This window comes from Elgaria multicarinata, chromosome 10, assembly GCF_023053635.1.
Source record: "Elgaria multicarinata webbii isolate HBS135686 ecotype San Diego chromosome 10, rElgMul1.1.pri, whole genome shotgun sequence".
Lineage (NCBI taxonomy): Eukaryota > Metazoa > Chordata > Lepidosauria > Squamata > Anguidae > Elgaria > Elgaria multicarinata.
This window is the reverse complement of record NC_086180.1, coordinates 66,688,876-66,833,054: the sequence shown is the minus strand read 5'-3', so window position 1 is coordinate 66,833,054 and position 144,179 is coordinate 66,688,876.

The following is a 144,179-nucleotide window of genomic DNA, read 5'->3' as shown; positions in this document are numbered from 1 at the left end:
TGAGACCAGTTGCCCCATAAGTCCAAGACTGAGGCCACCAATGTCTGCAGCCCCACAGATGTGGCTATGCCTACAAAATGCCTAACACACCCAGGCTCCCCGTGTGGGTGGCAACCCCAGTGAAATTGATTTGGGCAAAATGTATGAATGGACACTTCATGAGGTGTGATGCTTATATGGGTATGCATTGCAACATTTCTAGGCATAAGTTCAAAAATTTCAATGATGATTAGTTCTTGTTAAGTGCAGGTTTGATTCAAAGTCTCCGTAATGCATTCCAAGACTTGTTCTAATCAAATAGCTGAAAATGGTTTGTTTTAAAAGGATTTCTATTCTTATATGGCTTGGTTGATATGACAGGCCATTTGTACACTCTTTTCTTGATGAAAAAATATCCCTTCTCTCTTGCCTTTCTGTGCAGGTCTGAATTCTGGGCTGGTTATGACTGATCACACAGCAGGGTCAATTACAGCTCAGAGCGCTGCTACTTCAGCTGATAATAGGAAACCTTAAATAGATGTCTGTAGACTCTGCTTATTGTATTTCAGTATGCTCAAGTCAGTTACATGCTAATAGTACTGAAAGAAATAGAGGTATGTGTGTTTTTATACAATGTAACTTGTAATGATATGATTAGTTACCCCGACATTATGAATAGGCACAGAACTGAACAGTGCATAAAATGCAGTCAGATTTTATCCCAAAAAGCGTTAGGGTTGCCCAGAGATTTCCAAAGGCCTGGGGCAAAATGAACCCAGAAGCCTCATGGCTCGTACAGTATATGACTGTGAATGAATAAGCCATTGGATCTTGAAGTCTCCTTAGGGCCCTTTGATATATGAAGCCCAGGGCACGCTACTTATTCCATTCTTCATATTCTCTCTCCCACCCACCCCCACCCACCCATCAGAGTCTGCTGGACTGTTTAATGCTTTCCTACTTTTGAAAGCAAATAAAAACTTCTGATTTAACTACATTAGAAATAAATCTTGGGAGCACAAAAATGCACTCTAGATCAGACCAACTCTCATCCAGCCCAACAATCTGTTTCGATACACAGCCAAATAAATGCCTCTCAGTGCGCAGAAGCCAGGCAGGACTTGAGTACGATGATGATGATGACCCAGACAAACCGCTGTCATTTGTCTTCCGCATTTAGTAATTAGAAACACGCTGCCTCTGAACATGGTGGTTTTATTTATCTACAATGGTTTGTAGCTGTGAATAGAACTATCCTAATTCAATTTGTCTAATCCCGTTCCAAGCTATCTAAATTAGTGTCCATCACCAAGTTTACCTTTTTATTGGGTTCTGGTAGTTCAATTAGTAATTGTTTTTTACTGTTTCAAACTTTAAATTTTTTGTATAGTAAAGGTTTGATGTTATGTTTTATCATGTTGGATAGTGAGTGGAATAGGAATGTAATTAATGATTGATAGAATGAAATTCATGCTGGTGAATTCTGTGTCAACTATACCCCACCATGGATTAACTAGATGAACAATTCTACATACAACCTGGGAGAAGGTGCCAAACTGTTGATCCCTACCACTGGATGACAGCTGCAATTAGATGAAGAAATTTGTTGCAGTTTGTTGCTTTATCAGAATTTACATAGTTCATACATCCCAGAACTAGATGTGGATCCAAATACGATCTGTGCTCAAAGCCTGTTCCTTTCCATGCTTGCAACAGAATTTGTTGAACAAACAAAAATGTTCAAAAGATGTACATTTGAAAAATGTGCACAAACACAATGTAATGAATGGGAGAAAATGTGTACATTTCAAAAATGTGCACACTTGATATGTACATTTGGGGAAATGTGCAAGAAACAGCAGCACTTTCACTATGCCTTTCCCCAGATCCTCTGCTGTCCAGTGTAAAAAACGAAGTATCCATTTTATAAATATGCAACAAAACTTTCTGGATCATGGCTTATGATTCTAGGATTACCATTTGGCCTCATCTAGATTTATTACCTTCTTGTTAAGCTTTGTGATGTGCAACCACACCACAGCCATGCTCTATTATTATTAGTATTAGTATTATTTGTATTCCACCTTTTGTCCAATACTGGGCTTCAAATAGAGGAGTAGGCCTCTATTGCTAGTTTTCCTTGTTTCCTAATTTTTTTAAAGGTCACACTACTATATTACAAGAATGTTACATGCATCCATGTTGCTTTTCATATCCAAAAAAACAACATTTGATTCCTAAGCGGACAGCTCTAAACATCAGTTATAACTGATTGTGTTTGCTTTTCATCATTTCTGAAAGATTCCTTTTGGATATAACTAAACCCTACCTATTCTCTTGCAGATCTTTTTCTCATGACTTTCATGCATATTTGTTTTAAATTATTTGTGTAGGATATCACCACAGATGCATAAAAGATATATTAACTTTTCCTCATTTGGTGTCTTTCACAGCAGTGGTGATTTGACTGATTAAGAGATTAGTCTGTGGGAAGACTACATTTGAATGTGAATGGACTCAGAATGCTCAGTGGTACCCAAGTGGGTTATTTTCCACATGATGGAGGTGGCTCTAATTATTTGTACTTATTTTGATTGCTGCATTGTGTTTTACCCTTTGGATTACCATCTTATTATCATAAAATGTGCTGCTGTGGTAGCAAAAATAAATTTTATATTATGCAGTGGAGAATATTTGGAAGAGCTCTTCTTTATAACCATATCTTTGCTCATATAAAACAGTTTCAAAGGAAATAGCAAAGCACAAAAATAATTTAAAGACTTTGGATGAATCATATTCCTTCTATTTTCAAATGAATTTGCACTGACAGAAATGCATTCATTGTTATGGATGCTCAACCAATATAATCTCTCCAAGGTCTCTGCAGGTCCTATTTGAATGGCCCTCTGATAACTTGAATTCAGTATTTGAACTTTATAGATTCTTCTGTTTTTCCTCAAGTTTGCCCTCTATTTCAAATTGAATTTTCATTGTCTCTTCTATGTACTGTCTGAACAAAACAGCAACACAGAACTAGGGATGCATAATGATATGGAAGTTTGGCCCAGGAAGTTTATCCTTTTGCAAGCAGCCAGCACACAATCAAAGTCTCTGCCACTACTTCTCTCTTCGCAAGGATTGAGTTATTACCCTTTAGCAAATGTATATCTGCTTTTCTTCCATTCTTGAGATGAAGTCTGCAAACATGTGCTCATGTGAGCAGTGTAACATCAGATGGTAAGTCAGATAATTCTGTGGATCAGCTCCTGTCACCCAACACCCAACTATGCCCCACCATTCTGGTTTTGAAGCAACCAGCTCATGACCTTTTGTCTATTAACAGAGCAATCTTAAGGATGTATACACAGAAACACATCTAGTTTACTTCCATGGGTCTTACAGTGTAATCCTATACCTCTGTCTGGAAGTATGTCCTAATGAGGTAAATGGGGCTTACTATTCTGTGTAGATATGTATAGGATTGCTCTGTAATTTACTTATAAGTATGCTGAGGATTGCAGCCTAAGTCACTGCTTATTTCACTATGCCAAACTTCACTGGAAATAAGTCCACTCTCTGCAACTTCTAGGCTAGTCTGGGAAAAATAAAATTCTGATCTGGAACATTTTATTTATGTAGGTTCATTTTATTTATGTGTGTATTTATTTTAAATATTTATGACCCACTTATCTCGTATTCAAGATGTCTAAGGAAACTTACATTGGGGTGTATGTGTGTGAAAATCATATAATATTGAAACAGAAAAACACAAAACTCAGCATTATTATTGACTCAGCCCTGTGTATATGGCCAAAGGGAAGGAATAGTATCACCCCTGTATCATCCACTGGCATCTAGGAGTTGACTGGAATTTGTGTACCTGAATGTGCATATGTCCTGAACATGCAATCTGTATCCTGCAGGAATGGAGGGAGGAGTTTGCAAATTACAAGCTTATGTGCATTTGTGTATAGGGTTCTATGTACAAAGTTTTTATGAACTGGTGGAGATCAGGAACCTGTTTGGATGTCTGCAGTCGATGAACAATTGCCTGAAATGTTGAGGATGAATTTTGCATAGGTGTTGTTTATATTCATGGAGATAGATGAATGGATAAAATTGTAAAAATTCAGTATTTAATCAAGGAAGGAATTTAAAATATATATCTCTAAGCATACATTTCCGGGATGACAAAGTGGGTGAATGCAGAAAGCATAGGAATTAAGTTTGATTATTCATGCTCTATGTTTCTGCATTGTCCCTTGTGCCAAACATATCATACCAGGGTGCTTTGGCGTGGGCTGGTCCATGAAGTAACGAAGAGTCGGAAATGACTGAACGAATAAACAACAACAATGCTGAGCACAGCCTTTGTTCATGCAATCATTAGATGTTTGTTACAGCATAAGACAGCCATTTGATCTCTTGGTTTATCTATAAAGTTGGATGGTGGTGGTGGTTCTTAAAACTAATTCGACTGAATATCACAGGAATAATAAATGTAGCCACCTTGCAAAAATTCATAAGGTACAATTCCGCCTCACAATAATTTCTTTGGAGCAGAATGGAAGGTTCAGCCTCCCTTCAGTCATTCGGAGGGAAGGGGTTGGGCTCAGAGATTGCAGATCAATGGACACGCTGCCTCTGAGCCTTTCCCCATTGCCCTATTACCAATAAACAGAGAGTGAGATTCATCTTCTTCTGTCTTTATGGTATTCATTGGGGTGGGGGAGTGGTTTCTGGGGCAACACGTCAAAGGGCACACTCTCTAAGATCCAATTCTGCCCCATATCCCCCCACAAACACACACCACTGTTTCTTAGATGGAAGCAGATTTCAGTCTCCATTTACACCCTTGAAGATAGAGAAGAGTTTTTATTGCAGTATTTATTTATTTGTGGCATAAGATCTACGCTGAATATAGTAAAATCCTTCAGTGGTTCACAATATTAAACAACATTTAGATGCAGCATTAAAAACACAACATCAAAAGCACAACGTTAAAAGTAAAAACCATTAAGGAGCAGCATGGTTAGTTTACTTATAGCCCAGAGAATGCCTGGGTGAAGAGGCGGGTTTTAGGAAACGTTTGAAAGATGGCACATTTCCTGCCTCCTGAACTGCACGAGGGAGGGTTTTTCGCTCAGGCAGAAAGCCAAAAGATATAATCATGAACCATAGAAGTAACGCTGTAACATAGTACTCTAGGCAGTTGGGTCAATGTCAAATAACATATGCAGAAAGCAATATCTGAGAAGAGTTACTTGCTTCTACAAAATAATTTATTCTCACTTAAATATGGCTTGTTGAGAAAGAGAGGGAATGATGAGTCATCTGATCAAATGAAATTGTTTTTGGTATTCAGCCATGTCCTACAATTACTGTTAATTAGTTACATACTAAATTCTTCTAAATTCTTCTATTAATAGATTTTATATAGCAGCTTCCTGTTTGATGAGTTATCAGGCATAGGAATATCAAGAAAACATTATAATTCAAATGGAGTAATTCTCATTTTCATTTTATTCTCTAAGAAAGCAATCCCAAGTGGGTTGGGGAAGCGATGCAGCCGATCCCCCACCACTTTCAAAGCCATGATGGCTTCCACTGGCCAGTGTAGGAGGTGCAGGAGGCCAACTTTGGTGGGCTTCTCATCTTAGCAGATTTCTTTTTATTCCCCCCCCAAAAAAAAACCCTTTGGGGCAGTATCCTAACTGCATGCCAGAAGAACCCACTGCTAGCACAACAGGAAGCTAGTGCTTCATAAAGAAACCCGAAATGAGTGGAAGCACTTGTGTGCAGAACGGCAAGACAACTCCAACCAATCTGTCACAGTCTAGAAACAAGCATTTCCACTTTCATCTGGTGTTCCTTTATAGAAGCATTGGCCCGGTTCTTTTGTGGTTAACGTAACCATGGCCAGCTGTGGTTACGCTAAACACATGCAAAATGGGTGCAGACAACATTTTTAACTCTTTTGTGGTTAAGTTTGCCTTAACCACAGAAGGGTTAAGTGCAGCACCTGAGTCCTCCATGGGCCAAAATAATAGAGCCTGAAGTGTAGAGTGGCCGAAATTGCTGTGGCTGCTCTATAGTTTGGGCTCCATGCCCATTGGGGGTGTGCTGGAGGTAGGGCTTGGGGTTTTAATTTAAATTGCCCATTGGGGGTGGCTGGGCTGGGGGAGGGCATGGGTATTTTTTTAAAAAAAAAATCCATATTGTGGGGGTGGCTGGGCTTGGGGAGAGGATATGAGGTTTTTTTTAAAAAAATGCCCATCGGGGGTGGTGGCTAGGCTTGGGGGGAGGGCATGTATTTTTTTTAAAGTGGCCATCGGGGGGGGGCTGAGGGGAGGGTGCGGTGTTTTGTTTTGTTTTAAGTACTCACTTCAGCAGAGGAGCGCTCCTGCCCTGCATCTGGCACCAAACATACATTCAAAATGGTGTGACTTGTTCCACCCTCCAGGCATGTCATGCGCCATGTGCGTGTAGAATGAGGGGGTGGATCCAGTGATGTGCTGAAGGGGAGTGGAGAGAGAATCACGTTGAATATTTGAAGATGGAGCCTGGATCAGTGGATTCATTTTTGATTGGCTGGGGTATTCTAGCTAGGTGGAAAAGGGTGTTTGGGAAATGACAGTTAAGGAGTCGACAGTTAGGGAGTCAGGGAGAAGGTTTGCTGGTTGGTGGGTGGTGTTATAGAAGGAATAGGGAAAAGCTGAGGAGGAAGTAAATAGCTAAGGTGTTTGTGCGTTAAGTGATTCCTTCTTGGTGGGATAACCACAGGAATATTAAGCTACTCCTTCTTTGTGGGGATAACCATACGTGGCTGGTGAAGATCAGGCCTAGGGACCAGGTGACTGTTATGCCAGGAGGCTGCACTAAGCAGACATTAAAACACAGATGAATGGTCCATGCCACACACACCCCAAATTCTACAGGAGGAGCTTTGAGAGTCAAAGGAATATTGCACCCAAGCGCTGGATCTGGTTGTGAGTGTATTTGGCTGGGATGAAGGTTAGGTAATTTGGCCTGAAGTAAAAGAACTTATTAAGAGGCTTGCAACTGTGCCTCTTGAGTCCTTAAGAAGCATCTTTTGAAAACCTCAAAGTACATATTAGGTCACCCTTATGTGTTAAATATCCCTTAATAAAGTAACTTGTTGAATAGCTGATCTGGTCTCTTTAGTTGGTGCACATGTCTAAGCCACTTGCACCAAGCTACTAGGAAGTTTTAAAGTATTCTAAGAAAATTGGTGGCAGCAGAAAAGGGTCAATTGGGGAACCTTGAGTTATAGTGGCCCAGATTTCCTTAGGCTCTGAAATATGAGCATTGGCTATAAATAAGAAACTCTGTAAATGGGATTGCCCAGTGAAGGGGCAGTTGCCCCATAGGTGGGGGCAGTCCTGGGAAAGAAAATATTCCATAAACAGGCATTTTAAACTGATTCTGTTTTCACTGGTTGGTAGTTTTATGCCTCTCATTGTACAGTGTAGGTGGATAAATAACGAGACAGACAACAATAGCTGGGTTTAAACAGGGCCACGTATTTATTTAGTAATCTGCAAAGGGGGTTGAAAACCTATCGGGCATCCAGTATGGCCTGCTTACAGGCTCCTCAGGTCGGGCGAGACATTCATGGCAGGCGCTGCACTAATCGTCTTCCCACGGGCCTCCCCTTGTGGGGTAGGGGAGCCTTCCTTTGTCACCCCCAATTCAGACCACTCAGTTCAGAGTGGGTGAGTAGGGTTGGCCCCAAAGGTAAGTCTTATCTTCCTAGCTACACCGCTGAGCTCAAAGCTGGGAGCCTCGGACTTACAAGTCACCTTGAACAGCGCCCTTGAATGCTCACCAATTCGGAATCCCTCTGGATGCCCGTACCTAACACCAAATAAATGTGGCCAAATTTAAGCAGATTAACTTCTTAATACTCCCAAACTGTCTTACAGTGTGAAATAGGTGAAAAAACTCATGTGCAATTCAATATATGAGTAAAAAAATCCTACTCTGCCCCGTAAAAGACAACCAGCAAGCCCACACTGTCTACAGGGACAGAGGGAGGGAGCCGCGCAGCGAAAGAGGGGTGAGCCTCCTTTTAAAGCCTCTACACCCCCTTCCTTCCTCAAGGCCCGGATGTGCCCTACCAATGGCAGGAGGGCACATCTTGTTCATCCCCCCCACCAGAAATGCTTCCCCACACCCAGGCCAGTCCGGGTGTGGCAGAATAGCCAATTTTATTATACAGATAATATATCACTGTCTTTTTATTTTAAGCTCATGCCCTGGAAGGTTTCCCAGCAGAGGCTGGGAAGCCATCTGTTGGAACTGTGGAAGATGGTGGTTGTGATTTCAGTGGGGTGGTAAATCCATTCTGGGTTTCAGTCAGAACCAGCTAAAATCGGAGCCACTAGCCTCCGCCAAATGGGAATGCTCTTGCTCTGGGTTTCCAGCATTGAGAAGGGGGTTGGACTAGATGGCCTCTGACTCCTCTTCCTCTATGACTGTATGAAAACATCACCATTGCTGCTACTGTTGTAAATTCATGTTCACTAGCAAGCTTAATATATCTGATTTTCATTCCTATTCTTTCCTATTAAAATACACTACATTTGATATAGGGTATGATTCCCATCCTTGGGACATCTACTGAAACTCTATGTACATATGCTAAGTTATATGCCATTAAGAAAAATACAGTGTTTATTGGTCTTCCTAAAGTGTGCTGTCTCAATTGGATTAAGCTGCAATTTTCCAAAGTGTCAGCAGATGGAGTTGGATTGCAGTTTTGAATCTGAAAGACGCAACTTTAAACCTCTAGATAGTATGATAGGTATAGACTATCTATTATTACCTAGAGGCTTAATGTCAAATCTATCCACTACAAATTTTTGTTTGACTTTGAAAGCAGACATTCATTCTCTTTAGTAGAAATTTTCAGAAGTGTATCTCATTTTGTTTTCTGAAGTACATTTTAAAATATAAGATTAAGTGTAGAGATTTAAAAGACAGTTAGAAGATGGTTCAGAAGCTGCAGCTTGTGCAAAATGCAGCGGCCAGTGTGATAACAGGCACCAGAAGGTTCAAACATATAAGACCCACTCTGGCCTGCTTGTGTTTGCTGCGTTTATGTTTTTGAGCCTGATTCAAGGTGCTGGTTTTAACCTATAAAGCCTTACATGGCTTGGGACCACAATACCTGATGGAATGCCTCTCCTGACATGAACCTACCCATACACTGTGCTCAACATCTAAGGTCCTCCTCCAGGAGCCTACTCTGAGGGAAGTTCGGAGAATGGCAACAAGAGAGAGGGCCTATTCTATGGTGGTCTTCCAATTGTGGAACAATCTCCCTGACGAGGCTCACGTGACGCTGACATTGTCATCTTTTCAGTGCCAGGTCAAGACATTTCTCTTCTCCCAGGCATTCAGCAATATGTAATTAACCTGGGTTTGTTTTTGTATGTTTTTGTGGTTTTAAATTGAATGTTTTGTATGTAAACCACCTAGAGAAGTAAATAGTGGGGTTCCACAGGGATCGGTATTGGACCTGTACTTTTCAACTTGTTCATAAATGATCTGGAATTAGGAGTGAGCAGTGAGGAGTGAGCATAATAGAGGGATACAGATTTCTGCATGGTATGGAGAATGTGGATAGGGAGACATTTTTCTCCCTCTCCCAAAATACTAGAACCCGGGGTCATCCCATGAAGCTGATTGGTGGGAGATCCAGGACAAATAAAAGGAAGTAGTTCTTCACACAGTGCATAGTTAAATTATGGAACTCACTACCACAAGGTATAGTGATGGCCACCAATTTGGATGGCTTTAAAAGGGGGTTGGATAAATTCCTGGAGGCAAAGACTGTCAATGGCTACTAGCCCTGATGGTTGTGTGCTATCTATCTCCAGTATTTGAGGCAGTAAGCCTGTGTGAACTAGTTGCTGGGAAAATGGGTGGGAGGGTGCTATTGCACAATGTCCTGCTTGTTCATCCCTGGCCGCTGGCTGGTTGGCCGCTGGCTGGTTGGCCGCTGGCTGGTTGGCCGCTGGCTGGCTTCAGCTATGGGGCAATAAATAATAATAATAACAATAATAATTATAATAATAATAATGCATACATACATACATACATACATACGTATTTTAAAATACAAGATCCACAAATCAGTGTGGTGTATGCCTATTGCTGTAGTATTATTGACACTTTAAAGAGACTTAACATGTTGGCCTTTGAATTGTTATAGTGAAAACAATTAGACTTTTCCATATGAAAATGTAAAATTAAAATTGGGGGTGGGTGGGTTCCCTTAAATACAACTGTTGCTGTAATTAACCTATTGATTAATGCAGATATACTAATGCTGTATACACAAGTTCACACCCTTGTATGTTGTGGCCTAGCCCGAAAAGTTACTTTAGTCGCACATGAGGCATGCTCTGTTGTTTTCAGAGCTCTGTTAAAACCAGACCACCATGGCATATTACAAACTACTTTGGAATCTCCTGTGAGTTTTAAAACCAGTTTGCCATGTGTCTGAGGTGGGACTACTATTTGAAAAACCCAATTCCAAATCCCTATTGGATTATGATCTGTGCTAATTATCTGGAATAACTACTACCCCCTTGTTACATATTCAAAATCACCAGAGTGGTTCAGAATCCTCAATTTGCCCATAAGCATGGATTGGAAGTATGGGACCAATCTGTAGTTCTACTAGTTTTTAACCACTCTGATTCTGAATATAGCTGAGTGCTTGAAGAACGCTGAAGATGTAGCAAGTCCAAGTGATCTGGCATATGCACTACAATGACTTTTATAGCAATTTTTATGGTTTTCATTTTGATGACATCATCACAATTTTTAAAGTGGGGAAATCAACAATTCCCTGGATAAGCTGTTTAAAGCAGAGAGAAAGTTGTGGCTCTCCAGACGTTTTTGTCCTTAACTCCGGGTGTCCCTGCCAAAGGAAGTCAGATGGATAGCTACCAGGGTGAGGGGCTTTTCTGCTGTGGCACTCCGGTTGTGGAATGAGCTCCCTAGAGAGGTTCACCAGGAGCCTAGGTTGTACTCCTTTCAGTGCCAAGTGAAGGCCTTTTTATTTTCCCAGGTATTTTAGCATTTTAACATTCAAGTCTTTTTAGCTCCAGTGTTTTAAATCTATATTTTAAATCTGCATTGCTGCTAGGTTTTATTCTGGTTGTACTTTTCTATTGTAGTTTTAAGCTTTTATATTGTTTTATACTGTACTTGTGGTTTTAATTTTTTGTAAACCACCCAGAGAGCTTCAGTTGTTGGGTGGTACAGAAATGTAATAAATAAATAAATTGACTCCTATTGACCTTACCCGGTACAGCCAAGCACTGATGGGAATTGCAGGTCAAAAGATCTGGAGAGCTGCAAATTGCCCACCCCTGCTTTAAACACACACTAACTATGGGTTAGATGGGCGTTTCCTTTAAAAATTGTTGCCTACCCCTGGTTTGAACTAATTTACAATATAGTTAAATATAAATATAGTAGCATCTGAATCCCTACAGAAGAAATCTAAGCAATGGGATAAGGCTTATACGTATTCAATCATTACTTGTTAACCAGGACAGCAGAAAGTTACTCATACCGTTGCTAATGTTATTAATAATAACATTACTAGTAACATTAGGAAGAGCATAATAGGCCTGGAGGGAATACTAGTGTGCAAAGAAAGAGCAGGGAACCTGTTCAATGGGGGCAACAGCCCCAGAGAAAAGGTGGGAAACTTTGAACTAAACCCATCAATATTGTTTGGATGAACCAGATTGTGAATTAGCAGCACATGGCAGTGGTTGCAGAAAAAGCTTTTCACTATCTAGCTCCTTCCTATCTCTTCTCTCTCATCTCACACTATTGCCCCGCTCGTGCTCTTCGCTCCTCTGATGCCATGTTTCTCACCTGCCCAAGGGTCTCTACTTCCCTTGCCCGGCTTCGTCCATTTTCTTCTGCTGACCCTTACGCCTGGAACGCTCTTCCAGAACATTTGAGAACTACAAGTTCAACCGCAGCTTTTAAAGCTCAGCTAAAAACTTTTCTTTTTCCTAAAGCTTTTAAAACCTGATGTTGTTTGGACTCTATACTGTTAGTTTTACCCTACCCTGTGCCTGTTTACTCTACCCAGTGCCTGTTTGCATTCTCTTCCCCTCCTTATTGTTTTATTATGGTTTTATTAGAATGTAAGCCTATGCGGCAGGGTCTTGCTATTTACTGTTTTACTCTGTACAGCACCATGTACATTGATGGTGCTATATAAATAAATAAATAAATAAATAAATAAATAATAATAATAATAATAATAATAATAATAATATTTTGTCTAATCTGTTTATGGGTGTGCATGTAACACTATACTTTCATTGCATGGACAGATGAATGTTTATAAATCTTCTGTATTTTAGAGACTGCTGTAGAGTGTCACATACAACTCATCATGTTTTATAAATGTAAGATGTAATCAAGTTGTAGTCTGCTGTGCAGCAACCTTCTATTAGACCTAACAGCTCAGTGCCTAGGTAGTAGGTCCCTAGTGAACTGTATGTATCAAAGTCTAGGAAATTCTTCATTTTAATGAGCTGCATTTTCAGAAACCAGACCTCTCCCTGTTGGAATAGCTGTGGGAGACAAAAATGAAAGTTGTGTTTTTTCCTTTGAGACATTGGTTACTAAATGCTGTGAATTTCGGAATTACAATAGAAGCACAGAATTACTTGAAGGCTCCTCTGTCTCTACTTGCCTTTGGGTAAAAATTATTTTTGAAGAAATTGTACTGTGTCTAAGAACACCTGGTGTAAGAAATAATTTATCTACTTTTGCCCATTATAACCCAATCGGTGCCTAAACAACTATAAATATATTAATTTAAAACATATATTGTATGTTATTTAATTAGTTGTTGAAGTGTTATAAATTAAGCTAGCACTTGCTAACATGGTAACTCATGCCAACTGAACACATTAAGTTCTGGATATAAAGATACAGTGATTTCACTAAGAGTAATCACTAACATAGCAACCCATGCCAGTGAAACCAGAGCTGGCACATTTTGCTGCCTGAGGCAGGATAGCAAATGGTGCTTCCTAACACCCATGTCAAAGTTCATAGTACCTAAGTTATTTTAACATCTGAGACAGAAAATCTCGATAACACCTTTCTCTGGAAGTAAAAATGCAATAGTTTAAAGCTAAATAGCCAGCAATTTGCTCTCTTTTCAAGACAACCCAAATCGATTGCCTGACGCAGCCGCGTCACTCTGCCTAATGGTAGGGCCATCCCTGAACAGAACGTATTATGCTAACACACTAACTTATTCCAGCTGAATACATTATGTTCTAGATTTATACATGCAGTGGTTTCACTAAAAGAATGCACACACAATATACTTTCTGTGCCTACCCATTTTCATAGCTGTTAGCCACACTAATTTCAGAGGACGTGTGTGCTTCTGAGTACCTACGGAACAATAATTTGGAATGGGCTAGCACTTTCATGTCCTGCTTATGGACTTTCCAGATGCATCTGGTTAGTTACTGTTGGAAAAAGTATACTAGGTGGACTTTGGGTCTGATCCAGCAGTCAGACTCTTCTTTTGTTTTCTTACAAAGTGGGATTTATTTCTGTCCTGGAAAGGGTTTCTAACCCACACTTCATCAGTTGCAGTTGCAGTGCAGAGTGAATCTAGGGATTTCTTTCTATGACATCTCACACTTTCCTATAAAACATACCAGTATCATGCAGTGATGCATATCTGAGTTGTAGCGCATTTTTTCAAATCAGTAGTTCATTCTATGCTCATTCAGTATTGCACCTCTTACCATCTTGGATGCCTGGCTTTGCTGAACTTCCTCTGTCGAGTATCACAGGAGCTTATTTATGCCCACCCATTTTTCCTACCCCCTCCACCCCCATATTAGCTTTATACATGGCTTGCTAAGAGTGAAATACAGCTTCAGCACTGCTTCTTCCTATGCTTCATAAAGCAGAAATGCAAGCTAGGAAAAGCTATTGCATTCCGTCACTTCTGCTTGAGCAGTCCCACACGAAGTTCTTTTAAAACAAAAAACAAAAAACAACAACATGAAAATAAATTTTGTTGATCCTACCTCTGCTCCTATTCTGTCTACAGCACAGATACATTGACTGACACTATTACTCTCCTTCACAGTTTTGCAGAGCGATCAGAAAATGTATGGAAACAAGTTCTGAAATCATATGCTGCTCTGGCAAAGGAAAAGTATGTTTGCCATTGGAGCCACTTGAGGAAAGGCCCAGAGGGGCAAGCATGTAATAATAATAATCATTTTGTGGGAAAGCCATATTTACATCCAACTGAGGCCTTAGCTAGACCTAAGGTTTATCCTGGGATCGTCCTAGGGACGTCCATGCCTGCTCCAGGGATATCCTGTGTGTCATTTACATGAACAGGGATTACACCGGGACGATCCCGGGATAAACCTTAGGTCTAGCTAAGGCCTGAGTCTTCATTGTGAATATCTGTGAACATCTGTATCTGAAGCCTTAGCTAGACCTAAGTATTATCCCAGGCAAATGGAGGGGTCATCCCTGCCTGCTCCCGGGATCCCCGTGTGTCATTTGGATGCACATGGATGATCCTGGGATGATCCCGGGATATAGGCCTGGTCTAGCCATGGCCTGAGTGATCCCTGAGTGTTTTCTTGGCTCCTCAAAAGTGGCTGAGTTACCAGAAGTAATATCTTCTACCAAATATAATTCAGCTCTATGCAAAAAGGTCATTTCAGGTCTTCTCAAATGGCTTTGCAACATGGATTAATTTTAGTGTCAGAAAGACAGTTTGAGAAAGAGGAATAAGTTTGAAGGGATCAATATATAGCCTGTTTTCTCTGTATATTGTACATAATTGGGTAAGTTCTGAGGAGTAAGGTGCAAATCAAGTTTCTGACTGTTTATTTGTTGTTTGAACTATCACGGTCATATCAGCTTTACAGATGCAATACAGGTAAGCACACAAAAACTCTACAATGCAAAGAAGTAAAATACAAAAGATACTAAAAAGGTTTTCAGAATCAAGTTAACACTAAAGTTTTGGGGAAAGCTGAAAGACTTTCAAAAGGACTTGGTAAATTTCTCAGGGCAGTTTCTTGTCCTTTCTGCAGACCACTCCAAGGTGACTCATAGCATAAAGATACATGTATGTGGGATAAAATGGCAGAACTGACACTTCAACTGGGGATTCCCTTCCTCATGGATCACACACTTAAGGCGTAATCCTATCGGGATAACTGTAAGCCTCCTAACCCAGAGCCTAATGACTGTCCGATGCAGGTCCAATGGAGCATGGAGGGCATCCTCTCCTCTGTGCTTCGTCCACCCTGAAGTTTTGGCCAGACACTTGATTTCGAGGGACTAGCCATGGCTTCAGGGAAGGGATGCCAGAGACCCAATAGGAAGCTTCATGCACCAGTTTCCATCTCCTCCTCCCCTACAATCTCCTTCCCTCCCCACCCTGGCCATGCCCCCTTTGGCCCTCTCTGCGCTCCATTTCTGAGCCCTCAAGAAGTAGCCAGCATGGAGAAAATCGTGCCAGCTATGAGGCAGCAGGCAATGGGGAGGGAGAGCAGTTTCTGGAAACCAAGGCTGGCTCTGCCCTCAGTTCCCAGAAATCGAAAAATCTTGTGGCCATCTAGTCTAGTAGCCATAGGATTGCTCCTTTAGCTATTGTACTACTTCAACTGTAGAAAAAGCAAGTAAGAATCTAAGTACGTTTTCATAGCAAAATAATTAATAGATATATTTTTTGAAGAAGGAGAGGACTTTTACAGGGTGATAGAAACTGTTCTCAAAACTTGTGTTATAGTTATAAAATTGTGGTTCTTAGACCCTCTTGGAAAAACCTACAAAACTAATACATATATTGAACACATTAGCTGTTACTTAACTCTCCTAAAATGTCTTAGATGTTAATGATTTCTTACAGGATAATTGTGGTACAGCTAATCATGAGATCGTCTGCAAGCTTTTTATTAGAAAAGGTGGCATGACAGCAGGGGGGGAAAAACCTTTTCTAAAATGACATGGAATAAGCACTGTGCTAAAATTGCAAATTTACAGCTACTTTAAATAATGTTTCCATATTTTACTGTGATCTGTCACGAGATATAATTGTTTTGCTGTCTAGCTGTGGCAACCTCTAACTGCAAGAAGCTCATTATTTAAAGGCTTTTAAATGCCACATTTTTATATCACCGTGAGCCAATCTTTAAAGAACGCTACTTTATAACCTCAGCACCACTGGCTAGACAGCCCAAACCACTGATATAACTTTGATCATTTTAATTCATGTTAGACGTCTAAGAAACCTATAGTCTACCTCATTGTTTTCTAATGGTTCATTCACACACAGTTTATCTACAGGTAGGGCCCCAAATATTAATGCCTACCTCTACGGAAGGCCATGAATTCAGATGAATTTTGAGAGGTTTCTGTCCATGACACTCAACTTTTCCAGTATGGTTGGTATAACTTCCCTCATAGTGAAAAACTAAATTTTCTGCCATGCTGTCTTTGAATGGTCACAAACAAGATACTGTTCCTCGTATAACTTAATTTCAGTTTGGCTATTACAGAAATGCCTTTACTAAAATGTGTCCTTTATTTTGTGACATTTCAGACATATAGTGACCGCCACATAAGCACCTCCAGAGCACGTGGTATTTTTGTGTGAAGTGGTACCTCTGTGAGATTTGTTTAGAAGCAAACAGTTGGATTACCATAATTGTTGGGGGGGGGGGAATCTGCCACCTTCATGGAAAACACAGACTAGCCATTATTAGTGGAAGTGATTGAATAAAACAGGCTGAATCCGGAAAGTGAAGGGCTTGACATCTTTACTGAGTCACAAACAGATAGGATGAACAGTAATCATTTTACACGCAAAAGTTTCCTGGCTAAGCAACCAGACACATAAAACAGGAGAGTAGATTAGGCCAGGCTTCTCACAGAATGAAACTACCACTACTACAGAATATACTGAACAAGTTAGCCTTTTTACACACAGGAAACCCAGACTAAAAAGATAATGTATTTGACTCTACCTGGCTGCTAGGCAACATTCATTCCCCGTGATCCCAGTATGCATCCAGGCCTTTTTGATGCATCCAGTGCTGTTGACTACCTCTGTGTTCTGTGTGACCCTTATTATTGGGCCAACTAACTGTTCTGAAACAAGGACAAATGGACCCTTAGCGTGCACCGTTTTTTGGTGTGATCCCCTGTCATCACTATTCCAACAGCTACGGGGCACCGGCCCACACAATATGACCATGAGCGCAGTGGTGTTTGTATGTACTACAAAATTGCTCACCGAGGAACCATTTCCTATGGAGAGGAAGCATAACTAGTAGAAGACATGCTTTGTATGCAGAAGGTTCCATGTTGAACCTCTGGTATCACCAAGAAGTGTGAAATATTCAGGTGATAAGAAAAATCTCTTCTTGACTAGAGATGTCAGAGGAATTCCTCTGTGAGGGTGAGGTGCTCTGAGCTATAGTCAGCCCGGGCATCCCGGACTTCAACTCGCTTTCCCATAAGCTGACCTGATGTCATCTTCATTTACTTTCCTAGATTGCCAAAAACTAGGAAAGCAATTTAACTGCCATTAAAATGTTTTATGAAAATCGGCTTCTTCTACTATGCTGGTAAGTTGTTAAAAGACAGAAAGTCATTGATTTGGACAAATGGATAAGTAGGTGGGTGACTGGAAGCCACAAGTGGATTTTTGTGTGGAGGGAAGGGATTGTGGGTTCAACTCTTTCAGTGAACATCCTACCACCCCTCCATGAACAAGAATGCCCCTATTTCCATCTCTGAAATGCTGGAGGTTATTCAGTTGTCAAATCTAAAACTGCATGAAAGAGATGTAAGACTCTGTCTTTGACCTGTTCCTTGTACTGGTGGCTAAATAAGTCATGAATCCTACGCCATTATGAAATGCCCTGTTTTCTTATTGCAACATATTTGATACATCTGCAGTATAAAGTTAGGTTGTTCTACTTATCCTTTGTGACATTAGTATGGAGCAGGACCTAGGCATGGGGGCAATCAGTGAAAGCTGGTGGCTCCATTTTCAGTGGTGTGATTCCATTCTAGGTTTTAGTCCAGAATCAGTCAGAACTCTAAAGGTGCTGTCCAAGGTGCCAAACTTATTTTGGGGATAGGGTCCAGCACCTTTGGCAGTTACTTTTGGCTGGTTCTTACTGAAACCCAGAATGGAATCATAGTCCCGCTGATCTCAGAGCCACCAGCTTCCACAGGAGCAATAAGTACGCATATGCTCAAGTGGGTTACCACTGGCCACCACTTTTAATGAGTTACAGCTCATAGTGTTTGAAATGACACAGGGCAAGGATCCAGTCATTGAACAACCAAACTGCAAACTGGAATAATGTTTATGAGAGTGGCAGAAATCTCAGGCCCACCATGGCATAAACCAATACCATGGGCCCATTGTGTGACCTGGGAGTGTGACAAGGATGCCAACCCCTGAGCTGGGCTGAGGCCTTGAAGCAAAACCCCAAAAGCCCTGTTAGGGATCCCCTACTGGAGAGCACTTGGACCTGTTTGCTGCAGGTAGGCCCTCTAATTATGGCCTAGGAGCAGAATAGAGAGGAAAGCTTCCGCTGTGGTCCAAGCCACAGGATGTAGTCAGGATGCAACCAGAACAATAAGCAGGCAGCCACACATAGAAACAGAAGAGGACCTTGCTTGCTCCCTCCTCATTCCTATGTGACAGGCACAAAGAACTCCTCCCCTTAAGCGGGGACCCAGGGATTATTATAATGGTTTGACATCTTAAAAACAATACTTTTAAATAACAATACTCATCCTATATGGCACTTATTTCATTTCATAAGATGTTAATTACTGAATCACTGCATTTGATTGAAGAAATCTTCAAAGACAGAAAGCATCAACATTACATTAGTACAAGTTTGGGATAATGAACAAAATTCTGCATAATCATCCTTGAACAAATCCTTAATTGGTTGTTAATAGCATTGTTTAATTATTTGGTAAATTATTTGTATTGAAATTAAAATTATAAAGTAAAATTTTATCTTTCGAGGGGATATTTTTTCTCAATGAGTTGGATTAATAATTAAGTCACTCTGTTTTTGTTGTTTTCAATTATCTCTGTTAAAACAAAAAAACCACATCAAAATTAAGTATGCATAGATAGAATATATATATATATATATATATATATATATATATATATATATATATGCTATTTGTAAATGTTTCTTCAGTTTAGGGGCATTTCTTATCTTTCTAGTGTTGAAATGAAGACAAATAGTTTGTTATCCTCTGAGAAATTAGACTGTATGGCTTCCCATCTTCACTCATTCACTGAATGGATTTAGAAAGTGGATTTAGAAAGTTAACTAGCCATGATAAAATTGCACTTGGCATGAATGGAATATGCAAAGACAATGCATAATGCTTTCCTCTCCTGCAATGATATAGTTTGCAAATGAAATATTATACACCTGGTTTGTAAATGTGTTGACCACCCACAATGTTCATTACCTAAAATTAGCACATATTTCCTTCTAAATTATCTAGATCTTTGATTTATAAAGTAAAGGATGTTCTCAAGAAGTCATTAAAGTTTTTGTAACATATAAATGTGATCCATGTATCTTTCAATTGCTGGGAACGTAATTTGCTATGATTTCAATCTAATAGATAAAGTTATTGTTTTTCAAAGAAGTAGAGTTTGTTCTTAAATTTCCATTCCAGAAATATTTTTACGTTGAAAATTTATAACCTTGTTTCATTATCCAATAAACAATCATCTGATATTCTCCTTCCTCAACAAATACAAAATTAAAATATATTCTAAAATTTTGTGCATAATAAATATCCAAGGCATAATAAATATCCAAAATTATCATGGAAAAACTCTTTTCATTGTTTGTCTGTAAAATGTATGATAATGGCCTAATCTACACCAGGCAGGATATTCCACTAGGAAAGTGGTATGAAAGTGGTATATAAAAGGCAGGAGCCACACCAAGCAAAATATAGTGTTATGAAAGTGGTATTTGGTATGTGTCAATGGGCCCCAGCAGTTGTCAGTGCACTTACATACTGCTATAAAGCAGTAGTGTGGCTCCTGCCTTTTATGTACTGCTTTCATAGTGGAATATCCTGCTTGGTGTAGATGAGGCCAATATTAAAGCAACATGATTTCTGGGAACTTCACTGAGGTTGTTTATTACTTTAAAAAAAGAGTGGTAAGAGTGGAACTTCCCAGTGCACACTTAAACATGTGACAGGGGGCCTTGGTAGACCAGGGGTTAGCACGGTATGAGGCCTGTGCTCATCCCTGTGCATCCAGATGATGCACAGGGGATCCTGGCCTCAGCCAGGCCTCGAGCTGCCCTGGCACCATGCTAACGGCAACCGCTTGTAGCACGGTTCTTCTCGTGGTCCTGGCCTCAGTTCGGGCTGAGGCCGGGACTGTGGGCGTGTAGCTTTTCCCGGCTACCGGATTTACTCCCGAGTAGCTGGGGAAAGTGGCGGATGGGTCGCAGTGCTCCACAGGAGCGCTACGGCCATCAGGGCTATGGTGGGGACATGGGGAGCAGGAAATGGAGGCCGGGGAGATCAGGGAGAATCGCAGCCCAGGGGAATCGGGGGGAACTGTGGGCAGGAGGGGGCGGGTAGGGAATTGGACATCGTGGATGGGGGGCCAGGCAGGGGAAGGAGAATGGGGCCGGGGAAGGAGAACGGGGCTGGGGGGCTGGGCGGGGGGTTGGACATCACAGATGGGAGGCTGGGTGGGGAAGGAGAATGGGGCCGGGGGACTGAGGGGATCGGAGATTGCGGATGGGGGGGCGGGTGAGGGAAGGACAATGGGACCAGGGGGCTGGCAGGGGAAGGAGAACGGGGCCAGGGGGGGAAGGAGAATTTTTAAAAAAACCTACTTACCTTTCCGGCATCCTGCCACTTTAAAAATTAAAAAATGGTGGCCTCCAGAGCTCGTTGCGGCTCGCATCTGAATAAGGGTGAGATCTCACATTATTCATAACGTGAGGTCTCCCCTCCTCTCCCCTGGATTCTCACTGAGGTCTAGCAAGGCCCATGGTCTGATTTTCCTAAAGGTATTATTCTACACCAAAAAGAAATAATAAAACCACAATATGGTTGTTTCCTTCCCTTAGTCTCTACTAAAATGGAACTTGCCTCCTTGGACCATTGCCTGATCTACACCAAGATAGATATTGCACTATGAAAGCAGTATGAAAGCAGTATATAAAAGGCAGGACCTACACCAAGCAGGATATAGCTCTATGAAACCTGTCTGTGGTATGTGTCAATGGCCCCCAACAGTAGTCAGTGCACTTCAATACCACTATAAAGCAGTAGTGTGGCTCCTGCCTTTTATATACCGTTTTCATAGTGCAATATCCTGCTTGGTGTAGATTAGGCCAATGTGTATCGTTGTAAACCTTGTATTCCTATCTGTCTACTAGTTGAATCTGCCTCTCTTACATTTCCATGGAAACTGCAGCATGCACTGTGCTGAACCCAGATTCTTGAGTACTGAACCCAGGGCTAGGTAAAATAAGTATGTGGTTTATCTATTGAAACAGACTCAAGGCGCTCCCATATTACAAAAGCCAATCATGCCCTATACAAATTCATGAAAGAAATGTTCAGGTAAAACAACCACTATGCCTAGTTATTCATCTTTCACTAACCCTTTCCTGCAGGTCCTATCAATCTTTACTGGAAAAGGTGGTCCCTCTATTTTGCTTTTCAGCATTACCAGCCACCATATTTACCCCTAAAAGGGGCTCTGAGAATAAATGACTTTTCCTTACCATATAACAGAAAAGCAAATGAAACTTTTATTATATCTACGTGCAATCCTCTGAAAGCACTCATTCAACAAGGCCAAGCCAGCTACTTTGATAGCTGTCCAAATTGTACAACCATGTGTGCTAAAAGCTTCATCCTGTAACTCATTAACTTTACAGTTGACCATTATCATGGAATGATTACTTTTAGCATAAGTCGAGAAGCAAATTCACCACCATTACGAGATATGAATTCTTGATTCAGGGTTTTCAGCAACTTCTGTACTTTGGAGGAAGACAAAATGATCTGAATGTTTTTGGTGTCTAACACTTTTTTTAAAGGATCAGATAAAGTCATGGGGACTGCGTTTTCAGCATTTATTAGCCACCACAGCCAGAAATACTGACTGCCAGATACTTGGAATCAATAGCTGACAGATATCACAACCATGCCCTACAGTTTTAATTTTTCCTTGCACATCTTGTTGACCATTGCCAGAGACAGAATATTGAGCTTGATTGGTCTTGTGTGATTGCTTCGTTCTTGTCGTGAGTTATGAAATCCTACAGACAGATGGTGTGATGCCTACCTCATTACAGGAGAAGTTTTCAAATACATTGGGTAAAATCAGTCAATTCCTAGTTAGAATGTTCTGAAGGAAACTCCAATCATTCATGCTGTGCAAGTAAACAAGGCTGCGACTGGGTGTTATTTTGATGGACATCTTCCTGAGAACCAGATATTTATCACTATAAGTTCCTTAAAGGAAGAATGAGCAATAAATCTAACAACTAAAAATAAAATAATTATTAGTCCTGTGGCCTAATACACTTTGGATGATACATTAGGTCCAGGGTCACTTCCTTTTTGCTTTGTGATGTGAGGAAAGGATGAGAATTAGTGCATATAAGTTTTGCATAAACGTCTCCGGCAATATTGCCTGGGAGATTTGGGTGATTGTCTTAAAGACAGGTGACAATAGAGTCATATAGGCATGTCTGCTTATACAATATTGGGTTTTTTGGGCTCATAGCTTTAAAAAAGACCACAAATTCTTAATTTTTCTTCCATCCAGCTTGAACAGGAAAGTTAGAAATCAGTATACAATATTTCATGGTGTGGGGGCTTCTGCGGTTAATGTCCTGAAGCAAGATCTAAAATTTGCAAGCCTTAACACTGAGGAATTAAACCAATTGGAGCAAAATGGCTGGCTAGAAGGTTGATTGCAAGAAGCCCACAGTTTTATTTGGGAGATGCAAGGCCTCAATATCTCAGCGGAACTTGCTTTCCTGCTCTTTTCTTAGACCAAAAGCTCCTTGTCCCCTTCCAGGTATAACCCCCTTCTTCCCAAAACAGCAGAATTTGGGAGTGGTTTGTAACATACTTCTGAACAGACATTGCACTCTAAAGTAATAATTTAAGTTTCAAGTAACAAAGGAAGCACGTAATATAGGATGGACAGCCCAAAAAATCCTAAAGTTGGAGATTATATAATCCTCCCTCACTCACATAACCAACACCATTAAGAGGTATTTTCTTGTAGTCTAGAACAACCACTAACAGCAAGATAAAGGTGGCCACCCACTGAACAGCAAAAATATTGTTTTAGATACATTATTTAAGACACATACTATTCCCAAACTTAATTTAGACTCTTGTTTACAGATATCTTGTTTACAGATATTGTTTACAGATAGCCTCAGCATATAATTTAATTTTGTCTTTAAAGAGTCAAAAATATGTTCTGTTCATTTTTTATTTTATTTTTTGCTAAACCAAAAGATGACAACTGGCATCCTTTAGGCAAAATGTGATATGATATTAGCCCTTCAAGGTGACTTTTATTCACACTTTGGTGACTCTTGCATTTCCACACCTCTGTATGCCATATCTCACTTCATATCCAGAAGGATTACACAGAAATTGATGATTTTTGAGATAGAACTAAACCTCCCAGGAGAAATACTTTATGTAAACAGAACCATAGAACAACCAAGGAGAGCAGATAATTACCTATAAGGGTGGTACATTAAAGAAATGTCTAAAAGAAAAGACAAAAATGAACACTGCATGTGTTTTTCTTTATACTCTTTGCCTTTAATAGATCCACTGAACAATTCTTAATAAATATGAAGATAAAGATGTAAAAAGTAAAAGTAAAATGTAATCCAGTTATACATTTCATAGACATACTCTACTCATTTTCCAAATGTTTGTATTTATATTGCAGTCATTTTGGAACATTTACTATGGACTTGATTTCCTGAAAAGTGGGTTTTGTTTGTTTTATTTTTTAAAATAAATAATAGACAGAATTGGCGATAAACATGCATAAGTCAAACCTAAGGCTGTTCAAGCTCATTTGGCATGCAGTCAATTTTATTTTATCTACAACAACAACAACAAAAACAACACCCAAACAATCATTACCTCATTTTGGGGGCTTAGGGAGGCATAAAATCAGTGGATAAAAATGCGCAACATAAAATATAAGCACAGAAACGGATACATTCATGGACTATTAATATTGGTGTACGTACCGAAAAAGAAATTAAGCTAATATTTTACAGCAATACTTTCTTTTCCCAAGCCAACATCGTTATAATGAATAGAATTCCGAACTGCAAACTGCCTTATGGATATCTCTGTTAGTCTGTGGCAGTGCCTGGGTGCAGTGATGGGGAGGCACGGTTTTGGGAAATGGCTTTCTTATGGAAAGGAAGTATATACAAGGATTCTACTGGTCTAGCATCTATTGTTTAATCTGTGTCCATGCTCTGATTTTTTTCCTCAGAAGTTTTATTGTCTAGCAATGTTGGTTTTCCAGATAAATCTTTTTGGTGGTTGTGAGAAGAACTGTCAGTAAAAGAGAAGGAAAGGCAGATTCTCCTTGACTGGTTTCTTCTATCATCCGTTTGAGAGAGGTCCTGCCTTGATTAGTGTGTCTGCCATGTGTCATTCTTGTATAGTACATTTATCATTTCTACTCCTGTGAGGGAGCACAGATGTGATAAGATAAGAGAAATGAAGCTTCAAGTTATCTTTTTAATCCGCGTACCTGGGATTACTTTCAAAGTGTGCATTTTCTCTTATCTCAAAGGATGTTCCGTTTACCTTGGAATACAACATTCCATATATATATATAGAGAGAGAGAGAATAGCAAGAGAGGTATGGGAAAGGAAAGGTTGCAATGGTAAGAAGGGTTAGCAAAAAACACACACCAAAAAAACTTATAACTTCAAACTCCACATCACAATTTATTCAAAGTCTGTCAAATAGAATACTGAATGTGTAATAAATTTAATTCAGTCCATTCCCATTCCAATGAGACTAAAGTTATCATATCCCAGGATATCCTGAGACAAGTCTGCTTTTCCAATTTGTACATGACACTATTCATAAATAACTACTTTGGATGTTAATATATTATTCTAACCCAAAATGTTTCTGCTAATGAGCTATCATTTTGAGGAAAACCTTAGTATTAATACCGTGAATTTCAAAATGTATTTTATAAGAATTCAGTGAACTCCATTCATCTCTCTCCCCTCCCGACACTACGGTCTATTGATCACACTATGAGGGTAGGTTAGAAAACTAATGTCAATACTCTCCTGTATCACTGACTGCATGAAACTGATGCAAGTTTGGTTTAAGAATTACAATACAGTAGTCAAATAAATCCTCATCTAGAAATGCAAGTATCGCCCATGAAAATAAAGACTTAAAACGTGCATATAGAATTAAAATATGCTTTGGACAGCCCAAATGAAGAAGTAGAGCTTCTTCACAGCTAACATTAAGCTCCACTCTAATCAGCAGGCAGACATACTATGAATTAAATCATAGTTTTCATTCCTAGGAAGGAAGCCATTCATGGCATTTTATCTGTCACTAAGAACTTTAGGCAGGCAAAATCCATGGTTCTAGCACAATATTCATGCCAATTTGAAGCCATGTTATGCCAACAAGTATAATACATATTATTTCAAAACATAATTGCATATTTTAAATACACTAAATGGGTGTAATAGTTTTCAACTGATTTGTCTTATCTCTCTTGCTTTCTAGTAAGAGAAAGTGGGATTACAAATGAGGAAGTGAGAGAAAATGAGATTAGCTGTACATTTGAAAGAATTGTTTTGACATAGCCACACTCCCATGAAAAGTAAAATAAAAATGGCAGGATTGCATGTTTGAGTGATCCATTATATACAAACAACCTCTGTGAATACAGGAAACTAGCATATTAGGTGAAGGCTGTTCCAGAACACCTTTCCCCTGACATTCTAGTTTTCTACAGACAAGATATTTTTAAAGTTTTGATACTCACACACATTCTCAAGTAGCACAGTGTGAAAAGGTGCAGAGTGAGGTGCAAAATAATGAGACAAGACAACAATATATGGTATCAAATTCGGGCCACATTTTATTAAACAATCTGCAAAGGGAGACTGGGTGGGCCCTATGCTACGCCAGCAACCAGCTAGGCATTATAATGGGTGAAGCATTCTATGTCTGGGGGTGGCATCAAGGATTGCCATTCCCAGATCATACCCTTTTGGGGGAGGGTAGACCAACCCATGCCCCTCACTCCCAGGCCTCAAAACACTGGTTGCAGTAACATGGGTCGGCCTAACTGGTAATCCTTATTCCCCCCCACCGGGGCCACAGAACCCTCAACAGAAGGCCTCAGAAATCACCAGTCACCCTGCACAGTGCCACTGAATGATCACCATCCCTTTCTTCTAAGCATGCCTGGCCGTACCTGCCTGGAAGAAAATGCGACCAAATTCACCTATTTAATGCAATTTACCTAAGACACTCTCTTCCTGACTTACAGCATGCCTGGCCGTACCTGCCTGGAAGAAAATGCATGGAGTAGACAAAAAAACCCATAGCCCCAGACAATTTGACTATGGAAAAAAAATCCTACTCAGCCCCCAACAGGAGGACTCCACACTGCATACAGGGAGGGAGGGAGCCACAAAATGCAGAGGCCCGGGGGTGCCTCATATAGGCTGCACCGTGCCGCCCCATCTGATGGTGCTACCCAGTGCCAACCAATGGCAAGGAGGCACTTCTCCCTTTTCCCCCTCCCGTAACTGCCTCCCCACAGCCATGCAAGCAGGATGCGGGAGAAGGGCGTTTATGTTTCATCTGAATATTTAAATCAGGTCTGAGCACAATACCTATCTGCTTTTGTAAATTAGAGCAACTCCTCCTAGAGAAACTCAATGGATCAATCAATAGATTGAAACCTTGGGGTTGCAGTGGACAGCTTGATAAAAAATATCAACCCAATGTGCAGCTGCAGTAAAGAAAAAAGAAAAAAAAAGGCAAACCCCATGTTAGACATAATTAGGAAAGGAATCAAGAACAAAACTGCCAATATAATACTGCGTAGAGTTCTGGTCACCACACCTTAAAAAAGATACTGTAGAGCTAGAAAAACTGCAGAAAGGGGCAACTAAAATGATCAGTGAGCTGGAGCATCTTCCCTAGGAGGGAAGATTACAACAACTGAGATAGTTTGGCTTGGAAAAAAGGAGGGTAAAGGGAGACATGATAGAGCTAGACAAAATTATGCATGGTGTGGAGAATGAGGTCAGAGAGACATTTTTATTTATTTATTTATTTATTTATTTACATTTATATACCGCCCCACAGCCGAAGCTCTCTGGGTGGTTTACAACAATTAAAAATTTTAATTGAAACAATTAAAATTGAAAACAATTTTTCTCCCTCTCTCATAATACTAGAACCCATGATCATTCCATGTAGCTGATTGGTGGGAGATTCAGGACAAATAAAAGGAAGTACTTCTTCACACAGCCATAGTTAAACTATGGAATTCACTACCACAAGATATAGTGATGGCCACCAATTTGGATAGCTTTAAAGGGGACTTAGACAAATTCCTGTAGGAGAAGGCTATCAATGGCTCCTATTCACGATGGCTATACGCTACCTCCAGTGTCAGAGGCAGTAAGCTTGGGAACATGGGAACACCAGTTGCTTGGGAACATGGTGGGAGGGTGCTGCGTCCAGCTTGTAGGTTTCTGGTCGACAGTTGGTTGGCCACTGTGTGAACAGAGCCCTGGACTAGATAGAGCCTTTTGTCTGATCCAACATTGTTGTTCTTATGTCCATAGCTTGCCTTACAATTGATAATGTGTTGTGGGGACCCCTGTCTTACCTAGGATAACCTGCCTGGACTAGTAATTTATTCTTGGGAGACATTTTCTGCTATTTATTTATTTATTTATTTATTACATTTTAGTTTGCTGGCTATGCACCCATGCAGCATATGAATTGGAAATCTTTACATCAGGTCAGCAGGTAAACTAACTAGTCTGCATTGCATTATTCCGCTGTGGGGCCTTAGCTAGACCTAAGGTTTACCCGGGGATCGTCCCGGGGTCATCCCTGTTCATGTAAATGACACATAGGGAATCTTGGGAGCAGGCAGGGATGACCCCGGGACGACCCCGGGATAAACCTTAGGTCTAGCTAAGGCCTGAGTCACCGAGTTTAATGGTTCAGGCAGGTTTTATTTTTACTGTAGTTATGAATGGGAACCATTCATTCATATGGGACAAAGTGAAGCAGGGAACCTAGGACACTGTGTGGGTTTGGTCCAGACCTAACCTTTTGCCTTGAAATGTAATTCTTTCAAAAACTTTGATCTTCTCTCCCTCCTAGCAGCAGTCAGAGAGCAAAGAGTCATAGAACCCTCTGACTGTGGCTGATGTATTGTCTCTGAGGAGCTGATTTGGCCACTGCTGACAGAGAGCTTTAGGGTTCCTGCCTTCTGACTGCAGCTCATGGAGTGTCTTCCCAGAAGTACAAAGACACTGATCCAGTGAAAGGGGCTTTAATGGAGCAAGGAGAAAATCTGAGAAAAGGGTTTATAGGCTCGGCCACGCCCCTGCCTCACGTGGCCCACGTGGCCCTGCATGTGAGGCCTTTATTCCCCTCCTCCCCACCGCAACTGCCAATTCCGCCGCTCTAGCAGTAGCGGCTGAGCAAGGGGAATGGGCTTCTCATATCAAATCAGCAGCAACAGCTCCATTCTAAGCATTATTCAAAATATTTGAAATATCTTTTTCCAGATATACTGTGACAACCCCACTTTGGTTTGATCTTAAAAAGTCCCCACCCACCCACCCACCCACAACCTGTTTCTGGAGAGACCAAGAGATTCTAACGTCAAGCTAGGTAGAACAGATACCCTGAGCCTGATTATTTTTTATACAGACCAAATTCTTTGCCATAAAAATCTTTCTAAACTGCTTTGGAGCCATCTCTCTTCATGTTTTCATGGATAAAATATTACATCTTCATGCTCAGGATATGAAATATTTAATTAGTGAAGTATGAATAAGCTATTAATTTGGTTCTAATATTTTATTTATACAATAAGCGATGGGCTTTGCAAAATGAGTATTGGGACAAACCTCTGTCTCAAACAGCTTACAGTCTTTGGATGATGCATTTTATTTTACTGCATTTCATGCCCTCATCCGTCAATCTCCCAACAGTTCTGAATAGCTCACGTTTCATTAACAAACATTCACTGTCTTAGTCTATGGACTCAATTATGAGTGTGAAAATTATGCTTAAGATTTCAAGTCTACATCAAATGTGAATAACATTCAGTTATATTATTGTTGAATGAAGCCTCATGATCCAAAGAAAATCTAAAACAAGAATACCATGAATAACTCACAACTCATCTTTTTTTAAAAAAAAAATTAATGACAATACTGTAAGGGTAAGGTGAGGGTTAAATTGGACCTTGGGACTGGCATGTCTTTTAATTTGTGAATTTTATGGTTCCATAGGAAGGGAGATAAGAACCAGGCAGCTGTATGGGGGAGAAGACTGGAGCCATGCCGATTGTAACTGTCCACTTGACCTTGAGTGATTAACCATCCCAGGCAGAGGTGTGAAGACACTCCATGCATCAAAGCTGAAGGGAGGGGGGAAGGAGTGAAAAGAATAGTATAAAGACATCCCTGTGAAGGGAACAGGGGGGTGTCGGCTGAGTTCGGTCTGGGGTGACGTATGAATTGTAGTTGTAGTTTTTAGCTTGCTTGCTCTGGGTCCTTATACATTTATGCATGCTTTTATAGTTTTATTCTGCTAATCCCATGTATTCCTACCCTTTTCCTAATAAATGGTCTTAAACCTCATGTTTGTGAGCTGTGAGTGTCTGTGCCTGGGGATCCGTGCTAAATCCAGTCAAGAAGCCAGCAGGTTGCTGGGCGCTCTTCCTTTACAAATACCATTAAGGAAATATTTGTACAAAATGTCTTTGCACTAATTTTAATGCATATGATGTTTGGCCATAACTGCCTCACACTATATGGCCATATCATATTTGATTAGGAACACAGGCATTTTGAACCCCTAATGAAATATTTCAAGAGTTTATACATTAGATTTACTTTTACATTTTCAAGCTTTTTACTAGTAAAATTTCTCACCTTTACTATTCAAAATGGATTATTTTCAAGCAAAGTAACATTCTCTTCTTTCAATTCCTGTACTTCTATCTCCAGAAAGCATTCAGAAAAAAATATATTTATATATTTACTTTTATCTAAACATCTTAATTTTTCTCCAGTGAATCCTAACACAATTTACCCTATTTCTTCGACACACTTTTTCCCCCATATAAACATCTCTAAAAATGGGGTGTGTCTTAGAATCATGGGTGTGTCTTAGGGTTTTTTTTCTGTTGGTGGTACTGAAATTAGTGTGTGTCTTACAATCGATGGCGTCTTAAAATCGAAGAAATAAGGTAGTATCTGGAATATTAGATTGCAATCCTGAAATAACTCATTCCTGCAGTTTCATCCAGTCATAAGGATTCAACTCCAATGTAACTGGTGTGAAGATTGTAGCTTTGGTAATTGTTTATGACTTCTAGAAGTATCTCATTTTTCTCTTAATGTATGCTAAATGTAAACATACTGAAAGCAGTGAATGCTTTTATATAAATAATAGCTATTGGTAATTGTATAAAAATTATCCTTCCCCAATATTCCAAATTATTGGGTATATTATTTTGTATATTGCAGGTGAGATGCTGAGAAACTGCTGGAAATATTTATTATGTTTTAACATGCAAAGGAGTGGAGGTCTATTTAAAGTGGAGGTGATTTAAAAGCCCATAAAATCTTTTTGGATATAGTCTTATTTATATGTTTAAAAGCTCCAGTGACTAGGCAAATCTTTAGATTAGGAAAGGTGACCCGCTCAAGTTCTCACAACTACACATACCCTAGGTGTTTTATCTATACTTCAAGGGTCACCATGTCCTTCTACTGTTGTCCTATACCTCAGTCAAACATACACATGCCAGACACACACAATGGTCACTTTAATGTCTTCTCAAAATTACCTTCTGAAAGCACTTGATGAACAGTTTGTTTGTTTATTTAGATATTAATCTTATATCCTGCTTTTTCCACCAAAATGGTGGTCACAGTGGTTAACAGTAATAAAATACAGATTAAAACAGAATCTCAATTAAAATATAACTCAGGCCTTAGCTAGACCTAAGGTTTATCCCGGGATCGTCCCTGCCTGCTCCCGGGATATCCTGTGTGTCATTTACATGAACAGGGATGACCCTGGGATGATCCCGGAATAAACCTTAGGTCTAGCTAAGGCCATAGACTCACAATTAAAAATACAATAGTAATTAACAAGAAATAAACAAGACCTGACCAGCTAAAACTCCCTTCAGCAACAATCCGTCTTACATGCCAAAGGTTTGCCTTAATAAAAAAAAAAGTATTTGCCTGCTGTCAGAAAGTCAGCAAAGAGGGAACCAACCTGGCCTCCATCAGGAAGGAGTACCAGAGCCCCAGAGTGGCCACTTGAAAGAAACATGGGGCTCATCTACACCAAGCAGGATATTCCACTATGAAAGTGGTATATAAAAGGCAAGAGCCACACTACTGCTTTAGAGTGATATTGCACTGCAAGATCTATACTACAGCATTATAGTGGTAATGAAGTGCAATGGGGCCCATGACACAACTACACCAAGCAGGATGTAACACTATGAAAGTGGTATGAAAGCAGTATGTGTCATAGGCCCCTACAATTGTCAGTGCACTTCAATACCACTATTAAGCAGTAGTGTGACTCCTGCCTTTTATATACCGCTTTCATACCACTTTCATAGTGGAATATCTGCTTCGTGTAGAGGAGCCCATGGTGGCATTAACTAAAGAAACACACACACACTTTCCCCAGTTGGCTATTGCCATAGAGTTGAAATGACATGAGTTGCAGTTTGACAAAATTGTGGAGAGGGAACTTGTGTATGCAGCTGATGATGCCTGCTACTATACTACAGCTGCTTGTATGGCTGAACAGGCAAGCTGCCTTAAACTCATAAGTAGCTTGAGTTTTCAGCCTCTTAAGCAACTATAGTAGAAACATCAAAGACATCTCCAGCTGCATATACATTTACGTCAAACATACCCAGATCATTTCTAGAGCCATAGACATAGCTATTTGACGTGCTTCAGCTTTGGAAAAAGACAGGTAGACCTTGTAGATAAATGTTTGCCAGGATCTTCAAATTCATGTCATTGCCAGTTGCACATCCTTGCATACGAAAGCAAATCTTCACCAAGGATGCTCATGTAGAAGGAGTCACTGCCTGCATTTTTGGAGGAGGTGCAGTGAGGTGGCTTTGCACCAAATCCTGGAATTGGAGGAAGGCTTTGCAGGCCTTCTAGAAGGGATGTGTATCTGCTTCAAAGAAAGTGCTAAGACCCTCTTCTATGTGACAGCCCTTCAGGTATTTCATGAGTACTGTCATGTTCTTCCTTTTCCAGGCTAAACATCTCTAAATCCTTCAGCCTTTCCTCCTATGACTTGTTTTTCTTTACTGCTGACCATATTCATTGCCCTTCTCTGAGCCCATTTATTGCTGGGTGATATTCATTAATTTCTAGGTGGCATGACTGAGAACATTCTAAGCTTTACCAGTTGCTCATGCATAATTATAAAAGGGAGAAAGTAACAAAGTGGTCAATGTTAAAATTGGATATTCCGAAAATAATATATGTCATGGGGTGTCTTATAGCAAATGTTAATTTGTCCAGGGCAGCAAAAACAGCAACAACCAAACAACAACAACAACAACAAAAAACAGCACTTTAGGTTGGCCCTGCTGTGTTATAAAACAATGAGCAGGATCATGCAGCAGTAGCTTCATTTGAAACACTGTTTTTTTCTTGGCAGGCATGGTATACAGACACACATTTCTTAAGGCAAGTCCAAATTCTGCCGCTGTTCACATGTTTTGTCTCTGATACAGTGAGCAATCACCTTGCTCCCTGCAACATACTATTCAGCTGCTCTTAGTTTTTCTGTCTACTTTCATTCAGTTATCCATTGCCGTCTTCTCTCTGCTTCAAGGCTACCCTGAGGCATCCTACTTCCAGTCTGTGTCAAGATGTCTTGACGTGGCCTCGAAGCGTGAAGTCTTAAAGCATCCTGGCAGCACTTTAAAGGCAGCTGCAGGTGACTGAATGTACCAGACAGAAAAAGATGACAATAAATGTTTAAACTTGATTCTTTTGCCCCAGTTTTGGTGCTCTGGGCAAGCACCCTATTTGCTTCAGTCTCTTCTCCCTCCATCTTTCCCTCAAGGGGCTTTTGACTTTGAAAAATGACATTGTTGTTCTATTTTTTTTTTATTGGCATTTGTAGGTGCAACCAAATGATCACATCAAAGCCTTGGTGGTTAGGTTAAGACATACATTTGCAATTTATTTATTTATTTATTTATTTATTACATTTCTATACCGCCCAATAGCCGGAGCTCTCTGGGCGGTTCACAAAAATTAAAAACATTCAAAGTATAAAACAACAGTATAAAACCATAATATAAAATACAATATAAAAGCTCAACCAGAGAAAAACAGCAGCAATGCAAAATTACAAATTTAAAACACCAAGTTAAAATTTATTTATAGACTGTTAAAATGCTGGGAGAATAAAAAGGTCTTCACCTGGCGTCTAAAAGCATATAATGTAGATGCCAAGCGAACTTCCTTAAGGAGCTCATTCCACAGCTGGGGTGCCACAGCAGAGAAGGCCCTCCTCCTGGTAGCCACCTGCCTCACTTCCTTTGGCAGGGGCAAAGATGTCATGGTATCACACATGTTAACTTCAGACTATGTTGTTGTGAATTTTTCACTTGCCAAGTACATTTACAGAACTCATTGGAAGTTGGAAGCATGTAGCCTTCCTGAAAAGGAGGCTATCAATGATATGTTTACAACTATGAGTTCATTATAGCTTTTTGAAGCGAATTTCAGAAACAAATGTATTAAGAACCCTGCTGGATCAGACAAAGTCTTATCTAGGTCACAAGCTGAATATGAGCCAACAGTGTGATGTGGCTGCAAGAAAAGCAAATGCTATTTTGGGCTGCATTAATATAGCTTCCAAATTGCACGAAGTACTGGTTCCCCTCTATTTAGCCCTGGTTAGGCCTCATCTAGAGTATTGCATCCAGTTCTGGGCACCACACTTCAAGAAGGATGCATTCAAGCTGGAGCGTGTTCAGCAGAGGGCAACGAGGATGATAAGGGTTCTGGAAACAAAGCCCTATGAGGAGAGACTGAAAGAACTGGGCATGTTCAGCCTGAAGAAGAGAAGATTGAGGGGAGACATGATAGCACTCTTTAAATACTTGAAAGGTGGTCACAGAGAGGAGGGCCAGGATCTCTTCTCGATCATCCCAGAGTGCAGGACATGGAATAATGGGCTCAAGTTACAGGAAGCCTGATTCCGGCTGGACATCAGGAAAAACTTCCTGACTGTTAGAGCAGTACGACAATGGAACCAGTTACCTAGGGAGGTTGTGGGCTCTCCAACACTAGAGGCATTCAAGTGGCAGCTGGACAACCATCTGTCGGGGATGCTTTAATGTGGATTCCTGCATTGAGCAAGGGGTTGGACTCAACGGCCTTATAGACCCCTTCCAACTCTACTATTCTATGATTCTATTCTATTCCAGCATCCTGTTTCTCACAGTTTCCAACCAGTTGCCTATGGGAAGCCCACAAGCAGGTCACGAGGGCAACAGCCTCTCCCTCTGTTGTCCCCCCAGCAACTGGTATTTATTTATTTATTTATTTTATTACATTTATATACCGCTCCCCAGCCGAAGCTCTCTGGGCGGTTTACAACAATTAAAAATAGTAGACATTAAAAGTATACAAAAAAAATTAAAAACATAAAAACAGTATAAAAACAACAACAGTATTCATTTAAAACAATTCTGGGGTCCATTAAAACAAACTTAACGTTATTAAATGCTGTTAAAATGCCTGGGAGAAGAGAAAGGTCTTGACCTGGCGCCGAAAAGATAACAACGTTGGCGCCAGGCGAGCCTTATCGGGAAGATCATTCCACAGTCGGGGGGCCACCACTGAGAAGGCCCTCTCCCTTGTTGCCATCCTCCGAGCTTCCCTCGGAGTAGGCACTCGGAGGAGGACCTTAGATGTTGAGCGCAGTGTACGGGTAGGTTCATGTCGGGAGAGGCGTTCCATCAGGTATTGTGGTCAGATACAGATACATGCTGCCTCTAATCATGGATGTGATATCATGACTAGCAGCCATTAATAGGCTTATTTTCCAGACATTTGTCTAATCCCCTTTCAAAACTGTCTAAGTTGGTAGCCATCATCACACATCCTGGGGAAGTAAATTCCATAGATGCACATTGTATGGACTATATGTAGAAGAGGTACTTCCTTTTGTCTGTCCTGAATCTCCCACTATTCAGTTTCATTGGAAGATTCTGGCTTCTAATGAGTAAGAGGAAACTATATCCAGTTTCTGCACACCATAAATAATTTTATATACCTCTCGCCTGTCTCCACTTAATCATGGCTTCTTTGAACTAACCGTTGGAGGTTAACTGGATGAATCGGGGCAGTGGTGAATTCATCATGGTATGAAGGAGTGATCCCTGCAGTCTTGAAGGAGGTGGTAGTGCAACCACTCCTGAAAAAAACTCCCTTGGATCCAGATATTTATACTAACTAACATCCAGTCACAAATATACTCTTTTGGGGTAAGACGTCTGCAGGTGCTTCTGGATGAAACTTATTATCTTGATCCATTCCAGTCTGGGTTTGGGGGCAGAATCAGCCTTGGTTCCGGTGAAGAAATGACTTGTATATAACTGTTGTTGTTCTGTAAATACTCTGTGTGAGCTCTGAGAGGCTATAGTATATCTGTGTAGGCCTGAGGCCTCGTATTGTTACTGTTTGAATGCCTGTTTTAGTAGTAGCTATTTGTGATGTTCTGAAGTGGAAGAGAAAGATAATCACTTTAAATGTTGATAGATTGGGGCCTGGATCAGGTAATTCCATGTCTGATTGACTGGATTCTAACTATGTGGAAATGGCAGTGGCCTCCATTAGTGTGGAGGGGGAAATTGCACACTTTTTGGAAAGTGCACTTTGCCTGCCTCCCCCTATGTGCCAATTGTGGCCTTAAAAGCCCTCATAATCCAAGTTTTTAAGAGGGCTTTTAAGGCCACGATTGGCATGCTGGACAGTTCCCCTGGCCACACTTATGTCGTGCCAGGAGAATTGCCGTGCAAAGGGAATTGCTGAGCACTTGGACAGACCAGCTCCCGGAACAGGTCTGGCTGAGCAGCACTCGGAGAAGTTGCAGGCCGAGTGTCCTGCAAGTTCTCCATCCCCTAATGGGTAATACTCCTGATGGCTATATGCTACCTCTAGTATCAGAGGCAGTATGCCTATGAACACCAGTTGCTGGGGAACTGGCCAGGAAAGAGAACAGCTAGATAAAACCACTCATACGGTGAAGTCCTGAGCAAACAGAAAAATCTTTAAATGTTTCTTGAAGATTATAATTGACAGAGCAAGGCAGATACCAAAGGGAGAGGATTCCAAAGATAATGATCAGATAAGGAAAAAGGCAGGCAGGCAGGAGATATGCATGGAAACCCAAGTCTTAGAAGGAAGAATGGGGCTGATGAGAACAAGAAGATAGTTCAAGCAAAATCAGAGATGGTTTAATGCTTTTGTTCTTTCATCTTGATGGAAATTATTTCAAATTCTTCTTTTGCTTAACTGCTCCCTTCCCCTTTTTCATGGCCACTTTACACATTTCCACAGTAGTAACGCATATTTTACAGTTGATGTGTACATGGGCAGCCAATCCAATTCTCTGACACATATACTTTGCATGACATATAGGTAAATTGCCCAATAATTAAATGTATATTTGTTGCATGCACGCAATGTGCTTTAACAAGTACAGATAAGTCATTTTTGGTGTGCTCGTTAAAATGTAATATGATGTGATCATTGCATACCTGTAAACAAATATATTCAATTCAAAGATGAGCACTAATCTGAATGCTATCAATTAATCCTTGTAAAAATAATAGACTACAAGACAATGTAATACTAAAACAGAATGTACAGTTTTATTAGGCAAATATTAAAGCAGAAGACAATGTATTTAGTATAAGAGGGTCATGTGTCTGTACAAGTCTAAACTTAACCTTGAGTTCCGGTTGACACCACAGCAAATTATTTGTGCTGCGCACAGGAGATGTTGACTTGCATCACGTATGTTACTAACTCTGGACTCACTGCTGTGGCTGAGTAAACAAAAAATAACCCAAAACATCTGCAGAAGTGATCCCAGTATGAAATATTGCTATAACATTGCATTGTAATCAGAATCACTGAGTGTTTTCAGTAATAAGAAATAGGTAACATCACTGCTTGAAAATGAGAAGCTAATCAAATCGGAATGTTACTATGGGATGTAAATTCTTTTTTATTGAATGCTTTGCTAAATCTGTTGATGAAACAGAAACAAACTGAAAAAAATCTTTGTTATCATGCCCAATGCTTTTAAATAAGCTCTTGTTTAACTTCAGGTGGATAGGGGCCAAGCAATGCTGCTTTTTCATTTCTGTGCTCTGCATTAAATGACGAATGGCTGTAATTTATTTATTTATTTATTTATTTATTTATTACATTTCTATACCGCCCAATAGCTGGAGCTCTCTGGGCGGTAATTAAGGCTGGGGAAATCAGGGAGCTTGCCCAGATTCTGTGAACTCCACTTTGAGGCTTGGTTTGTCTCGATCTTGTTATCTTGTTCTCATTTGCAACCTGTTTTCTTTTCATTCTAATGGGGAAAGTGTGCATTTCCATGCCATTTTTCAAAAGTGCACACTTCTTCACCTTGTTTGCCAAAGCGTGAAAATGTGTGTTTTAAAATGCATTTTTTTAAAAAAAAAATCCACATTTTCTGAATGCGATCACAAGTTCAGGAATCTGTGATTTATTCTGGCAAATATTATTATGTTCATATTTGCATTTGGGATTATGAACAGGACACATCTGACGATATGCAAATGAAAACAAAATTCTTATGCATCATTATCTGTAATCCTAAACATTCGTACCATGAAGTAAAACCCACTGGAATGTATTTTTCATGATAATTTCATAACAACTATGAAGAATTATGCATTTTGCTTTTAGTAGTTCAATATTAACTGCAGTTAAACACCTAATTTTGCATTTACAAGACACCGTCACACTGGCAATGTAAACCATAGATGTAGTGCTAGTTTGTTGGAGGGATGGGGTTACTGAGCTCATAGGCCCTTTCTACACCGAAGGATTATCCCAGGAAAATGGAGGGATCATCCCTGCCTGCTCCCGGGATCCCCTGTGTGTCATTTGGATGCAAAGGGATGATCCCGGGGGGGAAAGGCAGGTGTAGAAACAGCCATCGTTTATATGACTCCTCCCCATAAGAGGAGTTCTGTTCACAGTTTGACCTATCCTGGAAGAAGAGCCTTGTGGCTCTGTTCAGGCCTCAGTGGAGATGTGGGGGGGGGGGAGGGACTTTCAGGAAGAGGAAAGGGGGAAAGCACATAATTAAAAACTGAATCAAAAGCAGCTTCCTTTTTATTTTGTTTTATTGTTTTCTGGAGCTGAGTTGAAGGGAGGGTCCTTTTCAATAGGGCTTAGACACTCCCTAAGTGGCTTGATAGCTCTAGAGTATTCTGGGTGGCCGCCTGACCAAAAGGTGGCAGCATAACGGTAATTATTTGGGGAAGAACGCCTACAAAATGGAACCTGCCAGTAAGGGAAAATGATCCTTCGTCCATTCCAACCCTACCCCCCATTACATCCTGTAAGACACGAGTGAGACCTTTCCATAGAAAACAATGAGGAAAACAAAGTGCCTTACTCTGCGTTCAGCTTGCCCGGCTGTGGGGAGGCTGTTGGGGTCGGGAGGAGAAGAAGAGATATGGATGATCACTACTGGAACAATCGCATGGTGCCATTGGCCATGGGAGGATCTACACTACTGCTTATAACGGTTTATAATGGTTTTGACAACTGTTCAGGCCCAGGACACATTACATGTACTGTTTTCAAACCGTTTTTAAAGTGTTGTGTCCTGCTTGGTGTAGATCTGGCCCATGAGTGGGGCTTAGCAGCTATTATTAGTCTGAGCAGCACTGCCCACTAGCTTCTTTGAAGCATGGCTCCCTCCTTTCCTCCATGTAAGCACTGTGGGTTTATGCTGGTTGCCCTTTTGGGGGCTGAATAGGAATGTTTGGCTCATAGTCTAAGGCCTTAGCTAGACCTAAGGTTTATCCTGGGATCGTCCCAGGGTCATCCCTGCCTGCTCCCGGGATATCCTGTATGTCATTTACTTGAACAGGGATGACCCTGGGACGATCCTGGGATAAACCTTAGGTCTAGCTAAGGCCTATGTGTCTTTTTCCCTACTTCACACTGTAAGTGGTGCAGGGGTGTCTTAGGAAAATTGGGATTATATTTTGGCTTGTTAGGTTAATTTGGTCACAATTTATTCTGGGTAGGCTGGGTAGGGCAGGCATCATTAGGGCAAACAGGGATGATGATTCTGATCCACTGGGGGTGGGGGGGTTGCGGCCCCAGTAGGGAGGATATTGTTTATATGTGAGGCCAGCTCACCTCATCCACCCAGTGTTTTGTGGCCTGAGAGGGGGTGACATGGGAAGGCCTCCCTTCCCCCAAATGGGGTAGTCCTGGTGAGTGATGATCTTACAGACCCCACTCAACAGGCATAGAATGTTTCGCCCAATATAATGCCTGGCTAGTTGCAGGCATAGCTTAGTGGCCCACCCAGTTTTCCCCTTTGTAGTTTTGAAACAAATGTAGCCCTTGATTTGTTAGATCAATGTTCTTTTCACCCAAGGATGAAATCCAAACAGCCCTTAAGCATGACTCCACCATTCCAGCGACAGAGGGTTCAAAAGCACTTTATTGATTAGTAATCAAGGCCTGGTCTCTTCAAAGGGAGCAATCAGACAAAAGACATAGGGAATACAGTACAGTATTTGAGCTTGCAAGGGGCAGGGCCCTGTTGCAGCATTAACCAATCAGAACATAACACTGGGGCATAGCTAATTATGCTAAACAGTTCTGTAAACAATACCTTTGGCCTGACAGTAAGTTACAGAAGTTAACTTTGACACAGCAGAGCACTGGAGCTAGGGCTCTTGTTTATGTTAGATAAGAAGGATGCACTCAAGGAGACATTCTCGCATACAGGACATCATGACATTTTGCTTGGTGTATTTCCTTTTAAAAATGGAGAGACTTCTCTAACATTTTCCCCCCTTTTAAAGCAATACAAAACTTAAGCTTGCTAGCTTCTTTTCTTTCTCTGTGGCTAAGGCTTCATAATGCAAATACATTTGCTGGTGGATTACAGATTTTGCAAGATTTTTCACAAAATACAAAATACAGGGAAGACAAAAAGCAAAGATAAACAAAAATCATTACAATAACAAAATACAATGCAAGAAATCTCTTTTAACTATTCCATATTGGATAACTAACTAGTGAGCAATCTAAATAGATCATCAGTGGGTGGTTGTCTTGTTTTATTAAAACTTATGAAAGTGGCTCCACTTTTGCTGAAAAAGAACACAGTTGTTTAATAAGGCCATTGATTCATTTCTCTAAATAACATCTGTAACGTAGGGCTTTAAAAGTCTTTGGGTAGAATCAAAGCATAATATGTGTGCACAATTCTGAACCTTTAATTATCTTATATTTTGGCTTGTGTGGTGATCACAAGCATTTGCAAGGCAGGAAGATAAGGGTTTGCAAAGAACATTTGGCAATTGTGGAATGAAGTTAAGTTACTTATGAATGGTAAAAGGCACAAATATAGGCAAAATCTTTTCTTAAAAACATTTGCTATGGCAATTAAAGAAACTTATGAACAGGATAAGAATTACCAAAATTACAGCTACACAATCTTCACACACATGTAAGCTCATTAGTTTTACTTATCAATATTTAACTTTAGTTAAATGTTGGGCTGAGTACTTAGGTTGCTCCGTGCTGGTTTCTTCGCCTGTGTTTCTGGTGGCTTCCGGTGCACCAGAAGGCAGATGGCCGTTGCTTTGCCTGTGTCCTCCTGACACGCGGGGCCAGGGGAGGCTTTATTTTAGAACAATGTGTCCATTTATCTGTCTCTAATAATTTCACAGCAGAATGACTTACAAGTACAAAGCAGTAAGGACTTTCTCACTTCTAGGGTTCTACTTTTGAGCAGGCAGGCTGGAATGGTGGATAGGGTTCTTCTAATGACAATCTCTGGAAAGGTGCAGCGTAACGATGGAGCTGAAAAAGAAAACTGCAGGGCAATTACATATTCTTGGAATAAAACAATCCCCAATTCCCATTTAATTTTTTTTCTTGTTCCCCCACTAAAACCTGAGGGGAAAAGCCAAACATTAGTTCAAAATGAAACAATTTAAGACTTTTTCTGACTTTAACAATGCAATTGGAAATACATCCACCCATTTCAAGGAAATTTCTAATTTAATTTTTGCTAGGGTCTCATTTCAGGGTCCAATTAACTCTATCTGTCTACCAGACTAGAGTCTTCATTGTATGGAGGCACCAGATTATTTTTAGGACAAAAGTGCCATGTTCTACACTACCTAAGAAGTAAATAGCTTTCTAGATCTGATTCTATGGTTTCAGGCAAGAAAAAAACTTCTTCTTAACCAGTCAGTTAGTCAACAAAAACAAGTAGGTATTCAAAAAAACTTTTACATTTCAACAAAGTCAATCTGGATTCTTTAAAAAAAGGATAACAAGTCCATGTCTGCAGGGGCTTTTCTTTTGATGCATTTACAAATGAGGCCAGTAAAAACAATTCACTGAGCATTTATTTATATTCCTTGGCTGATCATGGTTCTCAAAAAGTCTTTCAGTCATTGAAGAGGCTGGTCAATGTCCATCTTGTGAGGTCTTTAAACACCTGGTCTTTAAACAGGGTGGTCATGATGATTCTTGGCACATCAGGGGTAACAAATCATCTTTCTGGGTTCTTGAAAGCTTTGAGTTCTTGTGCTAATTCCAAGTCTTCTTTTTCATAAGGTGGATTCAAATACTGAGAAATGGGCTAGCTCCAGTCATGGCAGCTTGTTTGTAGACAAATTAGCCAATTCTTTTGGCAACATCAGGGCTTCTAACAGATCAACTGTTAATTCTCCATGGGTCACTGGCTGCTCACTGGCAGTCACAAATCTTCTTTCTCTCCAAATCTGTCCATGTGATATTTTGAATCAGTAAATATAGTCTTTTGCCTGAAACAAGCATCAGGGCTTCTGTGCATACTATGAGTTCAGCTGCTTGTTGTACAATTGTAGCTGGATCCATCAGTAAACAACTTGAGGTCATCATATAGGTCTGGGCGAGGTTTGGTGCCAAATTGCAAGACTTCAAGGCATTCATGCTCTGGAACTTCTTCTTTCTTTGTAGTTCAGGTATCAATGTGGCAGGATTCAATAAGGCGAGCCTTGGGTCCATGAGGAGGTTGATCTCATATCTGGACTGGCGGACGGGGTTCAGGTGTTGGCTTCTTCCACTGTACTCCACTGGTCTGTGCCACTTTTGGCACAGCACACCTGAGGCTGGTAGTGCAAACACAGTAATGCAAGCTGGAGTTTTTAATTGCTTTAATCATTTCACAAGTCCATTTTTAAAAAAGCAATAGCTATATTCTTCTTCTGGCTTCTAATTTCAAAGGATACTGACGCAAGGACACAGGGATACTTCCAGGTTTCAATTGTAGTTGCATTTAGGGCTCAGCATTGTCTCATTGGCAAAAGCATTTCAAATGTTCTATTAGGCCAAAGGAAATTTGGGCCTACAACTTAGTTAGAATATCTCTGCCCAAAAGAGAGCCACTGGGCATTTTTCAAAATATAATATTCAAAACACACACAAAAATATAGCAATTCAGTATTTCCAATCTTCGTCAGCAGAGGACGCAAGATTGTCCATTCACTTTAACTTTTTCAAGGCAGGGCTTTTTCACCCCCCTTTTCCTTCTGGTCAAAAACCATGCCACGTACACTAACCTTCAAACACTTTCCTTTTTCACTAAGTTTCAACTTCTTATCTTCTTCACTTCTTCTATTTAAATACACTTTACCACATCTTTTCAAAACAACTTTTCGAAAAATCTTTCAAAACAACATTCTCAGAACAACCTTTTACACATTTCCACATTCCTCTCTTTCTCTCTCTCTTTTTTTTCTCTCCTCTCCACTTTATACATTTTCACATCTCTGACATTCAGCAACATCCTTTTTCTTTCTCTCATCTTGGCAAAACGGTTGACAAAACGTCTGCACTATTTGTGCTTACAAGGACTTGAGCTTTTTAACTCAGGCAGTAAATCTTCAAAGCTATGGAAGACATTTCTTCCTTGAAAGTGGGGTTCTACATTTTCTAATTATCTGAGGTTTGTGAAAGACAAAATACACAAAGTCTTCAAAATCTTTGGACTACTTTCACTGAAAACAAAACATTCTTTTTGCTTATCTCTAGCTGAGAAGCAGGAAGGAGGAGGCGAAGGGGGATCCGTAGGAGGGAAACAAAAAACATCAAATTTCTTTCACTTGGGCCGGGTGGAAAACACACAACTGACAATTCTTTTCTTTCACTTTAACACAACATCAACTTTTCTGTAATTCACATTCCAACACTCAAGGGTGATCCTTTGAGAGGTACATTTACTTAATTACATTTCTATGTTTGCAAATTGATTCCAATGACACAGCTGAAATTAACTTTGGATCAAGTTCAAATAATCCACAAGGGGGCAAACTAACATAAAAAGACATCCATTCACAAAACATTTTTAACTCATTCATACACAATTTCAAAATCTCAATTTCAATTTCAATGAAAGCTTTCCCAAAGACAACAACCAATGGGCTCGGGGACTCTTTTCTAATACGGACTATAAGCTTCCCATTTCTGAGGTCAATTGTGAACACCCAACTCCCTCCTTTTTCCCGTCAGGGTCCCAGGGATAGAGGTTTCACTCACCAAATAGCTGTCTCCCATCTTCGTCCTTTCTTATCAGGTCTGATTGCAAATTGTTGTTGCCTGTTCCCTTCCATCTGTCGGGGTGGAGTCGATTTTGTAACCTTGGCTCGAATGGTCCCGTCAATTCAGTCTCCATGTCTGCACAGTGCACGATTCAACCTACTAGAGGCAAGAGAAATCTCTTGGCGATCGCTTCCTCAACCTAGGCCCTCCGTTCCACTGGCAGGCATGAATCCGACATGGGGTAGATCCGAGTCACGGCACCATTTGTTAGATCAATGTTCTTTTCACCCAAGGACGAAATCCAAACAGCCCTTAAGCATGACTCCACCATTCCAGCGACAGAGGGTTCAAAAGCGCTTTATTGATTAGTAATCAAGGCCTGGTCTCTTCAAAGGGAGCAATCAGACAAAAGACATAGGGAATACAGTACAGTATTTGAGCTTGCAAGGGGCAGGGCCCTGTTGCAGCATTAACCAATCAGAACATAACACTGGGGCATAGCTAATTATGCTAAACAGTTCTGTAAACAATACCTTTGGCCTGACAGTAAGTTACAGAAGTTAACTTTGACACAGCAGAGCACTGGAGCCAGGGCTCTTGTTTATGTTAGATAAGAAGGATGCACTCAAGGAGACATTCTCGCATACAAGACATCATGACATTTTGCTTGGTGTATTTCCTTTTAAAAATGGAGAGACTTCTCTAACAGATTTGTTCATACCATACAAACATGTCTTGTCTCTTTATTTCCCATCTTCCTTTCACATGTAAGAACCATATGCATGCATTGTAGCAGCAAAGCCAAAGATTCCATCCTTGGTGTTCAGTATAAATCTGGAAATTCCATAACAACATAATGAGATGAATTACTTCAGTGTCACTTGCAGGCTCAACTGTAAGTCCTGGAAATTCTCAGGCCCTTCTTAGCTGAGGCCTTAGCTAGACCTAAGGTTTATCTCGAGATTGTCCTGGGGTCATCCCTGTTCATGTAAATGACACACAGGGGATCCCAGAAACAGGCAGGGATGACCCCAGGAAGATCCCGGGATAAACCTTAGGTCTAGCTAATGCCTGATTCTATAGATTAGAGATGCTAAAGTAAGCCACTTCTTGTAAGACTCCTTACCCCACAACATTCTTAGGGCTCATCTACACCAAGCAGGATATTCCACTATGAAAGCGGTATGAATGTGTTATATAAAAGGCAGGAGCCACACTACTACTTTATAGTAGTAACCGCCCAGAGAGCTTCGGCTATTGGGCAGTATAAAAATGTAATAAATAAATAAATAAAATAAAATAGTGATATTGAAGTACAATGCAGGATCTATACTACTGTCTTATAGTGGTAATGAAGTGCATTGACAACTGTTGGGGCCCATGACACAGCTACACCAAGCAGGATATAACACTATGAAAGTGGTATGAAAGCGGTATATAGTATATGTCAATGGGCCCCAACAATTGTCAGTGCACTTCAATGCCACTATAAAGCAGTAATGTGGCTCCTGCCTTTTATATACTGCTTTCATACCACTTTCATAGTGGAATATCTGCTTGGTCTAGATGAGCCCATAGAATTTCTCTCACCATCTGAAACAATCAGCAAAACTTCACATGAATGTGAAGTTAGCTCAAACCTAATGAAAAATAATGAATGAAGTTGTTCTACAACCCTTGCCAATGCTGATGCCTACGTGTGAGAAATTGTTGGAGAATCTCTCCTCCCCCTGGAGAAATTCGGTGAAATTGTCCCCCTAATTTCTCTATCCACAAATAGGGTGGAAATTTTTGAATGGCCACTTATGCACAGCTCTAGTTAACCCTCTTATTTCCAGCACCAAAATCCAAATTGGTTCCACAGCTAATTTTATGTTTTCTGTTTCAATTAATGGAATATTAAAAAATAAACAGGGAAAATGTGTTAAGAAATGCATTTGTGGATCTCTGATATCATATCTAGTTTGGCCCTTGTTACAATCCTATCCAGTTTACAGCCTCTTGAATAAAGCATGGGATTATGCCATCTCAGATCAAAGATAGTAAGGTTGCTTGTCAGAAATACCTTAGCATTCCTCCTTCATGTATGCAGGGTTGGGATCTCACGATAATACCTGGGAGAAGATAACCTCTAAATCTTGTTGGAGCAAACAAACCCTGATAGCAATAATCATTCAAGATGGTAACTGTGCCTCCATCACTCAAAACTGTTTTACATTCTCAACATTTACAATATATGTTATAATACTATACCTGAGTTGTTAATAGCTGATTAACAGCAAAACTTACAGCTTTGCTTACTAGGGAAAGGAAAAAAAATTGATAGGATTTTCTAGCAATACAAGACAACGCTGGAAAATGTTACTTTCTACCTTTTAGTTTATCTCCTTTTTCATTTTTAAAGAGGGGTTTATACAAAATAAGGCAATATATGGGGGGAAATTAAGTGATTTCTTTTGTATGTAAAGTTAGTATTAACCTTCTAGATATGTATATTGCTGTCACTGGAATGCGGGGAAACTTTAAAGTACACCAGTTTCATATATTTGATCTTGCCTATTCCATTTCTCAGGGCCTGCAGATAACTGGTTAAAAATACAAATCATAAAATAATAAGGTAGGATGGAAAAGCAATTATATCTTCTAAAACCAATATAATATCACAGATAGTTGATAGCACCTTTTGACTCCTGTATCAGTCTCCCCACTTGTCAGGGTTGGGGGGAAATCAAAGGGAAACTAGATTAACATTGGTGTTTAGATTTCCTCATGCTAAATTTCAGAATAGCTCAACTGGAGTTTTTCAGCTGCTGGGAGTTGGCAAGGAATATTAGATTTTTGATTGTCTGTACCTGAGAATAGAGGTCACTAGATTCTATTTAGTGACCCTTCTGGGCCTTCATCACACTTGAGGTGCAAATGCTCTCCCTCATGGCTAAGCTATACTTTTCACTGGTTTGTTTCCAAGGCATGAATAAATGTAAGGGCTATAGGTAAGATTGTCTCCTTTTATGTCTGTTTGATTTAGATACAGTTTGAAACAGCAGTGCTAGCTGACTACCCCATATACGAGTTTCATTAATTTGTGCTTGTGTGTGTGTGTGTTTGAGTGTGTGTGTGTGTGTGTGTGTGTGTGTGTGTGTGAGAGAGAGAGAGAGAGAGAGAGAGAGAGAGAGAGAGAGAGATTGGGGTTTTTTTTCATTTGCATTTCTGAAGTACAAAGATTTGATTCAAATTTTTGATAGCAGTGTATGGACTATTGACTATGCTTGTCATAGCACTGAAATATCTCTTTTTAGTCCAGGGATAATCATAAATATAACCTAGAAGTTGTATAGCAGCCTTCATTTCAGATGCCCTCCAGATGTTTGGGACTACAACTCCCAGCAATCCTGGTCATTGGCTATGCAGGCTAGGGCTGAAGGGAGTTAAAAATGCCTAAAGAGCAGCACCACAATGTGGAAGGCTCTTGCGTAGCTTAAGCCTGATGTTTTGGCTCATTGTATTGAACTGATCTGTAAGTCTATCAACTTATTTCAGTTTTGTAAAGATTTTAAACACATTCACATGTATGACCAAGGCCATAGCTAGACCTAAGGTTTATCCCTGGATCGTCCAGGGGTCAAACCTGTTCATCTAGGTGACACACAGGGGATCCAATGCTTTGGCAGAGGTGAACCCTGGATGATCCCAGGATAAACCTTAGGTCTAGCTGTGGCCCAGGTCAACAAGTTGTTGCTGCCAAACCATCTTATCTGGGAGCTGCCTGCATGCCTTATTTGCCCTGCAGTGGCTGTGCGGTTATATGATGCAACCTCCAACTTGCAGCCACCATGAGGCTCTTCCCCAAAGCTCCAAATTTTAAAAGTTGGGGACTTCCCTGGCTTTTTGCTTGGAAGTGAGGTCACCATGTTCCTTCCACCGTGTGACCTTTCTTCAGTGTCGAACTGGGAACATTCCAGGGCAGATGGTGACTGCTGATAAGTCACTGGAAGTGTGGGGAGGCTGGGCAGGGGGCTTGGTGGGCCAGATGGCTGCCAGAAAGCTCGCTCTCCCTCCTGCCATGGGGGTTTCCTGCCCCACCCCGCAGCAGTGATACTATGGGGTTTCAAAAGGGAGGAGCGGCAAAGCAGCTGTTGTGTTTCCCAAAACCTCCCACCTTATTGGGAGACAATAAAGAGGTCTGCCACATAATCCACAAAGCTTTATTCTGGCAATAAACACCTCTTCTTACCTGAAGAGAGTCCAACCTCTAGGAACTTTCCTCTAGGCAAAACTATGCAAACTAAGTGGGACATTTGTCCTTTCAAGAAAAAGGGAAAGCATTTTCCCAGAATGCTTTAACTTCAAGGAGACTGTTTCTAAAGAAGGCTTTGGCGAGAAGCTAGTCAGCCCAGCCTTCTTTTACCTTCCTTTAGCTCTGCCAGTTTGAGTCTGTGGCAGACTTTAGGATCAACTAGCCTTGAAGTGCCCTCCCCCTCTGAAAAATACTGATTTCCCACAGACTTTGTTTTGTTAACACTTTCACTGATAAGGTCTGGCGAAGGTTCATTTCCAGCTGGTGAAGAGCCCACGAAACTCACCTCCCCCACTCCCCATGTAGGCTGGTACATTTCTGGTGCTGTCTCTTCTGCTTCAGAATCTGATTCCGATTGATCGCCTGAAATTCCTTCCCCCAGCCAAAGGAGAGCAGGTCTAGTCATGACAGTGGTGCTATGAAGACACCAGCCCCCAGGTACTCTACTGTGCACCGGGGGGGATCTACACTACTGCTTTAAAGCGCTTCAAAGCGCTTTATAACAGTTTTGACAACTGTTGGGGCCCAGGACGCACTGCATATACAGGTTTCAGAACGTTTTCAAAGTGCTTTAAAGCGCTTTAAAAGCAATAGTGTAGATCCCCCCCCCCCGTTCTCTTGTGGAGAAAGTTCTATGTGATTGTCTTGAGTAAGATTTATACAATCTTATGGGGGAAAGCCATTCATGTTAACCATCCCCAAATTGGTAGATTTAAAATCAAGATATACACAACTGGATGTGTTAGTAGATGATATTTGATATTCAAGACCTATTAGCTCTTTTGAGCATGGGGGGAACCCACTGCCATTATCTCACTCTCATGCCTTCCAGACATTCTGTGTAACTGGTGAGTCATGTGAACAAGGCTTTTGGAAAAATATAAGCAGGAATGGAATTAATTTCATATTGCCATTTCGAGGTTAACACATCCATACCCTTAGATATTAGCAGAAAGGGGTGTGTGTGTGTGTGTGGATGTGTGGGTGTGTTTTCCCAGTAGGAATCTACATTTTGGAAAGGTCGCAATGTTTTATAAGTAAGTTATTTCATAAAATGTGAAATTATATTGCATATGTGAAATGTGTCTATATACCACCAATTATAAATTGGAAAATAACTTGGGGGAAAGAGAACTTTGTTATTTTCCTAGGAGACACTCCTAGAGAAAAGAACGTTACTACAATAGTGAATCCTCCTAAGGTTGAGAAATTATTTTTGCAATCTGTTCATACATAACCCATAAGACATCTCTATCCAATACACTTCAAGCCTGAAGGGTTTGTCATGCGGAAAATAGTATGAGAAAAATCTCATTTTGCTCACAATAAAATACCCTCAATTCTTTTTGACTGGTTTGATGCATTTTACTTAAATAATTAGGACCATCTGTTCTGCTATTAAAAAGTTCCAAACATTGTGGCAGACGCGGATATGATTGCAAATCATTAAGCATCATTCTGCAAAAATAAATATGTACTTCTAAAATTAACATGGAAAACGTGTGTTCTGACACAAACATTTAGACCATATTTGACCCAATAAATGTATTTCATCAAGCATTTTGAAAGCCTTATGGTTAGAAGCCAAGTACCCTGCCTTGCAGGTACTCCGCAGTGTGATTTCTCTTTATTTCCCCCACCTCTGCAACCTTAATTTTTCAAGAACAAAACTTATTTGAATTTCCTCATCACTGGTAACAGTGTTCTGATTTTGTTGTAATCGTTTAGTTGATTTTCAAGAAACTGCATTATATTAATCATACTGATGATGAATAATGTTACCATTTTTAATATATTGAAGTTAGTGTGAGGCCAAAACTTAGGTGCTGCTAATTGCATAGACATAGCTGAGCTTGATATTTTTCTTTGCTCCACTGTAACTGCATCTGGTGCTGATTTGGATCTGGACCAGTTTGGTGCGGAGAGGATTAACACTCCCCAAATTTTCTCTCCAATTTCAACTCGCCCATGGGAGGTGTTAGCAGAAAGGAAGGAAGAAGAAATACTCCATTGACTTCAATGGAGGGATTTTTCTTTTTGAGATTTTGGGGAAAACAGGTTGGAGGGTTTAATCCTTCCCTCCCAGAGCATCCTGGGACCAATCTGAATCACCATTACCCTAGAGTAAAGAAAACTATCACTACACCTGTGTGATTAGCAGAACGTGCAGCCTGGCCCTGATTCAAACTGTTGGGGAGATTTTGTCATTTTGGACTTTTGTATACTGGCAGCCTGTTAAAGAGAACACTTACTAGGATATGATATTTTTAAGGCATATTTAGATATAATACTTGCTGTTCCCATCCCCACCATGGTTTGGTTATGGGGAGTTCTTGGTGATTCTTAGAACCTTGTTTTTGTCTTGTGAGTTCTCTTATATATTGCCTGATCCTGGTTCAAAATAACTTGGAAAAGTCCACAAAGCAACTGGGCCAGCTTCCAATAATTAGGCAAGTTGCAAAACAAAGAAACAAACAAAAACTGTTACTGCCAATGCAAACAAGTATGCATGCATGCATGTATTTAATATGCTGCCTATAACAAAAAGGTTCTCAGGTCAGCTCCCTTATCACGGCAAGCCTCTTCCCAGATTGAATTCATTTTTATAGAACTTCTCCTGCCCCTGAAAATATTTTCATATTTGTGTGTTTTTTGTTCTCCCGTTCTCCCTACAGTCTCCACCATTTTCCAACTCAGCTTTAGTCTATACTAGAGGTGGGCACCTAGAGATGTGAAAGCTTGTGGGGTGGAGGAAATGGGGAAACTCAATTCCCCCCCCCCTTAGTAATGTTTCATTTTTCCAATAGGGAAAAATAAATTTGTGGTTACATCCACAAATTTAGCTCAAATATCATGCTGATTTCATTCATTGGGTTAAGGGAAAAAAGGGTTGTATGAATGCCCACCCCTCCACCATTCAGTCAGACAGAGTGGTTTCCCCGGTAAAGCTGATTACTTTAGACCTTTCAAAGCAGGGAGCATGTCTTACTATAAAAGTACTTGCCAAATGCCTATAAGAACACATGGCTACCAGGACACAGTTGAACAGCTGCTATCATCATATACATTTTTAATGTTAACATTGTGTATTGTACAGGAAGTGTTATTCAGATGGTAAAATGGTTAGCTTCCTAAAACTACCTTGAATAAAGACAGTTCAATCCAGGTGAGTGAGATAGCATCTGTATAGCCTTTGGGATAGAACAGAGTGGCTTCTGAATACATATTTTCTTTCCTATGCTGAAGATAACAGACACTTCTAAATAAACCCATTAAGTATGTTGTTAAAAGTAGAAATGTAATTGCCAGAGCACTCTGTTATTTATTTATTTATTTATTTATTTATTGTTCTGTTTCACCATTGTGCTCCCAGTTGGAGATACATGCCCTGTGGCAAGGAAATGAGAGGTGAGCCCAGAAGTATGGAGGGAAAGGTGATGAATTTTTAAAAGCACATTATGTGGAAAAGTGCATTTCAGATTTCTTGCATCTTCCCTTGGAACCTTAATGAGGATTTTTCTTTCTTGCATAAAGTAGGGGAAATTGTGAGCAAGGCTGCTAGGTATAATGTTTCAGCCACGTTATACCTAGCGTGGCTGACATGTTAGGTATACGTCAGCCACAAAGGTTCAAGTCCCTGCCATGCATTGTACAAAAGGCAGATGCAAAGCAGTGAGCCAGAAGGGGAGGGGAAGAGATCAACTTTACCAACCCTGATGTTGTGCCACCCAAAGAGATTATATTACCTGCTCTTCAAAACATTGTTTTTTAAATGCATTAATGTGTACAATTTACATATACAACACTCAAGTGTTTACATATACAACACTCAAATATTTTCTAATGGGTCTGGGACTACATAATAAATTGATGATGATGTTGATGATGATGATGATGATGAGTTATGCAGTTTAACTTAATATGCTGCTAGTCCTTAATACTGTGGTGGTATGAGATTGCCCAAATAAGGCTTTCTTTTGCATTCTACAAAATGTGTGGTTTGTATTTTCAACTCTCTACACCCCCTCCCCATTTCTCCTATGTAGTTTGCGTCTCAGTCAAGTGTTGGGTGTATTCACAATTTCCCTTGCACAAACTAAAGGCAAAACTTTAGACTGGGAGCAGTGTGCTCTGTGCGGGAAGGATACCCCATTTTTCTCCATTGGAATCAATGGTGCTCAGTTACACTTATGCAATTAGCAGAATGTGTAGTTTGGCCCTAAGGCGTTATAGTTTTGAGGCTCTAATCCTATGTGTGCTTATCTAGAAGTAAGCTCTACTAAACAGAGTGAATCTTCTGAGCTAGGGATGAATCGGTTCTGGAAAATCCGTTCCATCCGCATTTCACAGATTGTGAAGTGCCTTTTGTTTCATTGTCCACTCATTGACAGAATTGGATTTTTTCCAGCTTCCCACACTTGTGCAAATTTGCACTTGCCAAAATGCCCCCCAAAAAATGTGCAAGCCCCCCCCCCCAAGGTATGTTGTCATGCTTTAGCCAAGGGGGGAAATGCACTTGATGTTTTTTTTTAATTTACGTATTTATGTATGACTACATTTGTGCAAAATTCCGAAAAGTAAAAAAAACACACCAGTCCTCGATCCTGTGGACTAATCAGTCTGCTGCAGAATCCACAGGTCAGATTCATAGGTCAGATTTTGACTGCTTTTAAATTATATACTAGTTTTAACTTGATTAATGGTTTAATTTGTTTTTAGCTGTGTATATTTATTGTTTTGTATTGTATGATTTTATCTGTACGCCACCCTTGCATTCCAGATTTCTCTAACATCTGAGCAGACATGCATAGGATAGGCCTGTACATTTTATAAATATGCCAAATAGCACAATTTTAAATGATAAGCTATAATTTATGCATTTTATGTTGTTAAAGCAGTAAAACAAGTTTTAGTTTGGTAGGAAAATAAGTACTGCATATATTTCAATTTCTCACCAAAGGGTTCGCCGCCATCCCTCACCACCACCACCATGCTTTCCTTTCCCTCTGTATCTCTTCTTCTTTCACTGTTTTGGATTTTTTTACCTATTAAAAAGAAAAACCAAGAGGAATAAAGGCAGAAAAAGGATCTTAGCAAAAGTTGCAACACAACAAAGGATCAACACAGAAATTTTACACCTCTATGTGCACACACACACACACACACACACAAAAGTGGGCCAATTTCATTTGGTCCACTACAGTCATGACCAGCTCATCTCAAATGTGATGCGGAACCTCACCTCGTTAAATCTGAGATTTTGCGTTTCTTCACATTGACTTTCATAAGGAAATGAACAAATGGCTATTACATTCTTTAAAAAAGAAATGGGACAAAATTGGATTAAAATGGATTAAATTTGCAGGTATACCTCTATGAGTGGATGAAGCCTTCCAAATGTTAGATAAATAGGTGCAGGGGTTTCTGTACTAGGTGCCCTTACAGTTTGATTTTCTTTCTTTCTCTCCCCTACCCCCCAAACTGGATTACTTATGCAGGAGAAACTACTTCTGCTGAAGGGCTAAATACGGCCAAATTTCAGACAACTGTGTGCAGAAAGTGAAGTGTTTAAAATTGCAGGGATGGGAAAGTTCCAGGGGTGGAACGATTCATGGTAGTTTGGACAATTTTCATGGAAATGGCACATATCACAGAGGCGCCCCTAGGTAAGTAACATGTAAAATTTCAGAAATATAGTTTCAGGGTTTAGGGAATTATGATGAATGAAAATCATTTTGAGGCAAGGCTTTATTTCATTTTCTGGTCTGCTTACACAAATGATAAGTTCCTTCTACATCACTCACAAAGTACTGTGATTAGAAGTAAAAGAAAATAGGGCCACGGTAAGATTATTCCTGGTTGGAAGTTAGAGCTGTCAGTCACAGAACCACATCCACTACTCTGCCTTTCCACTCCGCCCTCCCCCTGCATGCCATTTCCCTCTTTTGGAGAGTTTGGAAGGGCGATATAACCATTTGGAACAGGCAGTGTGAGACTGTCAGATTCTGTTTGGATCTCTGAAGCAGATCAGTCACGATCATGCTGATTCAACAGGCAGCACAGTGTTTCACCTCAGACAAAACCCATATTGCTCCAAAGCAGCCCAGTTCAGTTCAGATGCATGCTCTTAATCTATACCATGTTAGTAAGAAGGAACCGCTGAAGCAGAAAACATTACGTTGACTTCATCTTTTAGCTTAATGGAATTTGTCTATATGTTTCTTCATCATTAATGAACCAAATTAACTATGCAGAGCCCATTTCTAATTCAGGGTCTCTTGCAACAAAAGTCTGGTGTAAATTAAGCCAGGGAGCTTTACTCTTAATTTTGCCAGAGTTTCATTAATTGATTTGAAATCCTTTTGACTATTTAACATATCCATTAAGAATAGAGGTTTTTTTTCCCCCTACTGTGTAAGTTAACAATCCCATCTGGTCATAAAGATTAACATGTTTCAGATTGCGTATAGAACTAATTCCCCTCCCCCCAAAGTGATAGTAATAGATTGACTGCTTAAATTAAGTCACTTGTAGAGCTGGGTGAAAGCTTGCCCAACCTCACAGTCCAAACAGATGTTCTTGTAATTGTCAGTTTGCTGCATCATTTATAGCACACGTTTGAGGAACACAAATCATGTAGCTGCAGTTTCATATGAAAGAGTCCTAAAGAAAGACATCTTATTTAGTGTGTGGTACTTTTAACAAACTTCTAATCCAATTAAGGGCATAATCCTATTCATGTTTAAACAGAAGCAAGTCCTACAACTCCCAGCATCCCCCAGCCAGACATGCTATGAGGACTTTTTTCTTCACTCTAAACTTGATCTTTCTTATTTTTAAAAAGACTCAGCCCCCTTAACAACTCTTTGATTCCATTATGAGATACATGATCTTTATCCACCACATCATACCATAACAAAAACACTGGTAGCTAACCCTTGTCCCAGCTCACCTACCTTTGTAGTGCCCTCCTTTAGTTGCTGCAGGATGCCTAATTTGACTGTTTTGATTTCTCCATGCTAGCTGCTTTCATGCTAGAAATCAACATGTTACCATGTGGAAGAAACGTAGTCCTGTTTCTTTTCTAAGCATGTTCCTTGAGAAATGTCTGGATTGAAATAATCCACTTTCAAAGACTTCTGCTGGGTGTGTGTGTTGTCCCCAGGATTGAGCTTGTTTCTGTGTGATGGCCCACTTTTTGTTCTGGTCTGTACAACTTTCATACCGTTTTCATAGTGGAATATCCTGCTTGGTGCAGATGAGCCCTTAGGGCTTATTCAGATGTTCAAAGAATACATAGTGCAAAATTCAAACATACTTCAGCATTTGCAACTGCCCTTTCAAGTGCAATTGCTGGAGTTTTGAGATAGCATTTGGGAAAGCCAAATTTAAGTCGCTGCTCAAATGTAAAACTACTTTTACAAGTCACTCTCTCTTTCTCTTTCAGTCTTGTATATCTCACAAGTGTAGGTTCACCAAATAGGAGTACAATATTCTGAACGCCAGCCAGTGATGAATTATAACCCATTGTTCCTAGATCTAGATGTTACAGGATGGTCTAGCCACAAAGATTTTGCTTTCATAACCATTTTATTATAACCGTTCCAACATTAACTCTTCATGCTTTCCAACCGCAGAAGTTGTTTCACCTTGTTCTTGTAATTTTTCGTATTTTTCCAGCTTTTACCCTAAATGACCACCTAAGAACAAGAGGTAAGGTGGGAATACAGCTTCAAAGTAATTTTATTTCATTTCTAACAATAATGCGTGTGTGTAACTTAAATTATTAATATTATTTTAATCTCAGTTGGCCACAGGAGTCTAATGAACAAATTTTTATCTGGAGGGACAGTTTTGACCAACTATTGTTTTCATCTTTATCAATATTTGGCTTATAACAATCTGAACTAAGCCTTACTACAATTCAAAGATATAGCTCTTCATCTTCAAAGGGTGATTATATATATATATATATATATATATATATATATATATATATATATTATTTGAGCCTCCTATATTGACATTATCAATCTTTCAATCTGAATGAAGATCAGCGTGCATTCCTAGTTAGAATAATTTAAAAACAGCTAGTGCTAATATTAGAAAGAGTAGGAGACTTTATCTGAAGCTGAATAGAAGCGAAGTTTTTATACATACAGGAATATTAACAGCACAAATTGCATTCTGAATAGCCATATCAAATACTCTTGGATTTAGTTCCATGCTGTATTTGGATTCTCAAGTGAATGAGATATTTTAACAAACTCCAATGTGTGTGTGTGTGTGTGTTCATTTTATTGCCACATCCTTATTCAAATAAATGTTTTCCTTCTTTCTTTAAAAAAATCAACAACAAGTGCACAGCTGAGACAGCACTTGATGCACTGGGAAATCACAGTGGTAGTACACTGGGATGAAGACGTAGGAGTGCTTCACCATTGACTGCACCACTGCAGTCTTTGGCCTTCGCTAGACCTAAGGTTTATCCTGGGATCGTCCCGGGGTCATCCCTGTTCATGTAAATGACACACAGGATATCCCGGGAGCAGGCAGGGACGACCCCGGGACGATCCCGGGATAAACCTTAGGTCTAGCTAAGGCCTTAGTGTGCAGAAGCAGTGGGGGTTAATATGGAATCTCTGGCCTTTCTACCAGTAATCAAAGCAGTATTAGGTCTTGGCCAGGGATATTTAACAATCTCTTAACTGTTGACATTCAGAAGAGCAGACAAATCTGGACACACCAAGAGGCTTTGGCCCTTTCTACACCTAAGGATTATCCCAGGATAATTGAATGATCGTCTCTGCTGCTTCCAGGGTCCCCTGTGTGTCATTTACATGCACAACGATGATCCCTGGACGATCCCTGGAAAAAAGACAGGTGTAGAAACAGCATTCATTTTCATTTTACATTTTCAGAGAGGTAACTGCAAAACAACAAAGAGTTTTGTGGCACCTTAAAAACTACAGTGTTATTATGAACTACACCCCACTTTCATTTTAAAGACTGTGACCTTGGCCTGCCTGCTTTGTGGACTATTGAGAGAAAGGAGGAGAAAGAGAAAACAGAGAAAGGGGAAGGGTGTTGTAGCCTGGAATAATGTGGGCTACTTTGGTTGAGCTGACTAGGTTTTTTTCTCAGCTAAATGAAACCAGTTCCTTCTCTCAAAAATGTAATCTGCAGATGATATCCCTGTGAATAGAAACTAGGGCCGGATCTACACTACTGCTTTAAAGCGCTTTATAACAGTTATAAAGCGCTTTAACTTCTTTAAAGCGCTATAAAACTGTTATAAAGCGCTTTAAAGCAATAGTGTAGATCTGGCCTAAGTTTCCCCAGGCTGGAGCCCTCCAGATGTTTTGGACTAAACTTCCATCATTCCTGACCATTAACCACATTGATACTTAATTTAAAAAAAGGGATAAAATGTTAAGCAATTTGTACTCAAAGGTACTTTCTCATATCAGAAAAATATTGGCTTTTCCCCTTCAAACATGCAAAAATCTACAGAGACTAATGTGAAAGTTGAAGAACTATAAAGAAATTAGATTTTGTTTACCAAATGTCCTGAAACTTTCCCCATACACACGCAAATTTAAAAGACATTTAACATGCCTAGAAAAAGACATGCCACAAACTATGTTGATCTGGTTGTCTGATATATCAAGAGAGGAAAAGAGAGAGGGCGAAAGTGAAAAGAGTTCTCTTGCTGGCATAAGTACAGAAGCAAAAAAAATGTGTGTGTTGTGTGTGTTCAACAAGCTATTTGCATGGGAATACTGGTCATTTCCCGTGACTGTGGAACAATGAATCTTCACCTAAAGTAGCACAGTAAGGCTTTTCATAACTTTTTTTCCTTGCATAGTAAAGACAAAATGTCTTATACGATCCTCTGAGATTTAAATTAATTTCAAAAAGAAAATTATTGCATTAATTTGTTTTCTTCAAATATAATTTAGAATTACTAATTCAGTAAGGCTTTTCCCAGTTGCCTTTAATAAAATGATAGAGATGGGCTTATGGGAAGAATCTTAATTGTTCAGCATTCTATTTCTGTTTGTCTCATTTTAGACCTTAGTTATTAACAAGTAAACTGCTGCTTGTAGGCTTGGTACCTAATTCAAATGGGTCTGCCTTGGGTTGTTGTTGTTTTTCTGTTTTTCTTGGCCTTTTTATTTTCTTTGCCATCTGGCTGAACATTGCACTCATGATCAAAAGTGTGACCATCCATGAGATTACATTCTTTCCTAGTATTATTGGAAGGTAACGGTTTTAATTGTATCTGACCTTGTAGGCTAGTTTTATTGATGCAAAATGATATGTTGAAACAGGGTGTCGGTTGAAGAGAGTAAACGGCTAAAGCCAGTGTTTCTCTCTTTATGATGAAGGTACATTTCAAGGGAATGATCCGTTCAATGACACAAAGTGATGGAGTTGGGGTTGGGGACATTTTAAGGACCATGGCAAGAATGACCGTTTATCTCTTGTGATTTGATAATCTAGTGCCTAGTTATCTGGATCACTAATGGAATGAGAGCACTTAACCTCTTACGTAGTTATATGATATCAATCTCCATTGTAAATTCAGATATCAATCCAATCAAAATATTACAATGGTGTTTCTAAGATGTAAAACGTTTCCTCCCATGTGGGTTTATATCTGTGGCATCAACCTATTCATTAATTATTGAGATGGTTTTTAATTTCTGTGGTATCGTTCCCTTTATTATCATCATTAATATACATAGACCTTTAAAATGTTACTTAGAAAAGTTGCTTTCAGTTCAAGAAATCATGCTGAGTATTTCTTCGTAGGCTAGTTTTACAGCAATTCATTTAGACTATGTTATTATTGTATCATTAATATACTATATATTACATAGAAGTATAACTATGTAGTCCATATAACTACATAGTCTGGGGAGTTACACAGCCCCCGTGCATGCCTACTACATATATTTACTGGTTAAGTGCTGTCTTTGACATTTCTAGAAAGTGCATAGGAAAATATCAGTCACTGTAATTATTTATTTATTTATTTATTACATTTTTATACCGCCCAATAGCCGAAGCTCTCTGGCCGGTTCACAAAAATTAAAACCACAGTAAAACACCCAACAGGTTAAAACACAATTACGAAATACAGTATAAAAAGCGCAACCAGGATAAAACCACACAGCAAAGTTGATATAAGATTAAAATACAGAGTTAAAACAGTAAAATTTAAATTTAAGTTAAAATTAAGTGTTAAAATACTGAGTGAATAAAAAGGTCTTCAGCTGGCGGCGAAAGCAGTACAGTGTAGGCGCCAGGCGGACCTCTCTGGGGAGCTCGTTCCACAACCGGGGTTCCACAGCGGAGAAAGCCCTCCTCCTAGTAGCCACCTGCCTCACTTCCTTTGGCAGGGGCTCACGGAGAAGGGCCCCTGTAGATGATCTTAAGGTCCGGGTAGGTACATATGGGAGGAGGCGTTCCTTCAGATAACCTGGCCCCAAACCGTTTAGGGCTTTAAATGTCAATACCAGCACTTTGAAGCTTCCTTTTACTCTTAGGCCACAGCTAGACCTAAGGTTTATCCTGGGATCATCCAGGGTTCGCCCCTGCCTGAGCACTGGATCCCCTGTGTGTCACCTAGATGAACAGGTTTGACCCCTGGACGATCCAGGGATAAACCGTAGGTCTAGCTATGGCCTTAGTGTTGGGCATTCAGCATCTTGCATATCCATACTCTGGATGTACCTTCAGGAAAAGATGGGTTTGCCCATCTAGAACCTTGTTTTATAGTCAAAACAGGGTAGGAAGAAGCTCATAATTCTGAGAGCTCATTCAAAACCACTGACACAATGGAGAAGAAGGAGCATGTGGAATTGTATTCAGTATTCCACCAAAAGGGGCACATTCATGTGCACACACATCTGTACATGCCCTTGCTGTTTATGAAACCTCCATTTTTGAGCCCACCATCAACTCCTACAGTGGAATGCATATATCAGGCTGTTGTTGATGTTGGACGGCTGACAGTGTCCTGCTGCTTCCAATATTCACTGCATTTATAGAAAAATATAAATAATGAGATAAGGATGGGGAGAAATTTGTTTGTTTCTATTTTTTTGTGAAAACCTTCATAATTTGCACATTCTAAATCCATATGCAAAACCAAGTTAGCCTTCTGTGTTTGGACTTCTACTAATTTTGCAATGCAGATCTCCAATCCAAAAATGTGTACAATAATGCATGTATTGGGGAAAGCGTACACAAGAATGTGTGTATTTTCTAAATAATGTAGAAAATGAATTATATTAGGAAATTGCTTGGAAACAATGTATATCAGGCAAAACTGTGTATATGCGTGCATTTTCTAAATGGACATCTCTTCCCCAGGGCTTTCTTCAACAAAGGCAGGAAATGCAGAGTGGCAAGACAGCAGAAGGCAATATGACATACCACTTTAGCAGGTTTTTACTGTTTGAGTTGATGCAGCAGGAGTTGGCAGCATGGTGCCTATAGGAACACTTGTGCCTGCCATGACTTCTGAGCATGTCTACTAGATGCCTTTGCACTCCCCTCCAGTAGCCTCCACGTATCTTTCCTATCTCCCATCCACCCCTCAGGATTTCTTCTGCTTGCCTCTACTGCCTATCTCTGCACTCCCTTCAGCAGTATAGGAGCTCTAATAAAGAAGCAGGAAGCCTGCTGCCTCTTATTTATTTATTTATTATTTAAAAGATTTATCTCCCACCCTATATCATTAAGATCTCAGAGCAGCGTAAACAATAAATATGCACAGTTAAAAACAAATTAAACCATGATCCAAGGTAAAACAATATATAATTTAAAAGCAGTAAAAGCAGTTAAAACAATGTGTCAGTGAGTTTAACCATCAAAGGCTTTGTTAAAAAGCCATGTTTTTACTTGTTGTCGAAATGCAATCAATGTTGGCGCCAATCGAGCCTCCAAGAGGAGGGCATTCCACAGTCGGGGTGCCACAACAGAGAAAGCCCTCTCCCATGTCCCAACATAGTGTATATGTTGTATTGGTGGGATGCAGGGAAGGGCTCCTCCAACAGATCTAAGGTCTCAGGCAGGCATATATAAGGAGAGGCGCTCTCTCAAGTATCGAGGTCCCAAGCCATTTAGGGCTTTAAGCATCATTACCAACACCTTGAATTCTGACAGGAGGCATATAAGCAGCCAGTGCAGTTCCGTTAAGACCGGTGTTATATGGTCTCTGTAAGATGTACCCGCCAGCAGTCTAGCTACTGCATTTTACACTAGCTGCAACTTCCGCGTCATTTCTTGATCTGCTAACTTCCTACTTCCTTGTTAGGCCACATATAGAATAGAATAGAATTGAATATAGACTAGAATTGAATTCTGGGTAAAACGTACAAAATTCCATGATCCAGAAACAGACAGATTCTCCAATATCAATATAGAAGCCTGCCACATGGCTACTGCTCTTGAACACTGAATATCTTGCAAATGTGAGTTTTGTACATATGTGAATGTGTGTGATCAGCCCCCTGTCATAGCAGTTAAACTGTACTTCTAGGTTGCTGGTTCTATCCCACCCCCACCCTAAGAAGTTACAGAGCCAGACTGGTGCAGTTATCGTTACATGCATTCCATCAATAAACCCTATGACAGTCAGAAAAAGAATGCCTTTTGGATGTTAACTAATCCCTGTTTTTCCAAGAGGTATTGTATGAGTTCATAGGAACTACTATGACCCCAAAGAATGTGGTGAACCATAACATATACACACCATCTCCTACTTTGCATTAGAAAATGCCTGTAACCAAATATGGGGCTCGAACAGAGGGAACAACAGCCCTCTTTGAATATTGAAGAACTGCTATATAGCACTTCTTGGGGCAAGCTCAACGTGAATGAAGACATTGGTTTCTGGAAAAGGTAGATGGTGCTGGGCTGGTGGGGTTGTCACATGCAGACCAGGACCCAGAGGGACTGGCTACATGCACATGACCTCTATTGTGCATTACCCCATGCAACATGTTCTGAAGAGGAAAATATTCAGCTAGTCAAAACTAAAGCTCTCAGTGCAGTCAGTATGTGAAATATTCAGCACTCCCTGACACACTACTGATAGTGCTGTAGTGTCAGCATTGTCTCAAGAGAAGTCACAATACTACAATTCTAAATAGCCATGAAGGCACTATATTCTGTCCAAAGGACACACACATAGACAGCTTATATAGCTCTAAACCAGTACTAAAGTAACATCCTATAGTTCACCTATACCTCAATAAATTCTCTTGCTGATGTTTTCCTGAAAGCTGTACCCACACAAATAATCAGTGCTGAAAGCATAGAAACTATCTGGCAGTTACTGTTAATCTAGCTCTTGAATCTCTGTCCTTTTTACCTTCTCACACACATTGAGCACTGCTGACACCAGTCTGTGGGCTTAGGGTTAAATTTAAAACAAATGAACACATAATATGACATACCTTTGAGAATATACAAATGCATATATCATCAATTACCAATAGTGGCTGCATTGAAGACTATTTATATGGCAAGTGTATTGCCTGTACCTGAAGCATGGGCATATACAGCCAATATAAACTTGTGTAAACCGTTGAATAAAAAAATATATTCATGCTCAATAATGGGAAGCTCAAGCACAGTTTTGGAATAACACCAACTTGCCCACCCAGAGGACAATGATGCATCATCTGAAATAGAACTCTAAAGTATGGAAGATTTAGAGGTGTGTGTAGAGGGAAAAATGAGGAAGACTTTAATAAGTGGACGCAGGCCTGCAGAATGTTAAATGTGTGCAACAGTGCCATAGGCCAGATCTTCACTACTGCTTTAAAGCACTTTATAACAGTTTTGAATACTGCATATGGATTGTGTCCTGGGCCCCACAGTTGTGAAAACTGTTATAACATGCTTTAAAGCACTTTAAAGCAAAAGTGTATATCCTGCCATAGACACCGACAATAGGAAGGCACTATAGATGTCTTAACACAGAAGATCATGCATACACCAAGGGTATAAATATTTCATTATTGTTGTTATTGTTATAATAATAAACTTTATTGCATATTAGCCGCATGGGCCATTCGCAAACAGATGGGGCAATAACATAGCTGAAGCTCTATGAGCAATTTAGAATTCATAAAAATGTAAAATACAACATAATTACATAGAAAAATTAAAACAATGGAAACAGCTAAAAACAATTTAAATAAACAATGTATTATTATTTCATTATCACTCCATTATTTTATTATCACTCCATCATGTCTATATCTGCTCTCAGTGTAATGAAAGGCTCTTGGACAGAGTTGGTCATACAGGTTTCCAGTATTGCCAGAAGTTCAGAGCATTGTGACCAAAAAAAAAAATGTAGTTGGACATGGAGGGTGATGTGAAACCAGAAATGGCAGCAGACTTTAGTTCCTGGCAATAGGTACTGTCTTACAGACATGGGTCAATCACATCATGAAGTACTTAGAGTTGAAGGGAACCATAGCTCAGTGGTAGAGCACATGCTCTGCATACATATCCTTCTAGTTTCAGTCCCTGATTGTCATCTCCAAGTAGGAAAGGATCCTGCCTGAAACTCTGGAGAGTCATTGCCTATCAGTGCTGACTCTATACTGATCAAGTTGGACCACAATGGTCTGATTCAGTAGAAGTAGCTTCCTATGCTCTATCAAGGGAATTTTCAATGGGGCTTGCATCTTTTAGAAATCAGAACTGCAAATATCTTATAAAATAGAATTGCATTGCGTCACAGACAGATTCTCCCTTCGCTGCAATTAATTCTACTGCCTGGCAGTTAGACCGACCCAGAAGTGTGCCGTGCAGTAGTCAAAACTGCAACCCTAACAATTCCAGATGGCAAAATAAAACTTCAGGGAAGGTAACATAATAATTCACAGAGAACAATTACAATATATCATGATGTGACTTTGGTTGTTCTACATCTATGAATGGCATTCTTATTTAGGGCAGTTAAATAGAAGGACATATCTAATTATCTCTTTTTAATTGATATACAAGCCATACAATACATACAGGAACTAATAACAAGTGAAGTCATCAATTCTAAACAACTCAGCAAGATAAACAATAACTGTGGCATAAGTTACCACTGCTAGGGAACATATATGCAGTGATGTTATAAACATCAAGAAGAACAAAGCTCCTTAAGTGGTGTGACATGTCAGTGTGAGTATAGATTAAGTATTAAATGAAGTCACTACTGTGGGTAAAGTATTTTTCAGCAGGTTTTCTAGGTACTGTGATTTCCTAGTATAAAGGAACAACATTCCTTTATACAGTGTCCCACCATCAGTTCTCACAGCTGCACTCCAATCTTTCCATTTGTCTTCCAAGGTTACTCCAAGAAAAAGAGAAGATTTGGATGGTTCCGATGTTTTCAAAGCAGTTACAACCCTAATCACATGTGACATTGAGTCCAGTCAGCAGTGCCAGGCCCCTCTGGGGTTTAGATTACTGCAGCATCCAGTTCCAACTAATGATAGCCAAACTCCCTTCAGTTGGGTTTGGAAATGGGTCACCAATTACGAATATTTTTAGATAACTCTTGGGGAAAAGGTTGCTTTTCCAACAGTCCTAAATTGGCTCATAATGTAAGTTGTATTAAATTAAATTGATTCAAAATATCATTTGGTTCAACTCTTGAACACTAATCTCAGCTCAAACTGAGCTGAGCAAACACCCCATGAGGGGATATTTAATGGCCAAACTGCAAGTGACACTGAATTTATCATTAGAAACTCATTCATTTAAAAGAAATAATAATATGTGCAGGGAAGCTTATTTCCATTGAGACTATATTATATGGGGAGGGGAGATTTAACCCTTCGCTCCCTAGCTGTGATCCTGACAAATGTGCTTCCCCACCCACGCACCCACACATTGCTGTTAGCCTTTGAGAAAAATCTCTGATTGGCTCCAGTAGGAATCCTGATCTAGTGGAATAGGTCACATTTTACATGCTCTGTGTGTGTGTGTGTGTCTCTGTGTGTGTGTGTCTGTGTGTGTGTGTGTGTGTTCTGGTTTGAATTCAGTGTACAATCCTGCATTAGCAAAGAGGAAAGAACCCCCAAACCCAGTCACACCTCAGCCAAGAAGAAGGTGTGCTGAATGGAACACCAATTCTGTATGGGACAGCTGGCTCTTTTGGCTCATCCTTTCTTCATGGCAACTCATGGGACTAGTTCACCTTGCCTGCTATTTTGCCCAATAGGCCAACCCCACTGGCCTCATCCCCCCTCCACCTTCATACAACCTTTCACCAGGATGGGAACATCCATCCCACTAGTGCACCCTGAATGAAGAGAGAGAGAGAGAGAGAGAGAGAGAAGAGACCACTGTCCCAGAGCCCATCAGGCTCCCTACCCCTCCTCAGAGACCCATCCTGAGGCCAGCTGAAACCAGTTCACACTGAGATGGAATGGAAGAAGACATCACATGTAGCCATGTAAAAGCCTTTATTAGACAGTGCTCAGGATGGAGGACTCGGGATGGAGGAGATCCTGAAATGGAAAGACATGTGTGCTCAGACAGTGGCTGTCCTCAGGCAGCAACATAGCAGGTGTAGATCCATGCTAGCCACAGCATCTTTGTATAACTATCCTGGAGCTTGCAAGATTACAGGAGGGCCCATAGCTCAGTGTGACAGAGCACATGCTTTGCCTGCAGAAGATCCTAGGTTCAATCCCTGGCTTCTCTAGGTAGGAATAGGAAAGGAATTCCACCTGAGACCCTAGTGATCTGCTGCCAGTCAGCTAGATGGACCAATGGTCTGGCTCATTATAGGTAGCTTCCCATGTCCCTGTAACATAGGTTGACTGACCATATGTGCACGTGCGAGGAGTATAGTGGAACACTGTGTGTCCAATGGCTGTTTGTTCTGCTTCATGCATCTAGGCTGTAGGTTCTCAAAAGCTGCAGCAATGGTTGGAGTGGATTGCCTGGGTTTTGTCAACAGAGAGCTTACAAGGATGTGGAGTTGAGCCCCATCCTTATGTGTAGGGGGCATGCTGTGTAGGTGACAAGGATAAACCAAATAAGACAAAGGGAGTTCTGGGTTGAGGTAGCAAGGATAATCCAGCTGGTAGACATGTCATAATATGTCCCCACTTTCCTTAAGGTTGGAGTGGAATTTGGTACTAGGTGTTTGCGCCTGGATTCCCTTGAAGATGGAGTTGGCAATGTGCTGAAGTTCCCATGTGAGGCCATGTTGTTTTGTGTAGTTTGCCCCCCCCCTTGTTTGCAATGCACTCTTTTGCTATAGTTTTCCATCATCAAAATCCACTCTTGTGAATGATGTGTGGTCAGAGAGATTTAGGTTGGGTATTGAGTTAAACCTTTTCCAACGTTCTACTGTGGAATCATGGACAGGGTTGTATATGGTGAGAGGAGGTTGTTTTCAATTTCGCCCCTCCCATTGAAGAAAATTCCTTAAACCAGGGCTGACGCTGGCCCTGGATAAAATTTCTTCTGTCAACAGCATGGCCATGGATTGAAAGCTTGTAGGATTTGGCATAAGTATATCCTTGCCCTTGCCGCCACATTTCTACTCCATTTCAGCTGCTTCACTGCTATATCTTTACTATGGATACAGCATTTTATGCTGTATTTTGTGGTTTTAATTTTTGTGAACTGTCAAGGGAGCTTTGGCTATTTGGGGTGGTAATGATGCTCAAGGTGGTTTAAAAACAATTTAAAATAGATTAAAACAATAAAACATATTAAAATTCAATAAAAAACCATAAGAGTTACAGAATAAAAACACAACCCAACCCACAGACTCAGTTACAGGCCAAGGTAACCCTAGCCTCCTTTGGGAGGGACTTCCACAGCCTGGGAGCGGCCACCGAAAAGGCCCTCTCTTGTGTTGCCACTAAATGTGCCTCTGATGGTGGCGGTCTCAAAAGAAGGGCTTCTCCAAAAGATCCTAAGGACTAGGCACACTCATATGGGAGAAAGCAGTCTTTTGGATAGCCTGGTCCCATGGAGCTGTTCCACCTACAAAGTAGTCTACAAGCATGTTTTACTTTGTTCATTCATTCTTCTGGAATACCTACCATGCCAGTGGCATTTCTCTGGCTCAGTTTTATTCATTGCTTCTTTAACAGGGACGGTGAACCTCCAGTCCATTTGACGAAGTAGGGCCCACAGAGGTTACCCATCTGGCCCACCAAGCTTTTTCCAAACCATCTTCCCCTTTCTCCCCTCCCATTGCCAAGAGAGGGGAAATAGTCTGTCTCCCATCTGCATCAGATCAAGATAAGCCTTTCTTTGTGTATGTCCTGGGACTGCAGCTGATAGGAGAGAGTCCATATCCACTGTTTTCCCTGCCCCGCTGTTGAGAGAGGAACCTGGGAAGATAAATCAACAGAGAAGTTGGGCCTTGTTCGTGTGTGTATGTGTGCATGCTTGTGTAAGTGTGCATGGGTGCTTTATTAGATGCATGAATGATGTGTATGTGTGTGTGAGGATGAAACAAAGAAAGTTTGCTTTTAACCAGATTAGATCCTTTTCTTTATTGTAAGTGATCTTATTTCCTAATCATCTTTTAAAAAAAAGCACTTTAAAAAAAATGCCCTCGTCACATAATTATTCTTAAGTGTTGTGTTATATGCTACTAGAAAATTGCTATTTTGGTTTAATATTATAACGTGAGGCACACCCAAATGCCCAGAGTGCAAGCAGAAAAGTGTAATATCTATTACTTTCCTTACTGTCTCTGATATTTCCAGGGAACTAGCTGAAGAATCCTGATTTTTCTCATGGTAGATCCTGGCCACTATAATCAATAATAATAAATAAAACAAGCTTCACAGATTACTCTTCCATGTGAGAGCTTCGGCTGTTGGGCGGTATAGAAATGAAATAAATAAATAAATAAATGTGATCTTCAGAATTTACCCTCTACTAGTCTGTTTTGCTACCCATAGTGCAGCCTCCTCCCACAGAACTTGGATGTAGTTCTTAATTCTAGATGGTTTCCCACATTTCCTAATTGCTGCTGTGCACTATGAGCATCCAGCAGAACTATATCTCCACTTAGTGACAATTTATCATCATTGCAAGCATTATGCCACACTTTTTGCTGCTATTTTCCAGAACATACTCACCTGGGAGCAAGTTTAAAAATACTTTCCAGCAAATCTGTTTAGGATCAGAATATAGAATGCTAGCCAAATTGAAACTCACATGAGAGTTTAGATATTTATAGCAAGGATGAAGAAACTCTGGCCCATGGACCTAGGGCATGTCTAGACCATGCCTTATCCCGGGGATCACCCCAGGCTCATCCCTGTGCATCCACATGATGCACAGGGGATCCCAGGGGCAGGGAGAGAAGATGCCTCCATTTCCCCAGTATAACTGGGACAGCTTTTAGCCCGATTTTTCCCATAGTCTTGGGATCATCCCGAGACTGCGGGAGGGGTGGGCGGCTATTCTGGCTTTGTCTCGCCTCCTCGTGAGTAAACGTGAGGAGGTGGGAACCGGGCGCAGAGCTCTTCAGGTGCTCCATGCCCATCAGAGGCGGGTGGGGGCGGGAGTGGAATTTTTTTTAAACTGACCTCTTTGTTGGATCTCTTTGCTTTTAAAATGTTTTTAGGATGTTTTTACCAATGTATATTATGTTTTAATTGAGTATTATGTATTTTATCATTTATTGTTGTTCCCTGCCTCAATCAAAATGGAGAGGTGAGCAAGAAATATTATTATTATTATTATTATTATTATTATTATTATTATTATTATTATTATCTTCAATACAAAAAAAGTTGGCCACAACATCCTCCTTCCTCTCTGGACATCACACACCACATGTGGACAAAGGGGAGGGTCTCATTATCAGCATATCATAAGATCCTCCCCCTTCCCTCCCTTGGTATAGACATGCCCCTAGTCCGCCCCCCCCCTTGGGAAATCTTCACTGTTTTCTCCATTCTATGATTAGAGATACCAAAGAGGATTCCCCTGCTCACTGCTTGGGCAAGTGATGCAAAGGGGAATCCCCACTGTTATATTCTTCCCATCACCAACGGAAACTGTTTCTGTGCTGACCCACCTGGGGATGATTTGCAGCATGCAGAGCTGGGGACTTGGGTATATTGCACCTTGCCCCAGTTGGGGGGGGGGATGTGGTATGGGCGAACAGCCCCGATTGAAGTGGCAGCTGGAATGGTCCCCCTGCCACTACCTTAGTCAGGGTGGCTTAGCTCATGTTGCACAACCCCATTTGGGGGAATGCATCACGTTAGTTACCACTGAGAAAATTCAAATAAACATGCATAGAATTACACTCATATAAATTCTGATATTTGGTTTTAATTGCTTTACAAACAAACAAACTTTGTTCACAAATTGCAATAAATAACTAAATGGATGCACAGAGAAGCAGCAATCAATTTTGGGTGGGGGTGGGGATAAAAATGGTTTTTTTAAAGCAGTCGAGGTGATAATTGGCAGCTTCAAGCTTATATGGAGTTATAGGTTAGCAATAGAGTAGTAATGTGCTTATAAGACTTAAAAAGCCTGATCTATAAGGTGGCAACCACCTTTATGTTGCAATTATTTTACTAGAAACCCTGGGAGGGGCAATCAGGAGGCAGTGCCAGTGGATGTTCAGTGGGACCAGGCCATAAATCTTAGCAGAGCTGAAAGCTACTGCAAACAATACCATCTGATTTCAAGTACCCGCCATCATTAGAAACATTGTCCTTCTGTCTAAATTTGAAACAGATTATTTGTGCCTTTTCCTTGATAAACCATCTGAGAAGGAAACTGTTTCAGCAGCAGAGGGTTGTTTTCATTGAAGATTTCAGTTCATATTCACCATTCTTTCTCCCTTGTGTATTACAGTGCTTTTATTTTGAAAATAAAAGGACAGATTTTACCTTAAAATGCTGTTATGCCATGTTTACAAGCATTGTCTTTTTACTATTCACTCATTAGCCTCATTATCTGACATGGAATATTTCTTTATTTGGAGGTATAAATGTATCCAATAGATTAACTCCAAGCTTCTGAAGAACTGTTCTCTTGAACACCTTAAAATGGTGGGGAAGTAAAGTGTGGTTCCTCTTTCTTGTAGGAAGAACAGGTTGTAGCGTTTAGTTTAAAGAAAAATGTCTTTGAAAAGTATGAGCAGACACAGAGCTTGATCCATCCCCATAGACGTGCATTTGGGTTAATTTAGATCCCTGATTCACATGCATGGACACTGCAATGTAAGGCCAATAACAGAAACTGGAGGGCTGACTAATAACAACAACAACAACAACAACAACAACAACAACAACAACAACAACTCCAGAATGCGATATAAAAACTGCCTATCACAAATCCTAAAATCCAAACTCAGCTCTAAAAACATTAGATAAGCTACAGACCAAAAATTAAACTAATTCACAACCAATAAATTAAAACAACCAATGAATTTAAAACTCAAAAACAAGCTGATTGTTCCTCAGTCCATACACCAACACCAATGGCTCCAACTGAAATAGGTTTTTGTCTAACTCTGGTTCCATATGAAAGCGTACAGGGAAACAGTTCCACAATCATGGGGCGAGATGGGAAAATGCCCAGAACCAAGAATTTGCCACCTTAGTCCAAGGTACGACCAGAAGTCTGGAATCTGTGACTGAGTTCTCCTAAGAGGAGCATGCCATTTGACCAACTCCATCAAGTTAACTGGGAAGGGAAGAGCACAGGACTTTAAAAGTCAAGAGAAGGAGTTTAAAACGTACCCTTGCCCTGACAGGCAACCAATGCAATGCCCTGCAATAATGGGAAATGTGGGGATAATGGAGCAAATCTAATACAGCACGTACCGCACTGTTCTATGCTAGATTAAGAGGACCTAGTGAAGAAGGGAGACCTGCCAAAAGGCTATTACAATAATCCAGGCAGGGAAAAACCAGGGCATGAACAAGAAGCTCCACAGTCTCAGGGGGTGGGAAATGGCAGATCTGGCAGATCTTAGCGAGATGAAAATTACATACCTTGGCTTTGCATTCACAAATGAGTGAAGTGACAGCCGATCATCTACCAGACATGCCTACTACACTGTTGTAATGGCCCACCATGCTATGCTGCAGACCCAGTTGCCTGTGCAGGTAACAAGGTATTCTCATAACTAGGGGAATACTTAAGATAATAAGCAATAAGAGGTTCTATGATGCAATGCTATATCTTATAGCTAAACAATAAAATTACTACTACTTTATTTATTTATTATTGCATTTATATCCCGCCTTTTATCCTCCAAGGAACCCAAGGCAGTGTACATAATCCTCCTCTCCATTTTATCCTCACCACAACAACCCTGTGAGGTAGGTTGCAAAAACCTACTTTCGGAAGCAGTCAAAAACTTGTTTGTTTCAGCAGGCCTTTGGAGAATAATCTGGTCCTCCATCTATGTTAAGGACTTATAAAGTTTAAGTTTTAATATTGTAATTATTATTATTATTATTATTATTATTATTATTATTATTATTGTACATTTATTTCCTAGGTTTAAAACATATATGTTTTAAATTTTGTAAGGCCGCCTTGAGGCCCAGTATTGGGCAAAAGGCAGGATACAAATAATAATAATAATAATAATAATAATAATAATAATAATAATAATAATAATAATTTGGGCTGAGAGTCTGTGACTGGCCCAAAGTCACCCAGTGGGTTTCCATGGCTGAGTGGGGACTAGAACCCAGATCTCCTGCCTCCCAGGCCAACATTTAGCCACTACACCACACTGGCTCTCACACTTGTCATGTAACTGGATTTTACTCTATAGAGGCAGTTGTTGCATAATATATTTCTGTCTAGTTTAATGTGTGCTATACATCCCAGTAGTCATTTCACAGCTGTGACCTAACAATCCTGTCAATATTTTTTTTAAAAAAATGCTTCAGAATGTATTTCAGTTTCTATACCTCAACTCTGTTAAAAAGAAACTTGATACTTTTCAGCAGAGAGAGAAAAGAAAACAGTAAATTAAGAAAGCCGTGTGGAAACAAAGTCTGGTATATACAGCAAAAGTGTCTAGGAAACCACATGTAATTACATAGTATATAGGAGCTATATTATAAATTATCCAAGCTATACCTGTGCAACTACTTAAGCTATCAAGTGAATGATACCAGAGAATGAAAAGATTCAAAAGGAAGCATGCCGTCTTCTCTTCTATACATTGTTGGAATACCAAATATTTTTAATCCATATACCTAACCATGGTTTAAACTGATTTGCAGTCAGTGCTCTGCGAATCAGATATGCACAGTGAGCACAGCCACCACTCTCGATGCTTCATATGTCATGCTTAACAAATCTAGGTCATCTTTTAGTATCAAGCTATTGCTTAGTTGTAGATACTGCAGGTCTGTGCACCAGATTGCTAAATGTTCACTGAAAGGTCTATTCACTGAAACCTCCCTGCAGCTCGGCTGTCTGCACCTCAGCCTAGGGAACCTTGTGCACAGCAGGAAGATGTACAACTAAGACATAAAGATGTCCGTCACTGGGAAGTCTGGTTCTTTTAAACTTGACAGTTTTCCATGATGTGTACAACTCAGTTTGCATTTCTGAGCCAAGCTGCGGGCTTTTCCCCGAACTCCAGGAACATTTTTGTGCATTTTTATATATTTTGCTATTTGTGACAAATTTTGAGCCCTGTGTGCAAATTTCTGAACAATTTGCCCAAGTTCAGCCACATTTGCACAAATTTGGCTGCAATTCGCACAAATTTGGCTGCAATGTTCACCAATTGCTCAGAAATTCACGCAAATTGCTCAGAAATTCACGCAAATTGCTCAGAAATTCACGCAAATTGCTCAGAAATTCACGCAAATTGCTCAGAAATTCTTGCAAATTGCAGAACCTGTGACAAAATGTGCAAACTCCCCATAACATTTGTCTGTTGCTCTTACTGTAGATCCAATTAGGTGCTGCAGCGGCAACTGGAATGAAGTCCAGGGGGCTGAACCAAAGGATACTTGTCAAAATCAACTCCCCACAGAGAGTTCTCTGACATCTCTACTAAGGAATAGTGCTGTTAGCTTCTTCAGCACTGTTTGCTTGCTGGCTGGAATGGGGTGTTACAATAAATTGCTTTAAAACTTCGCTTATGTTAGGACAGGGGTGCAGAAAGTACAGACCCTGAGCCTTGTCTGGCGCCCACAGACCTCCTGCACTTGGAGCCACTGAAAAAAGGTGAGGAAGGGCCAACAAAAACAAAAAAAAACAACCCTGTCTGGGAAGAAATGCTAGGGTTCCTGCCATAGATGTATCCTAAACGTCTTGGTATGTCCCAAGAAACAGTGCTTGAAGGCTCCTGACAGTTTCCTAGGATGCTCTGGGCACCTTTTGGAAAGTGGCTTCTATGGCCAGAACCACATCTTGCCAGAGCATTTGCCCCTCTCTTTTGGCAATTGGGTTGCAGTGGCTGGAGAAAGGAAGAGGCTTCAACACCTTGTGCTGTCACATGAAACAGATGCAGCTTGTGAGTGTGAGGCCTTAGCTAGACCTAAGGTTTATTCCAGGATCGTCCCGGGGTCATCCCTGTTCATGTAAATGACACACAGGGGATCCCGGGAGCAGGCAGAGACAACCCGGGATGATCCTGGGATAAACCTTAGGTCTAGCTGAGGCCTGAGTGTGAGAGTTGTCTGTAAAAAATATGTGAATATGTGCCAGTGGGGTGTGTATGAGTGCAGAGAGAGGCAGACTGGTGTGTGTGAATATGTGTGTGTGAATATGTATGAGTGGTGTGTCTATTCATGTCCCCAATGTGGCCTTTGGGGATGGAAAGTTGTGCAACACTGTTCGTTTTGAGACCAAGATGTAGCAGATTTCAGTCATTATTAGTTCTGCTAAATCTTCCCATTAATTTTTGTAACTATATCTGTCTTCCTAAGCATTGAATCACCTGCTGAGGAGCCTTTTTGTCAGAGGCATGATATAAGGATAAGTAACTGTTATAGTTCACGATGTCCTGTACCTTATTACTGAACACTGCATGTTTATTTGGCTTTGTTTTGCATTTCCCCCATTCAGAAATACAGACGTCTGGTTTAGCTGTTGTGTAGCTTAATATTGCCTCAGCCTCCACTCAAAAGCACAGGCATAAGCAATTTAATGCTGCTCCAAATGTTTATTGCAGAAGTGGTTTAATTGAATGAGAACTGGCACAAAAATGCTGCTTTTATTGTGGATCCAATGACAATCTATTCAAATGTTTCTTGGGAGAGATTCACCTGCAATAGTGAATATGTAATTTTCACTTCAGGAGTGAAAATCAGAGGTATTTGTGACATCTCTAGCATCTATAGCTTTTTTTTCCAATTACCTAGAGGTGGCCATTTCTTTTAGTTGTGTTGACTATGCAGCCCATTCTCTTGTTTTATGTTTAATTTTGCATTAGTTATGTTAATAACCCTGGCTCTTTGTGCTAGGACTAACACTGCTCATTTCAAATATATCCTTTCTGGAGAGTTCTCAGTAGGTTGCTATCATCTTTGAACGGGGCTGGAAATTAAAGATTTCAGGAGAATTGGCTGTCTACTACCATAGTTAAGGCTGCCCATCACTTTAATTATATTTCATATCCAATAATGAACACCTTCTTCAATAATATTTAATTCAAATCATGATGCTGGAGTATAAAATTGCTTATCAGGAGAATTCATTAGAAGTTTTAAAAGTAAGTTGAGTAACTGCGCCTGAGAGAATATATGTGATGAATTTGTACAACTATTTAAATTAGATCTGTAAATTATTATGAAAAATCCACAAGGGATGGACAATTAAGCAAACAAGCTTGATGTGAGCAGGCGCCACCGGGCACTTGTTATGGAAAGATTTTTGATATATTGCTTACACTAAATATTGGGATGAAGGAAAGGCGATCAATTACATAGCTATTAATCATGATTTTTCCCGGCCATTTTAAAAATCTTTCATTAAGTGTTTCAGTTTTGAGGTGTGTCCTCATATGCAACAGTTGCCACAGGATTTTGCCTAAAATGAAATGAAGTAAAAATAGAACTTTCCTGGTAAGCAGTATATGTGACGGGGGAGCTAACAGAGCCTTTATACAACTAGTGACATTCCTCAAGGTATTATCTCACATTTTTATCAACTCTAATTAATTTAGAGAGCAATCTTATGGTCCCAGGAGAGGCTCCCAGGGACCATAGGATTCTTCAGTGTCCCCCCTCCAAGCCTGTAAGCACTTCTACGACTTCAGGAAGGGAACCATGGCATTTGATCCCTCTCCCCACCCCCATCTTTTCACAGGCACCCTGGGAAAAAACCCAAATGGCTACTTCCTGGGATCACAAAAGCAGCCTCAAAGAAATCAGAAAGGGGGCAGGCCAGGGGGCAGGGAGGGGAGGAGAGAAGTCAACATATGAGAAATCCTGTGGCATCTCCAGCCCTAGGCCTACCCCTTCCACCATGTCCTCTCTAGAGGGGTTCATAGACTCATTTAGAGACAAAAGCAAAGCATGCTTCATCATGCTTCCTGCCCTGCCAGCAACAGGTTTGCAGGGCATTGGCTATGCTGAAGCTTCTGAGCTGGGAGGCTTCCAACTCAGAAGGGCACAGTCCACGGAATTGTGTCCTTATACTGGTAGTGAGGGGAGAGAAACCGTGTTCATTTCTCTATAGTGCTATGCTATTTATTTCATTTCATTTCTATACCGCCCTATAGTTGAAGCTCTCTGTACCCTAACTAAAAACATAGGGTACAGTGTGAAATATAAAATGTGGGAGCTTAAAACCACAATATAAAAACCACAACCAGAATAAAACCAACCAGCAATGCAGATATTTAAAATACAGATTCAAAACAGCAGAGGAATAGCACTAGTACAACTCAAAAAAACTTCCCCAAAAGAAAAGAAAACTGTTAAAGCCCCTATGTCTGAAATGCAGCTGTTAGAGGCACGGGGCCATTTCTAGTCCTCTAAGAAGGCTGAGGAGGTAAGTAAACTGAGAGTTGCAGGGGAGACTTGAAGAGTTCCTAGACTTAGGTCATTTCAGCACATGTGGAGTACCTTTCCTTCAGTTAATAAAAGGTAATCAATGGAAAGCTGCCTAAATCAATGAAAAGCTGTTCTAGCTTCCATTTGTGGACACCACAGAGCCTTGTAAAGAACCTTGCTAGCTTTCCTAGATACTGGCAATGTAATGCAGACAATGCCTCTGTGGTGGCATCTTTCTGGTTGGAAGTCATTGTTCTTCAAAAATCTGTAACAATTGCAGATGTTCATGCATTTTAAAGAGTATTCCTATTATTTGGGGATTAACAGATGAACAGCAGAAGTGGACTTTGAGAGCCCTTACTGTTGCAAAGAGACTCACACTTCAAGCCTGGAAGGATAAACACCAACCACCTATAATTCAATAGTATGAAGACTTTACTACCCTTCCTACATTTGAATGCATCTGCTAAAGGCGCCAGTTTCGTTTGGATGCTTATTTAGATGTTAATGTATATAGTTAAAATAGAAGTGCTGAATGAATGCTTATTGTGAATGGATATGTCTTTATGACCTGGTGTGTTTTTTCATTCTATTTTTCTCCTCTTTTCTTTTTTTCCTTTTTTCTTCCTCTTTTCCCTCCCCTTTTTTTTGTTTTGTTTTGTTATATTTGCACTAAAAAAATTAAAAATAAAATAAAAGCACCAAGTAGTATTAGCAAATCTAAGGTTAGGAGTTAGCACTAATCATCCAAGGAACTGAGAGCAATCTAATGTTCAGGGTTTTGTTAAAGAGATGAGTCCAATACATGAAATTAACTATAAACCTGAAGAATGTTAGGGCAGGATGTTTAACAGAATTGGTTGGCTGTTTGAAAGAGGAAAGGAACGAGCAATGAAATTTTCTACGTGGGTCCCCCTTATCTCTATAAATCCCACCAATCTAATCCTCTGTCCATGTGAATATAAGCATTGACAATTTAGAGACTATGCCCAGAGACAGTTTAAAGAGTGAGTTTCATATATTTCCAGGGCAATGTGCATCAGCACCAAACAATGTTGGATAATGTGTACAATGCAATGCATAAACAGGCCTGGTCAGTGTATATATTCTCCATTTGGATACTATGCACAATCACCATTCTATGTATGAAATCCTAATATTCTTCAGCATCTATTGGGCATCATGCAAATTGATAGAACAATAAACACCATTCTCTATCCGTGCTAATATGTGCATATTTCTTTCTCTTCAAGTGAATCTGAACAACAGCTAATATTTATGTACATTTTCTAGACAAGTCAATTTAAACCATTAAAAAAGAAAGGTCATTTGGAAGTGTTGAACCTACTCAAGTTCCTTGACATCTGTAGAACATGTTACACCTCTATCCAGATTAGCTTGATTATAATCATAGTATTCCATGTAGTATTTTTACTACAGTTTCCTTAAAATCGAAGGTTCTCTTCAGGCATTCTTCTTACCACATTGTAAGAGCATGCAAGGAAAGGAATACTCCAGCCCCAGCCCCTTCCATCATTACATCTGGTTTTCCAGGGTTCTTAATCTGGTGGAAAGCCTCCACAAAGACAAGAGTCTCTCCTGTTCTGATTGTCGCCCTCCATGCATAAAGGCTGACAGATGTGATGGTGGTTAGGGGAGGGGCTGGAGCTCTCCTCCCTTGATGTGTTTGTACAACATGGAAAGAAGAAAATATGAAGAGGGCTTAAGGTTAAGATCAATTGTTCAATCTCACAATTTTATCCCAATTCACAAAACAATTAAAACCTAGAGTCCAAAGTCCTTTTCTCATTAAGATCTCTCCTTAAAATGTAATTATGAATTAATCAAATGAATAACATTACCCTTTTTGTTCTCATTTCTTTGAAGATATCATAGGTTCATTCTAAGTATTAGTTTGTTCATTTTCCTTTTTATTGTTAGTTTTTACAGTCTTTCAGCACATTTCTAGAGATTAAAAAGTTATCTCTTATTTATATCTTTCTTGGCTCCTACTGGCATCTCTTAACAAATTATAAATATAAGACCATGGTCACATTCTATGTAATCTATGCATGCATTTTAAGAGTGGGCCAAGTGACCTTATAAGCAAGCAAATACTCATAAAGCATCCATACATTCCTCTGAAGGAGGAAAGCCCTTCACTGTTACCCACCAGTTGTTGTTGGACAGCTACTACAATCATCCCTCACCACTGGCTATGCAGGCTAGGACTCATGGTAGTTGCAGTTCACCAACTTCTGGAGGGCCACACATTCCCCACCCCTTCCTTTGGGAAAGGGTCACAGCTCAGTGGTAAAGCACATGCTTTGCATGAGAAAGATCACAGGTTCTGTCTCTGCCATCTCCAGTTAGGGCTGGAAAGTACTTCTATCTGAAACCTTGATGACAAATTGCCAATTAATCTAGCAGTGCAGTGTAGTTTCTACTGAGCAAGATGGACCAGTGGTCTGGCTCAGTATAAGCTTCTTATGTATTCTCCTTTCTGTACAGTGGAAAGTTCATTTTGTGAACTGTGATTTTTGCTCAGTGATATTCAGGAGATTAATTACAGAGCCCTGTTCAGAAGATGGTTAAAGCCATGGTTTAAGGTGACTTCTGAACGGGGCCAATATTAAAAAACAGGAATAAATAGACTTTCACAGCCTTTGCTCTAAATCAGGGGCAGACAACATGTTTCAGCTGGGTGGCCAAATTGCTCTCCACAGACCCCCTCTGGGGGGTCACAATGATGTCAGTGGGCGTGGGTCGCTTACTGACATCGCCACACCATCCATGTTGTCTTTTTCCTTGCTGAAAGAGGCAAGGCGTTCCATGTCCATCAGCATGAAGGACAGGGCTCTGCCAATACTGGAGGGAGCAGCCATTCCTCTCAGTGCCCACTAAGTTCCCAGCTTCATATGCTGTGAACTGTTCCAATGAGGGTGATGCATCATATGCAAAATGACTTGACAGGCATTGGAAAGACTAGCTGTTCCTCCCAGTGCTGGCCATGTCTGTCACTGCTTCCATCCCCACCATTATCTCCAGTCTGTGATTGGAGATAACAGTGGGGATTTCCCTGCGCACTGCTTACCCTGCCAGTTGAGAGGAGGAGTGGTATGCAGGGGAATCCCTGTTGTTATCTTTGATCACAGATTAGAGATTTCACTGGGGATTGTTCCAGGGAGTAGGGCTTTGGGACCAAGCCTCAATCCTTGGAAAAGTCCAACGCAGCTTCATGGGCTGGATAGGGAACCACCATCGCCTGGATGTTCCCATCCCTGCTCTAAAGTATACTCCCTCATTCTATAGTCTCAAGGCCAGATAAAGGCATGGGCTAACTGGGTCCCCTGTCAAGGGAGTGAGTTGACCAACATTTTAGTAATTCTGTGCACATACACACACCCCTGTGCTATGGTCATACACAGCAGTTTCCTACGACTGAGTGTGTGTGTGTGTGTGTGTGTGTGTGTGTGATGTGCTTGAGTTCAGAGTTGGCGTTGGTGTAAAGGGTTCACTACAGCCTGCTGGCCAGGACCTATCATGGCTTCAATCCAGCCCTGTGCCGCTTGTAAAATCTTCATGGTACAGTTTAATAATTTTAGCTTCATGTATTGAACAGAGTAGCTATAACTCAGCAATGCAGTTCAAAGCTTCTTTTGCCACTGTAGCTGTAGCTATCTCACCATAGCAATGCTCAGCATCAAGCATTGTTGTTTGCTAGACCAATCCTGCTTTCCTGGTATCCTAGGGACATCAAAATCTACCTGCTTCAGTGAGTCAACACAATCCACTTAACCTTTTCCCAGCAGGATCAACACCTGCCAACAGCATGGGGTGCGGCAGGCTGGCCTGTTACAGTTTGCCCTAATGGTGACTAATTTTTGGTATTACTGTTTCTGTAAGTAGGGGGGATTTGTTGCTGCTGAAAATCACCTTGCTCCAACTGTAGTTCCTGTAGGAATCACTCCCACGGAGGAAATGCAGTTTCCTTTGCTACCTCCAGCTTCAAAGGAATCAGAAATTCTTTCACAGCGTCATTCACTGCTCATTTTCGCAGTGCAGAAAAATAGATTGTTTCCTATACATTACACGCTACAAACTGAAGTGTCAGGAGCTTTGTGTGTTAATTTCCCTGACACAATATAGAAGATGCTGAATTGCCTAGTTCTGTCTATCTTTAACTGTCATATCGCTTTCCAAAGTTTGTTCCTTCATCTCTGGGTATTGCATGTTTATTCTCTCAAAACACCCATGTTAGCAAGATGAAGTCAGAAGAAAATATTAGTAGAACAGATTTTGAGTTTTCACTTTATTTCCCACAAGTTTGGGAATAGTGGAATGCTTAGGGCTGTCACTTTCTTGGCATTGTGTTGTATATGAAAAGCAAATGGAGTAGTTTGAGCACACTGTGATAATAGCTTATAAATCTGCATACTCATTACTATATGAATAAATTCCCAGTAATGTGCCCTACTACTGACAAGGGCCTTCAGGCTAAGCTTCATATAGTAAATAAAAGTGATCGAGATCTATCAGTGGACAGCTTGGTTTATCTTTGCACAAAAGCTAAAAGTATAAATGAAGTAGACTTGATCCTGTATATATTTACTTGGAAGTAAGTCTGATTGAGTTCAATGGGAGATTCACATGGCACATATTTAAAAGTATGAAATTTGTCTCTGCAGAATATGGTGACGGCCATCAGCTTGGAAGACTTTAAAAGGACTGGACAAATTAGTGACTATGACTGGCTACTAGTCATCATGACTATATGCTACCTATAGGATCACAGGCAGCATTCATCTGAATAATAATTAGGCGTGTGCACGGACCCCCCGCTCCGCCCCGCGGGCCGATCCGAAAATTTCGGATCGGCCCGCTCCGCCCATGCTCCGCTCCTCTTTGCCACGGAGCTCCGACTCCGAATCGGAGCTCCGCAGTGGAGGGGAGTGGCGCCAGGTAAGGCCGGGAGAGGAGGGCGGGGGGTTACCGGGACCATGGGGGAGGGGGGCCTTACCTGCCTCCGTCCGTGGTCCGTCAGCTTCTTCAATTGAGCCCTCGGTTCAACCAGGAAGTCTGGGCCGCAAGTGCGTCTGGACCGCGGATGGACGCAGGTAAGGGAGAGGAGGGGGGGTTTACCGGGCCCTGCCGCTGTCGCCACATGGGCAACAGCGACAGCGGCAGGGCCCGGTAAACCACACTTACCTTTCCGGTGGAGCTCCGGATCGAGGCGAAGGATCCGCCTTCACCTCGATCCTCTTCGCCATGCTCCGCCGGCCCCCCAATCCTCTTTGCCTCCGCCTTAAGGGCAGGCGAAGCCCCCCACTCCGCTTCTAATTCGCCGGTCCGATTAGAACACATCCCTAATAATAATGACTGGGAAACAACAGAAGGAGAGGGCTGCTGGCCACTGTGGAAAAACAGGATGTTGGACTAGATAGGCCTGGGATGTTGGACTGGATAGGCCCTTGTCACTAGTAGGGCACATTACTGGGTGTATGTTACATTGAATCCACATGATCCATAGAGAATTCTTGGCCTACTTCTTCTCCTTTAACTTTGACCTCAGTTATCCCATTTGACCAGTTCAAGATTGAAAGGCAATCCTGGCTCAGATTTTACCTCGTAATATTTACCACACTCTTGGCATTCCACTATCAGTGAGTATAACAAAATCCTGAAACTTTTTTTTCTTTTAGGTTCTGGTGTGGCTGTTAAAAAAAAAGTAAAACTGTTCTCAGAACTATGGTTAAGTATTTCTTCTTTTGAAAGATAGCTTGAACTCAGCTGACAACTTGAGGAGGAAATTTCTATTCCCTTTGGAGACTTTCATTGGATGTTGAGGAGATAATTATGTCTTTGTATCCCTTGATCAAGGAAAATGTTGAGGCCCACTTCTTTGACCTGCTCATCACATATGTGACATACAATCCTCAATGCAGTAGTGGGAGCTACCACATCCACTTAAAGCGTCTATTTCAGCTTCAACATACCTCCAAGACATGCTTTGTGCACTAGAACTATCTTAACATTTAGCACAGAGTATTTGAATGGGGGATTATTATTTTTTAATGTAAAATTAACCCTGTTTGATGGGAAAGGAATCCTGTGTTTTTTAGCCAATGAAGTTATCTTCCAAACAGATCCTCCCTTTATTTTCAAAATACTTCAGACTAACATTAGACCTAGGAGTTAAGTTTACTGTCCTTTTGCCAGCATTTTTTAAACCCAAGAGAGCAAAAATGGAATAGGCTCAATGCCCATCAGGCAGTCACGTTTTGTACAGATCAGCCTTCCCCAACCTGGTGCCCTCCAGATGTTTTGGATTTCAACACCCAGCTGTCCTAGACAGCATAGCCAATGTTTGGGAATGCTGAGAATTTTTGTACAAAACATTTGGAGAGCATCAGGTTGGATAAAGCTGATAATTAGGGACATTTTTTAACACTGCATGTTTCATTCCCCCAAATACAATTATTTTTTGATGAAAATTCACTGTTACACCTTCATCCCTAGCCTGAATGTCACAAATGAAGACAAAAGAGTGTGGGGGGAAAAGCAGCCAGCAGGAGGAAGTCAATGGCCTTTGAAGAATGGTTGGATGTGAAAGAATTGAATGAAGAAGGGGCCATTGAAAAACGCTGTAGAAGTCAGCAAGTGGATACTGCTGGAAATTAAATCTGCCTTCTCATGAACACCTGCTATTGCCAGCCAGGAGCTATTACAATGTAACAGGATGTCAGGGCTTATGGAGGGAAGAACAGTGTAGTATTAGTAGGAAGGAGTGTGGAGAGATGAAGAGGGCCAAATTTCTAATTTCCCCTCTTCATTCTCCCGGGGTATGCCGTTATTAAGTGAAAACCAAATAGAGTTCTGTTCAAGGAGTGAATCATCACTCGTGAATGTTCTGTTAGAAGCTAGTGGTGTGCAAAGTGAACACAGTTGAATTTTGATGGGCTTCCATTTGTTGTGTTTCTATTTGGCAGGAATATGGTTCTGTTGCCAGGTCAACAGTATTTGTTTTCAAGGCCTTTGCAATCTGGATTTTATTATATCTCTTATTAAGGTGTTGCGGACTTCTTTCTCAAATGAAATGTAGGAGCAAATTGGAGGAGTTACATGGGTGCATAATTGGATGTAATATTACTGAGATTTCTCAGTGCTCTGCCCCAGTGCTCTTCCCCTTAGCAAATCCGCAAACCAGTGGTTACTTTTTGGGCAAAGTCAGCTTGGTTGTATGTCCCGTTTCCAACACAGACAAATATCCACCTTATGCCCTCCACAGAACTTCCATGTCTGTGAAACACCCCCTCTTTCCCTCTGGATAATTAAGACATCATTAATGCAAAGGACACATTGCCCTCAGAGTGGTAAATTTGAAACATATTTCAAAGTTTTCAAGAGAATGTACCCTTTATCACAGCTTATTCTGTCAATGTTTTTCTTCTGAGGGTTAGAAAAGTAATGAAAAGAATCTTTCTAGGACTGCATAAGTTCATTTTGAAGGCATTTAATGATCCAAACATTTCTGTCAGGTCCCCCCCTCCCACCACCATCTTGAAGCTCAAAATTAAGGTCATTAATTCTGGATGTCAAAGTAAAAAAAGAAAGGAAGAATGAAAAAGCAGACCAGTCAGCTGCTAAAGATAATTGAATTCTTTGTGCCTTTCACCTCTAAATTCCTAGCATATTTCCTGAAAGAAATATTGATGCCTTTCCAGTGCCATCCTTTCACCTTTGTACTCCTGTGTGCAAGGTCGTGCAGCTGATAAGTGCAATTCTTCTAGTAGTGTGTGTGTGTGTGTGTGTGAGTGTAAAAGTGTGAGTCATTGTTTGGAATCGTAAGGAACTGTTATGCCATAACAGTTATAGAAAGGCTTCTTACAATGCTCTCCTACACATATCTTCTCAGAAGTAAACTTCAGTTAAGTGTGCACAGGATTGAAGCTTCAATGTTGACTACATATGGTTTGATGTGCATTGGAGCTCCCATATTTAGCACTGGCACATATTAATAAGTAGTCATTTACTTTTCACTATGGATGTTTCTACTGAAAAAATGACATTGCATGTTTGGGACATGCATCTGCAAAAGCAGAGGACAGGAAGTGCTGAACATATTAGTTTGGAGTTTAACATTATTGTGCATAGTTCCCTATTAAAGGCTTGGAAATCTGGTTTACTTGTGCTTAACCTGTTTTTGCTTTGCTAATGATTTTTTATTATGTACATAGTCAAGTAGATGCACACCCTTCTCCATTCCCTTTGTTTTAACTGCTTGATTTTCTACAACATGCCATGCTGATTTGTGTTCCCCATTTCAATCACCGTTGGCTTGCTATTGTAGATGTTGCACGGCACCTTGTACTACAAGAAGCCTTTAAAAAAAAAAAGTCACAATCCAATGTAACCTGCATTAAATATAATTCAGACCACCTATTTCCAGCTTGCAAAACTATGATTTTTCATCCCTGAAAAATGAAAATCATAGATGTTTGTGGCATCCCTGCTTTCGAGTTCCTTCACATTTTTCTTTTATTTATTTGGTTTGATACTTACCAATAAGCTTTCCGTACACTTTGGCAAAGCGCTGCTTGATGTTGTTTTTGTTTGGCAGTAGAAAGGTTTATGAAGCAAATGTGGTAACTGTAAATTGCAAATATTTTGGATTGTTGCTCCTCCCATTCTTCACTGAAACCATAGGCACAGACAGCCATTTCCTACAATGGTGTTTCATATATATATATATATATATATATATATATGAAATAAAAGCACTGAACGCACAGGAATTCAAATGAAAATATTGTGCAATAAGGGGAAAGCATTCAGATAAATGTTGAGAGAGAGAGAGAGAGATGTTGAAAACAGGTGTGGCTAGCATTATGTGTGTAAGTCAGCATGGTGAATTATCAAACTTAGGGTGAAAAGGAGGACAGGGCTCCTGTATCTTTAATAGTTGCATAGAAAAGGGAATTTCAGCAGGTGTCATTTGTATATATGCAGAACCTGGTGAAATTCCCTCTTCATCACAAAAGTTAAAGCTGCAGGAGTGACCAGATTTAAAAGAGGGCAGGGCACCTGCAGCTTTAACCGTTGTGATGAAGAGGGAATTTCACCAGGTTCCCCATATATACAAATGACACCTGCTGAAATTTCCTTTTCAATACAACTGTTAAAGATACAGCAGCCCTGTCTTCCTTTTCATATGGTCACCCTAATCCAACTTCTAAAGAACCAGGCAGACACTGAACTTTACAAACTGATCCTTCAGAGGCTTCTCATCTGAGTTGATTGAAGGCCATGTACATATCCTGGATACATAAAAAAAAAGGAAAGAACATGCTATCTAATCTTGATGGGCTGTTTAGAAATGTAGTAACTTCAAATTAGCTTAAGTTTTCAAATTGCTTTTTTATCTATGTCCTACAGCATGATGTTTAGGTGACCATGTACCACCGACCTTTCTTCATATGTGTCATAGGGAATCTTCATGGTGATTTTCAGGCACTCTTACATGCCACCCCCACTTTTTAATATGCTGTTGCTGCTCGCTTACTTGAGTCCGCCTTCACATGAAAATGAAGGTAGAAGCCTTTCTATACTTCATGGATTCTATGTGATCAAATATGTCCATACTGTCAATATTTAAAATATTATTATGGCTGAGAAAGTTACCTGAAAATTTTTTTCCACTTATCTTTTCACTAGTAAGGAGTAATTTATAAAAAGACCAATCATAAATTGAAAAAATGTGGTGTAATAAATGTATCTGAGACATTTATGATGTTACAGTTTGTAAAATTAAAGTCCCTGTGAGATTAAGTTTCTTTAATATTTTTTAAAATATGTGAATAGTGCATAAATAGAAAGAACTATTGTAAGAAATTTACTTTTGACGTTTGAGTAACACTTATTTTCCTGCGACTGTGGTACAAAATGAAGAGGAAGACAGGTTGGATTCATATAGAAATGACTTGGAACTTATCTGACTAGAAATAACAAAATTGGGGTTTCTCGCCTTAAAACTTAGTATATCATAAAGGATTCTTTATAAGTGGATACATTGGTTAGACAACAGAGTGACTTTAAGCAATTGTGTTATATATGTGGAGTTGTTCTCCCTTGTATAGCTTGATGTGTGATTTACAAATCAAACACTGTCATTTGGCAAGTTGAAAAATACCAGTCTTCTTTTTTATGTTTTATGAATAATTAATCATGTATGATAAGTGTCTAGTTGTTTCCTTGATCCATATATGACTTGTCTTTGATCTTCTTGGATTAGAAGTGTTGGCTAGTGATAGTAATAAAACAGGACACTTCACCATTTGGCCACGTTGTCAGTACTTTTTTATGTTAAAACTGACAGTTTCTTTATATATTGTGGTGATTTGTACATACAAAGAAATATGAAGAGGAATGCCTCCTATATCCATGGAGGTTGTCCATGCAATTAAGAACCCTGGGAAATCAGGATGCTTAGAGCTTTATCACACCAGTGTTATACTGTGCAATCACTGTGAATTATGTGCAAAGGACTCCGAAGTTTTCCAGCTTATAATCTGCTTTTATTGTGAAGTACTCCCATGCATCCTGCTTTAATTGCGCTTCTTAACCAAAAGAAGTGCAATATTTTGTTACTAGTTTTCGAGCGTATCATTTGTTGTTTTCTGAGCGACCACTGGGGCGCAGGAGCAGGATTTGAAGAAAATGTAAACAAATGCTTACATCTGCATAATCTTTAAAGATAAAGACATCAAAATTGGCACAGTAATAGCTATTAAGAAGAGCTTTAAGCATACCAAATTTGAATCAGATTGGGTCATCCCTTCATTTTTTATGATTTTTTTTTACATTTCTCCCCTTAAACCCATTTCCTGGTATGCAAAGGATCTAGCCGCCCAGGGATAATTCAAAGGAAACAGGTATGTGGGATGAATTAAGGGATAATTCAAAGGAAACAGGTATGTGGGATGAAACTCTTAATCACATGGTGCTCATTCAGGGATACAGCAAGTGCTCCTCTTCAGACCATCACCCTACGCCAGTACAAGACAATGGAAACCCACAAGGGAGGAGGGGTAGAATGCACCTTCTTCTCATATGTTTATTCTACACATTTTCCGAGTGCCTGAATAAGGCTCAGAATCTGAGCTAAATTTGAAGACTGTAAAATAAAGCCTTCTCTCCTTACTACGAATTTCCAGCTCTTTCCTCCTGCTTTTATTGGTACAAAAATCATCCCTGTCTGGTCTACGCATTTGCATTGGCTCGGTTCCTCTCTTTCAGTAATACCTGGTTGGGTTCTTCCTCACCTGCTTCAAGCTGCTTTGAACATGTTGCTTCTATCTGCTCATTCATAATTCCCTGCTTCTTATTTAAGAACATAAGGAGAGTCATGCTGAATCAAACCAAAGGCCTACTAGTCCACCATTCTGTTCACTCAATGACCAATCAGATGCCTCTGGGAAGCCCACAAGTAGGATATGGGTGCAATAGTACCCTCCCACTCATGTTCCACAGCACCTGGAATACAGAGTCTAATTACCTGCAATACTGGAGAATATATATTATATCCATTATTACTTGTAACCATTTAGAGCCTTGTCTCTAAGTGAATTTGCCTCTTGCATCCTCATTAGCTCCAGCTTTGATCCAGTCCCATTTCAGCTCCTTGCTTTTGATTATATATATTTTACTTGATTGTGTATCCTGGCTACTATGCTATCTGGAAACCTTTGGTGACATCCAAAGGTTCTAATTCTGTCCAGAGTTATGTTGATTTGGCCTTGATTCTGCCACCAGCACTACCACTGTCATACTTGTGACATCATGAATGGTTCAAGAAAAGAAAAGAAAAGTATCCCATATGAAATAGTTATAGGGCAAAGTTTGCTGATGCCATCATCAGTATATGATTCCTAACACTTGGAGAAATTCATTGTTCATTTAAAATTAAGAGAAATAAAGCACCTATTTTTATATGTATATGTGCGTAAATATTCTTGCATTGCTAATTTACCTATAGTGCCTTAAAGTTATACAAATAATTTTCCAAATAAATTGTATAGGGTATTGTTTTCATTGTATTTTTGCTTTTCACAATTGAGATGGGAAAGTCAGCAAAATACAAAGAATCTCACACTGGTTTAACAATATTTATTATTTATTTATTACATTTTTATACCGCCCAATAGCTGAAGCTCTCTGGGCAGTTCACAAAACCAGTCTTGTCAGATAAAAGCCCTCAGTGGAAAGGAAAGGGCAATGAAAAGTTATCCATAAGAAGGCAGAAAAGATAAGTAGAATACACAAGAGGTTAATGAGAAAAACATTAGTTTTTAAAATAATAATAAAAATGTTATCGTTGTAGTACAACTGGAAAAGAGGACTTAATCTACATGAGTTGGAAAGAATTAACATTGTAACACAATAATACCTGAAATGTTGCAGACGGCTTGCATTTTTCTGAGTAAAAGAAACTGCCATATAGCTTTTTAGTGGCATGTTCTGGCTTCAGCAAAATGAGAGTTCACCAAATACAGCATGCAGCCCCCTTATACCCTGAAATGGCACTATTGGCTCAAACATGTTGACTCTGAAATGATGCTGCTCTAGGGGGAACGGATGTTATTTTACCACTAGAAACTCTTTATTGCAAGTTCTTTTATGCTTGATAAGTATTTGAAGCTAACTTTAAACAAAGAAGCTGATCAGTAGTTTTATGACTTGATTTGTTTAAGAGCCTAAATAGCTTAGGGAAATGTTTTAGAAAAGATCTAATCCATCCGTGTGGAATAAAGCTTGGAAAATTAGGCAGAATAAATGTAAAATGCAAAGTACATTTTCATGAGTTTGCAGTTGAGCTGTTGTTTGCTGACCCAACCTAACAGTCACACTATGTTCTTTAGTGCTCAAGACCTTAGTTTCTGGAACCTGAAACTACTAAGTATTTTTCTTAAAACCCATTATTAATGATGCATTTACTCTGCCTGTTAGTGTGGCAATCTGACATTTGGTTTTTATCTGTCTCTTAAACTGATACTAAGATAGTAACCAAGAAAGTGTTTTCTTTGGTAATAATGTCATTATTAACAAGTGTTACAAAAATGTGCCTTGTTGAGAATCGTGGTTAGAAAACAGCAGCCAAATTAGTTCAAGATCAAGAACACAGTCAAGCACATGTTACACTGTTGAAGTCACTGAGCTTAAGTATGGTCAGCTCTGTGGCGGATTGTGGCCCAAGTGCATATTTGCATTAAGAAGTTGGGCATATGCTTTTAGTGTATACACTGTTGTGAATCCTGCAAGTGAGTTGTTCATGTGTGTTCTTTGATTGTGTGGATTAACACCTAGCAAATTCCAAATAAATTCAGAGATACCTTCATCCCATGAATTCAGTGGAATTTAAACATATTTGTGACCAATAAATATTTGTGACCAATAAAATGTCATCCAAATTGCTGGAAATCATTTTAGTGTGATTTTGATGTGCCTACCTCTCTCTGGTTGAGCTCATTTTTTGTGGTATCAAAAAGCTGTTGAAACTGTAATAGACGTGTACTAATCTTTTTACATTTTCCTATAAAAACAGCTTTTTCATGTTCAGCAAACCTTATATCTGTAATTTCATTGTCTATGTGACCTCTTCTCTTCCAACATTCAAAATGAGAAGAAATACTAACATGTTTTTTAGTTTTCCTACTCAATTTTAAATAGGAAGCAGGTTTCAATCAAACTTAAAAAAATTACCTTTAAGTATTCTCCGGCTTTGGAATTTGCTTACTTTATAGCACGCACCACAATGGAATTTGCTTACTTTATAGCAGCCTTGGTTTTAGAAAGCTTTTCCCACATCTGCATTTTAAAGGCATCTGGTGAGAGAATTTGGAATGGACAGATGTACAGATTTTGTGATTATAATAGTACTTGTTGATAAAATCTCTGTGTTCCTTTTAAAGCATACATTGAGTGTTGTGTTTTATGGGTTTTCTTCCCGTTTTGTGGTATTTGTTGGGAAAGCTCACAGAAAGGACAGATTGATTTGCTATAAACAAAATAAATCCATCAGAAAGAGTAGTCAGTCACGGAGATGAAAGGAATGGTGAAACCCACGCTGACCAGTTTTCCTTACGCTGTGGCTTTGATTAAACATCCCTCTATAAACAGCCTATCCTTTAGCAATCTCATAATGCCTATGCTTTATTAGTCTCATAAAACACAATAACTTTGGCCTTTTAATCTTGCTGGTGTGAACAGCAGAGAGAGGGACAGTGTGTGTCACTCTATGAGATTAGGAAAAGCTGACTAAAGACACAATCCATTGCATGTTTGGACAGAGAAAAAGTGCTACAACTCCCAGCAACCTTCAGCCAGCATGCACAGGATTGCACTCTGAATCAGAAGACATAACAGCTATTTTAATGTCCACATGATGTACAAACATTGTGAGAAAAATCTAGATTCAAAGAGGAATGTTGTTGGCTATTAAATCATGTGGTGTATTCAGAAAAACAAACATTTCTTCCTTCACTTAAGTAAAACTTGCTAGAGTTCAAATGAGCATGTGAATTTCAGATATTGTTGCCTCGACCTCTTTAGCATTGTTGTGCTCGTGGCTCTTGACCATTGTCTTTGCCTTTCGTTTCTTCCAGTAGTACTCAACCCCATCTCTTCTCTAGTTTCTGCTTGAGATGACTGCTTCTCAGACAGTTAGCTTCATCTCTCCCCCATTCCACCTGCCTTTGAGGTCTTTCTTACTAAGCTTCCCAACTAAAACTTCTCTGGTTCCTTTTCTCTTCCCTCCACACCACTTTCAGACTAGACCCTTCCTTTACCTCAACTCCGCACCTCCACCTTCTCCCAATATTTCACCGGGTTCCTGTATCTTAGCTAGTTGGTGCAGCTACTGATTATGCTTCCTTCAGCATCTAACCCTATGTTTGGACTCATCTACACCAAGCAAGATATACCACTATGAAAGTGGTACGAAAGCAGTATATAAAAGGCAGGAGCCACACTACTGCTTTATAGTGGTACTGAAGTGCACTGATAACTGTTGGGGCCCATTGATATATACCATATACCGCTTTCATACCGCTTTCATTGTGTTATGTCCTGCTCGGTGTAGCTGTGTTGGGCCCCAACAGTTGTCAGTGCACTTCAGTACCACTATAAAGCAGTAGTGTCGCTCCTGCCTTTTATATACCGCTTTCATAGTGAAACAACCTGCTTGGAGTAGATGAGCTCCTAGTGTCCCTAACCTACCTGCTTCCATTACCTCTTCATTTTATTACTCTTCCACTCATATTCCTGCTTCTCATCCTACTAGCTACTCCACCTCTTTCGTTTCCCTTCCTTTGGGAGCTTTTCCTAAGCCTCCCTGCTTGTTCAAATTGTGCAATGCTCCTCCTTTCTCTAGCCCATGTGCAGTTTTAATCCCATCCAATCTGACTTTTCTTTTCCCTTACAGCTGTCTATTCATTCCATGATGATGACTCAGTCATTTTGAGCAATTGAAATGCTGATGATTATTCCATGATGTGTCTGCAACTGAGATAATGGATAGGGAGGGGCTCGCAAGCAAGAGACAGAGAGCTTCTATCCTACGGTACCCTAAATCAGGCTTTTAACAGCAACCAAAATAAAGCAACTGGCTTAAAACAACGGCCCAGAAGATTTTGTATATTGTGGGATAGAAATGTAATAGATAAAGAAAAGAATTACTAATTAATTTTAGAAATAAACTTTGGAACTAAATAAACAGTAACAAAGTCTGGAAGAAAACAGATTAGAAAACTGCAGGATCTACACTGCAGGATCTACACTACTGCTTTATAGTGGTACTGAAGTGCACTGACAACTGTTGGGACCCAACACAGCTACACCGAGCAGGACATAACACAATGAAAGCGGTATGAAAGCGGTATATGGTATGTGTCAATGGGTCCCAACAGTTGTCAGTGCACTTCAGTACCACTATAAAGCAGTTATTTGGATTTGACTGATTCATCAAGGACAAAGTTTATTAACAGATATTAGCCATCATAGCTCAATGGTACCTTCACATGTAGAGGAAGTATATCTCTGCATATCAGATGCTGCAGAGAAGAAACTGTGGGCTTAGCTACACCTAAGGATTATCTCAGGCAAATGGAAGGGTTGTCACTGCCTGCTCCCAGGATCCCATGTGTGCCATTTGGTTGTAAAGGGATGATCCCGGGCAGGGCAGGGCAAAGCTGGTTATAGGTCCAGGCCAGATGGGAAATGTAGGCCCCATTTCAAACTGCTCATTAAGTATTTTTTAATCAGTTCTAAATACATATGAACTAGAACGATTTATTTAAAAGGTAATGGCAAGCACCTTTATTCAAGACATCTTTGCCTCTACCAGGGGGACTCGGAGTAGGCCTGTTAAGTATATGAAAAGAAATACTTGCTTAGTCATTAAAATTGTGTGTGTATGGCTATTTCAGGGTTAAATAGAGAAAGACTATCTGTGAGCAATTACCTTGAGATAGAGGCTGTTCTGGGAACCTTGCCAAGATTCTAAGTTAGCCTCATCACAGCTGTATGTAATGTAGATAAGAATTGTGTAAGATGTGTATATAGTTTCTCACTTGTGTAAAATGGAACTGATCACTGCTCTCTGATCACTGCTCTCTGTGTATGCCTCAGTGTGCTGATCTGAACTGATCTGAATTGAACTGCACAGAAGCCTGAAGGAAATAAACCAGCTCTGCTGTGTAAGACCTGCGTGATGTGTGTTTGTTTTCTGAGCACAAACAGAGTTCCAGAAGGAGAAAAGTTCTGGCAATAACCCAACAAAGGTTATGGGCCCAGTCCAGTCCAGGAAGCCTACGCCAGCCTAACCCAGGCAGAAGAACCAGAACTTGGTGGGAACGGTGCAGTATCAGAACCAGAACCAGGAGTCTGCTAAAACAGAAAACTGTTGATGAAGGAAGACATCAAGCTAAAGCCAGTGCTGCAAAGTGAGGAAAAATCTCAGTCGGCTGACTCTGAGGAGGACTCTGAGCAGAAGGACGGTGAGATACAAATTCCTAAAGCAGAGGAAATGGCAGGAGCTAATATGTCTGGTTTGCATCAATTGTTGGAAAAGCTGAATGACTCTAACTATGCATTATGGTCTTACAAAACGCAAATGTATCTGATTCAGGCTGAACTGTGGTATGTAGTCACAGAGGATCCACCAGATAGAGCAAATCCACAGAATGCTAAATGGTTTAAGGACGATGCAAAAGCAATGGCAGTTATTGCATTAGCTGTGGAAGACTCTCAAATTTCCTTCATTCAGTTTTTGAATACATCAAAAGAGTGCTGGAATGCGCTACAAGCTGTATATCAAAGAGAAACAGCGGGCAGTAAAATAATTCTAACCCGGAAGCTGTATGGAATGAAGCTGAAACCAGGGGAGTCTATGTCAAACCATTTGAAAAGCATGAGAGAAATCTTCAATCAACTCAGGGCACGAGGGATGGAGTTTACAACTATACACCAAGTCTATGTGATTTTGTCAAGTCTTGATTCATCGTACGACGCGGTTGTCACCATGATGGAAAGTCAAGAGGAGAAAAAATTAACCCTCGAGTATGTAGCTGGAAAACTACTGGAAACCTATGAAAGAAGACAAGCTTCAAAACAACAGAGCCTTAAACATCCTGTGGCTGAATTTCAACAAAGCCATAAATCTTCTGACGTGGTGGCTGCATTAAAGGCAAGGAAATGCTTTAACTGTGGTTCCACAGAACACTTAAGGCGGGATTGCAACAACAACAAGAAGAAGCTGTTGACAGCAAAGTGGAGAGAAGAAAACAACATGAATGAAGCTGAATCAACAAAGAAGTGTCTTCTAGCAAGAGTCAAAGAGACAATGAATCCTTGGTTTTTGGACTCTGGGGCTTCAATAAGTATGGCAAAAGACAAACTTTCATTTGTAACCTTGGAAACTTCTACTTCAAAGCAAAAGTGTGTTACCCTTGCAAATGGAACAAAAATCCAGATTTGTGGTGTGGGTAATGTATATTTTGATTGTCTGGGAGTTGAACTACAAAGTGTTTTATATGTACCAGAATTAGAAACAAACCTTCTAAGTGTGTTTCAGTTAACAGAAATGGGGTATGAGGTTTGTTTTACTGAAGAAAATTGTACTATAAAACAGGGAAACAAGGTGTGTGTGCAAGGAATAATGAAAGAATCTTTGTATGTAATTAATACTTGTACAGAAAATGAAGTTGTAGCCAGCAAAGTCACAACAAAAACAATAGCCAATTGCAAACCACACCAAGAGTGTATCCATTTAACTCATAAAAGGTTTGGTCATGCTAACTATAAAACAATTTCTAAGATTCCAGAATTGTGTGAAGGGGTGAAAATCAAACCATGTTCTAACTATGTAGAATGTAATGTATGCAGTGAAACCAAGTGTCATAAGTCAAACATTCCAAAACATAGTGAGAGAACAACAAAAAGAATTTTTGAATTAATTCATGCAGATCTTGCAGGTCCTTTTGAGACAAGTCAAGGAGGAAACAGATTTTTCTTGTCTATTGTTGATGATTACAGTAGATTTGGATTTGTGTATGTGTTAAAACAGAAGAGTGAAACTTTTGGAAAGTTTAAAGCGTTTGTTAAGTGGAGTAAAAATAGATTTAAAGAACCTATAGCTAATCTAAGAACGGACCGGGGAGGTGAATTTCTTAGCAACCAATTTAAAAAATTCCTCAGTGATGAGGGTATACAACATAACCTTACTGCTCCATATTCACCATTTCAAAATGGAGTTGCAGAAAGGAAAAACAGAACCTTGCAGAACATGTTAAGAGCTCTATTGAAAGAGTCAGGATTGTCTAACCTGTTCTGGGCAGAAGCTTTGTCCACCTCAAATTATTTGTTAAACAGGCTTTACCACTCTGTACATGAAAAAACTCCATATGAAATGTTTTACAAAAGAAAACCTAGAGTGTCACATATAAGAGTTTTTGGAAGTAAATGTTTTGCTCATATTCAGAAAGAAAACAGACCAGGAAAGCTAGCTCAAAGAGGTTTGGAATGTAAACTGTTGGGATATGATACACAAACAAAAGGCTATCGTTTGTGGTCTCCATATCACAAAAGTGTAATTGTGAGCAGAGATGTAGTTTTTCATGAACAAATGCAGGAAACAAAACAGTATGTAAGTTTGCCTGTAGAACAGAAAGCTGTAGAAACAGAAGAAATTCCTGAACAATCTCAGCAAGAGAGGGAGGGGGAAGAAACTGTAGAGGAGGAAACTATGCGTGTAACTATGCCAAAGCGACCAGAAAGGGAACGCAAAGCTCCAATTCGTTATTCAGATGAATACCAAAGCAAACAGGTTTCTCATAGAGCTTTACTAATAGCCTATGAACCTACTTCATTTGAGGAAATTCAGGAAATGGAACCTACAGAAGCTCAGGGCTGGCATGAAGCAATGTCAGAGGAAATCAGAGCAATGGGAAAAAATGAAACGTGGGAGCTAGTACCTTTACCTGAAGGTCGTAAAGCCATTAACAGTAAATGGGTATTCAAAGTAAAACAAAATGAGGAAGGACAGGTGGAACGTTCAATGGTAAAACACAAAGAGATGATTTTAAAGCTGGGTCTCAGATTGTAACACAATTTAAACAACATGCGCAAGAGGAGGACTGTTAAGTATATGAAAAGAAATACTTGCTTAGTCATTAAAATTGTGTGTGTATGGCTATTTCAGGGTTAAATAGAGAAAGACTATCTGTGAGCAATTACCTTGAGATAGAGGCTGTTCTGGGAACCTTGCCAAGATTCTAAGTTAGCCTCATCACAGCTGTATGTAATGTAGATAAGAATTGTGTAAGATGTGTATATAGTTTCTCACTTGTGTAAAATGGAACTGATCACTGCTCTCTGATCACTGCTCTCTGTGTATGCCTCAGTGTGCTGATCTGAACTGATCTGAATTGAACTGCACAGAAGCCTGAAGGAAATAAACCAGCTCTGCTGTGTAAGACCTGCGTGATGTGTGTTTGTTTTCTGAGCACAAACAGAGTTCCAGAAGGAGAAAAGTTCTGGCAATAACCCAACAAGGCCCCCTCAAAATAGTAGGCCCATGCCAATTGGCCCCACTGGCCCCCACTCTGCCCAGCCCTGATCCCGGACAATCCCAGGATATAGGCCTTGTCTAGCCATGGCCACTGTCACCACCATGTCCTTCACAATAGCAACTAGAGTCATCTGACTGTATAATTCCGGTTATACTTCACTGTAGAAAACAGATTTCTGGACTGGGTGAACTATGGCCTGGATCCACAGAAGCAATTCTTATGGTCTTACTTTTTTAATGTTGTTAATTTAAAAGGATGAAGTCAAAGAAGTCAAATCATGGACAATAGTTGGTGTTACTAAGGTGGATGGGATGGGATGTTTGCAGATCATTATGAATTGTGTACTAACTAGCATTTTACACCTGTGCTCAAAACATCAACTTCTTAAAAACAAAACAAAAAACAATCCAGTTCCTATAGTACATTTGTAATAGTCTAAGGCATTTCGGATCTAGCAATCACTATTAACCATGTGGCACAATTAGATTTGGCAGTTTTAAAAAACAGCCACAAGGTGGTGCTGATGCAGTAACTTTGACGTCTTCTGTAGCTATTGTGCCCTGTTAACAAGCTGAATGAATTTGAAAATGCTGCTGTCAAACAGATGTTCTTGTCTTTGATGCTGTATCTCAGTTAAGGTGGGAATGATGAGGTCGAGGAGGTTAATAAATTTATTATGTGGCGGAAAAGTTATTTCTCCTTGCCCAAGAGACAGAAAAGCCATTATTTTTATAGCATAATACCAGCTTTTCTTTGTCCGTTTTGACATAGGGTTCTGCTAATCCTTTTCATAGCTTGTAGTTTTGTTATTCTTTGTGTGCTGTCCTCTTTTAGTTGTGAGGACAGAGAGTAGCATTCATAAGGAGCTTATTGTCGTTGCTGCGAGATGGATGTTAAAGAGCTCAATAAATTTAAATAAACCTTCCGCAAAAAATGCCTCGGACACCGATTCACTGATCTCTCAGCAATGAGTACCAAAGAAATGCAAAGCGTTAATGATGTGACACGATTGCAATTATTCTAGAAAGCTGGTAGAGATTTTTTGCAAAGAAACAAAACAAACCCACACACAACGAAAACCCTTCCTGGCTTTGATCATATAGAACGTCAGGTTTGGTATACTTTGTAAATGCTACATCTACTTTTACCATCCCCCACAAATGCCATATTCCTCCCCTTTCTCATATTATATAGGCCATTTATAATTCAAAGTTCAGAATGGTTCTGTCTGATGATAAGGGAATAATTACCATTGTGGGCTTTGTATTGTTTCATTGCTAACCATTTATTACAGCAGCAAATCCGCAGCCTAGACAATAAAAGATTGTGTTTTGCTTTTTAAAACGCCTCCTTCCTTAACCTGGTTCACAAGGCCAGCCTTTTCAAAGATCAATTCAAACATAACTGCCGAGGGAGTCATGTTGACATTTCAGAACCCTGGGGATCATTACATTTGTCACTCTTAGCCCAGATGTTGCATTTGGGTCACTAAATTTGCTAATTCAGTGCCCAAGCTAGAATTGTTCCCTTTGGCAGCCTCTCGCTGAATTTCTGCATTGCTAACAATGATCTAAAATTAAGTAGATGTAATGTTATAATCTTTGCAAATTAGTCACTGATGTCACACTCACAGCTGCAAAACTGATTACTCACTTTAATCAACCCTTATGTATATATGTATGTATTTAGAAGGCGCTGGTAACCAGATAGAATATCACACAGAATAATATATTCAAAATGCTGTGTCCATGACCTTCCGGTGTAGCTTTACCTCTGCCTGATCAACATTTGATTTCCTTTGGCATTGTTTACTGACCAGGCACCTGACTTTCAGCAGCTTTTTCTTTCCATGACCTCCAGTCCCTCTATCATTCGGCTGGCTTTCTCCTTGCCCTCTCCTCTCTCAGGCTTCTTCCTGCTCATTAGACTCTGCCGTTTGCACTTTCAATTCATCTCTGTCCTGAAGTCTTGACACATTTCTCCTCTCCCAAAGAACTGTCTGCCCTTCTCGTCCTCAGTCCTGGCTCACCCATGCCTTTCTATAACACAGTTAGCTTCTCAGGCAGCTGAACACCTCTGGAAGAGGGGGGTGGGGGAAAGTTGGCAGGCTTCATCCAGGATAAATTCATCTTAAATTCTTTGTCCTCTGCTATCAACCTGGCTAAACAATGCTAGTTCACCCCTCTGAACCATACCAACTCAAGAACTGCCAAGAGCCTCTTCTCTACCTTTGACATCCTCCTGTGGCCTACTCTCCAACTCCCTTATTCCTTACTTCCAGCAGGGTTCTGCCTCTTCCTTCACTGCTCGAATTGAATCCATTCACTATGAAATATTTCACTCTCTCCTCTTCCCTTCTCTCCCTCCTCTTCCTCTTCTAGCACCTCCTTCTACATTTCTTTGTCTTATCACATCTGATGGGCTGACTATCCTCATTTGACCTTTCCACTTGCTCCCTTGGGCCTGTCCACTCCCAACTTCTAGTTGCCATCTCCCCTGCCATTATTCAGCCTCTCCCTCACCTTATCAACCAATGTCTTTCTTCTTCCTTCAGCTTTCAAATGTACCACTGTTTCCCTTATTCTCAAAAAGCCATCCCTTGACCCATTTTCTTTCTTCAACTACTCTCAAATTTCCCTGTTTCCTTTTACCTCTAAACTCTTGGAATGGGCTTCTTACACAGAAGTGTTAGAAGTTAGTTTCTGATGTGCGATGCTATTCTTTGAGTGTTTAGGGCCTGTGCTCACAACCATGTTTTACACACGGCAGTTACAGGGAGAAAGCATATGGACTTCCAGCTACTTCACCAAGCTGGTAAAGTACATCCATGTCATACAGAGGATTTGGCTTTTGGCTTCCTACCGCAATGTCAGTTTCAGATGAATTTAGGCATGCCCAAAAGTCGGATACACATTTTATATCAAGCTGCTATTTGCATTGGAAGGGAAGCCTCCATTGGTGCAAACCCTCTGCAAGTAGCAGCTTTCAGGAGGTGATTTTTGTCTAAACCATGGCAGGGAGAAGAGCTTAAAGTCTCCCTTTCCACCCCTGCAGTTTGGCTGCTGCTTCCATCCAGTTGATGATTACTTTTTACTAATAGATGTTAATTGCATGTCTAGTTTTGCCCAGTGTGATGGCTGCTCCATTTGGATGCCAGATTGGAGGGATTCCTATTTTCCACAATTCCTCTCCTTGCCCACCCCCTCCCTGCTGACCCCACCATCACACAAATTTGATATCTATGCAGTCAAACACCCATGGAAATCACTTGTACCATTCATGCAATAATAATAATAATAATAATAATAATAATAATAATAATAATAATAATAATAAAAATTTATTTCTTACCTGCCTCTCCCTTTGGATCGAGGTGGGGAACAACATTAGAACAGGAATCAATACATCTTAAAAAATCATGATTTAACATTGATCTGGATAGGCCTGCCGGAAAAGGCTAGTCTTTAAAGCTGCCTTAAAATCACACATAGTGTTAATTTTACGAATCTCCTCCGGCAGGCCATTCCACAATCTGGGGGCAACAGAAGAAAAGGTCCTCTGGGAAACTGATGTCAGCCTAGTTTTAGCTGACTGAAGTAAGTTCACCCCAGAGGACCTGAGTGTGCGGGGCGGACTATACGGGAGAAGGCGATCCCGCAGGTAACCTGGACCCAAACCATTTAGGGCTTTAAAGGTGATGACCAACACTTTGTACTTTGCCCGGAAACTAATTGGCAGCCAGTGGAGTGATTTTAATGTTGGTGTAATGTGGTCACCCCTAGGTGTACCGGTGACCAACCTGGCTGCCATATTTTGAACTAGTTGAAGTCTCCGAACTAGGTACAATGGTAGCCCTATGTAGAGCACATTGCAGAAGTCAAGCCTTGAGGTTACCAGCACGTGCACTACTGTCTTTAGGTCTTCTGACTCTAAGAAGGGGCGCAGCTGGCGTATCAGCTGAAGCTGATAGTAGGCACTCCTGGCCGTCGCATCTATCTGGGCTGTCATTTGGAGCGACGGATCCAGGAGCACCCCCAAACTGCGAACACAGTCTTTCAAGGGGAGTGTAGCCCCATCCAGAACTGGCTGACACACCTCCAAACCTAGGTCAGAGCCCTTGACAGCAAGCACCTCTGTTTTGTCTGGATTCAGCTTCAGTTTGTTTTTCCTCATCCAGCCCATTACTGCCTCCAAGCATTCATTCAGAGGAGACACACTATCCTTAGCTGATGCTGTTATTGAAGGCATAGAGAAATATATTTGGGTGTCATCAGCATACTGGTAGCACCCCGCCCCATGCCTCCGGATGATCTCTCCCAGCGGTTTCATGTAGATTATTATTATTATTATTATTATTTATATAGCACCATCAATGTACATGTTAAACAGCATTGGGGATAGGATGGCACCTTGTGGTACGCCATACAACAGCTCTTTTTTTGAGAAGCAACTATCCCCAAGCATCACCATCTGGAATCTACCTGAGAGGTAGGACCGGAACCACTGGAGCACAGTGCCCCGGATTCCCAAACCCCTCATAATAATAGGCATGTTGGGGAAGAGATGGGTCTTGTCTATTTCTTCACATGAAAGTAAGAACATAAAGTCCTGCTGAATCAACTGAAAAGCCTTCCTAGTCCAGCATTCTCTTCCCACAGTGAACAGCCAGATACCAATAGCTGTTCTAGCCCTAGTTCATGTACTACAGCTCAAAGCTCAATTAAATGTTTACTGTGCTTTGATACTTGGGAGACTTCTATTCAAAACGATGCCTTTGCCCTTTCTCTTTCCTTCCTGCTTCATCTCCTTCCAGTCTTGTGACAGCAACCAGAATTTCCTGTTATGCAGGTCTGAATTCTGAAAGTGTTTACGAGAACATTTATACTTATTGTTGGGCGTCATCAGACTTGCGTTTTATCACACGCTCACTACTGACCACTTACGGATGTTCGCATGTCCTTTAGACGATGATGTCCACCTCCCGTAAGCCTCCCGCTCCTTCTGCTTGTTTTTCCATCACAAAATTGCCCTTTTCAAAGTGGTGTAACTTGGCACAGCTTCCAGTGGGTGTCTCTAGCCATTCACAGTCATTTTGAGAATAGACTCTACAGGCTAATATAAGGTTAAATCAATTTTGGCTCAGCAATGACCTTTGTAAACTAATGATGAAGGGCCAAAGACACCTGAAAGTGTCCAGCTTTAAGAGCATGGGTCAAACACTCTGTTAATACCATACACAATGCACAAGTATATGCCATAACAGAAGTCTTGGAGGTTAAAGTGATAGAATAGGTTATGTCAGTTTCCAGGATTTACCAAACAGTGTTGACCTGTATTTGAACTTAAGATCTCAGTGCTCTTGACCCAAATATGTCAGATGAGGAAAAATCTCACACAAAGAAGCTGTGAATCTCCATCATTAGCTATTCTGCAATACCCAAGTGATCTTTTCAGCAGTTCCTAAGCACACTTACTTCTAAGTAAATGTGCTCAGGCGTGGGGTATCATGAAGGAGCCATGTATAGTTGTTGTCTTTTATACTAACGTACTGATCTCTATATATTGGCCATAGATAACTTGTAAAGCTGTGAATATTTGTTAATCTACAAATATGTGTATGTGAGCTGTGAATATTTGTTAATCTACAAATATGTGTATATCTAAAATCAGTTTAATATTGGCTTTTCTACCAACTTTTCCATTGTTTAACTCTTGATCCATCACCGCTTCAAAGGCTGAGAGCATTTACGGTTTTGAATGTAGTTTCTAGTCGAAAGCAAATATATACAGCCTTCTTGTTAGACAATAGTCATCCATTTATTATACCGTATCAGACATCAGAAGTATTATGTTTTTTGTCTCTGTACAGCCTCTTATCAACATTATAATTTGAATAACTGGCATTATTTTGTATAAGCATAAGTAGAATTGGTTTTGTCCCCTGTTTAGAGAGAGTCATATTATTTCCTCACCTGAGAACTGCAACTGTAATATAGGCCATAGCTAGGCCAGGCCTATATCCTGGGATCATCCCTGTGCATCCAAATGACACTCAAGTGATCCCAGGAGCAGGCAGGGATGACCCCTCCATGTGCCTGGGATATGTGATAATCCTTAGGTCTAGCGAAGGCCATAGACTCACAACACGATAAAATTAGAACAAGCTTGCAGGTAATATACAATGAGACAGACTTTTCCATTGCCAGTACCCCAAGAGGTTAGCTTTTATGTACTATAAACAGAAGCTGCATTGTTGCAGAGATTTCTATAAGCTTAGGTCCATCTTGTGTCGCAAAATCTTGGTTTTACTTCTGAGGGATACACAGTCTTGGGGTAATTCTAGATCTGAGACAGTTCCCAGGCTGACAGGTAGAGACTACAGCAAGAAAGCTTTTTAAAAAGAGATTAATATGGTTGTATTAATATCTGCCTTCTTCCATGAGTTCAAAATGTTCTGGATAGACTAATGCAATATATTCCTTGTAGGGCTGCCCTTTAAGACATGTTAGAAGGTTCAGCTGTTATAGAATGTTGTGGTTTGTCTACTAACAAGAATGAATGGAAGAAAGTGCATTACATCGTATTTGGCTCAGCACTTGCAAGTGGAGAAGGAAGCATGGAATAAAGACACGAACACCAGAGTTTGGGATAAACTAGGGCCTCTTTATTTAAACAATAAGGGATATTCAACCTCTCCTGGAACTGAATGTAAAATGTGTGAGAAACTATATGTCTTTACCTCAGGCAACTTGTCTGGAATTATAGGCAAGCCACTCTTGTAAGCCAGGAGTCGGGTAAACCTGGCCCCTCGGTTATATGACGCTTTGAGAGTGTGGGGAGACCAGGGCAGGATCTACACTACTGCTTATAATGGTTTATAATGGTTATGACAACTGTTCAGGCCCAGGACACATTACATATACCGTTTTCATAACGTTTTTAAAGTGTTATAACCTGCTTGGTGTAAATTGGGCCCACCTCACGTCATCCCCACTCAAAGCTGTAGAACTCTGAGTAGATGAGGCAGGAGAATCTCCAGAGGCATACCATATCCTGGCATGGGAGCCGTAAAATTCTCGAGGGGCAGGAGCTCCGGACATGCCAATTACTGAACAGTGCCAGAATGGTCCCTGTCCCTATTCTGCTTTTTCAAATTCTCATACATCCCACCACCAGGGTGCACCAAGCCTCAAGTTGTCTTTTATACTAACGGACTGATTTCCAATTCTGGAAAAAAAACCAAGCAAACCCACATGCAGATTCTGCAGGAAAATATTGGTCCCTGCATCAGAGGAGTGAACTCCATCTGCCCTATAAATATCCCCTCTGGAAGGTACAATGGCCAAATGTGGAATGACTCAATCTTGTTGGCCCTGTAGGGCCTGCCGAATCTGCCTATTCACTTTCTTGACAGCCCTATTTAAACTACAGGTATCCCTTCCTTTGTGCCACTGGCGCCAAGGCAATATGTTCGACCATACAATCCATGTGTCTGGCCAATGCCCCCATATGGTTTCAAAGTCTGCCCTAGCCTGTAAAATTAGGGCCTTCCCTTTCAGAAGCCCAAGATCATTGCCCCCAGGTACATTCTTCCTTCTGCTGATGGAACGACACCAATGGCTGTGATATTGCTTTACCTTGAGGGCTTAAAAACTTCCTTTAATATTTGATTCTCTTTCCAAAGTCTATTCTGAATTGAGCCAGATTCTTTCCAGGTCCTGACTCAGATGCTCCCCTTCAGCCTTCTCTGCCTCCTTTTCCCTATCTAAATCTGGTGGTTGTTGCAAAAAAGAAAAAAAAAAGGGTTTATGGGATCCTGTGAGGCTTGATTGTACACAGCTGTATCAAGGTGCCAACAACAGTGAGAACTACATTTCTGTAATGTATAGCTGACCATGGTGGAATACTGGGCTAGATTAATGTTTGTCTGAATCCACCAAATATGTTATCATGATCTTAAAACATGACCACTGAAACTATTTATAATCTACCTCTTAATTTTTGGTGTCACTTATAACATTAAAGCCTATAATATTGAATAGAAACCAAATATAAGTTCATTAAAATGTTGGGGGACAACGATGACCATAATCGAAACCAGTGTTAAGCATCAATTCAACAGTTTTTAAGAGAGCAGCAGAAAATCTGATCAAACAGTTTAAAACCTATTAAGAACATAGAACATAAGAAGAACCATGCTGGATCAGTCCATCTAGTCCACCACTCTGTTCACACAGTGGCCAACCAGCTGTCGACCAGGAACCCACAATCAGGACAGTGTCTGTAGCTGTTATCTGAAAGTCAACGAAGATGGTTCTAGGCAAATAGACAGGGGTCAAAGTGTTGTGTTGTGAGGCTACAAAACTAGAAAATCCTTGTCCTGTTTGCCAATCCTCATACCTCAGAAGGTGGGAACAAGGCCTCTGATTAAAATTTTAATAAGGCTGATAAGAATTTGACTACTGAAAAAGGAACTGTTCCAACTGTTTTCTTCCAAATCTTAGAAGCAAGATTAGAAATAATAATAACACTATTATAAGTAGCCAGTCATTATTTTGTCATTTTGTATTAATCGTAATAATGTTAGTCATGATGAACTTAATGTGCTGTTAATGCGGATTTTGTATGTGCTTCCACAAGAAGTTCATTTTAATGTTACCATTTTATTCATGTTCAATTATTCTAAAGTGCTGCCGAATTAACAAGATCTACTTAGTCTTAATCACTACTCATCTCACTTTGCAGCACAGACATTTTTGCTTATGAGGGCCCTCCAGAGTAGAATGAGACAGGTAATTTGAAATATATTAACTTTAAAAGAAGTATATAACAATGTGCTTTGTCCTGTAACCAGTCAACCTCACACTCCCAATTCTTATCCTTTTATGGAGACACTTTAGTCAACAAAAGGGCAACCTCAGATGTTGTTGGACTCCATCAGCCCATCAGTCCAACAATACCTGGAGGACACAAACTGCCCACCCCTAAAGCTTTAGTGTATGGAAGGTGCTATAACATGGGCCCTTCCCACATCACTTAGTAACATCAGATGTCTATAGTCACATTTTCCATAGTTCTATTCCACCTCAGTATTTCTCTAGTTTCCAGAAAACACTATGTTGATATGGAATGACCAATGACTAATTTTGCCGTGTGACTTTGGACTTCCAGTGATACCTTATGTGGAGGTGCCACACCACTAAGGCAACATTTGGAGGAAACCTTTTGAGAGCTTCCATACTGCTCTCTTCCATTTAGTACCATGTAAAAGAAGTACTACAAGGTGTGGCTTTATGTTACAGTTATTAGCCTATGGGAAATATGCCTCTGCTGCGGGAAGAAATGCATTCCGGTGAACCTTGAGTTGGGATGTATGTTTTGTAGCTTTGTTGGCTTAGGCAGGATCTACACTTCTGCTTTGTAATGGTTTATTGACAACTGTTCGGGCCCAGGATACATTCTATACACCATTTCAAACCGTTTTCAAAATGTTATATCTTGCTTGGTGTAGACCTGCCATCCCAGCTGGTCATAATAAGAACTGTAATTTAAGAATTGGTGCCTCAGCTCTTCCCTTCCTGTCCTCTTCCTTTTCCTTGTGTGTCATGTTTTTTAGATTGTAAGCCTGAGGGCAGAGATGGCCTTACTACTGATATTTGAAATCTGCTCTGGGAGCTTTTTTGGCTAAAGAACAGGGTGAAAAAGCTTTAAATATATGAATTAATAATGGAAAATACAGCAGCTGGCTATCATTAGAGGACATCAGAATATTTAGGTGTATTATTTGAGCAAACTTTGGAAGCTTATTTCAGAGCAGTTTTAGACATGGCAGCAAAGCAGAGGAACCATGATTCAGGCTGCACTTATATACCTGGGAGTGGGTCTCATTGAACTCAGTGGGGCTGATGCCTGAGTAGACATGTATAGGTTTGCACTGTCATGCTTCTTGTTCATCCACAACTCATGCAATTATAGGCCTCTTCAGACCCTGGACCTCCATAGTTAGTGAATGTAGAAGGGTGCAGCAGAATGGTGCCTGCTTTTCAAGTCACTTGATGCAACAGACTTGCTGGTTATGCCTCCTGGCAGCTGTGTATTCAATAGCAGAGCCAAGGGGACTTTCGAAAAATGTACGCATTTTTTCATGCTCGTTTCAAAATATACTGATTTTAGGAGCACATTATTTTGGCTGTCTGTATAGCATTGTAAGGTTGGAAATGCATGGACTTCCATCTGCAAACTGTGTTTGAGTCCATGTTCAGTTCTGGAAGGGGCAAATCAAATAAATTCTGGTCAAAAAGCAACTTAAATGAATTGCTTCCCCATCCCTAGTAATGAATAGACCTCCCACCCACTTAATAATTGATTCATGCAAGCACATGTTTAAGATATATGCAATTGCCCTACACTTCTAGTGTGGCCTTAATGTTTAGATTGTGGATGTTTAGATTCCACCTCATGCTGAGGAATGGACTATAGGCCTACAAAATTAAGCAACTGGTAATTATAATAGGCTTCTGGATGGAATTGAGTGTAAGCAAAGCCTATAGCTCTTCCCCCACCTGTTACAAGCCTGTTCAAAAGTTGGGACCAGTTATCTCCAGTTTTATCTTATCTTCCTTAAAGCAGGTAGCTAAATAAACTTTAAAGGGATGGTGATGTCTTCTAGGCTGCATTATTCATACAGACCACCTTTTTCTCAAATTCTTTTAGCCTAAATAAGTATGTTAAACATAAAGTTTTAAGGTGTTACCATAAAAAACTTAAATATAGTATACACGTACAAGTACCAGTTATAAAAAACTTTTTAACCATTGGGTGATTTAAGCATATTTTATTCAATTATTAACATTTCCATTAACTGATTTACTTTTTCATCTGCAATCTCTATGAGTGTAAACTCTGGTTCTTTTCCCATAATCAATATAATCTCTTAAGAGTCACACATTTTCAAAATCAGCTGGAGAAAAGCATCAATTACGGGCTTGGAGATTTGATAGATTGTATAAGATGCAATTATGTCATTAACAAATTATCCAGTTATCAAGCTATTTCATTGCGTTAATAAGTGAAAAACTCAGTGCTGATTATTGAAATTGAAAGAGAGAGACTAATATGATGAAAGGAAGATCTTGTTAATTGAAGTGAATCTTGCGGAGTTAACCTTTAGAACTATAGCATCTCTAAGGACTAACAAGGTACTGTTTCCAATCACTTAAACCAAATGTTAGAAAATGAGAGGTTGCTGAATTAATTATGTTTATTGTTTCTTAATTGAGGCAGAGTGTAGGCAATAGGACCTGTATGTCAGATGTTCAATAACCATTCAATGTTTTATAATCCTATATTTAATGCCTTCTTCTTCATACCAAAGCTGAGGGTACAATATCTACTACATATAGGTAATCTGAAAACTGCTCAGAAGCTGTCTGTGTACAGAAAGTTGCAGCTCTCAACTACTTATGTAATTGGTCTGCCAGATACATTTTATACAGTGGTCTAGACCTTGCCCAGGCACCTTATATTCTTCCGTATGACCACATTCAACTTCAAGCTTCAACTAGAGCTTTGTACAGCCTGGAAACACAATTTCAACAATGTACCAAATATCATAGCAAAGTTATTGAAGTGGTGATAAAAGGAAACTAGACAAATTTATGGAGGATAAGGCTATTAATGGCTAATAATCAGCATGGCTAAATACTACTTCCAACTGGATGTAGGATTGCACATTACGCCTGTGTAATAACTGCTCCTAATATTCTTGGAATGTAAGCCATCGGAAGTGGGAGAGGCATGGAATGGATTGGAATAGAATTTTATTTTTTAACTGGGCCTGATGGGAGTTGTAGACCAAAACATCTGGAGGACCACATGTTCTCCAACCCTGAGATAAGAGGAGGAAGAGAGTTTCAGGAAGAGCAGAGGAGGCAGAGCTATTGAGAAAAATTAGGCAACGAAATGGAGTGGTTAAGACAAAGAGAAGGGCCCTGTCCTCATGGCACTGAGTTGGTGCTGCCTCCCCGCAAAACCCTGCCATTTTACTCACCCGGGGTGACATCGGGTAATCCCTATGCCAAGGAGAGAGTGCAGGATTTCTGGCAGTCATCCCCCGCCCTCTTCCTAGTGGAAGGTGACCAATTGCTGGTCACCTCTCACCAGGACCGCCCCCTAGGGTGGCCCCAAGAATGAGGTCAGATCGCTCCCAATGAAGAAGTCGAGGTAATTCCCCCACGTTTTCAGTAAGCAGCTTCATGGGAAAGCTCCATGGTCACTGCAAAGCTGTGGCTTCATAATATGACTAATGCAGCACAGATTCACAGCCACTGCAGACAGCCCCACCCCACCCTGAGACAGAAAGATCAGGGAGAAACAGCAACATTCAGCAACAGAGGCCAGGAACAAGAGTCCCAAGACCTATGCAAGTGACTGTCACTTTCAAGGGATTCAGATTGGAATTGGCTCAAGCTGAATTGAGCCATTGGGGCCATTTCTGGTGTTTCTTGAGATGAAGTGGGCTTTCCTCTAAAGTGACAAGAACCAAAGCTTGACCCTGTATGAAACTTTGTTTGCAAACAGCTTCAGAAAACTAGGCAACCTTTTTCCAAAAATCGTCTATTTTGCTTTCTTTCTCTAAACACAGATGGGGAGGGATGGGGTTGAGTGACTGACAGGATCACTTCCTAATTATAGAGCATGTTTTACCAGGGGCTGTCCAACCACTGTACATTGCAAGAGAGCAAATAATGCCCATGAAATGGCCATTCTTCCAGTGCTATCAGCCTTTACTGTGGAAAAAAAGCCTTAAACTGGTTTTAATCATCATAACTTCTTAGCCTCTGTGCCCATGCTTCTGAAACTTTTGAAGATGTCTTGGTTAGAGTCACCTCTGTGTAGTGGAGTCCATGAGGAACATAGAAAGATACATATGCACTTTTTTGGATACCCTCAAATGTGAAAGTTGTTCTTCCACAAAACTCTTTGTGCCTATTCATCTGAAATGTAGCTGCATATTAACATGGGACACTTTGCAGGCCTAGCTAGTGGAAGAGTTTGCAGATGACACAAAATTGGGTGGGATAGCTAATACCCTGGAAGACAGAAACAAACTTCAAAGTGATCTTGATAGGCTGGAGTGCTGGGCTGAAAACAACAGAATGAAATTTAATAGGGATAAATGCCAAGTTCTACATTTAGGGAATAGAAACCAAATGCACAGTTACAAGATGGGGGACACTTGGCTCAGCAATACTACAAACGAGAAAGATCTTGGAATTGTTGTAGATCACAAGCTGAATATGAGCCAACAGTGCGATATGGCTGCAAGAAAGGCAAATGCTATTTTGGGCTGAATTAATAGAAGTATAGCTTCCAAATCACGTGAGGTACTGGTTCCTCTCTATTCGGCCCTGGTTAGGCCTCATCTAGAGTATTGCGTCCAGTTCTGGGCTCCACAATTCAAGAAGGACGCAGACAAGCTGGAGCGTGTTCAGAAGAGGGCAACCAGGATGATCAGAGGTCTAGAAACAAAGCCCTATGAAGAGAGACTGAAAGAACTGGGCATCTTTAGCCTGGAGAAGAGAAGATTGAGGGGAGACATGATAGCAGTCTTCAAATACTTAAAAGGTTGTCACACAGAGGAGGGCCAGGATCTCTTCTCGATCCTCCCAGAGTGCAGGACACGGAATAACGGGCTCAAGTTAAAGGAAGCCAGATTCCGGCTGGACATCAGGAAAAACTTCCTGACTGTTAGAGCAGTGCGACAATGGAATCAGCTACCTAGGGAGGTTGTGGGCTCTCCCACACTAGAGGCATTCAAGAGGCAGCTGGACAACCATCTATCAGGGATGCTTTAGGGTGGATTCCTGCATTGAGCAGGGGGTTGGACTCGATGGCCTTGTAGGCCCCTTCCAACTCTGCTATTCTATGATTCTATGATTCTATACACAAAAAGTGTAGGGTAGCTTCTGTTTGGGCTCTATGTAAGAGCAGGTTTAGTTCTCATAGGGTAGCTCATAAACTAAAGTTAAGAAATAAAGTTCCCAAGTTGTGAGTTCAGCTTTTCATTTAGTAAAAAAAAAAAAAAACCATACACAGAGAGGAAAAAGTGTGCAGTGAGTCACACTCTGTATCTAAGTCCCTTGCATTCCCAAGGAAGTTCAAACCACATGCTTTCTTCAGTCACCTACTCAGTGTCTACTATCCCCTCAAACAACCCATTTACTTGTTATCTCCCCTGAATAGGAAATCTCCATACCCAGGGGACTCAACTGACCTGGATTTTCACTCATTGGATGCTAGTGCACATCAGTATTTGACCGACACCCTCTCTTGCTTTCTAAACTAGGTCCTCTAACCTGATTGGCTGCAGCAGCAGTTGAGGCAAGCTAACTAGAACTCTGTAAGGCAGCAGGCTTTGAAGGGAGCCCAGCTTACTGGGCACGAAGAACCCCAGTGATAAAGCATCAAAGTAAAATACAAGGCTTTTAGTACCCAAGTGAGTTAAGCACCCATGCAAGTTTAGCAACAGGCGAGGAGAACAGAGTAATCCACTCTTTCTCATCTTCTCCTAATAAATAACTATAAATGAAAAACTATTAAAAAATTTCTACCTCCTCTTAGTAAATAAGAATAAATCATTTATTATTCAAATTTATATATTGTTTTCCACAGAGGCCTCAAAGCAGTGAACATGAAGCATCGATGCAACAATACATATAACAATTAACACAGCACAACACAAATGAATCAGTAATAAAACTGCACACTCTAGAGTGTGCTACAAACCCTAGTTGGCTGGGTCACACTTTGGGGAACACCTTTGTGAAGAGATGAGTTTTAACTGCACTCATGTTGTTACTTGTGGCTTCCCAGAGGCAGCTGCTTGGCCACTGTGAGAACAGAGTGCTGGACTAGATGGACGTTTGATCTGATCCAGCATGGCTCTTCTTATTTATTTTATTTTATTTTATTTTATTTTATTTATTTATTTATTTATTTATTTATTTATTTATTTATTTATTTATTTATTTATTATTGCATTTATATCCCTCCTTTTTTCCTCCAGGGAACCCAAGGCGGTGTACATAATCCTCCTCCTCTACACTTTATCCTCACAACAACAACCCTGTGAGATGGGTTGGGATGAGAGTCCGTGACTGGCCCAAAGTCACCCAGTGGGTTTCCATGGCCGAGTGGGGACTAGAACCCAAATCTCCCGACACTCTAGCCACTACACCACACTGGCTCTCATGTTTTTTATGCATCTTGGCAAGAATGATCCTGTCAGAATGGTCAACTGTCCTGTCATCCAATTTTGCCAAGACATTAAAACGTTATTGGCACTGACTGTCCCTAAAAACAAAATAAAAATATAAAGGTGCGTAGCACAAAGAACACTGACCTATTTTTAAATGAAATTTGGCAGGTTTATTCCCCTTCTAGGGGGCTACTATAGATGTCATCGGCACATTGGTGGCACCAAGCCCCAGAACTCGAAAACCCTATATGAATTCTCTCAGTGGTTTCATATAGATGTTAAATAGCATGAGGGGCAAAATGGAACCCTGAAGGAAACCATAGGCCAATGCCCAAGGTGGCACCACTTTTGAGACCAGTTTTCCTGGAAGGACTGACGCCAGAATAATAACATTCCCCAAAGTAGTCAGGGATGGAGCTGTAAAAGTGAGTCTTGCCAAGACTGTCCTTTAAAAAAAATAATCAACCTTGTTCTATCCTATTTCTGCACAAGCTTGTGATTGTTATTATTGAAAAGATTGGTATGGACGTTGTCTGGTATGTATGTGTGTGTGTATGTGTATATATATATATAATATCACATGCCGTAATGTAATATTTTGGTGCACAATTTTGTATGTGCGCCTTCTTCCAAAGTATTTTAACTTGCTGAAATGAAGTTTGTGCACACGTTCCCAAATGTATGCATGTTGTGTGCACTTTCCCTTAATATTTACATTTTTGTGCATATTTTACCCTAGATAAGCTGCACTGGAAAGCCCACAAAAATGCAGATTTTGGAATGTAACTCTGTCTTGGCTCATTGAAAGTCTCTGGACTTACATATTGAGTTAATCCATAAAAATATGTCAGAGTGAATTATTCATCTATCCCTATCCCAAGTTGCATCCCTACGAGCCTGTCCATAAGGACATAAGAATCCCATGGTAAAAGGTATCATTCCACCAAGAGCTTCAGCCCACTAGAATTAACAGGGCTGCACTTCCACTGTCCATTTACTGGATTGCCAATCTTGGTCTCAAAATGTGGCCTAAAGCCAGATTGACATGGATCTAGAGGATTCCACATACCCCTAAATTTAAGCAAAAGTAGATTTAAGTTTCACATCTGAAGCATTTTCAGAAAAAAGAAGCAAACAGCCCTTTTTGTCTACAGCACGGCTTCTTTTTGTTTCCCTCCGTGTTATTTGTGTCAAGCAATCAATGCTGGATCAGGCTTAATACCGCAGTAACAGTATGGGGAGCAGGAGGAGTTGCTCACATCGTTCCGCTGAAACGATTATCTGTACACAGCCTGTGAAAACTACTAAAACACAGGCTTTTCAACAGGCTTATTTTCTTATTCTGTAGACCTGCAAAAAGTGTACCTTTCTGCTGTCTTTGGAAACGATATACATGGCAAAATGGAGCTAATGAAGGAATATCTCCTGAAGGGAAACTTAATTCCCAAGAAAACTTTAGGAAGTAAGCCCAAAGCCTACCAAAACTCAAGATCCTTCCCGTAGATCCTAATTATCTACATTCATGTAAGAAATTTTGAGATGAGAAAGTTACCGTAAAGTGACTTTTACCCTATTATTTTTACATGATGTAAGAATATTATGAATGTGCCCCCAACAGTTTGCCATTTAACACTTTCATTATTTTTACATTCAGAATGGGGCATCCTTGTACCCCTGGAGAAGGAATGTAGACATTTCCATCACTACCGTAAGGTGGAGCCAGTACAGCACTTGATGGTTGCTGAATCTGATAGATTAAAAGCCTAGAATAGTCCATTGAGTACCACTGAGTAGACACCCCTTTGCTCTAAATAAAGCATACTTCAACCTTTAAACTCTGCGACTGCAGCCTTGCCCTACTTCCTGTGTCTGGGTGGCAAGCATTTGTTGGGATAATATTGGCCTTGGTTTCTCTTTACATTGTGAAAAATATAGTATATATTGTTATCCCTTCCAGCTATGAACTACCAACTGTGCTAAATTATGTGTGATGGCACTTTAATATCACATCCTATCCAGCAGCAAACACAAAATATAATACATTTAAAGTTAGAGTTTTGTAGGCAGAATCCTATATACCACTGTCTAGAGACCGACTTACACAAACTTTTAGATGTGTTTTTGTGAAGTCAATGTGAGCTTACTTTTCAGTCAACTTAAATGTGTTGAATCAACATTATGATATCTCCATTTTTATCCACCAGGATTAGCTGGCATTTAAACCTCTGTCCCTAAGTTGACTGTATCAATACAGTATCGAAGTCAAATATACCCCATGAAATTCATACAAACAAAATACCTGGAGGTAGTTATTAAGTACAACATCATTTGCATGTTACAAATCAAACAAACATGCCTATATTGAGGCTTTCCATTTTCCAGTAAAATAACCTTCCCCAGCTCAGTGCCCTTCAGATGTTTTTAACTACAACCCTCAATATTCCTGACCGTTGGCCTGCTGGCTGGGTCTGATAAGAGTTGAAGTCCAAAACATTTGAAGGGCACCATATTGAAGAAGAATATCATTGCACATAAGGGATAGGGGGTCAACAATATAAAATACATAAACCTACGCAAGTGGTATTTGAGGTCTAATTGACCAGGTTTTTTAAAATATAATCAGATTGTGCCATAAACATGAATATAATGCAATTATAACAGATGCACATGTATAACTGTGCAATAATCACACCAGTAACAATAACCAATCTTGATGATGAATAAAGTGATGATGATGAATAACCAATCTCATAGACTTTCCAACCTTCACACATATGGCCAAGCAGCCTATGCACAATTGCCACATCTCACAACTGCATGAGTAGAACAGACAACATAATTACAATGAAGCACATTGTCGCTATGGTTTCTATCATTGCATCATCAACTGCAGCGATGACACCTTTCCCTTTTCTTGGTCTCAGCAGTGGCAGGCCCTACCTGCCCTGACACTGCCTCCCTTGACTTCCCAAACAAGGTAGCTATGTGTCTAATTCATCCCAGAGTTTGAGCCACATAAAGCCCAGTTTACTAGGAAGTGGTCTCTTATGGGATGTTGACACCATCATGGGGTTGTTCAAAAGAATAGAAGCATTTAAGCAGGCAATGTCCACTATATTTGAAAAAGTTTCAGCTGCTCAATTTGATCACACATTTGAGAGTGTACTCAGAGATCATCTGGCCACAGGTCACTTTTAGTTTTATTATATTTTATTTTGTGAACCGCCCAGAGAGCTTCGGCTATCGGGCGGTATAGAAATATAATAAAGAAAGAAAGAAAGAAAGAAAGAAAGAAAGAAAGAAAGAAAGAATAATTTCAGGTCTGGAATTCTCATTTGAGATTGCTTCATCAGTATGGATTGAAGAAAGAAAAATAATCATCCTTCCTTTCTTTGGCACATAACTTAGAAGTGTCAAATCTTCTTGAAAACCAGAAAGACTGATGTTAACACTTCTAGATTCCTGAGCAAGGAACTCTAGGATAATTTCTGGTTCATTTTTGTTTTCAATGTGCCAACTAGAGTCAGGTTCTTCTTAGCTAAACCCGTGGCTAGTTTCAGACTGGTTTTTACATCCTGTAACAACCCTGTAAATGTCTTGTTATTTTCTCAGTCACTGTCTGGCCTTCATTTTGTGCTGCTGGGGTACCTTCTTTCTTCCCCGTCAATATGTCTGCATCTTAAACCTATGATGCTTTCGAATCACAACACAGCCAGGATTTAATGTCATATTTTGTGAGCTTGGGTTATATATAAAGCCTCATTGGGCATTTTCCTCTGAATGGCACTAAATTTTCATCAGTTGTAAACATTTTCCTATGGCACAAAGTGTTGTTAAACAGATGCCATAGGGGCCGGCTTCTGGTCACATTGGTAACTTGGTATTGAAGGTGATAATCAAATCTGAAAACTTTATTGATTATTATGAAAATGGCCAGTGACTGTGTCCTGGAATTACTTGGGCAACTCACAGCAACACATTTATGTGAACAGAGAAAATGGGCCATTTAAATGTCCTTGATTGAGAGATGCCATTAAGTTTGGCTGCCGGCTGAGATGATGGTGCAGGTTGCTTGCAATCATTTGCATATGTAGTTGGGGCTGTAGTAACCAAAATTCAGATCTGTTTTGTGCAGAATGATAGCTATATTTTAAAAATGAGTTTTGCTGGGACACAAGGATAATTTATCTGGATTAATATCATTTGTAGTAATGTTAATTAGGGAGAAATTTGTGTATTATTGGTCATAGTAATAGACAGATTACTAGGCTAAACATCTGTAGACATGACAAGTAATAAATTTAAATAGCATTTTGTCAGGATCACTTTGAGCCCTAGCACATTATGTGAATGGATTTCAGTTGTCTTATTCATTCCAATGGAGGTAAATACTGGAAACACTGGAAGAATGAAAAAATGTATTTTTCACCAGAAATATTCATTTATCACTAAACTGAGAAAGGGGCTAGAACGAAGGTCTGTTCTGTGTGTAAAAGGAAGACTGGGGAAACTAATGTGCCTGACTCCTTTTTGCCCTTGCCTTCCTGGAACCTTTCTGCTGCCACCACACAGAAATCTTAATTTCCCCTGGCTGCCTCCATGAAATAGGCTAAAACTCTCCTTTAGATAGTATGGTGGTTGGCTGCTAAGTATGGGGTGGATAACCCATCAAGAAAAGAGACCAGAAAGCTTTAAACCACAAAATTTAAATGTTTACTGGAAAAGTTTTACTAATAGAAAAAATGGTTTTATATCTGAATGGTTATGAACAATAGAAAACTAAAAGAAAAGAAAACCATAAGACCTCCCAGGTTGGCCAAGAAACCTACCTTTTTGAAAGCAAATACCGCACATGTGTAATATTCTTTGGGTTAATGCTACCAATGAATATGATAGATGGATGGATCATATCCCTTCCCATGAAATATGTCCTCTCTCTCCAAGCACATTTTCACACAGCTATGAAAAATGGCTTGAAGGAATCAAGTGTCAGGGGGATTGGTCAAAGGGAATGCTTTCCCATGTCTAAAACAGCCGGGCAAATGCTCATTCCTCCTTATCCCATTGATTAGTGGAGGCAGAATGTGATGAGGACCCATTGTAAGTTGCTGTGTGCATATAAATTCAGGTGTCATCCATCCACACTACGAGATGCTCAGTTGAAAGTCCATTGCCACCCACATTCTGCCTCACCTAGCCATGCATAAATGTGAGTAGAACTGAGTCAGGATGGCAGACTTCCTCTGCAATGTTGGTACAGTGTGACAGTCAGAGAACATCAGCCTCGCTTTCCTCGTTTCCCTTCAGAATGATGACAATAGATGGGCTTGGGCTTTGTCCTCAGTTTAGGAATGTTTGAGGAATTTGATTTTTAAGAATTCCGGTATGAACTGACCTGATCGATGCCTCCTGACCTGGACAAATGTGTAAATCAGAACCAATTTATCCACTGGCTTTTGCACTTCCTGAATGTTACAAAACAGACCTTGTTTGTTTGTTTAATCAAATGTATTTAAAATTGCATATTTGAGAGAACATCTGTTTGGAAATTCATGTATTAATAGTTTGATAGAAAATCTCTTCAAATACATATTTAAATGCAGAGTATATGCAATTTTTAGTGCAGATTAAAGCTCACTTATTAATTGGGTTAAAAAATGAAATGAAATAGGCTTATGAATGAATGCCTGCAGAAGTGACACAGGCAGGAAGCAGACTGATTTGTCTATCCCTACCAAAATTTTGTTGCCAATATTGTTGGTTGTATGATGCCATGACATCACCATATTCGTGATAGTGAGAGCCAGTGTGGTGTAGTGACTAAAGTGTCAGACTGGGAGTCGAGAGACCCACGTTCTAGTCCCCACTCAGCCATAGAAACCCATTGGGTGACTTTGAGCTAGTCACAGACTCTCAGCCCAACCCACCTCACAGGGTTGTTGTTGTTGTGAGTATAAAATGAAAAGGAGGAGGATTATGTACGTCGCCTTGGGTTCCTTGGAGGAAAAAAGGTGAGATATAAATGTAATAATACATATTTGTGTCCAACACATAGTCCCTGATTTTCTGCAATCATGCAGCGAAGATGCTCTTTCAAATTAAAAAAAATGCTGCCAAGGCAGCAGTAGATAATAGGTTGGATCCTAATCACCACTTGTGGAAGGAAGTAGGTGGAAGGGGACTTGCTGGACTTCTTACCCACCTGCAGCTCCTTTGCCCCCCACCCAAAAGCCTCGGGGCACCCTCCTAAACAGAGTGGGCTTCTTAAAGGATGCTGCTGGGGAGAACAGTAATTTCTAAAACTGGGCGGAAGCCTCTTCCATGATGTCCCCTGATCTTCAGGTCAGGATTTGGAGGATCATAGGGGCTGTAGGGGGAGGAATAGTTCTTAGAATTCAACACAAAGGTAATAATGTAGCCAGGCATGAAAGATCAAGGTAGCTCTCAGATACTTCCACACACACCCCAAAGCCACTTTATGACAAAAAATTAAACCCCATGAAAATGCAGCATTAATTCTGATACCACTCTAGTGTCCTATCTTGCTCCTTTACATACAGGACACGGAATAATGGGCTGAAATTACAGGAAGCCAGATTATGGCTGGATATCAGGAAATACTTCCTGACTGTTAGAGCAGTATGACAATGGAACCAGTTACCTAGGGAGGTTGTGGGCTCTCTCACACTAGAGGCCTTCAAGAGGCAGCTGGACAACCATCTGTCAGGGATGCTTTAGGGTGGATTCCTGCATTGAGCAGGGGGTTGGACTTGATGGCCTTATAGGACCCTTCCAATTCTACTATTCTATAATCCTATGAATTAGTAAGTTGCTGTTTTTTAACCATTCTTAAAACTAGTTTTATGAGTGATATCATGAGAATAATTATATATAGTCACTGATTTGGTACAAAGGCTCCTTGTCTCTATTTGGTTTAAATTTTTACTATTAACTCTTAATAAATATTGACATTTATTACTTCATCTCTGTTTCTTTCACTAATTAAAACTAGAGAGAGAACATTTACAAATCTAGAGCTTTTCTAAGTGATTTAATTGGTTATCCGAAATAGGATACAAGCTATAGATAATGTTGTATTAAGATTGGACATACTTATATAACTTTTAAGGCTATTAAGGCTGTTTAATCCTTATGAGTGACATCAATATGGACCCAATTAGCACAGTTTGCAGCCACTTCATAATTCAAAAGAATGTGATCATTCAGCCGGAAGCACGTTTGACAGAAACTCCATAGTCATGAAGGTAAAAGCTTGCAAAATCACCCACTAGGATGGAGAAGCTGTCATTCTTCCATCAGTGCTGTTGAATACTAATGTCAAGGTCAGAATAGTGTAATTTTAGGCTGCCAAAATATTGCTGGATCTGATACAGTAGTCAATGCTAAAGAAAGTAAAGTTTGATCAACTTTGATATGGTAAGCTATAAAGTTTTTTTATCCTACACGTGTTTATGGCATACAAAAGCATACAAAATACAATTTGGTCACCTAATTCCAGGCAGGTAGGGAAGGGGCATCCAGAGGGAATATAATGGCGAGCTTCCAAGGCACTGTTACAGTGATTGGTGACTCCCGAGGGCTCCCAGTGTTGAGCCTTGTGGCCAGGCTGGGGGATAAGGACCACCTTTGAGGCCGACCTCTCTCACCCACCTTGAGCCTGGGGGGCATGGGTTGGGGGTGACAAGGGAAGGTCTCCCTACCCCACGTAGGGGATGGACAGCCGGGCGGCGAAACTGAGCTCCACCCGCTGGGCCTGGAAAGCTCGCCCCTTCACTTAGTAAGGCCTGATGCAGGCCTGGCTGGATGCCCGATGGGAACCCTTTGCAGATCTTTAATAAATGTGGCCCAGTTTAATTCCAGCACTTGTGTCATCTCTTATTTCTTGCGTCCGTCCCACAAAAGGGAATTTCAGCAGGTGTCATTTGTATATATGGAGAACCTGGTGAAATTTCCTCTTCATCACACCCGTTAAAGCTGCAAGTGCCCTGCCCTCTTTTAAATCTGGTCGCTCTAGTACAGCTCCTGCACTTTTAACTGTTGTGATGAAGAGAGAACTTCACCAGGTTCTCCATATATACAAATAACACCTGCTGAAATTCCCTTTTCTATGCAACTGTTAAAGATACAGGAGCCCTGTCCTCCTTTTCATATGGTCACCCTATATAAGTTCATCGAGCCCAACCCCCTGCTCAATGCAGGAATCCACCTTAAAGCATACCTGACAGATGGCTGTCCAGCTGCCTCTTGAATGCCTCTAGTGTGGGAGAGCCCACAACCTCCCTCGCTAACTGGTTCCATTGCCGTACTGCTCCAACAGTCAGGAAGTTTTTCCTGATGTCCAGCCGGAATCTGGCTTCCTTTAACTTGAGCCCGTTATTCCGTGTCCTGCACTCTGGGAGGATCGAGAAGAGATCCTGGCTCTCCTCTGTGTGACAACCTTTTAAGTATTGTGCTGCAGTCAAGAAAATAGGGTAGCCACATGCCCTCTTTAACAGAGGACTGTCCTCTATTTGAAAGTGCCCTTTATTGGAAGGGCTGTGCTGTTCAGTTCCAGATTAAAGATAATAAACTGTAAGAACTGTTGCTCATCCACAGTCAGGATATACATGCAGTTTACCAGTATCCTGCTCTGACATCCACTGAAATATACTGTATTTCCAGTTAAATTACATTTTCCCCTAAATTTGCTTCTATAAATATAAATTAGCCTATCCAAATATTAAGCAAATCAGAGTGCTTACTTGTCCTCTTTTAGTGATGCATGGCCAATTTTTTGAAAAAGTAAGTGTCCATGTCAAAAATAAATGAACAACTTAAGCCTTATTGCCATAAAGAGAATGTAAAAATGTTGTTTCCAATTGTTGATCAGTGAAATCTATGACTTTCTGAACACTTGTGATGTTTTGAGAATAGAAATTTTTTAAAGAGAATTGCAAACAAATGTGAAGATATGTAAACAATTTGGAGGATAATTGCAAACACTTTTTACATCTTTAAAAAAGATTTTCCTTATCACCATCTTCAAACTTAGATCACTGACTTTCACAACTGCTTATGTGTTTGTTCACAGACATATAAGCATTGGTAAGATCCCAGAGAACCCAAAAATGTTATTTTATTTTAGTTCTATTTTTATATAGAAAAACTTTGATTTGTATGTCTTTGCCCAGAAACTGAACACACATATACTGTAGGGATGTTGCCAAATATCCAATACAGGGCAGCTGGAAGGCAAGGGAAATCTTCACCTCCACTGTCCAGCCAACCTGCATTTTTGCTAGACAGGTGATTTCTCCCATCTAGCGGCGGCACTTCAGAGAGGGAGGGAAGGAGACTGGTGTGGCCATAGGAAAAGTCATATAGCCACAGGCAAACTTTCCTCCCATCCCTGCCCCTGGGAACATCCCCTTTTCCCATCTCTGTGCTCCATTTCCAAGCATGAAGACATAGCCAGAACGCTGGCTACGAAGGGAAGGGGGGAATCCCAGTTTCTGGGCTCTGAGGTCAGAACCCTGTTTCCATCCTCAGAGCCCAGAAACCAAACAATCTTGTCTCTCTTCAGATGCTGCCTGGGGGACATAGGATTGCTCCCTTATTTTACTGGACCTTAATGTGTAATGTCTAGTTTTGTTGCTCCTGCTTTTTAATGGATACCATATTTTAATTTTGCTGCCATTAGGTTTGTGTTTTACTTTGTTTTAATCGTCTGGTGCGTTTTGTTATTACTTTTAGAATTTGTTGTTATTGTTGTACTTGCATTTGTATTGACTATATTTCATGCATTTCTGGTTTTGTTGTACATAGCTCTGGGTACTTTTATTAGAAGAGAAGGATGATGATGATGATGATGATGATGATGATGATGATGATGATGATGATGATTTCTGCATTTCAGGCCAGCAAAAGACGTTCAAGGCAGCATACATCATAAATTTATAAAAAAAACCAATTTATTTATTATTTATTTAAAACATTTGTATCCCACCCAATATCACTAGGATCTCAGGGCAGCGTACAGATAAAATCATACAATATAAAACAATAAATATACACAGCTAAAAACAAATCAAGTTAAAACCAGTATATAATTTAAAAGCAGTAAAAACAATTAAAATAGTTAAAACAATGTGCAAACTTGGTGAATTTAACCATTAAAGGCTTTGTTAAAAAGCCATGTTTTCACTTGGCACCAATAGGTTGCCAATCAAATTGCAATATTCCACACATTCAGCCCTGTGCACACAATTTCAATATTGATATACAGTCTCCAACCCCAATATGGATTTGCACCAGAGAGAAATAGCTCCCTGTACCATGATGTGTATAAGTGAAGGATTTTTTTTAGACAGGAGGCCAGAATTAATACTCATGAAGGGAAAGTGACTATATATAACCACAGCAGATTATTTTTCACCTCAAAACTATTTTGCTGTATGCTCATATTAGAATTGGCCCCAAGTATGAAGCTCACATTGTAACTTACATCCAAGAAGGTTAGGCTAGAAGTATGGGAAAAGATCTGACCAATCAGTATAGTTCCATGTAAAGAACTGCATATTTCACTCAGACCTTATTCAGATGTAACCTTTTCCTAGCAGAGCCAGATCTACACCAAGCAGGATATTACACTTTGGAAATGGTTTTAAAATGGTATATGTAATGGGGCAGGATCTACACTACTGCTTATAACGGTTTATAATGGTTATGACAACTGTTCAGGCCCAGGACACATTACATATAAGTTTTCATACCGTTTTAAAAGTGTTATATCCTGCTTGGTGTAGATCAGCCCCTGGGTCTGAACAGTTGTCAAAACTGTTATAAACCATTATAAAGCAGTAGTGATGACCTCATATATTACTTATTTTGTTTATGAAGAATTGGTGCATAAATTCTAGTCATTCACCATCACATGGGAAATGTTCCAATAATAGTTAAGCATTTTAAAAATCCATATTTGTTTCAGTTATTACTATTTCAGTTGGAAAAACTAAGATTTTAAAGAGAAAAGCCAGAGTGCAATGATATTTTTATAGAAATTAAATCCTAAAGTGTTTCTTTTTTTGCTCCATCTCTTCACCCAACAATCCCCCCCCCCAATAAAATGCTTCTGTGGTTTTTGATTGATTTTACATTGCATGAATATGTCAATGAGAAGTTGCAAAGAATACCTCAGTAGGATTGCTTTTCATATTCACATGCAGCTTTGAAAGATGTCTAAAATGACATGTTTGCAGTAAAATATACATGGCCGGGTGAACTTTCCTGGCCTTATCTTGCGCCTCAGTAATTCTAAAACAGAACTTGAAGTCTTTGTTCTGATCAACTAGACACGTTTTAAAATATATATTTATTAAAATGAAATATTCAAAGACTCCATGAACACATTGATGTATTCTTTCTTTCCTGGCCCATAGTTAACTTTCATTCATATTAATGGCAGTTAGGAATGTGCCTCAGGCACAGACCCCTATTATTCTCACGGCCTTTTCTATTTAATATTTGTTTGGCTGAATTCATGTTGCCTAATTAGGACACTAGAAATTTTAGATGTGTAGAATCCATTGCATATTCATACTGAGGGTAAGAGCTGTGCTGCATCAGGGTATTTTTCGGCTTTGCATTAGCAATGCTAAGTCTTGTAGTCTACACTATATATGTATGTTCCCTTTATATATTAAGATATCACTTTAAACAAAGTAGCAAAATTTGAACAAATTCTTATTTTGGGTAGTGTTTATATTAAGGCTGGGAACAGACATAACATAAAAACAGGGCTCTGGACTCCGGGCTTCCAGCGCACCCTCGCTATGGAACTATCAAACATGCATAATGTAACAGCCCACCAGTCTTTCCCTTCTCACTCACCTGCTTGCTCTCTTGTTTGTTACCTGTGCCAGCACGGCAACCACCTCTTATTCTTTTCCTTCCAGCTGTTGAAAGCTAACCAAAGCTTGAGGACTGCACTGATTCCATCTCAAGCATGGGCCACTGTGTTAACTTTCCTCAGCTGGAGGAGGAGGACAAAAAGGAAATGACCATGGTTGGAAATGAGAGACATAAGCCCTATGCAGGCCTTCAAATGTCAAAGCATGGAGGAGCTCCAGTGGTGATGCCAGACCTCTCTTCCCCCCTCCAAACTTCCCACATTTAGCTAAAATATCTGAAGAGAGATTATAACCCTCTTCAACTGAATGCTGTTACAGTCCTCCCCACATTCGGGAATGCTGTGTGATGAAGGTTATCAGCTCTCTTACATCAAGACCCATCTTTTCCATGAACCCATTGGCTCAACCCCCTAGTTCCATGCCATTCAGCAATTCAATCTGTAATCAAGCCTTACATTGTAAGTTCCTAGGGCAGTAGGGATCTGACCTCATGTACTCAGTAATGTGTCCTTGGTAGGATCTACACTACTTCTTTAAAACAGTTTATAACAGTAGTGACAACTGTTGGGGCCCAGGACGCACTCCATGTACAGTTTTCAAACCGTTTCCAAAGTGCCATAACCTGCTTGGTGTAAATCTGGCACTGGACACTAATAATCCTGTAATAAATCAATAATACTGAAATGTCTTTGGTAGCATGGCTGCAGGTGGGAACCTAGTTACTCTTTTTGTCATCATGGTGACCAAAATCCTGAGGGTTTGAAAAAGGCATCACTCTTCCTTTAAAATAATGACAGAAATATGAGCATATAAATATTGAGGAAGCATCCAGATATGTTCAATGATACAGACCATTTTAGAAAGACAGGTTTTCATATTAGTAATGTGTGAAGTCTTGGAACATTTGCCATTTGTGATCATATATTTTCCAAGTGTTTAAATGAGTTGGTGTAAATGATATCCAGGGCTTAAAGGGCCTTAATGTGTGCAGATAATAATGGATTTAATGTATCATGCTCATTTGGTAGGTTCTTAAGATGTATCAGTGTCATTTACCACTCTGAGTAATTACATTGTTCTATAAATGGTGTTACTGAGAGAGTACCATACAATAGGACCATTAAATGCTATAATAATAACTACATAAGAAGGCATGCTTTCATATTTGAACTGTGATCATCTTTTATTTTTAAATCATTCAAATGTATAGAATGTGAAGCATTATATATGTTCCTTCTGTCACATCTTCTGCCTTATTGCTACAAACTTTTCCATAATGCAGCATACGTGCATTTGGCTTGTAATATCCAGTGGTGTAGATCTATGGGAGATCTCGTGGAGAGATACTCACACTTTTGAACAAGGGCTGAGACAAAATAAGTTATCTTCTCTTCCACTTCTATGACCACACTAATTAAACTGAACAGTTGAACGTGATTCTTACCAGATTCAGAGTATATATATAAATTCTTCACACGTGTGTGTGTGTGTGTGTTTTCATGCATACGTTGTTTTGTATTTTGAGTTTTATAAGGTATGTTATTGATACACTTATTCCAGAATGTCCATAAGTTTTTCTCAGGCATGCCTATCATATTTTAATGTGCATTGGCAAATTTTGTTCCTTAGAAAGGATGTATAAGTTGAAATCTACTCTGCTTTTAAAGCTATATTTTGCGGTTCAAGTTTAAAGTTTTCAATAATTTATTCTCCATCAAGTTTTTTCTTGAAGTCTAAATTGGTTAAAAAAAAAATTACAGCATAGATGCATGCCTGACCTTTTGCTGTGGTACACTTGATAGCAGTTGTTTATATAGAGAGTAAAATCCTGATCAATCTGACACTTAGTACAGACTTCCTGCTGCTTAGAAATGTGTACTGTAATAGCATTTGTATGTTTTCTTTTTCCCCCTAAGGTTTCAGATTACAGCTTCACAAGAGCACAGCAAATTAGAAGAAGCAGCATAAAAGAAATGAAGTGATTTGACAATTTGTATGCTATTTTATCCTGAGTTCTGTTTGTCCATAATTAGTTGCTTTAGGTGGAAGCAATTATTTGTGTCTTATAACTATAGTGTGGATGTGTTTGCATCAATGTGCGTTGCTGTTTCACTATTCTTAACACAACAGTATACAATTAAAGAAATCTGACCTTTTCCCCTCTCACCACCAACAAGGCCACAGATGTTGAAGAAATATGGTCTTAGGCTGGTTGTATTCCAAGATTAAAAATTGATCACATTTTGTAGGGCAGCGTTGGTTGAATTCAGGCATACAATGTAACTTGGAAGAAACTGTTGCCTATTCAGTGGTCCATACCTAGTAAGGTAACTCTGTTTAGAATAATTTAACCCTTTAGACTCCTCCAGATTCCAGATTCCTCCAAATAGGAAAATGTCAAAAATAGCGTCGATAGTTTTAAGATTACGATTGGCAAACTCAGATTTACATGCTTCCAGACCTGGCCTTGGAGACAGACAGCCGAAGAGGATTAATGTAGGGAAAGGAGCCAATTCTCAGTCAAATATGGATTCCTTCTTGGTGCCAAAAAGATAAAACGCTCCAGAAATCACATCTAGGGCATAGATTTGACCGCAGGCAAAATGAGTCAGTGATTTGCATTTTATATTTGTAACTGGTATTAGAGGGCATAACTTCTTCTTGCATCTGAAATAACCATTTAAATGTGCCTTTGATTCAAATCTAGTACATCTTCTGAGAGCAAAGAGGAGTTGGGGCAAAAAGGGACACAGTTTAGCTTTTCTATTTAGTAAGAAGCAAATATAGGTTTATTTATCTCTACAGTGATATAACTACAATGTTCATGTGGGTTTTCTGAAGTAGGATTTCTCAGACCATATAGCCAGGTCACTTCTCCAGTAGGACAACTGCCTATGGCTGTGTCTAATGAGAGGAAAAGAACAGAGATACATGTGCCAGATAATAGTACAGTATATAAATAATTACAGAAAAGGTTACAAAAGAACCTGAAAAGATCCCGTAGGGGGAAATATCAGTGAAGGTGATAAATGGCTGTCAGCCATTAGATAAATGTTTTGAAGTTCTGTCATCTTTGTGCTGAAGCTTTTATAATTGAGATTCAACCCATAGTAAATGAACGCTTTTGTCAGAAGGCATTGCTTTCTCACTCCTGTTTAACCAATGTTTTGTTACATCCCAAGTATCTACAATAACCTTTGAGTGCCTCTGTTTTGGCATTTTGCAGGCTTGTATTCTGTGTCTGAGACTCCTGGGAAGAAAATTTAGCTGAGATGCTCAAGTAGAGTTTTTCTCTGAGAAGCACAGCCACAGAAATTCCTCTCAGACTTGCTTATTGTTGCAGAGAGAGCCTTTGTAATTACCAAGGGATTAGGGCAGAATATGAAAAGCCTCGAAGAAAGCAGCTTTCTTGCCGATCAGGAATGTGTGCTGCACAAACTCCGAAACAATCAGCCGGGTTAGTGAGGCAGAAGTGTATTAAAATGTGAAGAGTTCAAGGAGGAGGTCCTAGTGAAAACTCCTAATTAAAGAAATAAAAAAGAAGGTTTCTAAAGAATGTCATTTGATTTCTCCAGGACGAAAAGGGGTCTTTTGAGGATTGCAAATGAGATGACAATGCTGCACCAATACAACAGACTCATCCGCTTTCCACAATAAAAGTAATGAAAACTAAGCTTAATGGTACATAAATAAAAATAATTAAATAGAAGATAGTGGTAGTGGTACATTACCTGAATTAATATACAAGATTAAGAGGCCAATAACCCAGAAACAACTTACTTACTTTGATCTTTTATATAAATTAGTCCACCCATTTTGGAATCAATATGGTCCAATGCAGCACCCACAATCGCAGTTTATAATTTTTAAGTGTATCTTTGTGTTGGGCATTATCCTGATAACTATCTCTGTATTTTATTACATCTTTAATGAATTATTAAAAAGAAAACTGGAAAAACTTAGTTTTTTTTTCTTATTCAGCAAATGGACTTCATATGTCAGATAAGTTAGAGAAGTGAGATATTTCACCTCAGTTTTATTGTGGAATGGATTCCTGTTTTGTGTCTTGATGAGATATTAAGGCATTTTTATAATACTTATTCCAAATCGATTTTGGTATAGCTGATTCTATAGATTGGTGAATATTTATAATTCAACCCGATTATAAAATCATCACACAAATTCTGTGCATTCTGGCCCTTTGGGATGAGGGGCACATTAGACTTCACAGTAGATCCCCACTTCTCATTCTGGGGGTCTTCTAACTCATCTAGCGATTGGTTGCTGTTAAGTAAATTGTAAGAGCTGTTCCACTGTGGAGTACGGATGAATTGGAAAGATTTCATTCTACCCTCCATAGATTATAATTGGATGGTTCTGCCTATGTAAAGAATGTGGCAGATGTCCTGGAAGAAACATACCATATACCACTTTCATAGTGCTATATCCTACTTGGTGTGTGTCTTGCCTTTATATACCACTTTCATAGTGCAATATCCTGTTTAGTGTAGATTAGGCCTAAATGTAACCCAGGCCATAGCTAGACCTAAGGTTTATCCCTGGATCGTCCAGGGGTCAAACCTGTTCATCTAGGTAACACACAGGGGGATCCAATGCTCAGGCAGGGGCAAACCCTGGATGATCCCAGGATAAACCTTAGGTCTAGCTGTGGCCCCAGTCAAAGTTTAGTTAAACCTTTTGCCCATTGAGGGTGGGGGGTGGGGAGCGGGAGCATTTATTTTTTTACTGACCTTTCCATTGGAGCGCATGTGCGCTCATCTTCAGTAAAAAATAAAAATGGCATGTGTGATGTCCTCCATCCTCCTTGGACATCATGCACTGCATTTGGATGAAGGGAAGGATCTCACAATCAGCATATTGCGAGATCCTCCCCCTTCCCTCCCTTGGTATAGATATGCCCTGAATGTTTGAGGATGCAAACCTGTATCAGGACAATCAGCATAAAAGATTCTTGAAAAAAGTAAAATGGGACAATAATATGGGGAAAAGTTGTGCAAAAGGAAGATCAAAAGGACCTAGAAGTAGGTGAAGCAGAAACCTGACATTCTATATGAATAAAGGCAACACATTCCAGAAACAGGAATAATCAGATTCAACGTGTATTATTTTATGAATTTATATCCTCTTTTTGAAGAAATTTCAAGAGAAATAACAAATAATTAAATTCAAAGTAAAAACAAATTTAAAAAGAAAAAGAAAAGAGTGCAATTTTAAAAAGCAGGATGAAAGCCAGAAGTAGAAATAAATACAAAGCAATATAAATGTAATCAACAAAGATAAAACAGGACAGATTTGCCTGCTGCTGAAATGATATAGGTGCCATGAGCCTCCCTTCAAAAAGATTCCACAGTTGGGGTGATACCACTGAGAAGACCAGTTTCCTGGTAGCCACTCACTGTACCGATGGCTGGGGCAACTGACTGCTAGGTTGTTCACTAGCTATAAGAAAGGATCTTGGGTAATTCCTACTAGGCACCATAATCATGAGGGAAGTATGACAGCACTTAGGCCTTAGCTAGACCTAAGGCTTATCCTGGGATCGTCCCGGGGTCATCCCTGCCTGTTCCTGGGATCCCCTGTGTGTCATTTAGATGAACAGGGATGACCCCGGGACGATCCCAGGATAAACCTTAGGTCTAGCTAAGGACTTAGTCGATGGCTGAGGAAGAACAGTGTAAGTTGACATGTGCATGGTTGAGTCAGGTTTGGGAGGGAAACGAGAGAGGAGAGTTTTTGGTAACTTACAATCTACAGACACAAACATGTGTTGGAAGAAGATGCTGGCTAAGGTACTGCCTATTGAGAATACATCCTATGTCCCCCAGACACTGTCTAGAGAACAGAGGATTGTGGCCTTAAGGGTGCAATCCTATGTATGTTTAGACAGAAACAACTCCTGCTGGCTGTCTAACCACGCATAGGATTATATTCAAGTGAACTGAGTGAGTAGTAATCTGTTTGATAATTGAAAACTTTGTAATAAATTTTCAACTATTAAATGAAGCAGAAATGTGCCTTAAGACTTCTCCTGCATTGGGTCAGTTGGACCATATCTCTTCTGCAGTAACTTTATAGTCTCCCCATTTGTTCAAAATTGGCCTAGAGAACAATCATCTTTAAAAAGGCCTCTCTCTTTCAACCCTAAAATATTCATACTTTTTTCTGTCTAACTAAAATTGCCTGTGTGATAAAAGTAAGCGTGCATGGGTATATTCACACTTTGCAAAAATAAAAAAGTTATTACAACCAGGAAAAAAAACTAAATTTAATGCCTTCATTTATAGAGAATGACACTGTATACAATATATAACCAGTACTGAATATGTTGGGCAAAGCCCAGTCCAGATTCACACAGATGGATACCATTTATTTGTGTTTTTATTTCAAAAGATTTCTCCCTCACCTTATTTTTTTCAAAAGATTTCTTCCTTACCTTTTCAATAATTGCACTTCACGTTGGCTCACATATGAATGTTAAAGCATCATGGGAATAAAATAATACAAAAATAAATGCCTTAAAATGGAATAGAGATCAAAGAGAAACCATTAAGAGACAGAACAGCAGAGAAGTCAGCAACTGAAAACAATAAAGCAATTCCATTGTATATTTTATCAAAAGCTTTGGGTAAACAAGACAAATTTGAACTTGTGCCTATTATGACCACATGTCAGAACAGTGCTTCTTCTTCCTGATTTCAAGAGTCAGTTACTCTTATTGTTAATTACAATTAATTATGTTGTTCAGTTAGCAATCACATAAGGGTGTTCATAAATGCAGAGCCTAATACCATATACCAGATGTTGCTCTGGGGAGCCTGTATTTCTAATTTTAGTTTTGTCAATTTCATTTCATTTTTAAGAAGTAGATCAATTCCTATATTCTTGATGTATTATAACAGAATATATATATATATATATATATATATATATATATATATTGCATGTTATTAATAACCCCATATTACATTTAGTAGTCCTGAAATACAGGTAACTCACACACGAGGCAAGGTACCTGTCTTTTGCATTAAATCTTAACTGGAGGAGTGTCAAGGAAAGGCCACCGGAGTCATTTCAGCACCAATAGTAGGTGTTTGAAACACTTCTTTTGACACCAGAGTGCTCTAATTGTTCATGGATCCCTACCCCTTTCAGTGTTGCTTTAAGGCATTCTGGCTCAGCTCAGAGTCAGTCAAGCAAAATTGGAGCATCTGGTTGCTGTGTCAAAATAGCATAGGCAACTTCAAGCAGCACCCTAGTGGGTAATCTCAGCTCAGGATACAAACAATGCATTAGTGATTGCCAGGAGGCTACAGTTCCTATTCCTTTGAAATATGTTGAGAGAATTATGCAAAAACAACACACACACACACACACACACACACACACACACACACACACCCCAAATGATGTAGATTTGGGTTCTTCTCCTCCACACCTCCATTCTTCACCTGTTTGCAAGCAAAGTTTGCTTAGAATTCTTTGCTTAGAATTCTTTTTCATTCCATTGATACTCAACGAATATATTAGTTATCGCACCATTTACATTCCTGTAACACATGAGACTTAAAACCACCTATTTAAAATTATATGTTAAGAACATGGAAAAAGGTGTCATAACCAATAGGACCGATGTATCAGGGGTTGTTTGGTTTTTGTTTCTTTTTAAAAATGCTGCTGTTATCCCCCCCCTCCCCAATACTACTTAAAGGTCTTACCATTTATACCTTCCAGTGATATTTCCTTTGCTTTCTTTTCTGTCTTGCAGCGTGTCCACAAAACTTCGCTCTGTCTGAATGGTTTACAGTAAGTGTTATGTCAGCTTTTCCATTAACAAATTCAGATTGTGCCCTTTGTGCCCGATGGTGGTTTAATGGATTCTATATGTAATTCTGTAAAATTAAATTATTAAATGCCTGTCACTCAGCTTCATAGCAAATTTGAATTCTTTGACTATTCCTTCTGAAATAGATGCAAAATAATACTGTCAGAGTTACACATGTGACATCAGACAGTAGATCCAGACCTAACCCTCAGGGCTCATTACTCGTGCCCCAGGCAGGAATAGTCTATGCATGGCATCAGGTCAACAGGTCACCAACTATAAATGCTAAAAGATTCTAAATATATACCACCTAAAGCCTGTCCCTTCCTGGAAGTGCTACTTCCTGTGGTTCTGACAGAAGTGACCTCTGAGTATATGTCTGTGTTCTGGAGGTTAAAAGAGAGGGGTTTTTTGGGGGGGTTAATCCCCTGACTATGCATATAGTATATGATTTTTAAAGGAACTTGCATTGACCTGGGTCTAAAGTCAGTGAGAATATATTTTAGTCAGTGATAATTCTTTTCATAACACCAGATTCTGCAGTTCTGGTCCAGGATTATTTAGCAGAACTGGGCTTCGGTGGGTTCTGTTTCCCCCCCTCAATTAGATAATTAATTAGTCAATTATTGTTAAACATCAATATGAAGGATTGTGTTGGGCTGGAGATTCTGCTGTACTCCTTTGCCATATAGCTCAGCCTGAAGATGAACATGTTTTCTCTGGAAATGGGTGAGTGGTGTGTCCAATCCATAGTGGCTGCTATACAAATGGCAAAGGAAAGGTAGGCAGGGGAGAGGCAGTTAAGAGTGTATGCTGGAAGACCTTTGTTGTGAAGAGTGATGGGGACCCAAGGCAAGCTTTGTTTCCTGGCAATTGGGGTAGGTTACAAGGAAGTAGATTTATTGAGCTGAGAAGGACTAAGAGTGAAATCTGTGAGGGTCAAGACTGGGAGATACTTAGCTTTCCCAGGAATTTCATATACCCTAAATTGTGTCTTAGGAATCTGATCAGAAAGGCATTGTTTCAATATCAAAATGAGGATTTGTAACAAATTCACTATTGATATGCACTATTGACATGTATGCTATACCACTGATGTTACAAATGTAGTACGAAATAAAATAAAGTTGGGCACACTTCCCCCTAACATCTCTAAGGACCTCTAAACCCATTAGGATTTATTATTATTAGACTGATAGGCTTGAATTCCTTCAACCCCAAGCACTCATGAGACCATTGGTCTAACTTTGAAAGCCCTTTGGAAGCAATCACTTCAGACCTCTGGCAAGAATGATCTGTCCATTCCCTGGCAGATGGCTGGTCATAATAAAGAATGGGTAGGAGACAGAGAGAGAGAGAGAGATGGGAAAAGCTGAAAGAGAAAAAGAGAAGGTGACACCACTTGCTTACCAGCTGGTGTGATAAAACCCTGACAGAGGAAGGAAGTTCAGCCTACAACAGGAAGGAAATGCACCAGGGAAATGTAGCCTTCAACAGGAAAAAGGGTTCCCCATTCCTGGTTGAAATTGTCAATTATCTACAGCCATCAGTGTGTGTGTGTGTGGGGGGGTGTCCTTTGTTATCCAGAACCTGTATTCTTCATTTTTGAGCTGTTTTTAGTTTTATTTATGTTTGTTTAAGGACAAATTATGTCACTGGCTGATTGTAGCCATGGTCATTTCTGCTCATACAAAGAGCTTTCATGAAAGGTATTTTTTGCCATATGACATTCCCTGTACATTAATATCTTTTCTGTGGTGGCTCTTGTACTCATGTTCACCTGACTGTGTGTTGGATAATGGCTTAAAATATCTGCATATATCATTTGCATATATCATGAAGTTGGAGATGCTGCTTTCCAACACTGGTTTAAATTTAGGAGATGAAGAAAAAGGCTTTATTTTCTTTTTACAAATTTCTTCCACAAGCTGTTTGCATGTGGAAAATTGTCCTTTGGTGAGCAGTAGTCAGATACCCCAGGAGGTAGATCTTTGGACTTTGGCCTAATATTTGGATATTGTCTTTATTCTACTATTTATGTGTATTCATATTGAGTAATAACTAACATCTCAAACATTTTTCTTATCTTTAAGATAAGGAAAATTACACCTGTGTTGTTTTGAAATTATTTTATATTTAGAATTGGAAATGCATGCCAAATATTCTTGTATTTCATTATTATACTAAAAAGCATGGATCTCTGGGGTAGAACATGGGAACTTTTTAATTGCCCACACGAGGACCACACAAGAGTCCAGGACAGCATGTGAGAGACGATATTACTTCAACCGAAATTGCCAGGAGAACTTGGCGTATTTTCAAGTGCCATATGATCATTGCTCCCGAGAGTCATTTGGGAAATTCATTGAGTTAAATAACTCCCTTTTGTAATGTAATTGGACTAGGGCTTTTCTCATTTGAAAAGCTGGCGGAGCAAAGGTGCAATGGATGAGTTTGAAACTATGTGTTAAAGTGCAAGCTGTGCTGTGTCTAAATGGTCAGTGCAGATTGAGTACAGAATAAGAACATGGCATTAAAATAATAGCCATAGCAACTGCTGCTGTTGTGCTTTGCAGTGGATGCCCATGGATGGAACATGGCATCCAGCTACCATTCCCCCCTCCCTGCCCTGATTAAAAGACAAGTTTGGAATAACTATCGACACCAATCGAATAATAACAGCATATGAAACTGAACCTGGCAGATTATTGCAGCAGCCCTATCACTGCATTAACTAAACTTCAAAATATCCTTTACTAAGTTTTATACGTGGGTACTATTGTGGGCTTATCAAATGGCAATAGAAGTTCAGAGATTTTTGCAAAATGTAGACAGTAGCTTGTAAGAAGGGAGACGTAAAGGAAGAGGGTTCTTGCTCATGTGTGTTCTGGTCTCTCCCCTCACCACTCCATGCTTTGTCCCATGCCATGGTCAACTGAGAGGTACGAGAGTTCAAACCTATCTAGAAATCATAATATCTGACATAAAGCCCCTTCCTCCAGTGAGTAGCTGCTGATCTGCAACTAGAAACAAAGGAAATAGTACTAAAGTAATTTTGAATGAAGCTAAAATAATTACTGAAAGACTAGCAAAAGGTGTATGGTGGGCCATGGGGTATACATGTCAAAAACTCATTGCTTTTCATTTCTATACGTTTCAGTGTCAGTTTATGAATTATGCCTGAGTTATTTGTAAAAATGCTGATTGTGGACATGGTTTTGATATAATTGTCCGCTTCTATTATGTTTTCCTATATTTCCTGTATGTCTTTCATTTGTGTGCTTCCTTTATCACCTTTATGGATGTTTGAGTAGTCCATAAAATAAGTGCTTCAGGTACAGATGTAAGTTACCTACTGTGGATGCCTCAATTGATGTGCATTGTTGTTTACCTTTTATTTCAATGGAGCACCTCAAGAAGCACACAAGTGACCTTCTGAGAAAACACCAAAGAATTCCCTTTCCTCTTATTCTCATGAAAATAGAGAAACAGGTCCTTGACTAAAGCTCAGATTCACTTTTATTACTTAAGCATTGTAGTGAAGCCATAATTGCAGAAAAGAGCATTTCAACAGCCACTTTAAAACTGGATTTTGTTGCAATCTCAAAGAAGATCCAAGGACATACACTCTGAACACTACTTGAGTTTTCCATTATGGTTTGATAATTAGGTTGGAAAAAAGTTAACCTTGAAAAAAAATCTGCTGAAAATATTATTCCTTGAGCTTGGCCTCTATTTATTAAGAGAGTTAGTATAGGATAGTTGCTAGCATTGTCAGCTGTAGCTAAGCCATGAAATCTCTGGTTCAGAATTCCCTCAGCCAAGAGCTCATTAGGTGTTCTTAAGAAGCCACTGTATCTGTTTCATCCTTCCATCTACAATATAATAATAAGACAGAAATCCCTCCCTGCAATGAGACACCATCTGCTGTTTAGGAATTGCAATTTAGGTTGGCAGGCAACTTTGTAACTTTTGCTAGCACAAGGCCCTGTAGGCAGAATGTCTGCCTCAGTTTCTCCTTCCTTGTCATTAAATCTTGTAGGGTTTTCCTTTCCCTCTAGGAGCAGTTCCTATAACTCCCCTGTGAGCTGTCAAACTCACTCCCACCATCGTATTTTTAAAAATATTTTTATTCTGAATTTAAAGTGGGTTTTTTAAAAACTTTCATATGTATATAGCACTCTAAGAACCAATTGGAAGGATAGAGACAAAGGGCACAAGCCTATGGGATGCTCCCTAGGTACTCATAAGCTTCCAAACTTGGAGGCTTACATGCATCCAATGCATTTTAGCTAGATGGGTGATTTGACCCATCTAGCGGAAGCTTTGAAAAGGGGAGGGAAGGAGGCTGGGACTCCCCGCTCCGCTTCTCTTCCAGATCCGCGATTTGCGGATTGGGCTGCTCCGCTCCGCCCCTGCTCCGCCTATGTCCGCTCCGCTCCACTGCGGAGCTCCGGATCCGGATTGGAGCTCCGTTCCCCCCCCCATAGGCTTGCATTGAAAGCTAAAAAAGTATACAACTTTTTTTCTGTTAAAGTTAGAAACCTCAAGTTTGGCACCATGACAACTCATGGAGGTATACACACGCACGCCAAGTTTCAAGCCAATCCCAAAATCCCCTGATTTTGGGGGAACTTTTAAAAATCGGGCACTCCATTCACACCCCTTTCGATAGCTCCATCAATTTGCACGTTAGAAACCTCAAACTCGGCACCATGATAGCTTATCCAGGGATACACATGCACGCCCAGACTCAAGGCAGTCCCATCATCCCCTGATTTTTGGGGAATTTATGAAAATCCAACACCCCATTCACACCCCTTTCGATAGCTCCGTCAATTTGAACGTTAGAAATCTCAAACTCACCACCATGATAGCTTATCCAGGGATACACATGCACGCCCAGACTCAAGCCATTTCAAAGGAAATCCCAACATGCCATGAATTGGGGAGTATGAATCTTCTTCCACACTTGAAAAATGGATTTGGAACTTCCAAAACTCCAAGTGAGCGCAGGAAGGACTTCTCCCCTGAGTCAAAGCCAGACACACACAACATCCCTGCGAGGCGGGCAGGGGAGGAGAGAGGGAAGGCAGGCAGGCAGGCAGCAGACATTTCTTGGGGCATAAGGAAGTGAGCCAAGGATAAGCCAGTAATGCATATAAAATGGAATAAATAAATAAATAAACAAAGGAGGGGTGGCATTAAAAGCAGCAGTGTTGCTGAATAAACAACAAGAAGAACTTTTTTAAAAAGGCTATATCTGTCTTTTACCAGCAATAGGGGGACGTGCCCAGGGGAGGGGGAAGCAGCAGCTGCCAATTTGACTGGTCAACCAGTCTTTTAAGAAGCAAGGCTGTCAGTTCAACTCATGAAAGACATTGCTCCACCACTAAGAAGTAGAACTGTCACTTCAACTCATGATAGGCATTGCTCCACTGGGTTACTCTCTTTGGAAGGCTCTGATGGCCTTCCAAGTACAAGAGAGAGTGAGGGCACGTCCACATGGGATGCCCTAGGGGAGCTCATCCCCTTGCACCACATCTTTTCAGTTGTTCCCCAAAGTTAGGGTGGGTAGCAGTGCTGTGTTTCTATCTCTTATTATTGGCTTAGTATATGATTTCACAGGTTGTGTTTGTGCATTTGGTGGGGCTACTGTTTTAAAAAACACTGGGAAAAGTCCGTTCAGACTAAGAAAGACAAGTTCCCAGAATCCCAAGTTACCCGTTTTGCCTATCCCCTCCTCCAACTTTGGGATCATGTGATCATGACCGGGAGTTGACTCTGCCCCTCAGCCCTTCGGAAAAGGTATTTTTCCCGCTGGTTTTTTTAAAAATTCTAGCGCGCGACCTGCACCACGCAGAGAGCTGAGAGTAGTCTCAAAATGACCCCCATCCACGACTCTCCAAGCACAAGAATTTTTAGAAAGATAGCTTCAAAAACAACACAGTTATCTGCAATTCTTTTCTGCAATGCAATCCTATGAGCGAAATGTTTCAAGATGGTGATAGAAGCGGAACGCGGAAACCGGAGCGCTCCAAAAAATGGGCGCTTCTCTTCACCTTGCTTCTAGGAGTCCCCGGTCCGCTTCTACTTCGCCTCTGGGCAAGGCAGAGCAGGCCAATTAGCTCCTGCTTCTGCGCTTCTAATCGGAGCGGAGCACATGCCTAATCTACACTAATGCTTATAATGGTTTATAATGGTTATGACAACTGTTCAGGCCCAGGACACATTACAAATACCATTTTCATACTGTTTTTAAAGTGTTATATCCTGCTTGGTGTAGATCGGCCCTAAGTTCCTTCTGATTGCACAGTTGCAAAGGGGAAGTGTTAGACCCTAACGCAGAGATCAGTACAAAGAATTCAGAAAAGGTGAGCAGCTTCACTACACTCAGTATACCATGTCTAATCCTGTTGTTCATAAAGAGGTTCATATAATCTAGTGATTTGGAAGAATGCTGCACATGAATATTTCCCCCTAGTATAAAACGATGTTATTGTTGTTTCACTAGCATTTTCCTCCTCCCCCCTCTTGTTCCCAGGCTTTCACTGTCCTGTTCTTGTGGCCCATTTAGTATATTGCAATTAAGTGCGGGATGTGAAAAATTGTTTTCAAATCTGATTGTATTTTCATTCTGGCAGGGATTTAAAATTGAAAGAAATCTATTTTTCAGTTTTATACTACCAGCGTTAGGCAAAGGGGGTTCGAAGTTAAAATAGATTACAGGGGAACAAATGAAGTTGCAAGTTTCCTTCAGTGCTTTTGAAATTTCACTCGTCTAATCTGAACTTGGAGCCTAAATATGATTTGCTCTGAAACCAAAACATAGTCTGAAACCTGATCTGGATCCGACCCTCTCCTCTCCTGTCAAATAAAAGCATACTTAACTTCATTTTGAGAGGATGGCCAGATGTTCATGCTGCTATTTCTTTCCTTTTTTTACTTTAGCTAAACAAGTTCACCCACCTATAATTGAAATCCTGAACTTTATTACCTCTCAGGTGCTTTGTGGCACGCACGTATCAACCACATACATTTTTGCAGCATTAATGCTGAACGTTTATGTTGTTCTTGATAGTGGTCAAGGAGGGCAAAAGTTAAAAGCAGAATGTATCTTGCCTCTGAATTACAGTCCTATTATATTTCATTGATTCTGCTTGGTACATGGAAGGGCTATGTACAAGCACTGAGTATATAGATTAGTGGAATAGTGTGGCCTGCTATATATGTTCTTCCCTTTAATATTCATTGATTTCTTTAAAATATGCTTAATTGCCTAGACTCAAAGGGCATGTCTATACCAGCCCTATATCCCGGGATCATCCCGGGATTGTTCCTGTGCATCCAAATGCCACACAGGGGATCCTGGGAGCAGGCAGGGATGATCTTTCCATTTTCCTGGGATAACCCTTAGGTGTAGAAAGGGCCAAAGTGGCTTATATCAAAATGCATTAAAAATAGTTAATTGCATGTAGCGAGAGGCTGCAGGGCCATGCCTCTGGCTGCCTGGGCTGCCGTGCAGGAATGAGCATGAGCGTCTGTGGCAAAGGGACACAGGCTCCCAACTGCCTTGTGAGGCAAGGCAGGTTGGGAAATGACCTGAACATTATTTACCCACAAATAGAACTGCCACTGCCCATGTTACTCCCTTCGATTTGAACATGTGGATATCCAAATCTGTAATATTTACTTATGGAGAAGGGACAGACCTTTCAGCTGGCACTTTTTCAGTACTTTGGCATGAGGAGCCTAGTAGGTGAGTAAAACTAGCCTGCTGAACTAACAAAGGATTCAGTCAGCTCCAGGGTTCAAATCATAAAGGTGAATTTAAAGATCAGTAAGGGAGGGGCCAAAATCAGAATTTCAAATAAACAAAGTAAAAGATAGATATTATCTAATTTAAACTGATATAAAGCTCCATCCCAACGGGGTTAACATACTTCCTTCCTCACTTCTCTGCCCGTGTTTTCCTTCCTTAGTTACTTCCTCTTTTCAAAAGAGGAAGTACACAAGGCGAGGCCCATTGAGCCTACTGTTCTGATGGCGCTGCTTCTCCTGCCCACAGCAGAAGAGAGCAGCAATTCTGAGTCTAAAAAAACATCGGACTTAAAGAGGGCTTTTTTTGTCGCACAAGGAAGGCCAGAAGGGGCGGAAGATGAGCGGGAGGCAGACAATGTCATGTGAGGGACCTCAGAAAACTCCATGAGTGCCCAGTAATGAGCATGCAATAAAACGCTCATCGGATGAAGTTTATAGTCGCTATCATAGGTTCATTAACTTAACAAGTGGAGTATGTTTGGATAACATGCACACAGCAAGGGACTCATAAGTACATCAAAGAAGCCCTGCTGGATCAGACCAAAGGACTATCCAGTCTAGCATCTTGTTCCCACAGTCACGAGCAGATGCCCCTACAGGAAGCCCACAAGCAGGACATGAATGCAATAGCATCTTCCCATTTGTTTTGCCCAGCATCTCATGTTGGAGTAGAGCAGCAGAGACTCCCCTGGCTGACAAACCAAAGGGAAATACAAGCCCTGCTCCATTTTTAAGTTGTGTTCCAGGAGGGCCTATGATTGACAGGACAAAACAAGCATCCAGCCTAATAGGAACTCATATGGCAGCCTGTGCAGCTGTCATAAAACTATTTGAATATCCTTTCACTAGGGATGGGTGAGAAATTTGCTGTGTTCCCATTTTAATGACCCAGTTCACACCTCCTGGACCCAAACACAATTCATAGTTGGAAATCTGTACACTTCTGAGTTTACTATGATTTTTCAAGATTATAAAAATTTTATAATGTGCAAGAAATAAAATCATACATTTCTAAAATGTGCTCGAACATACTTCAGTCAATGGATACATGCAATTTTTTAAAATGCACAAAAATATGTATGAATTACTGTGTGGGGAGAAAATGTTCGCATAGAAGTGCATTTCTGCCATGCCCGGCACAGCCTGGGCATGGGGAAGCCTTCGTGGACAGGGGCGAGAGAGGAGAAGTGCCCGCCAGCTATTGGTGGAGCACTGCAAGGTGCCACCAGGCTGAGAGGGGTCTATTTGTATATATAAAGCTGACTTACCCCTCCCAGCCTCCTCTTTGTTGTGGGGCTCCCTCCCTCCCTCCCTGTAGGCAGTGTGAGCTTGCTGGTTGCCATTAGGGGACCAAAAAGTAATTTTTTACTCATGTTCTGAATTGCTCCACACTGTAAGACAGCTAGGGAGTTTTAAATAGGTTGATTTGTTGATTCTCAATTTGGTCACATTTGTTATAGGCGGCTAGGTAAGGGTATTCCAGAGAGGAATTTAGGATTGGTGAGCATTTAGGCACTGTTATGGTGATTGGTAAGTTCTGAGGCTCTCAGCTGTGAGACCCATGGCCTAACTGGGAGATAAGGCTTCCCTTTGAGGCCAACTCTTCTCAACCACTCAGAGCCTTGTGGCCTGGGTTGGGGTTGACACCGGAAGGTCTCCCTAACCTCACCCCCAAGGTGTAGGCCCGTGGGAAGGGCGAATGTGGCAGCGCCAACCCACGGGCCCTGAATGGTTCACCCAACTTAATGGGCCCATTACAGGCCTTATTGGATGCCCTATAGAGTATCAACGCCTTTGCAGATCTTAAATAAATGTGGCCCTGTTTAAATCCAAACTGTACATGTCTCGTCTCTTATTTATAGACCTATGTGCCACAACTGGGATGGAATGAATCTAGCAGTGCAAAACTGACAAATTGGGCCATTCCTAGTTTTTACCTCTCCATATTTATCATGAAGTGAAGTGTACTGTTTTGTACTAGCTGCAGCTTCTGTGTTATCTTCAGTGATAGACTCACATAAAGTACATCACAGTAATCAGTCCTCAAGATTACAAAAACACTTATTCCAACCTTTCTTCATTTCAGCAATATAATTTGCTGGGGGACTCATTTTGGGATCAAACACTCAAAAATCTGAAATTCTTTTTGATCTGCTTCAAATCCCCCAGAAATCTACCAGTAGATCTTGATCTACCTTCTGCCACCGTAATCTATGATATTAAAATTCCACAGAATCAACAGGGAGGTATTTCATCTTCAGACCTCAGATCCAAATAATCTACATCTGTTAAAGCTGACTCTGTTCTATAATCAGACTTGAAACTGTGATTGCAAATGGTAAAGCTAAGATGCCACATCCAGAGATTATTGGAGCTACTCTGCTACCACCCAATGTCAACTTTCTTTAAAAGTGAAGTTGTCATATTTGCACAATGATGGATTTATAAGAAGCAGGGACCTTTTAAATATTACTTTCCCAGCAAAGAGGCATTGACCACCCTAGCCAACAGCCCAGAAAGCTGTATCAAAGCTTTTTGGCCACCTATGATGATCACATATCTGGTAGTCATATGGATAGCCTTCACAGTACCAAACACTCTTCTGACATCATGACATAAAGTGTGTGTGTGTGTGTGTGTGTGTGTGTGTGTGTGTGTGTGTGTGTGTGTGGTCCAGTTAAAGAAGTCAGTTAGTTTGTGAAATATATGCATAAGAGACAGTGGCATCTGTTATATTCCACAACACTTGTTTTGATGTTCCAAGGTACCCCCAGTTGCTCCTTTCATATGTCAAATATAAATAGTCAAAGCTCATGGAGAAGTCGTTGTGATAGCTGCTGCTCAGCCCAGACATTTTCTGGAATCAGTATAGGCTTTTCTTCAGTAGTATTAGTAGTATTAAAGGATGGTTTTGACAGCTGAGGAATAGGTAGAGAGGTGTCATAGTTAAATATTTTTATCTGTATAAGAATTTGTGCCTCAGTTCATACTTCCCACAGGATTAGTACTTGAGGTTTTATGTTAAAATGCATTAACAAAAGAACCATCTGCAGAATTTTTATTGAAACAAAATGCCTGGGATGCTCCGAGTCGGTGATGGAATTCCCCCCAAATTTATTTAAGTAATACACTTGTTTAGCAGTCCTCTGTTGCTGATATATTACTAATATGATAGATATGAGCATTGCCATATAGAAGAATGCAGTCTGAAGCTTTAAGGCAGTTATTGCTGGACACTGTCTGTTCTTATTTGTGCCAACAAGAATTGTTTCACTACTCAACTTTACCATTTAGGATAGGTCCATTTTAAGCAAAATGTTTCTGTTAGCTTTGACTCATGTTATATTGTCAAGTAATCACAAGGACAACACAGGTGCCAGAGCAATTTGATTTTTAAACAGGACTACTACGGGATGCTTCTGAAATATATTCCTTTGAATATCCCAATTGAAATTGGTTCCTGTTTACCTTGTCCAGGACATTGAACAATGATTACATATTTATTTCTACCATCCTGCTAGTTTGGAACTCTGGAATTGGTATAGATCACTTGTGGCTTTACAGGGAAAGTGTGGGTTCAGAGAAACCATGCATATGAGTAATTGAAGCCTTGTACATTCTTCTTCTTCTTCTTCTTCTTCTTCTTCTTCTTCTTCTTCTTCTTCTTCTTCTTCTTCTTCTTCTTCTCCATCACAACGGGGTTAACATACTCCCTCCCTCACTTCTCTGCCCGTGTTTTCCTTCCTTAGTTACTTCCTCTTTTCAAAAGAGGAAGTACACAAGGCGAGGCCCATTGAGCCTACTGTTCTGATGGCGCTGCTTCTCCTGCTCTGGAATTGGTATAGATCACTTGTGGCTTTACAGGGAAAGTGTGGGTTCAGAGAAACCATGCATATGAGTAATTGAAGCCTTGTACATTCTTCTTCTTCTTCTTCTTCTTCTTCTTCTTCTTCTTCTTCTTCTTCTTCTTCTTCTTCTCATTAAATTATTTTTGCTCTTTTTGCATCATGCACTGAGATCTTATGCATTTTTTTCTTTTCTTTTTCTTTTTGCATTTCAGCATTCAATTGCATACATGATTCATTGCAATCATGTGCACGACTGCATCAACATTCCTTGGTGGCTTCCATTTTATCCTATCATTCAACTGACTTTCTTGCTAGTGCTCATCTTGATCTGCATTCTAAGTCCCCTCTGGCCTAATAGTGCTCACAACGGGCATGTCTACATGACGGGGTTGTCTCTAGGTCATCCCTGTGTGTCCAAATGACACACAGGGGATCCTGGGGTTAACTGGGGATGACCAAAGACTTTCCCTGGGATAATTGAAACCAGGGACTTCCTGCTTTTCCCATGGTCCCAGGACAACCACAAGGATTGTGGCTGGTGTGGCCAGTGCTCCCAGGTCCTCCCTCTGAGTAGTGAGGATCTTTAAATGGGCACAGAGTTACAAAGGGTGACTCCATGCCCATCGGGGGTGGGGAGGAACAATTTCACCATCCCCAGGATGGCTGCCAGCACTTATATTTAAAGTTTTTTTTTTAAAAAAAATTACTTTTTCAGAGGATCAGAGCTGCACAATTGTG